General features: G+C 36.1%; 1 protein-coding gene across 3 annotated transcripts; it reads right to left on the bottom strand.

Moving 5' to 3' along the window:
* Positions 1-42470: 42470 nt before the first annotated feature.
* CD36 (CD36 molecule) lies at positions 42471-121257 on the bottom strand. 3 transcript variants are annotated; one of them, XM_003252175.3, is made up of 15 exons: positions 121085-121257; positions 73617-73710; positions 72938-73146; positions 62844-63004; positions 58304-58451; positions 56364-56543; positions 55056-55147; positions 53046-53092; positions 49571-49640; positions 48469-48656; positions 47623-47741; positions 46793-46866; positions 46189-46243; positions 45392-45556; positions 42471-43122 (listed from the first exon to the last, which is right to left on the bottom strand). In XM_003252175.3, exons 3-14 carry the CDS (start codon positions 73055-73057, stop codon positions 45392-45394), a joined length of 1419 nt encoding a protein of 472 aa, XP_003252223.2. In that variant the 5' UTR covers positions 73058-73146; positions 73617-73710; positions 121085-121257; the 3' UTR covers positions 42471-43122. The 3 variants fall into 3 exon arrangements, with proteins under 3 accessions (XP_003252223.2, XP_030677862.1, XP_003252221.2); XM_030822002.1 differs by lacking the exon at positions 121085-121257 and adding an exon at positions 96180-96278; XM_003252173.3 differs by lacking the exon at positions 121085-121257 and adding an exon at positions 81070-81297.
* Between the last annotated feature and the right edge of the window lie 22922 nt (positions 121258-144179).

Raw genomic sequence — 144179 nt, 5'->3', positions numbered from 1 at the left:
TAATAAGAACCCACTAAACTCTGCTTAGTAATTAGACATCATGATTATTCCCATTCTAGTTTAAAAAGGAGACTTGCTGCAAAGCAAAGTACTGTCTTGCTCATACAGACCCCAACCTACAGACATTTATGGATTAGTTATTTTTTCATTTTGTCATTTGTAATCTCTTTGTCATAAGAGATTACATCATCCAAATGGCTTTTAAGATGATGCATCGTTTTCACTGAAACAATTTGCCTGACTGAATTTGAGACACCTTCCATTCACGTAGAGTAGCTTTTATAAAAATTGCCTCAGCCAGGCTCATTTCAGCTATATTTACACTACTTGTTTTAATGTGCATATTGTCATGACACACAGATACTGCATTAAGTAATTAAGAGGCTGACTACTTAGTGTCATTTGCTGTATGAAACTGAATCTGTGGATTCAATCAATAACCACCTGAAAGTGCCTAGAGCTCCAGGATTAAGACACAACCTGCTGAGTTAAGATGAGAGGTCCAAATGGGAGCATGCTAATTTGTAACACCATCCTGCAAGTTTCAGTTCCATTTTAATTAGTCATAAAACATAACATAAGCCATGTTGTTAACTAAACCATCCAAGACAAAGTCTTCCGTTCCTTAGCAAAGATTCGAAATAGAGGTAAAAACAAAAGCAGATATTCAACTGAGCAGAAGAAGAGACATTAATTTTATCTGCCTTTCTGGGGCATGACTTATATCCTGAAGAGGAGCTTAGTCCTGTAATTGCTGTAGGCCTTCTTATGTTTTCACTGACAAAAAAGCCATTTCTGAAGTGCTAATATCACTGTAAATACAACTCATTTAATACGAGTTTCTAGCATTCCACTGGTGAAAGGGCTGTGCAGCTGTTGTTTGCTAAATTGTCATTTGCTGGGTTAAAAGTTCGTCCTACACATCCAGGGTATGGTCACCACTCAGGAATCAAATGACTACACCAGAACTACATACTATGTGGATCATATAATTTGTTTTGGATCGGCTTCCTTCCAGATGCTAAAATCTGGTATATTTATTAAGAGTTGGCTAAAACCCCGATTCACTCTGGAGTTTGACTGGAAAAGACTAATTGAATGGGACCCATCCCAACACATATGTCTCCTCAAAGCTGAAAGTGATTTAGGGCTTTGAGGGCAGTTAGTGACCATTGGATAGATTTGTACTCATTCTAGGCAGCTAGCGTGCAGCAGTGTTTCCATCCTACAAGAAAACTTGTGGTGAATATTTCCCAGGTGGATTTTGCAGACAGAGGTCTCTTACAAAAGAAGAAAAGAACACTTTAACAAAGTCCAAAGAGCAGCTCATGTTGAAGATTTTTTTTTTTTTTTTTAAGGACAAATTCAGAGGCCTTTTCAAACTCTACAGGGTTCTTCTGGAATATGTTTGGAATGTAAACACATGCCTGACTGAATTGCCCAGCTGCTACCTGGCTTACAGAGTGACCTTTCATAGAATTCTCAAATTTTAAATCAAAAAGAAATCTTGGTGAACCTTGGGGTCATTCTGTCCATTTCTTTACAGAAAAGCAAAATGAAACTAAGTTAAGTGATGCTCTCAAATAAACTGGATTTCCATCCAAGCTGCCATGTTGCTTCTCATTCCAGAGGGTAACCAGGGCTATGTGGCACAGGTGTAACTTCACAGCATGATATTTATTGGTGACATTCTCTCTTGCTTCATTGCATTTATTCTCTCCCTTTCAGTTCTGCTTCATTCCCTTCCTGTTTCCTGCATTTACTCCTGTTCTCCTACTCTTTTTTTGCCATTACTCTTTTTAAAAACATCTCTCGGCCAAGCATGGTGGCTCATGCCTGTAATCCCAGCACTTTGGGAGGCTGAGATGGGTAAATCATGAGGTCATGAGTTTGAGACCAGCCTGGGCAACATGGTGAAACCTCATCTCTACTAAAAATACAAAAAATTAGCTGGGTGTGGTGGCATGCCTGCAATCCCAGCTACTCGGGAGGCTGAGACAAGAGAACCGCTTGAACCCGGGAGGCGGAGGTGGCAGTGAGCTGAGATCTGGCTACTGCACTCCAGCCTGGGAAACAGGATGAGACTCTGTCTCAAAAAAAAAAAAAAAAAAAAGTGTGTTCAGTTGATTAAAGGATTACTTACAACTAGCTCAGGAAGAGAAAACAACACCTCTAAAATGCAGATGTAACTGATGTGACTTGAATGAGACAGGAATTTGAATGTCCCATTTTACACCAAGGTGAACTAATCCAGGTATTTAATTTAAGCTTTTTAAGGTTTTAAGGAATCTATCTGACAATTGTGGATTTAACTTCCCTTCCCAAGTGAGCAATTGACTCAAATATTTCCCCCATTATTTGTTATCATTACACACACACATATACACATACTCATACTCTACAGCTGGACTGCAAATGTCCAAAAGAAATAAGCCTATTTAAATAAAAGTGAATTAATCTTCAGTCTTATATATCCAGAATGTGTTATTGTAGCCACAAAACAATGACTGTTGGAGATACCATGTTAACATTACAGAAATGTATTATAATCCTAATCATTAACCGTAATGGAGTCTACAAATGAAGGAGATGAGAGTAACCCAGGATAGTGAAAGATTTTATGAGAGAGCAGCAGAAAATATTCACAATAAGACACAGATGGGGAAATGTGTCATGTGGAATGCAAGTTTGACTAACAGAAGCCCCAGTGGTTGGGAAGAGATGAAAGCATAATGCAGAGCCCAGTGGGAAGGGGCACAGAGTACACTGGCACAGAGTGCAGTGGCTCATGCTGATGGAATGACTGAAAGACACAGCAAAGGAGCAAACTGAGCTCCTTTAGCTGAGCCTTAAGCAATCACCACCTCTGACTAGTATCAGCCCAGGATGGTGAAAGGTCATTCAGCAGCAAATTGGATGACACGGTTTATTCTATATAACTAAGAAGTATTTGGAGTGAACTGTTAGAGATTAAGTCCTAGTATGGCAGGTTAAATTAGAGATAATTTACTTTGCTCTCACTCTGTTTTCTCTCCTCCCAGGCCATAGTACTCCCTTGCCCCTTGAGATTTTTGCCTAGCTTGATTAAAAATTAAATTGCTTTGAAAAAATTGCCTCTGGGCTTTAGTTTTCTAGTGCCTGAATTATTTGAGGGGACCATGCTGGGGAATCTGAAGAGAGCAATAACTGGGAGGAAGAAAGAGGGAGGAGATTTTTAGAGGCTAGGAAAGGAAGAAAGTCTTCTGGTCCTAGAGCAGCGGGGAATCTCTCTGGCTTCTCAGTGAGTAGCAGAGATTAAGAAGGTGACAATGATGGGGCTTTCAGACAGTCAAGACCCTGGCTGTACTAGACATGTGATTGACAGAAGAGGCTTATTTGAAGAATCCTCCTGGCTTAGAAAACAAGGTCATCCACAGTGAACCTGACTGGAGTAGCACCCAGATTCCTGTGCAGTTGCAGTAACAGTGATGACTGCCAGGCTGGTATTCTGAAAATTGTCCTTGTTAAATTATTTTAAAATTATTTTAAAACATTTTTATATCGCAAACTACTTACAATTTTGTTGTGATGCCAGGTTATTTTGACATTTGGAAATCTCACCCTTATGCCTTGAATTCAAAGCATATGAATCTCTTACTCCATTTTTTTCTTCCTTGACTCCAATCCACCCACAGGCTGCAGTCGTAGGCAGATCTGTGCTTCTATGAGTCATACCGTACTGTCACATTGAGTAACTTGCAGTGTAAGGAAAGAAAGAAAAGTTCTCTAATTTAGACATTAGATTTTCCAAATCAACAGGATTTCAACATGACAAACTGTTTTTGGTACTTTTGCATCTGACTGTGCATGAACCAAGAAAGACGAAAACAAACTGGAAAGTGTACTTTGAAACAGAATACAACACTTGCCGATAAAAAATTGTTATCCTTGTTTAAAAAAAAATTGTCTATCCAAAGTTATCAAAGGAGAGTTGGGATTATTTGAAGAATAAAAACGTAGAAGGAAATAGTTGGAGTTAGTTTAAAATACCTCAGCATTCTTCTTTCAACTGGTATAAAGGCATAAATTGCTTTTAATTAGCATATTAAAAATTGCATAAAAATATTATGACTCAAAGGCACACTAGTTGGGTGTATATATATAGTTTTTTTGAGATATAATTTATATACCATTCAATTCACCCATTTAGATGTATATAAATTGTGCAACTACCACCATAATCTAGTATATTTTTATCACCTCAAAAAGAAATCCTGTATGGTGTAGCAGTCAGTTTTAATCCTCTTCCCCTTCTTCCACTCCAGGCAGCCACTAGCTTATGTTCTGTCTCTATGGGTTTTCTCATTCTAGACATTTCAGATATATGGAATTACACAATATATAATCACTTGTGACTAGTTTCTTTCACTTAGCATAATGTTTTCAATGTTCATACATGTTGTAGTACATATGAGTATTTCATTTTTGTAATTGCCTAATTTTCTATTATATGGATGTGTCACCTTAAGTTTATCCACTTATCAGTTGATGGACATTTGAGTTGTTTCTACTTTTTAGTTTTATGGATAATTTATATACATATATGAGGTTGAACTTCACAATGATCAAATAGTATTTTATTTTCATTATTTATGATTCATTAAAGGTCTATGTTATATTAACCTTATGTTAACTAACTTTATTTTCTAAAATTTGTATCCAAAGTTATGTTTACAATTTACATTTCTTCTAATTACATATTTAATATTTTCTATTATAAATATTATAAGGAGTACACTAAAATTTTGTAAGTTATAAATGTATGATATAGATATATTTATATTATATAAGACTTCTGTCAAAATCGGTAAATGTTTTACATAATACTACAACTCCTAGTCCTCACTTTCTGGCTTCAACGAATTGTCTAGATGAAACCATCCTCAGCGATTGCTGAGTCTGAAAGTTTTCACTTCCCATATCTTTGATATTATACTCCCTAAATTTGGAAGGAGAAAATTGGACTCCTTGCTTACTAGGCTTTCAGGAATGATTGATGCCCTCATCAATTTGTAGACATAGATGCTGTTTTAAGGCACACTCTGTTAAATATCACCACTGCTCAGAGTGTGGCAACTCATTAGTACCAGGACACTTGGTCCTGAATTAGTAGTGCTCACAGAACCAGAGATAATGCTGTTCCTCAAACATGGGAGATGAGCAGAACACTCAAAATCATCTTTTAGAACTAACGTGATACCCTTATTTATAAGTATTGAAAGCCTTTTCACATGTAGATAAGAAAACTTGATATTCTGTTTCAGGAGGCAATACAACACTGAGACAGAGCAAATTCTCCTCTTAGCTTGTCTCCCCACCATTCATTCCCTTACCACAAGAACGACAATGGGAGAGAATTCACCATGATCTCATTTTATGCTTTCAACATTCCTTGATACATAGTTGATTCTGGAAATACATATGGAAAGTTGCACCACAATGTGTACAATACAGTATAAACTTTTAATTTTTAGTCTGGATGTGATGGCTAATGCCTGTAATCCCAGCCTGTAATCGCAGCACCTTGTGAGGTCGAGGCAGGTGGATCGCTTTAGGCCAGGAGTTTGAGACCAGCCTGGCCCATGTGGTGAAACCCCTTTTGTACTAAAATTACAAGAAAATTAGCCAGGCATGGTTGGCACATGCCTGTAATCCCACTCTGGAGGCTGAGGCAGGAGAATTGCTTGAACCCCAGAGGCGGAGGTTGCAGTGAGCCAAAATCGCACCACTGCACTGCAGCCTGGGTGACAGAGCCAGACTCTGTCTCAAAAACAACAACAAACAAACAAACCTTTTAATTTTTAAAGAAAATTACACTTGCTTAGGCATATAGATACATATTCCTTATTGTTTCCTATTTACATGGATTACTTGAATGATAATGCTAACTAGCTAAAGTGCTAGGTAGAACCAAAAAGATTATTAGTTAACCAGCCATAGATATGCTTTACATTTCAATCTGGATAGAACTTGACAATTGACATTGATCTTAACATGTTAACTGATTGACCCAAGACCTATTTTAGCCAATTAACTACTTAGTATTCTATTGTACTAGAGTCCATAAAGGCACCAGAGAATAATGCAGGTGATAGTCTTCCCCAGTCTTGGAGCTAAAAGCAAATTAAAATGATCAGCAACTGGATAGCTCATGTATATGCATGACTTACGTGAGCCTGTCAGTAGTGATGCCCTCAGAAAGATATTTCTTCTAACCATGTTCTGTGAAACACTAACCCCCATCTCACCCCACTAAGCTCAGGCAAGAAATGCTGCACACCGCATTCCTGTCTTCTTAAGTATGCACGTTGTGTTGTTGTTTACTAATGGCTAAAGAATTCTGCAGTAAAGCAACTGATTTAATTTTGTGTATTCCATCCAGCTTTGCTCAGTTATTCTCACAGCCCACTTAGCTCCTTGTTGAAATTTTTAATTTCTTTGAGTAAATACTATTAACATGCTTTGAAAATTATATTCCAAGATCATGTGTTGACTGCTTTTGACAATTTAACTGCTTTTGACAATTTAAAATTCAGTCACATCCAAAGTAAAATTGGCCTTGCAAAGTTAGAAAGGAAGAAAAAAAGCCAACAGCCGCATCAAAAAGTGGGCAAAGGATATGAACAGACACTTCTCAAAAGAAGACATTTATGCAGCCAACAGACACATGAAAAAATGCTCATCATCACTGGCCATCAGAGAAATGCAAATCAAAACCACAGTGAGATATCATCTCACACCAGTTAGAATGGCCATCATTAAAAAATCAGGAAACAACAGGTGCTGGAGAGGATGTGGAGAAATAGGAACACTTTTACACTGTTGGTGGGACTGTAAACTAGTTCAACCATTGTGGAAGACAGTGTGGCGATTCTTCAAGGGTCTAGAACTAGAAATATCATTTGACCCAGCCATCCTATTACTGGGTATATACCCAAAGGATTATAAATCATGCTGCTATAAAGACACATGCACACATATGTTTATTCCGGCACTATTCACAATAGCAAAGACCTGGAACCAACCCAAATGTCCAAAAACGATAGACTGGATTAAGAAAATGTGGCACATATACACCATGGAATACTATGCAGCCATTAAAAAGGATGAGTTCTTCATGTCCTTTGTAGGGACATGGATGAAGCTGGAAACCATCATTCTCAGCAAACTATCGCAAGGACAGAAAACCAAACACCGCATGTTCTCACTCATAGGTGGGAAGTGAACAATGAGAACACTTGGACACAGGGTGGGGAACATCACACACCAGGGCCTGTTGTGGGGTGGGGGAGGGGGCAGGGACAGCATTAGGAGATACACCTAACTTAAATGATGATTTAATGGGTGCAGCACACCAATATGGCACATGTATACACATGTAACAAACCTGCATGTTGTGCACATGTGCCCTATAACTTAAAGTATAATAATAAAAATAAAAAATAAAGCTTCTTTATTGCCTTAAAATTCTTTTACCTCACTTTTCAATCCTCTGACAAGATAAAGCTCTTTGAGTTACATTTAGTATTATTATCCCTATTGAATAATGGTTAAATAAAGAAAATGGGAGTGACCTAGTACAATGGAATAAGGAATAAAAATTAGGAATTGTAAATTTTGGCTGTGTACGGCAGGAGGCTTGGGGATTAAAGATTTAGTTGGCAGGATACACTTAGGTCCACTGCACTTAGTTCAGGGATGGCAAAAACATGATTAGTCCAACCCAAATGTGAATCCCAGTTGGCAACAAGAGATATCCAGGAATTCTGGGCCTGACTCCTGATTCTCCAAGTTCCTCTGCCAGATGCAAGACCACTAGGGAGTAGCGACACAAGAAGACGACACAGAGGTTGGCAGTATTGCATGTGATTCAGGGGAAGAAAGGGTTCAGGTGGGTGTGCCTGACAATGAGGTGTGTGATGTGATGACTACACCACAGCAGGACCAAGTGTGAGCAGAGAGCCAATGGGTGCCCCAGGGATTTTGAGGAGCCAAGCAGAGTTAATTGTGCATATAAGCAGTTAGATCACTGTAAGAATTCATTTGTATACTAGAGCTGCTTGGTAATAACAAACATGCATTTACAACAGACAAGACTGCAGCACTTATTATACTTTCAGCATTTGAAAATGCTTGCTATTAACATGAAAAGTACAGCTCTGACCAGAAATTATCAGAATTATATGGTACAGTTATTAAAGTTGTATTCTTGTGATACCTCTCATAATAAGAAGATAATATTAAGATATTAAGAAGACAATATTATCTTCTTTGGCACACAGCTAGAAAATTCCCTTGTTCTAATTCTCCAATATTTTCTAGGCATTTGTTCTTATGGAGCAATTTAAAATCCATAAAAGTTTATTGAGAAATTACTGTGTACAAGCAAACGTGCCAGACAATAAATGGGAGATTAACCATGTGGAAAGAACTCTGCCCTCCAGGAGTTTATCCTCAATGTAGTGCAATTCGATTATGATGTAAGCCAATTGAGGTTCTGAAATAATTCACTTTGCTCAACACATTTTTTATTTTTTGTAAAAACCATACATTTAATATGTACAACATGATGTTTTGATACATATATGGAGTAAAATAAGCAAATTAACATATTCACTTTCTCACTTACTTTATTGTTGTTGTCATGAGAGCACCTGAAATGTTCTCTTAGAAAATGTCCATGTGTCTGGTTTATTAATTATGCATAATGTCCTCCAGGTTCATCTGTGTTGTTGTAAGTAGCAGAATTTCCTTTCTTAAGGCTGCATAATACCTCATTTTGTGTGTGTGTGTGTATGTTATATAAGTTACATATGTTATATACAAGTTATATATTATCTGTTATATATATATATACACACACACACACACACAGAGGTATTATGTAGCCTTAAACTTATATAAGTTTTATATATATTCATTACATACTGTAATTTTGTCATCCATTCACCTGTCTACAAAACTTCGGTTGTTTTCTTGTTTTGCCTATTATGAATAATACTACAATGAACATGGGAGCGCAGAATATCACTCTGAGGTACTGAGTTCATTTCCTCTGGTATATACCCAGATGGGGACTTGCTGGATCATATGGTAGTCCTATTAATTGTTAATTTTTTATTTTTGATGAATCTACATGCTTTTTCCCATAATTGTATTCCCATAAGAGCATGCTAAAGTTCCCTTTCCTCCACACCCTTGCCAGCACTTGTTATCTCTTATCTTTTTGTTAACAGCCATCCTAACAGGTGTGAGGTGATAGCTCACTGTGGTTTTGCTGTGCATTTCCCCCATGATTAGTGATGTTGAGAACCTTTACATACACTTGTTGGCCATTTTTATCTCCTGTGAAAAAATGTCTATTCAGGTCCTTTGTTCATTTTCTACTTTTTAATTAGATTGCTTTTCTTTTTTCTTTTTTTTTCTTTGGCTACTGAATTGTGTAGGCTTTTTATATGTTGGGGATGTTAAATCTTTATCAGATACATGGCTTGCAATATTTTCTTTCAATCTCTTGACTGTCTTTCCATTTTGGTACTTGTTTCCTTTTTGTGTAGAAGCTTTTTAGTTTGGTGGAGTCCCATTTTATTGTTACTTTTGTGCCCTGAGCTTTTGGTAGGATATCCCAAATATCATTGCCCAGACCAAGGTCAAGAAGCTTTTAGCCTATGTTTTCTTCTAGGATTTTTATGGTTTCAGGTCTGATGTTTGAGTCTTCAATCCATTTCGAGTTGATTGTGTGTGTGTGTGTGTGTGTGTGTGTGTGTGTGTGTGTGTGTATGTTATAAGATAAAGATTCAATACTGACTGTATGTTCTCAATAGAAATATTCTGATGTTGGTCAAAGATATGAAAAAGATGCTAATTCTGGTAAATTCATCTATTTTGGTGACCTCTGCCAGGCCAGAAAAGCTTTTAAGTTGAGAAGGGACATTCACACAAGCATAGCAGTATATCAGATCACACAGAGTGTTTATCAAAAAAGAACTGAAACTTGACTGGTTTTTAAATAAATTGAGATATTGTGACTGAACCTCAAATTAGGCTCATTTTCTATGTCCTTGAGATATCAAACTTCTGTTATCTGTAAGGAGATTAACAATACTGAATAGTTTTTTTTCCCACCTGGTAAAATGCCACTGTAGGTAGTCATTTCAATCAAAATGATTAAGGTGAACTCATCTCAGAAAAGACAGGGTCACTGCACACGTTTGTCTCAGTGATAGTTTATCCTGAGTGATTATAGTATCAGAATCCATTATGATTTCAAAGTAGCTTTGCCTTCTGTTTTAGTCCGTTCTTACACTGCTATAAAGAAACACCCACGACTGGGTAATTTATAAAGGAAAGCAGTTTAATTGACTCACAGTTCCACATGGCTGGGGAGGCCTCAGGAAACTTGCAATCATGGAGGAAGGTGAAGAGGAAGCAAAGACCTTCTTCGCATGGTGGCAGGAGAGATAGTGTGTATAGGAGGAACTGTCAGACACAAAACCATCAGATCTCGTGAGAACTCAGTATCACGAGAACAGCATGGGGACACTGCCTCCACGATCCAGTCATCTCCCACCAGGTCTCTCCTATGACGCATGGGGATTATGGAGACAATTCAAGATAAGATTTGGATGGGGACAGAAACCTAATCATATCACCTTCATAACATCCAGAAGAAAATATAGGTAGGACACTCAATTGAGGAAGCTCCTGGAATAGATATAGTTGTGTCCATAAAAGAGACTACTCAACCTGATCAGCAAATGAACCTTGAAATTCATCAAGAGATCACCGCTCTTCTTGACTGCAGCTTTCAAAATACTGAAATGCCATGAAGCACTGGCCACGTTGTCTATTTCTGGTGATTGTCCTGAGATCTCTAGAAGTTCTTCAAGTCCAAATTCCTCCTATCTGGTGCCACAAGAAAGAAAAGGAGGGACTCTTACCAACCCCCAGGCTGGGTGATCTCTTTTTACATACTACCTCACCCCAGTCACAATGGAGGATCCAATTTTACATTGATTACCAGTGGAAAGGAAAAACAAAGGGATTAGAAATGGCAACTTCACTTGGGTAAGGGTGGGACGGACACAGTGTGGGAGCATACCCTTGTATGTTAGTGCTAAGTTGGGTTTTTAGGCTTTCTAATGCTCATCAAGATAGTCTGCTTGCAGCTAAGATAAAGTGTGCTCACTTAGGTTGCCCTTAAAGAGGAACAGTTAGGAGACTTTCTCCATGTCACAATATCCTGGATACCATCTTTTAGTGTTTTAATTTACATATATGATGAAAATTAGTTGATGACTTCCCTTTTGTGGCCATACCTCTTGAAAGAGTTTCATATATGTTTTAAATACTTAACACTTGACTCACTCTTTAGCAATCTGGTTTCCTTGACCATGACTCTACTGCAATTGCTTCCCTCCACAGTCTCTCACAAGGATGGGGGCTGCTTGTCACCAGTGCTTCTCTCTAAAGCACACTCTTCTCTTACCTTTTGTGGCTGTTCTCCTCTTCCTCTTCCTGGCATTCTTTCTAAGTCCTTTGGAAATGCTACTTCTTCCAGCCCCATCTTTGAAGTTAATGCTCCTTGGGACTTTGTTTAGACTGTTTTATTTTTTATTTATTTATTTTTAACTCTATATTCTTCCCCTGCAAGATTTCATTCATGTCCGTGGCTTCAGTTATGTCTTTATCCAGTTCTCTCTTTCTCTCTTGAGTTATACTTCTACATTCTATATGCACCTAGCAGTACTTCTAAAGCTGAACACATCACTTCACCCAGCCAAAACCATGTCTACTTCTTTGTTGCCTATGTCAAGTTACCCAACTATCTAATCTATCTAAATATCTAATCTATCTAAATAAAAATCCTCTTATATCCCACAAATCGATCAACAAGTCCTGTCAGTTCAACTCCCTCAATGTTTCTTGATTACTGTCCACTTTCACTGTGAACTTCTACTACCTTAGTTACGATCACTAGTATATTTTATGGAACTTGTTATAACATCCTTCAGTAAATGTGTTACACACTAGCCAGAATGATCTTCTAAATATTATCTGGTTGTGGCATCCTCCTACCTAAAACCCCCAATGTTTACACCTTACCCTCAACAAGTTCAGTGATTCTTAGCCTGATTTACAGAATCCTTCCTTGTTCACCCCACTGTTCATCATCTCAGCTCCATTCTTGCCAGTCCCTAACTTGCCAGTCCCTAACAGCCATATGAAAACTTGTTTTTGCTCCTCCAGTGAATCTCACTCCTCTCTAGGTCTTTTCATACGATGTTAATTCTGCTTAGAATTCCCTCTGCTTTGGTTTCATTAACAACTAATTTTTCTGATGTTTCCTGTTTTTTTTTCGATTTTCTCAGTCTGATATTTCCGCAGGCTTCTTGCCCTTCCCTGATTGTAACTATGTATCACAATTTCCTACTTGCTTGTTTGTATCTAAATTGAAAGCAACTTAAGTTGATCTTATTGACAGCTGGGTAAGGGAAGGAGCCATCCACTAATATAAAGAATAAAAAGAACAGGATAAAGAAAGGTAATTCATTTTACACATTTCTATACTCCATTATACTTCCAGCATATTTTTTTATGCTTCTACTTTTATATTAACTTTTTATGGAAAACTAAAAACAGCACAGTTTTTATTGAGCGAAGTTATTAAGTTGGGCCTCAAAGCCTAAAAAAGAATAACTGTTTGGAATAGGAATTGTGAATTTCAGAAGGAACAGTAAGAAATGTTGAGATTTTACTTGATGGCCTGAATAAAATTTGATATCAATCATATTTCCCCATAGATCACATACAACTTTTGAAAGTGTTGGGGGGGCCTTAAAAACACCAAGGAGAAGCCGATACATGTCCTTTAAATAAAAAAGCTGAAAAAGGAAAATCAGTATGCAGATGTGTTGTTAGAGCCCATAGGAGAACACTGCTGTTTCTCTAAATTAGAAAATTCAAGACAGTTCTTATTTTGGAATATCTTTGTTTTTGTAATTGTGATATTTTAAAAATGTGTAAATATAGCAATCCCTTTTGTGTTTCAGCTTGGTATCACTCATATTACCAAGTCTTAAATGCCCAAGTTTGAAAAAAATGTTTTAATAAATTTTATTGTCTATATTTAAGGTATATAACATGATATGGGATACATAGAGATAGTGAAATGGTTACTAGAGTGAAGCAAATTAACATATCCATCATCTCACATAGTTAGCCTTTTTTCAGTGTGTGTGGCAAGTACAGCTAACATCTACTTATTTAGCACAATTTCTGAATACAATATATTATTATTACCATTACTATTATTATTATTTGAGATGGAGTCTCACTCTGTCACCCAGGCTGGAGTGTAGTGGCCCAATGTCAGCTCACTGCAACCTCTGCCTCCTGGGTTCAAGCGATTCTCCTGCCTCAGCCTCCAGCACAGGCGTGCGCCACTATGCCTAGCTAATTTTTGTGTTTTGAGTAAAGATGGGGTTTCACCATGTTGGCTAGGCTGGTCTCGAACTCCTGACCTCAGGTGATGTGCCTGCCTTGGCCTCCCAAAGTGCTGGGGTTACAGGTGTGAGCCACTGCACCTGGCCAATATATTAACTCTAAACCTCATCTGCATTAGATTGCTAGACTTGTTCACCCTAATATCTGCTACTCTGTATCCTCTAACTTACATCTCCCCATTGCCCACCCCTGCCTTCCCCCACCCCTGGTAACTACATTGAGAAAATATTTCTGAACGTAGCCTTGGAAACTATTTACATGTATTATTTCCTGCTGGGTTGTATTATATCTTAATATGCTCAAGCAAGCCATTTATCTCCTCTATTAAGTTTCTTTTGTGTTTGTCTTATCTCACTAACTAGAAAATTACTTCCTTGAAGACTTCCTTATTTATACATCTCTCATTTCTCCTAAAACAAATAGGATAGTTCCAGACACATAGCAGATATTCAATAAATATGCTTTGATTAAGTTAATACATTTGGAATCTTTCTTCTGTTTAATGTTTGCAGTGTTAATCACCATCTGTGGTTCCATTAAATCATTATATAATATGAAAAGCAAGCACACTACTCTGATGATGCTCTCCTTTAGGTCTGTGCCTCATTAAAATTCACCTAGACTTGTGGGTCAGTTTAGGTGGGGCAACCCTGTACACACACACACACACACACACACACACACTCTCTCTCTCTCTCTTTCTCTCTCGTGGGGCAACCCTGTAAAGACACTCTCTCTTTCTCTTTCTCTTTCTCTTTCTCTTTCTCTTTCTCTTTCTCTTTCTCTTTCTCTCTCTCTCTCTCTCTCTTAGGTGGGGCAACCCTGTACACACATGCTTGTGCACTCTCTCTCTCTCTCATACACACTTAATGGGCTGGCTGAAGGTGAAGGGTAAAACTGACGTTGATTTTCTTTAGGTATAAAATATTGCCCCTATTGCCCCTTCCACATCTGATGCAATAGACCCACAAGTCTATTCTTCAGACATGATGTGTGTAGGTTTTAAATGCTTATTTATCTTTTCAACATTTTTTATGACTTCTATATCTTCTGCCTCCAGCAATTCTTGTAGGAAATACAGACAATTGTTCTCATTTGTGAAACCTCCATCTTAAAGCAAAATAAAATGTTTGGGGGAACACAAAGGATGTATAGTTACCTTATACCTGGGTGAAAGAAGTGGGGAAGGGCAGAAAGTTCTTCTCTGCAGAAATAGCTGGCAGAAGTCTGAAAGATGAATGGGAGTTCTGGTTTTTCTTTTTCTTTTTTCTTTTTTGAGACAGTGGAGTGCAGTGGTATGATCTTGACTCACTGCCTTCTGGGTTCAAGTAATCCTCCCACCTCAGCCTCCCAAGTCGCTGGGATTACAAGCATGTGCCACCTCGCCTTACTAATTTTTGTATTTTTGTAGAGATGGGGTTTCACCGTGTTGGCCAGGCTGGTCTTGAGCTCCTGGGCTCAGGCAGTACTCTCCTTTTGGCCTCCCAAAGTGCTGGGATTACAGGTGTGAGCTGCCGTGCCTGGCCAGAGTTCTTGTTTTCTACTGTATATCAAAGCATCCTCAATTTAGTGCATAAAACCACAATGATCCTTTATAACATTATTATCTCTCATGGTTCTGGTGTGGACTGGACTCATGTATTCCAGATGGGAGTTTCTCTTTATGAACTGAATATTTGTGTCCATCCCTCACCCCCAAATTCACAACTGAAACTCTACCCCCCAAATGTAAGGTATTTGGAGATGGGGCCTCTCGGAGGTAATTAGGGTTAGATGAAGTTATAAGGGTGAGACCCTGGTCCAACAGGATTAGTACTGTCTATAAGAAGAGACACCAGGGCTAGCTCTCTCACTCTACCATGTGAGGACACAGGGAGAAGGCAGCTGTCTGCAAGCCAGGAAGAGAGCCCTCCGCAGAGCCCAATCATGGTGGTGCCCTGATGTTAGACTTTCAGCCTCCAGAACTCTGTGAAAATAAATATGTTGTTTAAGCCACCCAGTCTATAATATTTTGTTATGGAAGCTGAGCTGACTAGCACAGGTGTTTGTTGTTATAATGGGATAGTGATTGCAGCTGAAGTCAACTCAAAAGCTTCCTCACTCACATGTTGAAGTGGGTTGAGAAGATTCATACAGCTGGAGACCGGACACAGGGTTCTGCAGGCATTTCTCTACCTCTATATGGCCTGTCTAGCATGGTAGTTTCAAGATAGCCAGGCTGATTACATGATGGCCAGTGCTCCAGAGGGACAGTCTGAATAGAAAGACAAAGCCAGGCAGAAGCTACATCACCTTTTATGACCTGGCTAGGCAGTCATGCAACATCACTTCTGCTGCATACTAATAGTTAGAAGTATCTGCCTGCATTTATATGGGTGCTGGTCAGAGAGAGGAGGAAAAAGGAGGCTTACTAGGTAAGAAGCAGCATGGTGGGAGAGTGATCATAGAACATTTGAGTTATATCAAACTTATTCTCACAGTGTTATTCAAGCCACCAGATCCAATGAAATGCTTTTTTAGTCCTTATCTCACTTTGATACTATTACTACTAACCATTACCCTAAACCCCAGGAGGAGTCCATCCTTTGACTCCCACTACTTCACTCCTCTCCCGGGTTTTCTGTCTCCTCTCAGTCTCCTTTCCAGCTCATCACCCTCTAACATACCATAGCCAGTTACTCAACAAATCCTGACATTTCTGTCTCCTTCATATTGCTCAAATCTATCCAGTCCTCTCCATCTCCAGTGTCAGCTCTCTTACTCTATGCCAATAGCACTATTCCTTTCATTCAGCACATATTTCCTGAGTACCTACTATGAGCCTATCACTGCTATAGGAGCTGGATCTTATATACAAATAGACTAAAATGTCTGTTCTCTTGTTCTTCCTCCCTCTCTTTCTGCATATGCAAGCACATAAACACAATTCTTAATTGCATGCAAACATCTATCTATCTATCTATCTATCTATCTATCTATCTATTGAGGGAGAGAGGGAGAGAGAGAGTGTGAGCGCACACCTTGTTGGGAGATAAGCACAAGGAGAAAAAAGAGGAAAGGGTGGACTTGAGGTAGAATGTAAATTTAATAGTGATTAGGGATGACCTCATGGGAAGGTTATTTATTTATTTATTTATTTATTTTTGAGACAGAGTTTTGCTCTTGTTGCCCAGGCTGGAGTGAAATGGCAAGATCTCAGCTCACTGCAACCTCACCTCCCAGGTTCAAGCGATTCTCCTACCTCAGCCTCCTGAGTAGCTGGGATTACAGGCATGCACCACCACGCCTGGCTAATTTTGTTTTTTTAACAGAGACAGGGTTTCTCCATGTTGGTCAGGCTGGTCTCAAACTCCCAACCTCAGGTGATCCGCTCGCCTCAGCCTCCCAAAGTGTTGGGATTACAGGCATGAGCCACTGCGTCCAGCCTGGGAAGGTTAGTTTTAAGCAAAAAAGTTGAATAGGATGAAGAAGAAAGCCACGAGTATGTATAGGAATGTAGATCTTCCCTTTGGGCAGGGGGTAAAGCTAACACAAAGACCACACAGTGGGAGTGTGCCTGGCATATGCAAGACTGGACAAATTGATCAGGGAATCTGGAAGTGAGTGATGGACAGGGAAAGGAATAGAAAGATCAGAGTTAAAGGTGGAAGGTGGACCAATTACCTGTGATCTTGAAGGACATTTTGTGAACTTTGGCTTATACCCTGAGTTAGGGTTTTAGGCAGAGGAGTGACATGGAACAATATTTTAACAGGGACACTCACTGCTGGGTTGCGAATAGACTGTGGTGTAGGGGGTGAGGAGGGTGGCAAGATAGAAACATCCTTTCCACATAAGAATGATAATGGTGGTTATGACCACTTGCCTAGAATTCCAGTAGCAGAGTGATTTTTGTTTTAGTTTAAAGATACAAAATATTTTAGCACACTCATTTGCTTAGGTGGAAGAATTAACCTTAGATAAAAAGGATAATACTTTCTGCACTGACACAAAATTGGAGAGATTTAGATGGCAATACATGAAAATAAGCCTGTTGGTGGATGAAAAGCAATCTGATAAATTGCTGACAGGGTAGCCTGTTTGCTCTGTGAGTTAGAGGGTGAAACTTGTGGGCTCTTTGGGTGTGTCCTGACAGGATGACAGCTGTCCTTCAGTCTCCAACCAATGAGGTTAAGAGGGGTGAGCAGAATATGCCAAGTTTCTCTCTCAACTTATTAGAAGCCCCATTCTGTATCGCTTTACACCCTGCTAAACTTACGAGTATTCCCAAAGTATTTCTCTAACTTGAGCTTGAAAGTAGTATTGTAATAGACAAGGTTATTAATATATAACCACATATATTCAAGACCTAGCCTCTTCTCTACTGCTCAGTCTATGTAAATAATTCTGCTGCCATTCATTTTAGGGTTGCTCAAGTGAAAAGCTGTTTAATAACATATTAGCCCTTGCATTTTAGATGATCTGTTCTTACCACTTTCAACTTCAGAGTTTTCAATTAAAAGCACAGTTTGTTATATGGAGTGCCCGAACTTTTTTTTTTTTTTTTTTTTTTTTTTTTGAGATGGAGTCTCATACTGTTGCCCAGGCTGGAGTGCAGTGGCACAATCTCTGCTCACTGCAACCTCCACCTCCCGGGTTCAAACAATTTTCCTGCCTCAGCCTCCCGAGTAGCTAGGACTACAGGCGCCCGCCACCATGCCGGCTAATTTTTTTGTATTTTTAGTAGAGACGGGGTTTCACCTTGTCAGCCAGGATGGCCTTGTTCTCCTGACCTCGTGATCCGCCCACCTTGGCCTCCCAAAGTGCTGGGACCACAGGCGTGAGCCACCGCGCCCGGCCACACTGTCCTAACTTTTATGGGGCACTGTGCGCAGCTGAAAATCATATGGGCCTTTATTTGTAGCCCAATTGCCTCTGCTGTGAAGGCTGGCTGCTTATATCCTTGATGTGTTCCTGAAGCCATTAAAGTTAAGTGTACATTCATGGCCTATGTTTCAGATTGAATCATTCCAAACATAATCGTTCGGTTTTTTGCAACTCTGTCTAATTATTTGTCACCATTTAGTAACAAAAATAAATTTAATGTATTTATATAGATGACTAGAAGATGCTAGGAAACCTCAGTCTTCTGTGTGTGGTGGGGCAGGACTGGGGAAGGTGGGAGGGAGGGCAGCAGGAATTTTAGGGGCCTTATAGGCCAGTTAAAACCTCTGCCTTTCTTCCTGCCTTTTCCTGTTCTGATTGCTTTGAAATGTGAAAAGCTTTGGTAGAAGTAATTAATTTACTCTGAAATTATCAGGTATTTATGCTTCAGTGTAAATTCAAGTTCAGGAGGTAGAATTTGATGGGTAGGAAAAAGTGGAAAGCTCAAATACAGGGTCACTCCTGGAAAATTGGGAATGGCACGCTACCAGAGAGAAATCACAGTGGGTCAACTTCACCCCCTCAAAAATGGGGGCAAGTATGTGTTTATAATAATGTTCACAGTTGAGGATCTTAAGTTGCATTGTGAACAATTCTTAGCAAAAGGACGGGGGAAAAGTTTCCACAATAGAACACACCTTTCTAACAGCCTGTAAGTGGCAGATATGTTTTTACATAGATCATGCAAGACTCCCACTATTTCTGCATGCATGATGTTTCTAGATCAACCTCTGATTAATGGATGTGACCAATTCTCCCCCACTAATAAGCCTTGGATACAACCTTCGTTGGGAAATATTCTACAGCGATTCTGCTAAACAGCTACAGATCTGACAAGTCACATGCTATCCCCTCTTAAATATGGGATAGTACAAATTTTCTTCAAGTGTTGCCTGCAATAGATATTCTATGTAGTCTCAGACTGTAGTCATTAATTTGAATCTTAAACTAAACGTTATTGCTGGGATGTGGTTTGCAATGTTATTCATGGAGATATAAAGAGTTTGGACTGTTGCTGAGTCTTTGAATTACTGGAATTTAGACTGTACCAGCAGAGAGGCATAAACTTGCTGTTAAAAATCATAGAAGGGCAGAGGAAGTGTGACGGAACAAGTAGGACACTATGTGGCTTCTGTCACATAGATTTGAAGATAAAGTGACTCCAGCAAAATGAAGAAGTTTCCTAATTTTTCTCCCATGAGCACCAAGTGACACTTTAACCCACAGAGGGAACAAAAGTCCTTGTGACACACAGTAATAGAACAGCAGACTGTTTTAACCAGAGCAGAGAAACTTGCAGAAGTCCAAAGGCATATAGGAGCCAAAATAAACACTAGCCAGAATGAAAGATGTTGATTCCCGGAGCTTGAGGGCACTGAGAGGGCTTAGTAGAGTGGAAGGTTGGTGAAGGAGGGCTTACCTGATTTGAGGCTCACAGTCCCACCACCTCAGTCAAGAAAGGGAAAAGGGGCTTTGAAATAACAGTAACCAACACTTGTGTTGTGCTTTGTAGTTTATAAAGTCAATTTCCATTCAACCTCAACTGCCCTACAAATTAGTAGTGCATTATTATTTATTGTCTACATTTTATGGGTGAGAAGATGAGATTCAGACAAGTGAGATAACCTACTCAAGGTCACTTCTTTATTTAGTGTCAAAACTATGACCAGGACTCAAGTCTTTTTTCATGCTTTCTCACTATATCGAATAATTTCCCATTTAGTAACATGCATATGTAGCCATGCCATTAGTTCAATTTAAAAAATATGTAGGAAATGTTTTATATGAAGCATATCTCTATATGTTAAATCAGTGATAGGCACTATATTAATACACTGAATAAATGTGCCAAAGTCAGAGCCCAGCCTTTCAATAAAGAAATTGCCTGTTTCCATTTTTCCTCATTGTCACGCTCCTATATTTAACATTGGATTTCATCTGCCATCTAGTGGAATTTTCACAAATTACATATTAAAATCGTATTCCCTGCATCAGGTTGTCCAATCTGTTTCTGAAATATAGTCAAAGTCTTCATCTTTACCTTATTTAAGCACGTATATGTGGCAGATGTTTTCTTTTCTCAAAAATTAGTAAGTTTTCTGTCATCCTGAATTTTGGTACAACCTTGTTCTTGACTAACATGCTGTGTGACCTAGGACAGTTATCTTTTCCTAGGAAAATTATCTTTTAAAAACTTTGTTTTCTCTATCACACACTGGTCATTTAAATGTGGGATAGCACAAGTGAAGTCACTTTCAGCAATGAAATTTTTGACTCTACCTTTATTATAGTAAAGTATTTATAGTATAGTAAAATATAGTATTTATTTAATACAGTAAAAATCACTATGATTTTTAAACATCTATATTTTCCCTTTATTCCTGACACCTAACTATTCCAAACCCCTAATCAGAGCATTCCTATGGATCAGTGAGTTATTAGGGTGACATAATTATGTTAAAAAATCAGAAGATGATGACATATATCACATATGTCATGAGAAAGAAGATTTGACACTGCCCATTGAGTGAACCATTGAATTTGTGTTAAAAAAAAAAAAAGAACAATGTGGATATGTTTATAAATTTTAGTAGATCATCACATAAAATCTCATTTCACAATAGCTCTGTGAGGCCATTAAAGCAAGTGTGCTGTCACTATTTGACAATAAGTAAACAGAGGCACAGAAATATTTATTGACTTGATCAATCTCACAGTGACAAGCAGTTGTAGAAAATGAATTAAAACTCAGGTTGGTGTTATGGTGTTACTGCCTGCAGACCCGCAGCAGCATGATAACCTGGGAGTTTGTGGCCAGTGCAGAATCTGACCGTATTCTAGACCTACGGAATCAGAATCTTCATTCTGCCCACATACGCAGGTGATATGATTTCCATTAAAGTTTGAGAAGCATCGGTAGAGCCCAGGATATCAAAAGCCAGTCATGTAATATTGGAGGAGAGTTTCAATTTTAATCTGAACAAAAGCTTAAATAGGGCAAAACGTCTCAAGTGAGAGGACAAATTTCAAAATAAATCTTATATGCAAAATATTAAAATGTCTTGAATAATTTCAGACTTGAAAATATAATCAGTGAGTTTCCAGAACAACAATACAGTTTTCTTTGTTTAAGGAAAACTTTCTACGACAGTATATTATAACTAGCCCAAGCTTTTAAAAATATTTAGAATTTTCAAGATCAAAACACTTTGTTTAGCTCAGTTCCTTCAATTTACAGATGAAGCAATAAAGTCCAATAAGAAAATTATCGACAGTTAGGACTAAATTTGAAGCTCCTGTCTGTTGGTCTTATGTTCTTTAATAGCACTTCCCCCCTTACAGATGGCATATAGACTATAATTTGTCTGGATGACCATTTCCCAAAGTCTGCCCTGCAGAACGCCAGTCCTGCAAGTTGCTCTGCAAAAATGTTTGAAAAATATTGCATAACATAGCTCCTTCATGGAGATTCTCAGCACATTCTCATAATAAATGAGAGGTACTGTCATAAAGGAAATCATTTTAACTCTTTACCTTAGTTAGCCAAGCATAAAATGCTCTCACTTCCTCTCTGATGTCCCCTTCTGTTATTTTTTAAAGTCAAGTTTATTTTATATATTTAAGTTATATAACATGATCTTATGGGATACATATACATAGTAAAAGTGTTATTACAGTAAAGTAAATTAACATTCTTCGTTTCACAGTTACCCGTTTTTGTTTTTTGGCAAGAATGATAAAATCTCATTTAGCATGAATCCCTTAAACACAGTACAACTTTATTTCCTGTTGTCTTCATGTTGTCCATTAGTTCTCCAGATTTGTTCATCCTAAGTATCTGCTACTTTGTATCCGCTAACCTACATCTCCTTATTTCCCTCTTTTTATTCACCCCCTGCAGTGGAAGTAACCACTGTTTTGTTTTCTGTCTCTCTCTCTAATTTTTTCTCCACTAGCTAATGGTTGTCAATTTGTTTTCAAAAAACAGACTTCTAGTTTTATCAATTCTTTCTATGGTTTTTCCATTCTCTATTTTTATTCTGATTTTAAAAATTTTCTTTATTCTGCAAATTTGGGGTTTAGTTATTTTTCTAGTTCCTTGAAGTGTAAGGCTAGGCTATTTATTTGGAATTTTTTTTAATGTAAGCATATATTACTATAAACTTCCCTTTTAAAACTACTTTTGCTGGTATCCCATAGGTTTTTGTATATTGTATTTCTATTGTTTGTCTCAAGATATTTATAAATTTCCTTTTCGATTTCTTCTTTGATCCATTGATGTTCAGGAGTATGTTGTTTAATTTCTACATATTTTTGAGTTTTCCAAGATTCTCCATGTTACTGATTTTTAGTTCCTTATCATTGTGGTCTGAAATGATGCTAGATATAATTTAAATCTTCTTAAATTTGTTAACACTTGACTTGTGGACTGTGTGATCTGGTCTGGAGGATGATCCATGTGCACTGGAGAAAAGTGGATATTCTGCTGCTGTTGGATGGAAAGCTCTGTATGCCTGTGAGGTCTATTTAATCAAAGTACAATTTAAGTCCAGTATTTCCTTAAGTTTCTGTCTTGTTTATATATCCATTGATGAAAGTGAGATAATAAATTCCCCCACTATTATGGTATTGCTATCTGTTTCTACCTTCATGTCCATTAATATTGGCTTTATGTCTGTAGGTGCTTAAATGTGGCGTATACATACACTGAGAGTGTTTTCTAGATGAATTGACCCTTTATCATTAAATCATAACCATCTTTGTCTCTTGCAAAAGTTTTTTACTTGAAGTTTTTTTTTCTCAGATGTAAATACAGCCACCCTTGCTTTCTTTTGATTAACATGTTCACGAAATAGTTTCTTCCATCCTTTTACTTTCAGGCTATGTGTGTTCTTAAATCTTAAGTGGATATCTTGTAGACAACATATAATTGGATCATTTTAAAATTTATTTATCCACTCTATTGATTAGAGAATTTAATCCATTTACAGTCAGTGTTATTATTAATAGGTAAAGGCTTACTGACATTTTAAAATTTGATTTTGTTTTATAGATTTTTTGTTCCTTTCTCGTGATTTGTGATTTGATAATTTTCTGAAGTGTTAAGCTTTGATTTTTCTAGTTATCATTTGTATATCTGCTATCTCTTTTTGGTTTTGTTTTGTGGATACCAGTAGGCTTATGTATAAAATCTTGTAGTTATAATCTGCTTTTTTTTTTTTTTTGAGACTGAGTCTCGCTCTTGTTACCCAGGCTGGAGTGCAATGGCATGATCTTGGCTTACTGCAACCTCCGCCTTCAGGGTTCAAGTGATTCTCGTGCCTCAGCCTCCCAAGTAGCTGGGATTACAGGTGCATGCCACGACACCCAGCTAACTTTATTTTTAGTAGAGATGGGGTTTTACCATGTTGGGCAGGCTGGTCTTGAACTCCTGACCTCAGGTGATCTGCCCGCGTCAGCCTCCCAAAGTGCTCAGATTACAGGTGTGAGCCACCATGCCCGTCCTCATAATCTACTTTTTAAAGCAGATAACATCTTAATTTCTGTTGAACGTAAAAGCTCTAGACTTTTGTTCCTCCCATCACCACAATTTGTTTTTAATGTCAAAATTTACATCTTTTTACATTGTGTATTTAATAACAACTTATGATAGTCTTAGTTATTTTTGACCACTTTGACTTTTCATCTTTATATTACAGAAATGTGTAATTTATACACCATTCTGGTATTGAAATATTCTTGATTCGATTATGTATTTACCTCTACCAGTGAGCTGTATACTTTCATATGTATTCGTTACAGTAATTATTGTCCTTTTGTTTCACTTTAAGAACTCCCTTAAGCATTTCTTGTAAAGTAGTTCTACTGGTAATGAATCCTTCGGTTTGTTCTCATCTACTGACAGCTGTGTTGAGTATAGTATTCTTAGGTGAAAGGTTTTTTTTTTCTTTTATAACTTTGAATATGTCATCCAACTTTCTCCTGGTCTGCAAGGTTTCTGCTGAGAAATTTACTGATAGTCTAATGCAGACTTCATTATATTTGATTTGATACCTTTTTTTAATTTAAGTTCTGGGATACATGTGCAGAATGTGCAGGTTTGTTACATAGGTATACACGTGCCATGGTGGTTTACCCCACCCCTCAACCCAGCATCTACATTAGGTATTTCTCCTAATGCTATCCATCCCCTACCCCACCACCCCCTGACAGGTCCCGGTGGGTGATGTTTCCCACCCTGAATCCATTGTTCTAATTGTTCAACTCCCACTTATGAATGAGAAATGTGGTGTTTGGTTTTCTGTTCTTGTGTTAGTTTGCCAAGAGTGATGGTTTCCAGCTTCATCCATGTCCCTGCAAAGGACATGAACTCATCCTTTTTTATGGCTGCATAGTGTTCCATGGTGTATATGTGCCACATTTTCTTAATCCAGTTTATCATTGATGGGCATTTGGGTTGGTTCCAAGTCTTTGGTATTGTGAACAGTGCTGCAATAAACAGGCATGTTCATAAGTCTTTATAGTAGAATGATTTATAATCCTTTGGGTATATTCCCAGTAATAGGATTGCTGGGACAAATGGTATTTCTGGTTCTAGATCCTTGTGGAATCGCCACACTATCTTCCACAATGGCTGAACTAATTTACACTCCAACTAACAGTGTAAAAGTGTTCCTATGTCTCCACATCCTCTCCAGCATCTGTGTTTCCTGACTTTTTAATGATCACCATTCTAACTGGCATGAGATGGTATCTCATTGTGGTTTTGATTTGCATTTCTCTAATGACCAGTGATGAGTGTTTTTTCATGTGTTTGTTGGCTGCATAAATGTCTTCTTTTGAGAAGTGTCTGTTCATATCCTTTGCCCACCTTTTGATGGGATTTTTTATTGTAAATTTAAGTTCTTTGTAGATTCTGCATATTAGCCTTTTGTCAGATGAATAGATTGCAGAAATTTTCTCCCATTCTGTAGGTTGCCTGTTCACTCTGATAATAGTTTCTTTAGCTGTGCAGAAGCTCTTTAGTTTAATTATATCCCATTTGTCAATGTTGGCTTTTGTTGCCATTGCTTTTGGTGTTTTAGTCATGAAGTCTTTGGACATGCCTATGTCCTGAATGGTATTGTCTAGGCTTTCTTCTAGGGTTTCTATGGTTTTAGGTCTTAGGTTTAAGTCTTGATTTCATCTTGAGCTAATTTTTGTATAAGTTGTAAGGAAGGGGTACAGTTTCAGTTTTCTGCATGTGGCTAGCCAGATTTCCCAACACCATTTATTAAATAGGGAATCCTTTCCCCATTGCTTGTTTTTGTCAGGTTTGTCAAAGATCAGATCATTGTAGATGTGTGGTGTTATTTCTGAAGCCTCTCTTCTGTTCCATTTGTCTATATAACTGTTTTGATACCAGTACCATGCTGTTTTGGTTACTGTAGCCTTGTAGTCTAGTTTGAAGTGAGGTAGTGTGACGCCTCCAGCTTTGTTCATTTTGCTTAGGATTACCTTGGCTATACTGGCTCTTTCTTGGTTTCATATGAAATTTAAAGTAGTTTTTTTCTAATTCTGTGAAGGAAGTCAGTGGTAGCTTGATGGGGATATCATTGAATCTATAAATTACTTTGGGCAGTATGGCCATTTTCATGATATTGATCCTTCCTATCCATGAGCATGGAATGATTTACCATTTGTTTGTGTCCTCTCTTATTTCCTTGTGCAGCGGTTTGTAGTTCTCCTTGAAGAGGTCTTTCACATCCCCTGTAAGTTGTATTCCTAGGTATTTTATTCTCTTTGTAGCAATTTTGAATGGGAGTTCACTCATGATTTGGCGCTCTGTCTATTATTGGTGTATAGGAATGCTTGTGATTTTTGCTCATTGATTTTGTATCCTGCGACTTTGCTGAAATTGCTTATCAGCTTAAGGAGATTTTGGGCTGAGATGATGGGGTTTTCTAAATATACAATCATGTCATCTGCAAACAGAGACAATCTGATTTCCTGTTTTCCTATTTGAAGACCCTTTATTTCTCTTGCCTGGCCCTGGCCAGAACTTCCAACACTATGTTGAATAGGAGTGGTGAGAGAGGGCATCCCTGTCTTGTGCCAGTTTTCAAAGGGAATGCTTCCAGTTTTTACCCATTCAGTATGATATTGGCTGTGGGTTTTTCATAAATAGCTCTTATTATTTTGAGATACATTTCATCAATACCTAGTTTATTGAGAGTTTTTAGCATGAAGGGGTGTTGAATTTTGTTGAAGGCCTTTTCTGCATCTATTGAGATAATCATGTGGTTTTTGTCATTGATTCTGTTTATGTGATGGATTACATTTATTTATTTGCATATGTTGAACCAGGCTTGCATCCCAGGGATGAAGCTGACTTGATCATGGTGGATAAGCTTTTTGATGTGCTGCTGGATTTGGTTTGCTAGTATTTTATTGAGGATTTTCACAGCAATGTTCATCAGGGATATTGGCCTGAAATTTTATTTTTTTTGTTGTGTCTCTGCCAGGTTTTGGTATCAGGATGATGCTGGCCTCATAAAATGAGTTGGGGAGGAGCCCCTCTTTTTCTATTGTTTGGAATGGTTTTAGAAGGAATGGTACCAGCTCCTCTTTGTAGCTCTGGTAGAATTCGGCTGTGAATCCTTCTGGTTCTGGACATTTTTTGGTTGGTAGGCTATTAATTATTGCCTCAATTTCCGAACTTGTTATTGTTCTATTTAGGGATTCAACTTCTTCCTGGTTTAGACTTCGGAGGGTGTATGTGTCCAGGAATTTATCCATTTCTTCTAGATTTTCTAGTTTATTTGCATAGAGGTGGTTATAGTATTCTCTGATGGTGGTTTGTATTTCTGTGGGATCAGTGGTGATATCCCCTTTGTCATTTTTTTTTACTGTGCCTATTGGATTCTTCTCTCTTTTCTTCATTAGTCTGGCTAGCAGTCTATCTATTTTGTTAACCTTTTAAAAAAAACTAGCTCCTAGATTCACTGCTTTTTTTTAAAAGCACTTTTCGTGTCTCTATCTCCTTCAGTTCTGCTCTGATCTTAGTTATTTCTTGTCTTCTGCTAGCTTTTGAATTTGTTTGCTCTTGCTGCTCTAGTTCTTTTAATTGTGATGTTAGGGTGTCAATTTTAGATCTTTCCCACTTTCTCCTGTGGGCATTTAGTGCTATAAATTTCCCTCCAAACACTGCTTTAGCTGTGTCCCAGAGATTCTGGTAAGTTGTGTCTTTGTTCTCATTGGTTTCAAAGAACTTATCTATATCTGCCTTAATTTTGTTATTTGCCCAGTAGTCATTAAGGAGTAGGTTGTTCAGGTTCCATGTAGTTGTGCGATTTTTGAGTGACTTTTTTAATCCTGAGTTCTAATTTGGTTGCACTGTGGTCTGAGAGACTGTTTGTTATGATTTCTGTTCTTTTGCATTTGCTGAGGAGTGTTTTACTTCCAATTATGTGGTCAATTTTAGAATAAGTGGAATGTGGTGCTGAGGAGAATGTATATTCTGTTGATTTTGGGTGGAGAGTTTTGTAGATGTCTATCAGGTCCTCTTGGTCCAGAGCTGAGTTCAAGTCCTAAATATCCTTGTCAATTTTCTGTCTTGTTGATCTGTCTAATATTGACAGTGGGGTGTTAAAGTCTCCCTATTATTGTGTGGGAGTCTAATGTAGGTCTCTAAAAACTTGATTTGTGATTCTGGGTGCTCCTGTATTGGGTGCATATATTTAGGATAGTTAGCTCTTCTTGTTGAATTGTTCCCTTTACCATTATGTAATGGCCTTCTTTGTCTCTTTTGATCTTTGTTGGCTTACAGTCTGTTTTATCAGAGACTAGGATTGCAACCCCTGCCTTTTCTTTGCTTTCCATTTGCTTGGTAAATATTCCTCCATTCTTTTATTTTGAGCCTACATGTGTCTTTGCACATAAGATGGGTCTCCTGAATACAGCACACTGATGGGTCTTGACTCTTTATCCAATTTGCCAGTCTGTGTCTTAATTGGGGCATTTATCCCATTTACCTTTAAGGTTAATATTGTTATGTGTGAATTTGATCCTGTCATTATGATGCTAGCTGGTTATTTTGTCCATTAGTTGATGCAGTTTCTTCATAGTGTTGATGGTATTTACAATTTGGCATGTTTTTGCAGTGGCTGGTACCGGTTTTTCCTTTCCATGTTTACTGCTTCCTTCAGGAGCTTTTGTAAGGCAGGCCTGGTGGTGACAAGATCTCTCAGTATTTGCTTATCTGTCAAGGATTTTATTTCTCCTTCACTTATGAAACTTAATTTGGCTGTATATGAAATTCTGGGTTGAAAATTCTTTAAGAATGTAGAATATTGGCCCCCACTCTCTTCTGGCTTCTAGGGTTTCTGCAGAGAGATCCACTGTTAGTCTGATGGGCTTCCCTTTGTGGGTAACCCAACCTTTCTCTCTTGCTGCCTTTAACATTTTCTCCTTCATTTCAACCTTGGTGAATCTTACGATTATGTGTCTTGGGGTTGCTTTTCTCGAGGAGTATCTTTGTGGTGTTCTCTGTATTTCCTGAATTTGAATGTTGGCCTGTCTTGGTAGGTTGGGGAAGTTCTCCTGGATAATACCCTGAAGAGTGTTTTCCAACTTGATTCCATTCTCCCTGTCACTTTCAGGTACACCAATCAAACATAGGTTTGGTCTTTTCACATAGTCCCATGTTTCTTGGAGGCTTTGTTCATTTCTTTTCATTCTTTTTTCTCTAATCTTGTCTTCACACTTTATTTCATTAAGTTGGTCTTCCATCTCTGATATCCTTTCTTCCACTTGATTGATTTGGCTATTGATACTTGTGTTTGCTTCACGATGTTCTTGTGCTGTGTTTTTCAGCTCCATCAGGTCATTTATCTTCTTCTCTAAACTGGTTATTCTAGTTAGCAATTCCTCTAACCTGTTTTCATGGTTCTTAGCTTCCTTGCATTGGGTTAGAACATGCTCCTTTAGCTCAGAGGAGTTTGTTATTAACCACCGTCTGAAGCCTATTTCTGTCCCTTCATTAAACCCATTCTCCGTCGAGTTTTGTTCCCTTGCTGGTGAGGAGATGTGATCCTTTGGAGGAGAAGAGGCATTCTGGTTTTTGGAATTTTTGCCTTTTTGTGCTGGTTTTTCCTCATCTTTTGGATTTATCTAACTTTGGTCTTTGACGTTGGTGACCTTTGAATTGGGTTTCTGAGTGGGTATCCTTTTTGTTGATGTTGATGCTACTCCTTTCTGTTTGTTAGTTTTCCATGTAACAGGCCCTTCTGCTGCAGGTCTGCTGGAGTTTGCTGGAGGCCCACTCCAGACCCTGTTTGCCTGGGTGTCACCAGCAGAGGCTGCAGAATAGCAAAGATTGCTGTTTGTTCCTTCCTCTGGAAGCTTCATCCCAGAGGGGCACCCTCCAGATGCCAGCCGGAGCTCTCCTTTTTGAGATGTCTGTCGACCCCTGCTGGGAGCCATCTCCCAGTCAGGATACACAGGGGTCAGGGAACCACTTGAGGAGGCAGTCTGTCCCTTAGCAGAGCTTGAATGCTGTGCTGGGAGATCTGCTGCTCTCTTCAGTGCTGGCAGGCAGGGACATTTAAGTCTGCTGAAGCTATGCCCATAGCTGCCCCTTTCCCCAGGTGCTCTGTTCCAGGGAGATCTATAAGCCCCTGAGTGGGGCTGCTGCCTTTTTTTCAAAGATGTCCTGCCCAGAGAGGAGGAATCTGGAGAGGCACTCTGGCTACAGTGGCTTTGCCAAGCTGTGGTGGGCTCCACCCCATTTGAACTTTCAGGCATCTTTGTTTATACTGTAAGGGGAAAACCGCCTATTGAAGTCTCAATAATGGCGGACACCCCTCCTCCCACCAAGTTCCAGCATCCCAGGTCGACTTCAGACTGCTATGCTGGCAGCGAGAATTTCAAGCCAGTGGATCTTAGCTTGCTGAGATTCGTGGGGATGGGATCTGCCCAGCTAGACCACTTGGCTCCCTGGTTTCAGCCCCCTTTCCAGTGGAGTGAACAGTTCTGTCTTGCTGGTGTTCCAGGCACCACTGGGGTATTAAGACTCCTGCAGCTAGCTCAGTGTCTGCCCAAATGGCTGCCCAGTTTTGTGCTTGAAACCCAGGGCCCTGGTGGTGTAGGCACCTGAAGGAATCTCCTGGTTTTTGGGTTATGAAGGCCGTGGGAAAAGCATAGTATTGGGCTGGAGTGCACCATTCCTCATGGCACAGTCCCTCATGACTTCCCTTGGCTAGGGGAGGGAGTTCCCTGACCCCTTGTGCTTCCTGGATGAGACAATGCCCCCCCTGCTTTGGTTCACCTTCTGTGGGCTGCACCCACTGTCTAACCAGTCTCAATGAGATTAGCCAGTTACCTCAGTTGGAATGCAGAAACTACTCACCTTCTGCATTGATCTCTCTGAGAGCTGCGGACCAGAGCTGTTCCTACTCAGCCATCTTGCCAAAGTGCCTGATTTGATACTTTTCTATTGCTGCTTTTAGAATTCTCTTTGTAATTCACTGTTGACAGTTTGATTATAATGCATCTCAGGACAGCTTTGTGTTGAATCTATTCAAGCACCTTTGAGTTTCATGGATCTGGTTGCCCTATCTCTCCTAAGATGGAAAGTTTTCAGCAATTATTTCATTAAATAATCTGACTGTCCCTTTCTTTAACTGTTCTGCTTCTTGAAATCCTGTAATATGAATATGTGTGTGCTTTATGGTGTTCTGTAATTCCCAAAGATGTCTTTACTCTTTTTCATTTTTTCCTTTTTTCTGACTCATTTCAAAAGGTATATCTTCAAATTCAGATTCTTTTTTTAAGGATTGATCCAGTCTGCTGTTGAAGCTATTAATTGTCTCTTTTCCATTGATTGAATTCTTCATCTCCAATATTTCTGTTTGCTTCCTTTCTATGTCATCTATCTTTTTGTTGAATTTCTCATTTAGATCATGAATTGTTTTCTGATTTCCTTGACTATATATTGTCTTACATCTTGCTGAATTTCCTTTAGATTATTGTTTTGAATGCCTTCTCAGGCAATTCATAAATTTCCATTTCTTTTGGGTCAGTTACTGAAGAACTAATGTGTTCCTTAGGTGGTGTCATGTTTCCTGCTTTTTTCATTTTTGTGTGTCTTTTTATTAATGTCTGCATATTTGGTGGTGCAGTCATCTCTTCCAGACTTTCAAGAGTGGCTTCTGTAGAGTAAGACTTTCATCTCCAGATACATGAGCATATATATGTATATGTGTATACATATGTGTGCATGTGAATGTATATATGTGCATCTATATATAATGTGTTTTGTATTTCTCTCCCTTTTACTGCTTCAAAATTTTATGTGTAACAGAATTTTTTGCCATGATTCAGAATTTAAGGTTCAGGTTTATCTTCTTTGTATTGTACCCATATTTCCTAGAATTCTTAACCTATATGGAATATGCAGAATCCTTCTATCACATGGCAGCTCTTCTGAGAAGTAGTAAACTTTTCTCTATTTTGGCATTTCCCAAATCCTGTAAGTCAACCCTTCAAATATCTAATAGAAAAAATATATGTTCTATCCTTAAGTTTAGAAACATTGGTGTAAAAGAATAATGATGTATTGGAACATTTATCATGTTTATATATGTAGCAACCTACCCAAATATTTCACTAGTGGACCAAATTTTCCATAAAGTATCTGTTATCATGTCCCAAAATTAGTGTTCTAAAGGATACCATTTAGTAAACATTGCTAGAGCATATTTTAAATTTTCAAATATCAGGATACACAAAGTTTCAAAATTTATTAACACAGGTTTTACAAAGGTTATTAGTAGCTCCAAAGACAATCTGAAAACCTTTCAGTTTGGGGGAGGATCTTTTATTATTTAAAATATGGTAAAACCAATACACTTTCTGCAATAACGTAACTGAAGAAAATCTTTCTTCTCGTATCTCATGTCTCAAATTTGTGACCTGGCGGTGCCCTCTACACAGTCACTCAAGAAGCCAAGCTGATGGCCATCTGTGATCTCTTCTGTACTGTCAGTTATTGCAACAGTTGACAAAGATGTGAAGGCTCTTCAATGCTCCTGATGTTCATTGCCTGATACTTCCATCCACAGACAACTGGCTAGAATTTATTGCATTATTCCTTTTAATTGTTGGGGTCTGAAATATGCAGGGGGCAGAAAAGATGTTTAAGGACCACCGCTGTCTCTGCAACAGCTAACAGTGCTACTTAAATTCTCTTTATGAGCAAAGTTCTCATGGCATTAACAGATGACTCCTGTAAGTAATGATAGATTAACACCAACATTTTAAGATGTTGAATAAAATTTGCCAGAGAATGAAGTATTGAATATAAAGAAAGGTTAAATAGTAAGACATCTGGCATGTAAGAGTGAGAGAAGAATGTTAGAATAGTATAGCAGACAATTAAAGGAATGTTTGGTGTTCTGTTTACAAAGAGTATCTGTGTAGTCCAGAAATGTATCATGTGGTACACAAAGATAAAGCAATGCATTCAATACTATGGTCAGATGATTAAGGTAAGCATGTCAGTGAAAGCCATAGAATAGGGAACACCATCAGCATTTCAAATATTGGGTATTTTATATGTACCCTTATTGACATAGGTACTTTATAATCATGCATTGAATAAATGTATGGCTATCTTACAGTGATTAAAAAGAGAAGTCAGGAAATAAATGAGAAGGAAGCAAAATAGTAACAGCCAACACTGTTCTTTTAAAAAATGTACCCTGCCTTCCTAAGCAATTATTCTTAAGGAAAAGGAATCCATGGTCATAAAACTTTACTAAACACTGAACACTAACTTTTCCTCTTAGATATTTATAGTACAGTAAAGGCTCTGAGAAGCCTTCTAAGAAGACATCAATTTAATGTTGTTAACTGAATTTACCAAACTTTTTTCATAAAGCTAGAAAGGACAAAATAATTAACCTTTAATGAAATATCACGCCTGGAATACTGTTGGAGAAGACAGTTGTCCTTGGGCTTATTTTCCTACATGTCTTGCTGGGTATGCCAAGAAAGGAAGGTCCTAATTTCTCCTTGCATGTGCCTGTTCTTAGGTCTATGTTTCTAGTGACAAACTAGGAGGGATGAAGCAATGTCTTTGCCCTACTCTTAAACAAGAGGATGGTTTGCTTACTGCTTTTTCTCAAAGTGATGGATTTTGGAACCTCAGTGTTCCTCAGCTGTGATACAAACCCACAAGGTGTGGAGCATCCACCTGGGCCCTACTGCGTGGCCCCTGTAAGACTTAAAGTGGGGGCAACTGATGGAAAAGACACTGATGCTCATGTTTTCACTGTGCTGTAAATAACAAAGTCTTCTGTTTTTGTCCTGGGATTATCATGTGTATTCTGCCAACATCCATGACATAGTACAGAGTAACTTATTAGTAGGGTAAATTCAAATGCAGGACATCCATTATCATCACAACATGGTAGTATTCAACATTCAGCACTTTCCTGAAGATTGAGCACTTTGAGCAATTTTTCTAGGGTTACTGATTTGGGGAAAGGAGAAATGTGAGTTACTAAGCAATCAATTCATAGTCGCTATGGTTCATCAGAGTTGCATGGTCTTAACATTTGAGTGCTTACTCTATTTCATTCACTGTTAGAAGCACTTTAAATGCATTAACTAATTTAATCCTCAAAGCCACTCTGTAATGAAGGTGCTAGTATCTTCATTTTACAGAGGAAGAAACTAAGACACCAGAGGGGTTAACTTTCTCAAAAGTACATAGTGAGGTGTGGGCCTGGAATTCAAGCCCAGCCACAAGAAATATATTTGTATCCATCACACTAAGAAAAGAGAAATGCAACCTAGGGATTTTATATTTAGTCAATGTAGAAACCAGTACAATTATAATAGATGTAATAATAAAAGACCTAATTGAGGAAGTATTTTTTAAAATACAAAAACCTAAATTCGCAAATGTCTTCCTATAAAAAGTAAATCAAAATTTTAAGTGTCCAACAAGTATAAAGAATATCTGAGGAGGGGGCAGTGCCCTGCCAATTCAAGATTTAAACAGTGCTTTTTATTATTATTATTATTATACTTTCAGTTCTGGGGTACATGTGCACAGTGTGCACGTTTGTTACATATGTATACATGTGCCCTGTTGGTGTGCTGCACCCATTAACTCATTATTTACATTAGGTATTTCTCCTAATGTTATCCCTCCCCCATCCCCCCACCCCATAACAGGTCCCAGTGTGTGATGTTCCCTACACTGTGTCCAAGGGTTCTCATTATTCAATTCCCACCTATGAGTGAGAACATGCAGTGTTTGGTTTTCTGTCCTTGCGATAGTTTGCTTAGAATAATGGTTTCCAGTTTCATCCATGTCCCTACAAAGGACATGAACTCATCCTTTTTATGGCTCCATAGTATTCCATGGTGTATATGTGCCAGATTTTCTTAATCCAGTCTATAATTGATGGACATTTGGGTTGGTTCCAGGTCTTTGCTATTGTGAATAGTGCCATAATAAACATACGTGTGCATGTATCTTTATAGCAGCATGATTTATAATCCTTTGAGTATATACCCAGTAATGGGATGGCTGGGTCAAATGGTATTTCTAGTTCTGGATCCTTGAGGATTCCCCACACTGTATTCCACAATGGTTGAACTAGTTTACAGTCCCACCAACAGTGTAAAAGTGTTCCTATTTCTCCACATCCTCTCCAGCACCTGTTGTTTCCTGACTTTTTAATGATCTCCATTCTAACTGGTGTGAGATGGTATCTCACTGTGGTTTTGATTTGCATTTCTCTGATGACCAGTGATGATGAGCATTTTTTCATGTGTCTATTGGCTGCATAAATGTCTTCTTTTGAGAAGTGTCTGTTCATATCCTCTGCCCACTTTTTGGTGGGGTTGTTTGATTTTTTCTTGTAAATTTGTTTAAGTTCTTTGTAGATTCTGGATATTAGCCCTTTGTCAGATGGGTAGATTGCGAAAATTTTCTCCCATTCTGTAGGTTGCCTGTTCACTCTGATGGTAGTTTCTTTTGCTGTGTAGAAGCTCTTTAGTTTAATTAGATCTCATGTTTCTATTTTGGCTTTTGTTGCCACCACTTTTGGTGTTTTAATTCATCAGCCCTGCATGCTAAAAACTCTCAATAAACTAGATATTGATGGGATGTACTTCAAAATAATAGCTATTTATGACAAACCCACAACCAATATCATACTGAATGGGCAAAAACTGGAAGCATTCCCTTTGAAAACTGGTACAAGAGAGGGATGCCCTCTCTCACCACTCCTATTCAACATAGTGTTGGAATTTCTGACCAGGGCAATCAGGCAGGAGAAGGAAATAAAGGGTATTCAATTAGGAAAAGAGGAAGTCAAGTTGTCCCTGTTTGCAGATGACATTATTGTATACTTAGAAAACCGCATCGTCTCAGCCCAAACTCTCCTTAAGCTAATAAACAACTTCAGCAATGTCTCAGGATACAAAATCAATGTGCAAAAATCACAAGCATTTCTATACACCAATAACAGACAAAGAGAGAGCCAAATCATGAGGGACTTCCCATTCACAATTGCTTCAAAGAGAATAAAATATCTAGGAATCCAACTTACAAGGGATGTGAAGGACCTCTTCAAGGAGAACTACAAACCACTGCTCAACGAAATAAAAGAGGACACAAACAAATGGAATAACATTCCATGCTCATGAATAGGAAGAATCAATATCGTGAAAATGACAATACTGCCCAAGGTAATTTATAGATTCAATGCCATCCCCATCAAGTTACCTATGACTTTCTTCACAGAATTGGAAAAAACTACTTTAAAGTTCATATGGAACCAAAAAAGAGCCCACATTGCCAAGACAATCCTAAGCCAAGAGAACAAAGCTGGAGGCATCACACTACCCGACTTCAAACTATACTACAAGTCTACAGTAACCAAAACAGTGTGGTACTGGTACCAAAACAGATATATAGACCAATGGAACAGAACAGAACCCTCAGAAATAATACCACACATCTACAACCATCTGATCTTTGACAAACCTGATGAAAACAAGAAATGGGGAAAGGATTCCCTATTTAATAAATGGTGCTGGGAAAACTGGCTAGGCTTATGTAGAAAGCTGAAAGGATCCCTTCCTTACACCTTGTACAAAAATTAATTCAAGATGGATTAAAGACTTAAATATTAGACCTAAAACCATAAAAACCCCAGAAGAAAAGCTCGGCAATTCCATTCAGGACATAGGTATTGGCAAGGACTTCATGACTTAAACAGTTCTTAATCATTGAGATAATATTAAGCAGAATAGCTTCATTTGGATGGTAACCTGGGCTTTAATCCCCAAAAGTGAAGAGTTCCATTTCTGGCATGGCAAGGAAATTCAATCAACTAAAGAACATCTCTTTTTTAGTAGCCCCAATTCTGAATGGCATATCCTTTATATAGCTATGATTGGCTAATACAATAGGAAACTTTCAGACTAATCAAGTCACTCAAATAATTATCCATCGTATCAAAATCTACAAAGTTCCAGCACTTTCTGGTCTAGGAACCAACAAACTGTGGCTTGTGTGCCAAATACAGCTTATCATATATATATGTGTGTATGTATACACATATGTGTATATATATGTATACATATGTATACACACATATATACACACACACACACACACACACACACATATATATATATATATACATATATATATATATATAAAGATTTATTGGAACACAGCCATGACCATTTGTTATATATTGTCCGTGGCTATTTTTTTTGTGCTACAAAGACAGTGCCAAGTAGTTGTCACAGAGCCTGTATGGCCTATACAGCCTAAAATATTTTCTATTTGGTCCTTTATGGAAAATTTGCCAATAACTGTTTTCCTGCTTAGTTACGTTTTTATCAGATAAATATTTTATTCAACATGTATATTAAACTGTGTCAAATGTAGCTTTAATGTTTGGAAGTGAACCCTACTATTATTTTTTTTATTTTTTATTTTTTTATTTTTTCATTTTTTTTTTTGAGACGGAGTCTTGCTCTGTCACCCAGGCTGGAGTGCAGTGGCGCAGTCTTGGAACCCTACTATTAATACATACTGAACTTAGAGAGTTTTTGTTAGTAGATAGTTCTACAGTCTGGCAATGAATTATAATAGTTGACTATAAAAGTTTAACTCATTTAATGGTATCAATGTTTAAACCCTCACATCAACTCGCCCATTTCATAATTACCTTTAGAGACTTCCCTTCCCCTAAGGACTACAGATTTTCTCTATTACATTTCCCAAGATAGACCTTGCTAACTCTTTTGGCCTTTTGTCCACACAGATCTTAGACCTGTCTATGCATAATTCTTAACCAATTCAAGACTTTTTCAACTAAATGATTTCAAGCAATTATCAAATGATTGGTAAAAGAAATGTATTTGCCATTCAGGCCTTAGACTGCATATGATATGTATAATTCATTATTTAATTAGCAAGCCTGCTGAACTTCATATTTTGCATGCTGAATTATTATAAACAAACTTTTTGTATTTAAACCCAACATGAAAACCATAGTGTTGCATTGTAAATTAATTACTTAGAGGGAATGTTAGCCTCCAAGTACGCTACCAGGCACTATCCGAGAGCTCTGTCCTAAGGGAACAAAATAATTGTAGAACAACTCAAGATTATTAAATATCACAATTTATTGATCAACTTCAAATACACACTGAGAAGCTAGGGCAAAGAGAAAACATAGATTTACAAGTTTAGGACAGAGTACCAAGGAGGGTAGAAGTCCCACTATATATGAATCCTGAAGTACACAATATTCATATGTTCTGTCTCTCTGTTGCATCAACTTTCTCTTTTAATGGTGAGGTTAGTAAAACCAGATTTGTATTATAAGCAAGGGAGTCCAAAATACAGAAGGAAACTGGTGTCAAAATTAATTCTTGTTATATTGGAGAGACACAGGGGAAAGTACACTTGGCCACAGCTCTGGAGAACCAGAGGCCTGCTGAACAGACATGTCTGTCATTTGTTTTCTTCATGTTGCCAGCAGGGGGACAAGTGAGATACCTCTTTGACCCATATAAATGTATAATTACACATATTATAAATACATTTTCGTGTGTAAAATACCATTTTAAGATGATTCCACAGAAGTCTCCAATAACTGAATTCTATTCTTTAATGCTAATGTGGCAGCATGTGTGAAATTACTCACCACTTACTTCAGAGCCTTCTCTGTTATGTAGGTTCCTCTTTCCACAAATGCCCTAGTCCTCAACCATGTAGAACGAAGACAAGATTAGGGCAGAGGAACAGCTGCCAAACTGTCACTTTAAGCCTAGATAGTTCTAAGCTCAGCTCTTTCATACTGGCCTCATTGACTCTCTCTTTGTTTTAGAGACGGGGTTTCATTCTGTTGCCCAGGCTGGAATGCAGTGGTGTGATCGTAGCTCACAACAGCCTGAAACTCCTGGGCTCAAGGGATCCTCCTGCCTCAGCCTCCCAAATAGCTGGGACTACAGATACATGCCATCACACGCAGCTAATTTTTAATTTTTTTTTGTAGGGACAGGGTCTTGCTATGTTGCCCAGGCTAGTCACAAGCTCCTGTCCTCAAGCTATACTCCCACCTCGGCCTCCCAGCGTGCTGGGACTACCTGCATGAGACACTGTGCTCAGCCTTCCTCATTCACTTCTATATAACAGTGTAGACTTTCTCCACTGGAAATACTCTTCTTTGAATTTTCTTCTCTTTATCCCCTCCCTTGCTCCTGCTCCCTACTCCACTGCAGACATGCAGGCAAGCAGGCCATCTAGCAGTCTCGCCCAGTTTTGTGCTCGTAGTAAAACTCCAGTGCTATTATTCAGTATACATTTATAAAACAGAAAGCTACTGAATCCTGAAGAATCTCTTTATTCAGATGAATAATTTTTATATCAGATAAAGTCTAGGACCTGTCTCCAATTTTAGTATCCCTTATCTGCTCCTCACCTATTCCTTACTTTACATGTAGTAAATATATTTGTCATTAATACTGTCAAGTAGATCAAATAACACATTCCAGCAAATCAAAGGAGTATAAAGTTTAATACCACTTCATCCTCTACTCTGCCATATAGATTAGCTTTGTTACTGTTTGAAAATATCGTTTACAAGCTCAACAGGGCAAATTATAAAACTTAGTGGGATATTTATAGCAACATTTTCAGGTCTGGTGAACTTCCCCCTCATCTTAGTATGTTTATGTCCTTCTGTTAATACGTGAAACTAATACCAGCAACAGGTCAAATAAAACTCTTACAGCTAGTCAAACTTCAGTGACTTAAATCAGGGCTTTTCCAAAATTTCGAGTGTCTATGAATCTTTTAAAGATCCTGTTAAACTGCGGATTCTGATTCAATGGGTCTGAGGTAGAACCAGAGACTCTGCATTTTTAACAAGTTCCCAGGTGATGTTGAGGCTGTTCATCTAAGATTCATGTAATTAAAGTAAAATTTTAAAATATTTATATTTATCCTGTGTCACAGCCCCCATCATGAGTATGCAGAATGAAATGTTTTGCAATGTGTAGACTGTACTACTAGCATCTGGGAACAGTTGGAAAAAGGAAATGGGAGTGATATGTAAATAAGTCATGAAAGGATAATAGCTTATATAAAACTACAGTAACAATATCAAACAATACGGAAGTCAACTACATTCAAAAATAAAAATAAGCAAAATCATTTTTCTAATAACAAAAGTTTTTATTTTCACAAATATTTTAAAATGCAGCTACCTTTGAGCCACAAAAGGAAAAAGCAGTGTTCCTTTTATGTATTTGATACAAATATAAAACATAACTCAGTTTTAGTTCATTAGCTCAGCTCAGTGAAAATAGCTCAGGAAAAAAAGTCATAGCTAATGCTGTTGGTATATGCAGGAAACCAGAAGCGACAACATTGAGTTCAAAATCCGTTTAGAATTGTAGACAGGCCACAAGAGGCAGGTGAAGAGAGCAGCCACAGTCACTAATACATTGGACTTCAAACAGAAAAACTGAAATGTCAGTTGGTACACACCTAAAACAAACTCCAACTAGAAAGATAATTATGTAGCTCAGACATTGATAACAGGTTAAGAAATTTGTAAGTGTATACTTTTTTTTGTTTGTTTGTTTGAGATGGAGTCTCGCTCTGTCACCAGGCTGGAGTGCAGTGACGCGATCTCGGTTCACTGCAACCTCTGCTTCCCAGGCTCAAGCGATTCTCCTGCCTCAGTCCCCTGGGCAGCTGGGACTACAGGCATGGGCCACCACACCCTGCTTATTTTTGTATTTTTGGTACAGATGAGGTTTCACCATGTTGGCCAGGATGGTCTTCATCTGACCTCGTGATCCACCTGCCTCGGCCTCCCAAAGTGCTGGGATTACAGGCGTGAGCCACCATGCCTGGCCATGTATACATCTTAATACAAATATTTTCAGAGATAACCATTGTGTGCATAGCTATGTTTTTTTCTTGAAATGATACCCTCCTTCACCCCTTTCTGTCAGAACTGAAAGCTACATAGCTTCTTCTATTTCTTCATGCACTCGTTAGAAGCCATATGCATTAACCTATTTTCCGATGCTGTTGATTCTCTAATCTGTTAATCCATTTGCAGATGCTATTAATTTTCAAACTTAAGTTATGAATAACCGCTATAATTCTGTGGTTAATAACCAACTTTGGAAAGAAAATGTGCTATCAAACGGTACAATTTTTCTATGACTAAAACATATAAACGCATCCATGAGCAATTGCAAGTGTCCAAACATTTACCCTTTCTGAACAACGTTCACTTCACCAGGGCAAAACAAAGTCACACATGTAACATATTCCCCAAATTGCCCCACTCCCACCACAGTGCATATGTGTGCATGCACACACACACACATCCAAAGCCCAGATTTCATGTAAAAAAAACTCCTCTTCTTTAAGTAATTATTTCTCCTACTGCATATTTTAATCTCATTGTCTTTGTATATGAATTGTCTTTCCTCTTGTATTCCCTTTACAGAATTTGAGAAATAACACTGAGGAATGATAAAGATTACACATGTATTCAAACAATATTAAAGACATATAGGTCAAAACCTTTTCTGATATCTAAATGCTAGGAGATCATCCCTGTATTAAGATCTGAGTCATGATTAGTCATAATATACAGGTCAATATGTATATTCTCATCCAATTATCTTTAGAAGTTTCTACATTATATAACTCAGCCCTACATGTCTCAATGATTAAAAAACTTTCCTTTATATTAGATGGGCATGTCCACAAATACCCTAATGCAAATAGAATAAACCTTGTATTATCAGAAGAACATGTCTACAATGTTATCTTACGTATTAATATCTTGGACAGATACTTTTATCCTCCCAGTTAAAAGGAAAGGCACTAAGTATGCTTTAAGCACCTTCAGAGATGCAAAAGATCTTTCCAAACAGGTCGATTCTTGGTTTGTGGCTTTTCTATAGTAATGCTCAACATTTACCCTGGCGGCTATCATAAGGAGGCTAAGTTAAGTTATTTTCAATTTTAGTATCCAAACAGGCCAGTTACTATTCCTTTGTCCTGTATCCTTCTGTGGGTAAAACACAAGAAAGAATTTGGTTTGTCTTCCCTTTCTATGCTGGAGCTTTTTTAGGAGGACTAATGCTCTCAGAAATAAGTGAGCCCCTGCTAAAGAAAGCAGAGTTACCTATTAATGTGTCTCCTTATGAAAAAGGAAAAACCTTTGCAATTGTCCTACTGCTGTAAAGGATGAAACCAAATGTCTTTTTGTGCTTCATCCAGTTATCTTAAAAAATCAACCTAGAACAAAGTGATCGAAATTTAGAAAGCATATTTCAGCAAGAACTATGGATTTATAAAGAAATGTGGATTCAGATAAAATATACCTCAGACAGAAAATTAGGATAAACATTTTATGACACAACAGGAACTAGAAAAAGCACAAGAATTTAAGGAAGAACATATTTTAATGGTTGAAACCAGTCTTTATGAGGCGATTATGATAGCAAAAATATTATAATAACAATGCATATTCTACTCTTTGTAATGTTTCATACAATAATTCCTTTATCATTTACATCTCTTAATGCTAGAAAAGCATTCTGAAGATGCCAGGAGTAAGTTGCAACTGAGTAAAAAAAAAAAAAAAAAAAGCAAAATTTACTCAATTTCCAGAAGAGCTGCAGAACAGAGAATGAAGGTCCTTAAAATATAAACAGCTAAAGTGTGCTAAAATGTCCATGTGCTAAAATGATGTCCATTTGCAGGATCAGTGACAAAATATATAAGCCCATAAAGAAAAGAAGTTATACCTGCTGTATGAAGATATTCATAGAGAAATATGAGTCATAAACCAATTATTTATAAATGTCTTTCAAAATATTTGGTGCACATGAAATGCAATATGCTGATGGTCCTTGAGACTGTTGCAACTGAATAGGGCGGCTACTAGGACGATGGTGTTTCCCCCGGATGAGGATGACAGGAATGCAGGGCCTAGAACTTATTGAGAATGTCCATTCTTCTTCCAAATTGGCCACCCAGAAACCAATTATTGAATCAGAACGACACAAAGAAATTGGTTTGTGCTTGAGCCAGGTCTGTAGAAACAGAAATCAATTCAGTTGTGGAAATGATGAATTTTAAAAGCTGCTGGGGTTTTTTGTGCAAGGTAGAGATTTTTATAACATCTCAATAATCCTTTTGAAATGTGCAGTTGCTTAGTGCAAAAAAAAGAAATAGTGCCACCATTTCTTCAACTAAAAGATAAGGTGTGCTTTGTAAAAGTAAAGCATATCCCATTTTCATCCTGTTGGTCGGTATTACCAAGGGTCATAATGTAGCTGGTGCATAAATGTGAAGAATCATTTACTGCCTGTAGAGTGGCAGTATATCTTAGATATCATACTTCTTATTAATCAGTTCAATTTCTCTAGCTGCAGAGAGAAGTTCTCTAATGGACTTCACCAATAAGGCAAAATACATTCCAGAAAGGCACATAAGAAGGGTGCTTCTCAACCCTCAAGACCAGCACACACCAGGCAAGGAATGGTAGCTAAAGTACATCTGCCCTGGACCAGCATTTCCACAACATTCAGACCAACTTCCATTTAAAGGTGTATGTACTACTTTCAAAAGGACCACGGGGTTATTTTCCTTGTGACCCCCCTGAGTAAAACCACACATGAAAGCTCCACCATCCTACATTTTACTCCTTCTTGCCTGTTCCTATTGTTCACAAATCTGCCCAAAGATACAATCTTTATGATATTAAGAGCTGAATTTTGCTTAAGAAAGTCTACATCTTTTGTGATTCTTCTAAATCTAGTAAATCAAGTAATCAACAGTTTAATCTCTGCTTGTAAAAAAAGGGTAGTAATTTATCCTTATAAAAATCGAATATATAAGCAAAACTAATAAATTTGTTGACAAAGTTGCTCCAGCAAGCCTGAATTTTTCGTTATAATTTAGCTATAAATAGACCCAAGGAATCTGACATCCAAGGATAATTAAGCAATCATAAAAATGTATCACATAATTTTAATTCTGAATACTTACAAAACATGTTTATAACTTCTACATTTCCTTTTCTTAAGCATGCTTTCCCATGTTTTTTTGTTTCACTTTTCAGCGGATGATCTTTTCTATTACATAGTCATACAAATACCTTTGTTTAGTCATAATTTGTCAGTAGGCTACTGACAGGTATTGAAGGTAATATTTAACTTTTAATAATGTGAACATTTTAGGCTAGCATTTTGAAGACATTCTGTCCAAATAGTTTGGATGCAGAATTACTGTCTTTTTGGTGACTAAATAGTGGTAGAAGTGATTAGAACCAAAAATTAGGTTGCCTTTTCAAACACAAGCTCTCAATCTCACAAAAGGAAATTATTGGTCCCCAAATTCTACTTTCACTGATTTATGCTTTGGTAGTAAACAATTAAAATTTATGATTTCATGGAACATCTCTAGAAGATAGATAGAATGGATGCTGATGAATCCAGGCTATTGGAAAATCATGAAATTGTATTAGGGATTAGATGAGATACAGAACCTTTAGCATGGTACTGGCACACAGTAAACAACTAAATGAGTTATTATAGCACACATACTGCTTTTATTTACATTGCCTTGTGGTGGGCTGAAGAAAAATAGGGAGAAAGTAAAAAATTCTCCCCCACAAGCAACACCAATGCTACCTGTGATAACTAAAAAAAGGTTTTCCTTTAGGAAAAGTCAGGCATTCATTCCTCTTTATGTATAAGAGTGCATGGACACTAATAACTAAAGCATAGAGGCCCAAAGTCTCTCTACAACTCTGCCAAAACTCTTGTACACATCTTTCTTTTCCTCTAAACTCTGAGTACTTGGTTTTACTATGTTGAACACTATTTTCACCTATTTCCTGATACTATTATATTCAAATTTTAGTTCCGGACTTTTCTGGATTTGGAAAATGCATGGCCAGCATGTCTACATGCAGCAATCCTGTTGTTATGAAATCCTGTTCTTATGAAACCATTTCCTAGTCAATTGTTTTTAAATATCAGATAACATATAACTAGCTATATAATTGAGAAATGAACCAGTCAATTTTGGACAAGTTTGGCACAAGTGCTGTATTTGTGCTATTGTTACAATGGTCACAAGTACATCTTTTATCTCATTTCTCCCAGAATTAAAGATATACTTTAGTGATCTGCTTGATAATATTTATAGGTTTATTTACTTATTTTTAAAAATGATTGTTGGCTAGACATGTCTAGAAGTATATATAACTAATATATAACTTCTCTTTGATAAAATGAAAACAAGTTAAGATATAAGCTAATATTATTGAAGCAATATTTTTTGGTATATACTTACTTATTTTATTGTTTTTGATCTGCATGCACAATATGAAATCATGAAAGCAACAAACATCACCACACCAACACTGAGTAAGATCATTTCTATCAGGCCAAGGAGGTTTATTTTTCCAGTTACTTGACTTCTGAACACGTTTGCCTTCTCATCACCAATGGTCCCAGTCTGTAATCAAGTTAATAATCAACATTATTTGGGGACATTAGTAAAACAAAATAAACCCTTCAATTGCCTATCACCCTTTTTTCTAACACCTCTATTGGTGTTAGTTATCAGTATCTATAAGACAAGTCAATGGAATTCCTTTTGCAAGTCAAGAAAGGCAATTAAGTGCCAGATAGATAGAGTACAGTACTCTTCAATGTACTAGGATTCATTTGCTCTACAGAACTACCAAAGGGCCAACAGTTCCATTTGCTCCAAAGACTTCTTATTCAATGCTTTTCCTATTTTTATAGCTATCAATGCCTGGATTTATACTAAAAATACCTTGTCAGGCAATAGGGTAGACTGTCCTGAGACAAATGTTACAACAAGACAACGTGCTTCATAGATGCATTTTTGAAGAAAACCTTAAATGATTGATAGGAAATGTTTTCTAAAAACTGAAAACTAACACAAACTTGATGTTTTTGTGCAATTAGATCATCTCAAATAGGTTTAATAAATGTATACTCATCCATATGGGTAATGGAAATACATATAGCTTTAAATACTATACATTCTTTTGAAACATCAAGAGCTTGTTGATATACAAATAAGTTTGTTTTTAATGACTAACAGCTGAAAATACAAACCTCATTAAGCCAAAGAATAGGCACAATATAGTTCCTCTTCAGACGCTTTAATACTCTGTAATATACATTGAAAATAATTATGAACATATAAACTAATATTTATATATAACAAACTTTAAAATAAATGTTCATAAATTAGTTGCTGTTGCTAATTTGATTTTGTTCCTGTAATGACTCATTTCAATTTTAATATAGTTGTTTTTGACTTCCTTTGCTCTTATATATCTTCTAATCACATTGATTTTTTTCCCAAGTGTGGATTTTCCCTTTCAATAAATTCTCAGGGAACTAAAATATGAATTCCAAAAATTATTGTCATAGAAATATTTGGGCAGCTAACAAAATGAGAGATGCTATCAAATGCTCAAATAAAACCATAAAATCATTCCAAAATCTGTGCAAGTACCATTTCAATAGACACGAGATATGGTACTAAGGTATAGGTGAAATTTGTCATAAGCGTTTAATAATGATTGTTTGGTGACGTTAAGCTAAAGATAAGTTGATATCAGATGTTATTTCCACCTACTTACATAGATTTACTCATGTTCTTACAAGAAGATACTACAGATCATATCAAAATAACCATTTTCAAGAGACTCACTGAATTTTTTTTGATGGCTTGACCAGTAGGTTGACCTGCAGCCGTTTTGCAAATTGTAAAGTGAATCCAGTTATCTAAAAAGAGAACAACTAAATAATTACCAACTTTTAAAAACATTCTTTTATACTATTCAAAACTTATTTTTCTTACAGCAGAAGAGAAGGTAGTAACTTAGGGTTAAACAGGACTACTTGAAACTTTTAAAACTGTATATATAGTTATATTTACATACACATGCATCCATATAGATACACACAATTTATTTGCCCAATCGAATGTTAAAGTTTTAGTTAGATTTGTGATTTACTTGAAATGGTTTTTAAAAAATCAAAAATCAGCAATAAAATATAAGAGCTCAGATAATTCCTGGTCAAATATATATTCAGTTAGAATCCATGTATCATAGTTAGAATCCAGGTATCATAGTTATAATACTACTTGTGTCATTGTTTAAACTAAAACATGACTACTAAAATTCTAGAATTTCATTTACTTTTTGAAAAGGAAAATACAAAAATAAAGATTAAAACTGTTGTGCTATAACAATTTTATAGATTTTGACAATAAGTATAGTCAAACTCACATATACTCTTTGAATTTTGCATAATATACAATAACTCCTCATATAAGCATAAATATTTATGTAAAATTATTTTAAGCCAATTAGAATCACTTCATAAACAACAAGAGGAAGAAATCGACATAATGTTTCAGTAACTTTCAAGAATGTGATTCAATAAATATGATTAGTGTTATCGACAAGATTATTTTTATTTCAATTGTATTTTTAAAAATATCAACCAAATCAGATCAATAATGTGTTTTCTTACAGGTTCAATATTCAGGTATGTCCTGTGTTCTTCTTCATTTGGGTTTAATCCATCAATAGGTTCTGAAACATCAGGACTTGCATACAGAAAATGAGGAAGTGAAATGTACACAGGTCTCCCTGAAGACAAGTTTTAAGAGTCAATTGGAATTAATAACTTCCTTCGTTTCACATATAACTCAAAAAATATTTCCACAAAACTAAAGCTCCTTACATTAAAAAATACATATTTGGCTTTTAACATGGGTAGGGAAGAATTATGTCAGTTGATTTCTACTGTAAACTCCTTCAGTATTAATTTTCAATATGTAAAGTTTTGTTGATGAACCCAAAGTTTCAACTATATATGTTCAGCTTTCAGGCAGTAATATGTCTATGGACTAAGACTTTATTTAACACTAGTTTTTTCTTTCTTCTTCCACACCCATGTTAGTATGACAAATATGTACAGGATAAGCTAGTCTCCAAATTTTATGTTTAACTCTAGCTTTAGATACATACTGAAAATACATTTACCTGTACCATTTTCTAGTGAAAAAAGTTAGGACAGATGGATAACAGGATGCTTAATGTGTTCTCGGAATTATTTTCATTTCACCCTAAATCTAAAAGCAGCTACAAGGAAATACTGGCGTGGTTTTAACTAAATTTTGTAACACTGAAACACAAGTGGGATCTTCCCAAAATACAAAATCAGCACTAAAATTTTCTGCCACCATTCTTCTGCCCTAATTACTTTCTTACTTTAATTTTAAATTTTGGTTGCTAAAGGATTATGGTAAAGGTCTCATTTTAAAGAATATCACAAATTATGATATGGACTGTGCTACTGAGGATATTTACTCACCTTCTTTGCATTTGCTGATGTCTAGCACACCATATGATGTACAATTTTTTGAGATAATTTTTTCTGTGCAGAAACAATAGTTGTCTGGGTTTTGAACTGGAGAGGCAAAGGCCTTGGGTGGAAGAACAAATCTATACACAGGGATTCCTTTCAGATTAACTTCGGATTCAAATACAGCATAGATCGACCTAAATACAGAGAAAAAAGAGCTGCATTCCAGGAACCTGAACTTACATTCCGGAGATTCATTTTTTCTTATTCTTGCTTTAACTTAGAAACATCATATACTCTTTTAAATTCTTGTTTCATTCTTAGAAAAAAAGTGATTGGGAAATTTTAACACATACTAAAAACTATTCTTGTTTGTGAAGTACCATGTTTATTTATACCCAAGTTACTTCTCACAGGCAATTTCTCCAATAGAGTAAATATTCATAGGACTTCCTTCAAATACTTTATTTGTGATCAGTTTAAATGAAATAGTTTCTTTCACGGCTTAATTAATCCTGGAAAGAAAGGCCACTCACTGGAGTGTATGCATATACATGCTGGATATATACCTGGTTCATTTACCAAGTGTCTATCATAGGGTTCAATACACACTTTTTTCTTACCCCCAGATACACATATATGAAGAAATACTGCTGTCTTAAATTGTACAGATAAGAACAAAATTCAGAGATGTTAAATGCCTACCCCCAATCATACAGTCTTTAGGGACAGAGCTTGGGCTCAAGGGTAGTGGTAAAGGCTCCAGTGCTTGTGTGTTATCTACTGGGCCCCACAAATCTGAGCAGAGCACATTAACACAGTTTTGTTACATTTGCATCATCTTCTCTGCATGTCTTTAGAAAGACTGGGCATGCCCTTCTGGACTTGATCGTTAATAGACTACTAGTTTAGTTTTTAAAAGGCAAAATGGTTCTTGCTTGGATAGAAATGGCAAAAAAAAAATGATTTGTACTATTAAAAATTGGAGGATGCAGAAGAATATTTTGCAGAGTTAATAAACATTATGAATTTCCTAGGCTGTGTTTAAATTTCTTGGTCTGCATTTTGTCACCTGGGGTCTGACTCAGACATACTTCAGTATCTGTCTTACCTGCAAATATCAGAAGAAAAGAACTGCAATACCTGGCTTTTCTCAACAAAAGGTGGAAATGAGGCTGCATCTGTTTAAAAATCGAGTGGCAAATGATTAGATGTAGTATGTGTTCTAGAAAACAACCTAGAAATCTCTCCTCCAGTGTAATCCATAGAAACATAATGCAAACTGCCTAAGTAATTTATCTAGCAGCCACATTTTTAAAAGGTAAAAAGAAATAACTGGCCAGGCATGCTGGCTCATGCCTGCAAGCCCAGCACTTTGGAAGGCTAAGGCGCGTGGATCACCTGAGGTCAGAAGTTTGAGACCAGCCTGGCCAACATGGTGAAACCCTGTCTGTACTAAAATACACAAAATTAGCTGGGTGTGGTGGTAGGCGCTTGTAATCCCAGCTACTTGGGAGGCTGAGGCAGGATAATTGCTTGCACCTGGGAGGTGGATATTGCAGTGAGCCAAGATCATGCCATTGCACTCCAACCTGGGCGACAAGTGGAAAACTTTGTCTCAAACAAAACAAAACTATATTTACCTTATTAATATCCAAAATATTTTAACATGTAACCATTATAAAATATTTTAAATTCTTAAAATCTCAAAATCCACTGTGCATTTTATATTTACAGAACATTTCAAATCATACTAGCCATATTTTGAGTCCTTAACAGTTACATATGGCTGGCGGCTGCTATCGTCATCAACAAATCTACATACTATACATATTTAATGGTATAAAATAAAAGAAACTTAAACATGAAATGTTAAGGCTAACATTGTGTTTGTTTTTTGAAATGCCCTACCCCACCAGTAGAGTGGCACTTTTCTTCCAGTGAAGTTCATTTGGATCTCCTGCCATGTCCACATTTATTTGTAGTGATTTTTTTTCTCATTTGTCCTAATGGCTGATTAATACTTCTAAAAATATTTACTAAAGTTCTCTCACTAAAGAGAACTTCAAATGCTTTGAAAGTGTAAAAAAAGTCATTTATTAAATTTACTTTTTGCTATAGCTATGATCCATGGCAAACATTGAATATATGAAGAAATAGTTAACTCCTCCATGTACTTCTCACATGAATATCACTAATACGAGCCATCACTGAATGAGTTTTAAATGGTAAGTCTCATCTTTGATTATGCATTGTAGGTTCTTTCTCTGGCAAGTGTGTCAACCTTGTGACCTTGTTTTCATTACTTTACACTCTTGTGACAAGTAAAATATAAGCCCCCATATGGACATTGCCAACAACTGCTTTTCCATTTCCTTAATAATTAAAGAAAAACGCATTGAAAAGCTTTTAAGATCGTTATCTAAAATGTCATTGAAGATTATGTCCTAATTAATTATACCCAGCAACTACCATGGACAATGACTGCAACATAGCTGATATTTGCAGAGCTTTTTTTTATCCTCCCAAAAAGAAACATTCTAAATGTATACCAATACTTTCATTTTAAGTCTTTTCAAACTTACTGAAGAAGGTAAAGAGGATGCACTTCTAAATTACGATGAAAACACATTAGAACCTTACTGTTTTATTACTTTCTTTTCCCTAGTGCCATAAGCAAGAATCTCTCTCACAGGGATCATCCCCTGCTCTGTCCAAATTCCCTCTTTTCCTAGTTTGTATCAGGCCTATTTTCCCCGTAGATATTTTTAACATCATGCCTGATGCTCATGCATATCTATTATTGTCAATGAATCTTCTTTTTAAAGATTTTTCTCCTTAAACCCATAAAGAATCCTTTACTAGGAATAACACAGTATATTTATCTCTGCATCTAAGGACTAAGTATTCTGCTTATACAACTACTAGCATTGGTAGCATTGAGGACTTGAAAATTTATTTCCAGAAATGCTTTAACTTAGAAAATAGCTTATTTGCCCACTCCTATGGCTCAAAACTCTGCAAAGCCTTGGCCAGGCACGGTGGCTCAAGCCTGTAATCCCAGCACTTTGGGAGGCCGAGGGGGGCAGATCACAAGGTCAAGAGATCAAGACCATCCTGGCCAACATGGTGAAACCCTGTCTCTACTAAAAATACAAAACTTAGCTGGGTGTGGTGGCGCACGCCTGTAGTCCCAGCTACTCAGGAGATTGAGGCAGGAGAATCACTTGAACCCTGGGAGGCAGAGGTTGCAGTGAGCTGAGATCACACCACTGCACTCCAGCCTGGCGACAGAGCCAGACTATGTCTCAAAAAAAAAAAAAAAAAAAAAAAAAACAACAACAACAACCTGCAAATCCAACAGAGTTTTTGCTGTTTTTTTTTGTTTGTTTTGTTTTTTGTTTTTTCCTACAAGGCAATGATAGAATTAAATATGCATACGACGTCAATAATCATACCTTTGGCAAAGTAAACATTCTCTGTACTTCATTTTTACTTTAGTGTCTTTATCTTTATTATATCATTTTCCTATGGGATATTCCCTAATTTTCTAAACTTCATGCTTTTGTTTCCTAGTAGTTGAAAGCTTGCCTCTGGATATTAATTACTTCATGGTATTTGATTCCCACCACTTTTTTTTTTTTTGTGAGACGGTCTCACACTATTGCCCAGGCTAGAGTGCAGAGGCACAATTATAGTTCACTGCAGCCTCCACCTCCTGGAATCAAGTGATCCTCCTGCCTCAGCCTCCCAAGTAGCTGGAACTAAAAGCGTGTGCCAGCACGCCCAGCTAATATTTGTATTTTTTTTGTAGAGATGGGATTTTGCCATGTTGCCCAGGCTGGTCTCAACCTCCGGGGCACAAGCAGTCTACCTGCCTTGGTCTCCCAAAGTGCTGGGATTATAGGCATGAGCCACTGTGACCAGCCTCCCATTGCTTTTTAAAAAATCTTAATTCTTAAACTAATAGGCATATCTGTACTTTGCTTTTCCTGAAGGAGAATAAGCCTGATCTAACCATACCCTAAATCTAAGTTTATGAATGCTCATTTTTTACATATATTTTTCACAGTTAAGAAGACATCTGACTTTGTTATTGTTTTCTCTCTCATTCTGACCACCTTGTCCAAAAATGGATGGTTCTGTCTTGCAACTTTATTCTATCTCAGCTATAAGCCTTGCTTAGGTATGTTTTGTCTTTTGTAATTAGCTTTTTTTATATCTTTCAATTCTAACTTATCTGTATACTATTTATAAAATATTTGAAATGTAACTAAAGTGTTTTTTGTTGTTGTTTGTTTTTTACCATTTACTTCTGTTGTCAGGATGGCAGTTAAGTTTTTACAAAGCAAACATTTCTCTGAATCATGCAATAAGGGCTAATTTTTTATGATTAATCTTTACAAATCCCATCACATTGAACAGACATTTAGCCTATATACAAATAGTGACTCTGAATTTTGTTGTGGGGATATAAAGGCAAGTAAACATACACCCTCAACTTTCAGAACACTGTCAGTATAACGGTGGATTTGTGGCAAAGGGAGGTGGATTCATTGTGATGACCACAAAACAAATATTCTTACCTGTACCATTGATCATGTCGCAATAACTTTCCCAATAGGAGAGATTCCTAGGAATAGAAAAAGACAATGAATAAACATTCTCATTTAAATAATACCTTTCTTACATTACTTTTTCTATTATAATTCAATACTTCTGTTAACATGATGCATTTAAATGTGACAAGTACTAAGTTTAAGAAATGTTTAATTCTGTTCATGTTTTGTTTGAACCTTTTATCTTATTGCAATGTACCTGATGCTATTAGGTGGCCAGATCATAAAATAAAAACTGCCAGGTGTTAATTAGAAACATCTTGGAATAAGAAAAAAATTAAAAACATTTATCAGAAACTTAGATCTCTACTTAAGGGAGAATTTTTTTTTTTCCAATGGGATGCATGAATTACTCAGTATAAGTGTTCAGAATGAATAGAAGGAAAGTGTTAAGTGGGTAATTGATGTAAGCTCAGTACAAGGCAGGCAGAAAAGAGAAGCAGGGAAGAGGTGAGAAGCAGGGAAGAGGAAAGAAGCAGCTGTTTGGATCAGCAAACATTCAAAACATGAAGATGATTAATTTATATTCTTGCCCCTTCCTCCCTTTAATTCTCTCATGGACTGGCATTAAAGTAGGAAAGAGTTTATTAATTTATACTTTGCTGTCTAAATAAGTTATATAGATCTGAAAGTGATAAAAACAATAGTAATAGTTTCCCTGCATCCTCACTTTTTGGTGATGGAAAAACTTTTTTTCACTCCTGACAGTGACATGTCAAGACAAGCCGTTGTTTACTTTTTAAACAAAATAAGTGGTTAACCATGTTCAGTCTTGCCATGAGTTAAATCAACCTTATAATCTTAAAGTGATGTGAAATTCTTACTGTAATTAGGAGCGCTTTGCAACTCCCCTCCACATCTCTCTGTAATATTAAAATAGAGTGAAATGCTCGTTATTTCTCAATATAAAAAATTGCTGTGATTTCCTCTTAAGTGAATACTTAGAAGTGTTTTTTTCCCTCTACTGACTTTTCTATAAAAATATGTAACTGTGGACTCTTGAAAAGAAAAAGTGCTCCACTAGTAATATTTAGCTGTTAAAAGCAATCATTAGATAGACTCAGTTTGAGGTAGGGGTTACTTTATATTAATAAAAACATTTCATCTCTTGGTTTTGATCACTTTATTCTTTTTCAGAAAAAAACTAGTCGAACACACAATTGTTAACTTTACGGAGAAGAAAGCTTGTTCCCCCGATATTTATTAGGGTTCTTCCTAGTTTACCTATATGATTAATTATAAATTCTTTAGGTGAATAGGCTGGAGCTAGGGAAATAAAAGGAAATGATGGCTTAGGAAGCTGATTTGTTATTTTACCACTTTAAGGTGGCAAAGTCTTCATTTTCACATTTTGTATTTACATTGTAGAACTGCACTTGAAATATTCATTCTATTTTTGCACTGATAAAGTTAAAACAGCTGAGTTATCAATATGGAAAATTATTTAAAGACTATTTGCAGGGGGAAGGTCATGAAAGCACCTGCCTGGATTCCTTAAGCTTCCATCTTTATAGACACATTTAGGTCATGCCACTGGAATATGGAATTTGATATGCTCGATTTAAAAAGTAAAAAAAAGTTTCCATCTACTATACAATCAGTTGATGTGTTGGTTTTTTTTGTACCTTTTCATTTATGCTTATCTAATTGTAAGAATAATTGTACTGTAATGCTGGATATGTAGCAGAGATGAAAAAATAGTCCCTTTGGGGATTTATGTAACATAACCATAACCTGTGCAGAAAGGTGAACCAAACCTTAAAGTGGAGCTGACAGTCAGCAGCTATGCACTGGTGTGAACTCACCAGTTACCACAACTAAAGCGTTAATATCTAGCAGAACAGGAGTTTCCAGAGCTGAACTATAACCAGGTCTGTTCTATAGGTGATGCCTATGTCTTATGAGATGTTAAATGAATACTATTCCTGCTTAAGAGTACCCTAGTAACATACATGCACATTTTACCAGAATACATACCTTTTACCTTTATATGTGTCGATTATGGCAACTTTATTTATGTTATCTTTTCCATTGAAAACTTTATAAACTCCATCTGCAGTATTGTTGTACTGAAATATATGTATGGGAAAATGTTACCTCTAGAACAAGTCATTTTTTCAAAGTTATACAATACATAACTCACTTTCACATTTCTCAATCACTGGTTACTCAAATGACTTGAAATACATCTGCAATACAACTTTTTAATTTAATTGGCCTTAAAAAATTGTGAAAGGTGCCTAGAAATAAGTGCTAGATGCATATCAGAAGCTGACATGATGTGAACTCCAGCACTCTTTGTCATAATTAAGCCAATGAGGGCATTTTGATCACTATCCTTACTATGTTGAGGTGAGGGACATTGAACAAACCTATAAGAACAATGATTTCTAGGGGTATTCTAAATGTTATGATCATTAATAAATGGTTACTAAAATGATAAAAATTAGACATCCAAAAGTTAAAGCATTAGCCAAAGAAAGAGCTATGAGTACTGAGTTAAAATGAGAATGAATTTGATTTATTATGGCTTTCTACATTCATTTCTAATTGATATATAACCTTGTAATCCTAACAGTATCTAAAAGCAAAACAATGAACTGGAGAACATAATATTCACATAGAGTGCCAAATGAAGTCATAGTCAAACTTCCAATTCAGTAGTTAGCTTATCCTATTTGTAATTCAAAACATTAAGCTGTAATGAAGTACGCCATCAAGTACACCATGAAGTTCACATTTTCCTTAATCTTCAAGCTGCCATTCCCTGACATCGTGGACTATTAAAAATTCTTATTTACAAATCCCATTAAAATGAAGTCTATTACCTTATCAGTATTGAGATGTGAACATTAGGCTAACTTTGAAATATAAATTAAAATTTTAAGAGGTCTAGAAAGGGAGGGATGAGGAGTATATTTAAAACAAATAACAATATGGTATTAAACTTGATTATGTGAAAAGGGAAATAAAAGCCAAAAACAGCGCTCAAAGATTTACAGACTAGCTTACCGGCTAATTTAAAACAAATTGTATATTTATAAATGAGTGGAAACCTTATTAAATCTATTCTTCAGGTTTAAATTTAATTGTTAAATTCTGATGAATTTCACAACTAGGAAAGCTGAAGCTATAATGAGAAGCGGACTTTTTAAAAAGTTAGGATATATGTCTCCAGATCAGCAATAAGACTAATGAGCTAAATTATAAAATTATGCCTTGCCAATGCCATTGAATTAATTCAATTAAAATGTAATAATATTGCCATTCATATTTGGTACTTACAGGATAAAATAGACCAACTGTGGTAGTAACAGGGTATGGAACCAAACTCAAAAATGGATCCCTATAGCCCCATAGCAGTTCTCTCAAAGTTCTGACTTGGAACATAGAAGATTTTGACTTGTTAATAAGTGAATTGAGTACCACTTGAACAAATGGATTTTGATAGATATGGGATGCAGCCTACAAAAAAAGAGTCACTGTTTAAGACAAGAATACAATATTAGATTTTAACAAATAAATGGATTAATGCTAATATTGAGCTTAATACAAAACTTTTTAAAGCTTATCTTTAAAATTACTGCCAGATCCTGCCAAAACTCAAAATGCAATTCGTCTAATTCCTAGATGATTACATTTCTTTGCCTCAGTGCCAGCCACAAGAAGAAGACATTACAAGTTAAGCTCTATTTATTTAATGATACACTTAAAGTGGTCTTCTCAAATACCTAATGCATTAATGCATACGGGGCTTAAAACCTAGATGATGGTTTGATAGGTGCAGCAAACCACCGTGGCACATGTATACCTATGTAACAATCCTGCACGTTCAGCACATGTATCCCAGAACTTAAAACAAAAAAAGCCAGAAGTCTGGTCCCAAAGGCTCTGGAACCATACGTGACAGAAATGGCACAGACAATTATTGCAGGCGTGTTCATCACAATGGCAGGTTCCACATCTAACGGCACGAGGCTCTCTGCCAGTGACCTGACCAATGGTGCGGATGAAATGCTGGCCACAAGCTCCAACAGGTCTCAGTACAGCATCTCCAGGGTGAAGACCCCGGTGTCCCAGGTTGGGGAGGACGAGGAGGACTACGACTTCGACGAGGACAACTGACGTCCTCTCCACTTCAATTTCAGCTTCAGGAAAATGTTTAGGAAAAGAAACTTCTTTTTTTAATGTGGGTTTTCTGTTTCCTTTTGTTCTACTCCCAAGAAGATATTGGTAAGCTATTGAATTTAGATATGCACCTCTGATAAGCAAGGATTGTTTCCCATAGAATTAGGATGTGCTGTGGATGTGTGGTTTGACGCCAGTGTGCTGATGCAGAGCCTTCATATACTTTTTAGGATTTTGTGTTTTCATTTTCTATTTTTCTTAAAATGCAGAGTTCATTTTTGCCCCTTAAGAGTTTTTGATGAGCTTGCTGAAGAAATTGTACTTCATGCACATAAACGCCCGCCCATTGCGAATGGTGAGCACCAAATGCTGTTTATCTGCCATGAGTTTGGACGGCACCCCCTGTTGGCGGATAGCTAGACTCTGCGGAGTTTTATGTTTGTTCAGTTGTGTGGTGTCTAGAGCCCTAGGCAAACAGCCGAATTAGACTTTCCAAACAATAGACACCATCAACCTTATCGACCTTATTTTCCCTTAAATTATATTGACAGTTGTGATTCCATCAAGTTTATATACTCTTTTCTCTCCCCATTTTGCAGCAACAAATTGCAAAGTGCTTTTGTTTGTTTGTTTTTGTTTTGTTTGGTTAAAGGCTATTGCCCACTGGTACAGCTATGGAGACTGTCTGGAAAGCTTGGAATGGTTTATTGCTTATAGTAAAATTGGCCTGGTTTCTTACAGGCTGCGTTTGGAAACCTTTTATTATATAGTTGCTTACATACTTAAAAGTCTATCATTTAAAGACATACCGAAACAAATCTTGTACTTGTTTCTTAAGCATCTTCCTGTAATCTAAAATTGAAATTAAATATAGAGAATGTTTCAACAAAAAATAATGAAAAAAATAAAGTGGTTTTCTAATGCAGTCGATTCTTACGATTTTGTCACTTTCCAAATGATCACGCCTCCATTCAAAATAAAATACGTTTTGATAAAAATGGAAAAACAAGTAAAACCTAATAATTCTAATGATAGGATTAATTACAGTGAGTTCTAGAGTATTTTAAAATAGGTAACTTTTTTGTTTGTCTACTCACTGCCACAGCCAGATTGAGAACTGTGAAGTTGTCAGCCTCTGTTCCAACTGATAGTGAAGGTTCGAAGATGGCACCATTGGGCTGCAGGAAAGAGACTGTGTTGTCCTCAGGGTCCTGGGTTACATTTTCCTTGGCTAGAAAACGAACTCTAAAGAAACAGAAGTAAACAAAATTCAAAACATTTGTCATATGTGAACATTAGATCTCAAATGTCATTCATTCATTCATTCATTCATTCAACAAATGATTTTTGAACATATAGAATGTGCCAGATATTATGTACACAATGGTATTAAAATGAGAAATCAGCCAGTGTCTCTAGCAAACTAATCAGAAGGGGTCTTAAACTGGCAAACTGGAAGTTAAAATAGTGAGGGAGAAGGAATATTGTTATAATGGAGACTCCATGGGAAAACACAAAACAGATCCAGATCCAGATTTAGAAAGGTCAGGGTAGGGGTGAGGGTTAAAACACTTTTTAGTACAAGTCTACATAAATGGTCTATGTAACAAATATAAGTTTAGTTAGGTAAAGTATGGCAGATGGTAGCATGCATAAGAACGAACATAATATATTTTGGGAAACGCAGATATTTGAGTGTGGTTGGATTACAGAGTAAGAGGTGAGGAGAGTAGTGGAAATAAAGTTGCTGAAACAAGCAAGATCTCAAACGTAAAAGAGTTGCATCTAATACTCAAATGAGACTTTATCCTGAGGATAAGGAGGAAAAAGTACAGGGGCTTCAGCAGGGGAATATTTAGAGCACATTTTCTTATATTAGAAAGAATGATCCAAATACAAAGAATGATCCCGATACAAAGCCTATCCAGCACTGCTTTTTCCTTTTTTCAGGACTTTAATGAGAATTAGAGATAAGAATATAATTTCCATTTTTAAGGGTTATAGACTAACTTCCCCAACCCCTCGGGTATATTGAATACTTTTGCTAGTTCTAATCTCCTGGCTCTAACATAGCTAGGCTGCAAAGTACCAACTACATTTTAGGAACGTGGTAAAGGGTGATTATTACAGGAAAAATACATTTCACAAGTGGAAGATATTCACTGAGAAGAAATAAGATACATATCATAATTGCACTGTCATATTTGAATGCCTGTGAAGTGAGTAGATAGCCAAGGTAAAGACTTACACAATTGGACTGAATTTTTTAAAAACCCAATTTATTCCATCATAATAAAAATGTAAATTCCTACAGGGTAGGGGTTTATGAGTGTTTTGTATCTCTAAGCATCATGCCTTGTATATAATGAGTTCTCAGTAAATGTATTTACTAAACAAATGTCTCAGATTCTTTAAAAAGAGGATTCAAAGTTGGCTAGAAATATATTTTTAACATAATTTTATTAAAACTACTATTCTTGAAGTACTGCAGACATACAAAGAATATAAAAATCTGAAACAGCACTCAGGACAATTGTATTTTAAATTAGTGTGCATATCACTAATATTTCAAATCAAAGTACTTCAATTTTCAAAAATATGCACATACATTAAAACAATAGCAACATAATTGTCACATTACCTAAAGTGTACTGACAACATTCTACCAGTAGATGACAGTCACTAAAAGAAAAATCCTTAAAACAGCCCTGTCTTTAGAATGTTGTTTTAAAAAGGGAACATAATTACTGAATTTTTTGTTTAAAAGTTATAGATTGTATGGAAGTTTTGGAATGTGTTTGTTTATAAGGTCAAGGGAAGGAATTTATACTTTTCTCAAGATTACTTTATATTCTTTCCAAAGCAAAGTAACTCAAAAAATGAATTACGGATCTAAGAATATTCTGAAGGAATTACAGCATCTTCATAGAGATGGTGTAGGTAGAAACACACATAAGATCTCAACCCAAGCAATTTCGTGCTTTGATTCAGGTCATATCTTGTCAAAGTGTAATCAAGCTTACTTTAGCAGACATTGGCCAAATACAGCCTGGGGTTCTGTTTGAGGAGGGACATTCTCACATACTTCCAATGTCAGATGGATTTAGGGTATAATTAATTATGAAAAAGCATGTTTAGCTCAACACATACAGTATCAAAGTGTTAACTTTTTTCTAAAAGGTACTGGTTGTTTTTCCATTATTTAAGGCACTCAGGCAAACAATAAAAGACTATTTTGGTGACATGATGAGACAAGATGACCTATAGTTAATCAGGAATCCCTTTAAAATTGTTATAGAAAGAGCTATTTATGGATTCTAAAATTTAGCTGTAAATGCAACTGTTCTCCAGTCTTTGCTCCATTGCCTAAGCAAATCAAATATATCTAACACATCCCCTTTTGTCCCTTAGAGAGATAGATTAAAGGCTCTAAGAATAAAATATAGATTAGCTGTCAACTACCAGAGGAGAACTATTTCAATAATATGTTTTCTCATATCCCAAATTATATATTTAAAAGTGAAAAATATGGCCGGGCATGGTGGGTCACACCTGTAATCCCAACACTTTGTGAGGCCAAGGCACGTGGATTGCTTGAGCCCAGGAGTTTGAGGCCAGCATGGGCAACATGGCGAAACCCTGTCTACAAAACAAAACCCATAAAAATGAGCTGGGTGTAGGGACATGCGCCTGTGGTCCCAGCTACTCAGGAGGCTGAGGTGGGAGGATCACTTGAGCCTAGGAGGTTGAGGATGCAGTGAACTGTGATCGTGCCACTGCACTCTAGAGTGGGTGACAGAACAGGACCTTGCCTCAAAAAATAAATACAATTAAAAATAGAAGTGAAAAATATAACCTCCCTCAAACAAACAAAAAACAAAAAAATCATGATGAGTTCTCAAATTCTAACAACTATTTTCTTTCCTCACACTTACCCAGTTCACTTAGGTTCTATTTCTTAAACAATTATGCTGATACTCTCCTTAGGTCATATGTGAATTTTAGATTTTCATAAGTATATATATACCTATGAATACATACATTATATATATATATACACATATTAGGTACACCTAACAACATTCTTTGCAACAAGATATTTGTATAGACTCTTGCTAATAATATAAAAACTTTAAGACCGTGAAAAAAATTCTAACGTAAGATTTTTTTGTAGCCATAAAAACTAAGTCTTCATTGACAAAATTATGAATCGTCACAGTTGCGCACAGAGACAGCCGATTTGGGTAAAACTGCTAAGACAGGACATGCACCAAGGCCCTCTGTGGCTTATATGACATATGCGATGGTAGTAGGCACCACCCTCACCATGCCTGTTATTTTATATTTTGGGAGTGAATTTTCAATCTGGAAGCATAGTAATGCTTTGGGGAGGAAGGAAAATTATACAATCATCCGATAACCAAAACAGATAAGATACTAAAACTATAAATTATAAGAAATCATTAGAAATACAAAACTTTGTGATAAGAACTAATTATGGTGTATAACTAGTTGTGATTATCCGTGAGGGAAAATATACCTTTAGGTGACAAATTCTATAGCAGAACATAACTATGTTTCCATATGGATACCATAAATATATTCCTAATCCTTGGTTAAGGTGGTGTTTTTGGCACCTCAATCTCCCCCTTTTTTCCCTTTTTAGTGAAAAAGACAGAGAGTCTATAATTGAAATAGAAGAAAATGTATACAAAAATCTAGGAGCTACCAGTACCTACATCTGTGTGAACATGGACAAGTGACCTCACATCCACTGGATCAGGCATTTTTAACTCACAAAATGACAGATTCTGGCTGGTCATTTCCTCTAGTTCTAATACTCTAAGATTCTGTTCAAAAGTGTGCTACACTATCAGGGAAGGCAGAGGAAAGATATAAAATATTCAGTCTCAACACTAGAGAAAATATAAGAGTGAAACTAAAATAGATCAATGTAAACGTCTATATGACCTGGAAGTTAATTTGAATATAGATCTTGAGTAGGTACCGCAATTAGGAAAAATGAATTTAGCACTTTGGTTCTCAAAATTGTGTACTCAGATCACCCAGGGTTTGTAAAACTCTTTAGTGGGCCTCAACTCTTTCATTCATTTGGTCTGGGAAGGGGTGTAGGGATTTGCATGTTTCCCAATTCCCTGTTGATGCTGATGCAGCTGGCCCAGCACTTTGCTGTGGCCCAGCTACACTTTGAGAACCACTGTTAAAATATGCTTTAAATTTTAAGATGTGAAAACTGATTTTTTTTTTTTTTTGCTCAGCAGGAATATTTCAGAGTTGTTGAGAATATATGCCACAATAACAAAACACTAACTTCATAAACATAGGAAAGTTATTTGATACTGGTAAGTTTATAATAAAATCTGTTTATCTTTTCTATATACTGTCTAATAAATATTTGGATAATGTATATATCTTCCAGTTTTTTTCAAAATAAATACCTTATAATCATTAAATTCTTAGATTAGGATTCTATACAGACAGGAAAAAATTTTAAAGTATATTTTTGGCAAGAAAATAATAAGTACATTTCAGTACAATGACATTTGCCAAGTAGAAGACTTCTCAGAAATACATGGTCAAGGTAAGAATGCCTCATATTTGTGGGGACTCACTCACCTGTACGTATAAGGACCTCTTTGCTTAACTTGAATGTTGCTGCTGTTCATCATCACTTCCTGTGGATTTTGCACATCAAAGATCCAAAACTGTCTGTAAACTTCTGTGCCTGTTTTAACCCAATTTTTAAAAGCAATTGTACCTTCTTCGAGGACAACTTGCTATGAAAAAGAAAATAAGTTTGGGTTATGTCTTTGTAGTAAGTACAGGCACTTCTGGAAGATTGTTTGTAGCCTTGAGTCAGCCAGAATAAAAGGACCAAGCCCAAGTACCTCATTCATGAGAACATTTGCAACCTTACCATACACTTGCAGCAGAAATATTTTCAACAAATTATCATTACAGCAGTCTTTTTAGCCTTTTACAAAGAGAATCAGTGTGTAATACTGAAGACATGACTGTTGATTTTAAGGCAAACTTTAAAGTGACCCTTCGGCAAGCTTTAGAGTGGCCCTTTGAAAATATTGCAACAGTCAACATAATTTATTAAGCAAATTTTACTGAAGTTCAAAAAAGTTCTTACTGAGTTGAACATTAACTTCTTCTCTGCCCCTAAGTTGGATTGATGAAACAAAACACAAAAACTGAGTGAAAAATCCAGTGGTATTGGAAGCTTTTTCTTTTCCTTCAAGAGTTGGACACTTCAGAGGATGGTACTTAACACTCACTACATTAAGAAAATAAAAATATCTACATGAAGAACACAAATTTGACATCTTGTCTTCAAAATCCTGCTCAATCTGGCTTCCCTAACCTTTTTTTTTTTTTTTTTTTTGAGACAAGATATTGCTCTGTCACCCAGGCTGGAGTACAGTGGTACAATCTTGGCTCATTGCAGCCTTGACCTCCCAGGCTCAAGTGATCCTCTCACCTGTGCCACCATGCCCACCTAGTTTTTGTAGTTTTAGTAGAAACAGAATTTCACCATATTGGTCAGGCTGATCTTGAGCTCCTGAGCTGAAGCAATCCACCTGACCTGGACTCCCAAAAGGCTGGAATTACAGGTGTGAGCCACTGCACACAGCCCCTAACTTTCAATATATTTGCAACAACCCATTAGTATATGTTTCCAAAAATTACAACAGCCTCACTCATCATTATTGGGCTGTAGTTTTTAAAGAAAAAAACAGGACAAGGAAGCTGTCCTATTACTCCTTCGTGAAATCCACTAAAAATCACTGATGCTCCTTTTGCTAAAAATAGACAAGTGGAAAATACGCCAATAAGAGAATTAAAAATCCTACATTAGGAACTTGATTCCTTGCCTTAGGAGCTTTGGGACTGGGTGGAGAGTCATCAAACCTCCCTAGGGTCAATTTCATTATCTGTAAAATAAGGGCGTTAACATAAATATTATTCTAGTTTTCTTCCACAGCTTTCACTCTCTGAGCCAGAAGTCAGATATTAGCTGTAGCAGATAGTGCAAACACAGGTGATTTTGAAGCAGGCGGTATTTCCAATGAAGTACTGGGAAGAATGCCCAGGTTAAACAGCTCCAACATAACCTGAGTGTGCTAGAGGAAGAGGAATACAACTATTTCAGGAAAATGAGCCTAAAGAGAACAATGACCACAGGAACATTCTGACCTATTTGTTTCCTTCACCTGGAAGCACCCATTCACAGAATGACAGATTAGGAAAGGACATTGAACATGATCACCTTTTCCAGTAGAGCACACTGAGGCTCTGAGAAACCAGGTGGCTGGCCCAAGGACAGCCTAGGCAAACAGTAGTGAATTCATGACAAAAATCCTCATCCCTGACCCTTAGACTAGTCCTCCTTTACACCATGCTGTGACTGTCTTTTTTTTTTTTTTCTGTCACCCTCTGCACTTAGTTGGTAAAAGTCAAATTAAGTTTCATATCTTCAGGATATTTTACTTATTGCTTAATATAGGGAATAAGGGAATTCCTTAGAGAAGAACTGGGCACCAAGTTAAGATGGAATTACAAAATCGTACGCTGCTGTAATACACTTATACGGGGTACATTGGACCTGCTAGACTGATGGAATCTTTATTACTTTTTACAACGAATTGTCCTTGAAAAACTTTTTATTTGCTCCCAAAAAGGCTTATTTCCACACTAAGTCTAATATTAAGACAAAATTGCTTAAAGTATTATGGATATTCTTTTAAATGTAAGTATGTTTGATGAGGATGTTGAAGCTCAAAGCTAAATAGAAGCTGAAAACGGTTGATTTCTCCATTTCAAGAGACTTAAGAAGGGAGAACGCACAAACACAAACATTATTATCCTCACACTATTAGAATCTTAATGCTCAAAAACAATACCTGTTATTCATCAAGTGCCTCTCAAGGTACATATTAGGTTTGTACACAAGTAATTACGGTTTTTGTGATTTCAATGACAAAAATCGCAATTACTTTTGCACCGACCTAATATCTCTTAATGAAAGAAACTCAATAAACTCATAGAATTGAAGAGAGTCTGTGACCGAACGTGCTTGACAGGACTGAATGCCTTCCTAACTCTACAATGAGTGTCCATCTAAACACCAAAAGACATTGTACATTATGAGACCTTTTTTTCTAAAGGCCACAAATCACTTTTCCCTTAAAAAATATCTCTAGCAACAAATAAGGCAAACATGAAACACAGGGTTGAAATGAATGTGTTGGATTATCAACTGTTAGAATCAGGACCATCTAACCCCATCCATTTTTTTTAGAGGTAGAAAATGGGTTCTAGAGAAAAGAGATGTCTGACTGAATGTTATGTGACAAATTTACTAGCAGATAATAGAAAAATCAGGTCCTTTCACTTCAGTTTTGTATAGTTTCCATAGCATCATGATTTGTTTAGAGACATAGAGAAAAATACTGAAGTAGGCAAAGTAGGAATAATATGCTTCTGATGCTACAACTACTACATGTATTAAATTGTAGTCACTCCTTGAATACCAAGACTAAATATGTCACAAGAAACAAAAGAAGTTATGTCCTTTGTGAACTTAAAAGAACTTAATTTTAAATAGGATTTGGACTATCTAGTCTATTTTGCAAATATTTTACTAAATTTGAAGTACAAAGCTGATAAGTGTGTACACAGAAAAAGTGATATAAGATTTTCTCACTTGGCTAATGTGTATGTGTGTATTTGTCCCTGACTCTAAGCATGCAGACTACCCAGCCCCAACAACAACTGGATTTCAACCTGGTGACTCTCACATAGCATGGTCTATAGCTGAGTTGAAAGCACTCACCTTGAAACTTCTATTCTGCTACATTTGAAAACAGATGTTTGTTGGGACCATAATATCCTATATGTAGTCATACACTCACTTGAATACTGTTGTCATGCAACAGCAATAATCATCTACATGACTGACAACTTTCATTGTTAAAATGCCCTTCATACTTTGCTATGCATGGAGTAGAGTACAAATGTAGAAAACATTTTGTTTCACTTTTCAAGGACTTTACAAGTTTCTACCAAGAGACAGAAGTATGTTTAGCAGATTTTAATCTGTGAGTTAGATTTTTTTTTACCCTATCCCCACCCTAACAAAGTATAGTGGCTTCTTCCCTAAAGCATAGACTGAAGTGGTCAACAATGAAATTAGATGCTATGAGTTTGATCACTTAATAATAATAATAATCATGTAAGTTTGAGCAGATTATTTAATTTCTTTGTACCTCACTTTCCTTATCTGTGAAATTATAACAGTAATGTTAGATTGAACCACATAGACTTAGTATTTTTGAAAATCAAAAAAAGTTGAATTTTGACATTTTCATGTGGCTTAAATATTTATCCTCATAGGTTGTTATGGGGATCAGTATTTTACAAATTCTATCCATCCTTTAGAGGAAGAACTCTAATACCATTTAGAGGAAGAACTCTAATATCATTCTGTTTTAACTGCTTGGTTCATAGCATTTACTGTCTAAGCCATTCATGTGCCAATAACTTATGTAATATCCTGTGACAATTATTTTTCTGTTATTTAATCATTTTAATATTTTTCTTTCTAGTAAAGTAAAAACTTCCTTAAAAACCAGAAGCATACTAAAAATAGCTTCCATCCTTCCCCCTGTTACCATTTGCTTGTAATTGGGACTAAAAAGAATCATTTCCCCATGTTTAAAGAAATTCTAATGTTTTTGCATTATGCAAGTGTGTGTAAGTTGAGAATGAATTAGAATTGTAGTGACAGTTATGCAGAGAATCTGAAAATGGCTTTAGTTTCAGACCATCATCATCAACTAAAACTCAGAATAAAATTTGGTGAAGTGTATTGGAGTAGTAAGCTTTAATATGTTTCTGAAACTCAGAAATTAGCCTCCAAGAATTTCTGTAAGTACCTAAAATGGAAGATTTTGTGTTTGGCATGAAAAGTAAACTATGTTGATATTAAATTGGACTAGCAGAAGAAACATATATGCTTGTCTATTTTTTGAAACATTGTCTTTAAGTGACATTTGTTATTACAGCTATATGCACATATACATAGTGTTTAATTCATTTTTATACTGCTATTTTAATTTAAATATTTTGGGTTGTTCTTATGTTATTAAATATAAAACAAACTTTACCATCTTTAATATTTTTAGTCTTTTTTTGAGCTTTTAGATACTATGAAAAAGTACAAATTATTTTATTGTATCTGGAAATACTAGAAGCATACATTATAAAGTTAAGATAAACAAATTATATGATTAAAATATGGACTATTAATTCAAACATAATTTTTTTTGGAGGGAGACAGTGTCTCACTTTGTCACCCAGGCTGGAGTGCAGAGGCGCGACCTTAGCTCACTGCAGCCTCAACCTCCTGGGCTCAAGGGATCCTCCCACTTCAGCCGCACAAAAGCTAGGACTACAGGCATGTGCCATCATGCCCAGCTAATTTTTTTGTATTATTCGTATAGATGGGATTTTGCCATGTTGCCCAGTCTGGTCTCAAACTCCTGAGCTCAAGTGATCCACCCATCTCAGCCTCCCAAAGTACTAGGATTATAGGCATGAGCCACCACGCCCAGCCAAGTATAGCCATTTTAATGAATCATTATTTCAATTTATTTTGTCTGAAGGCATTTCTTACAAGCTACAGAAGGATCATTGTTTTCAAGAATGGGTGAAGGAAAAATGGTATAATTGAATGATGATATTTAATATTAGTTCTCTAATAGGAACAAAGAAACCTATAATTCCTTTTTGGTGTTCTGTAGTTAGAACTATAGAACTTATTTAAATTTTAGTTTTTTTCTTCCAGCTTTTATTTTAGGTTCAGAGGTACATGTGCAAGTTTGTTATAAAGGTAAATTGTGTGTCATGGAGGTTTTGTGTACGGATTATTTCTTCACGCAGGTAATAAGCATAGTACCTGATAGGTAGTTTTTTGATCCTCCCCCCTCCTGCCCCCTCCCACCCTCAATTAGCCCCAGGTGTCTATTGTTCCCTTCTTCATATCCGTGTGTATTCAATATTTAGCTCCTACTTATAAATGAGAACATGTGGTATTTGGTTTTCTGTTCCTGCATTAATCTGCTTAGCATACAACTACCTACGTTATGTTATACAATATTCATTAAACTTTTTATCAACTGACATTAATAATGTCAAGTGATAAATTATCTTTTGTAAATGGAGGTAGAATTTTGACCATTTTCCACAGTGCTTTGGTAGTTTCTACTTTCATGGCAGTTCTTGCTATTGATTTTTAGTTTTGTTTTTTTTTTTTTTTTTTGAAAGACTGCATAAACTTCCTGGCTGCACACAACTCTATTAAGAATCATGGTCAAAAATACTGGTAAGAAAGATTGCAGCTATAATCCATAAAAAGCATGAGGATACCAGAGACATCCCTTTAAAATAAAGAGCAAAAGTAAACTACAAACAAGGTTCCTAAACTGTTTTAGACTATTTCAAATGATAATGACATCTTTCAGAATTGGAAGGTATCACAGCACTCCAACTCTACACTAAATATGAAATGATTTTCTCATCATTCTCAATTAAGCAGTTTAATTCTTTTTTTCAAAATATCACTTGTATACAATAGCTTTCTTAATTTGCTATCAGTCAGTTAAATAAAGTAATATTAAATGAGTTTTAGTGGTACACAAATAAGAAGTCAACAGTACCAAAACTCATATGTTTGTGAAATAGCATTACCCTAAGTATTTCTGAGGCATCAGTAAGACACTCGGCTCTCTAGGTTTACATAAAATTCAAATATTTGACTCCTACTGTATGCCAAAGATATACATATGCCACTATCATTTAAAAAATAGTCTGTAAACTGTAGAAAAAAGAAATAGTCTATTCAAACAATATTCCACCTACTTCATATGACTAAAATTGACAAGGTCAACATGGTTGTGTAGGAATCTGAGAGCAAAATGAAGCTTAGCCTTAAATGTACCATACATCTTAACCAATATAAGGATTCTGATGATGAGTCTTAGTCTATGGACATGTAGGGGGCTTACACTGTGCACTGTCACTTCACAGTTTTTATAAATCTCTGTTGTACCACCTCCTTGAGTTTGAATCTACACTAGGAAGTCTGAATCTTCTCTTTTCCTTGTAAATATTGCACAGATAATTCTTATTTCAAAAACAAGAAGGAGAAGCACTCCATTGATTTAATTCCCCCTTCTTTATTATCCTACTCAAAGTATACTTTCAAAATTATTGGTGACCATGTTCTAATCATTATTTTCTTAATTTTCATCTGCCTGAGAACATTTTCTGCTTTCTTTCCTTGAGTTCTGTCCTCCTATTAACTTCTAGGATTGTACTCTGTTTCTTCATATAAGATCATTCTTTTCCTTTTCTATTTTCTATTTTTGTCTTCCTGCCTCTGAATTATTACAAATTCTGTAATAATTCTTCTGCTTTTTCCTATCTCCATTAAAACTCTCTAAAAGTAAATCTACTGTTTAGTTTTATTTTTAATCTCTATAGCAATGATCAAATCTATTTGAACTCTGACCTTTGAAACACAGACTGATGTTCATAACACATCACTTATAAAACCTCTGTTTTACTTCGTAAGGTATATACATACCTTCTATCAATAACTCACTGGACATCTTCAGTTTGATGCTTTTACTCCTCTCTCTAATTTAATCTGTCTCTCCAAGCTTCCATTTGATCATATTATCTATCAGTTTTTTTTTCTATATTCTCAACCATGCCAGACCAGTGTGCCTTTTGTTATACAATGTGCAGATTATGCAAATATCTTTCTAAAAGGGAATCTTATATTCTCCTTGAAAGTGGTCATATCCTACAGTTTTTTGTTTGTTTTCCTATCTCTGGTATCCTCACTTTGCAACCTTTCTGCTGTAGAGTAGTATACAAGGCTAGGTTTTTCATCTAGGCTCTTCCTACAGTTTGCTTACGTTTGGAGAATGACTTCTTTCCCTATTGGCTAGGTGAGTTGGCAAGTTGATTTAAGGACTTGCGCCTGTAAAATGGGTAAAATAACAGCAACTTCTCACAGCTATTCTTGAAGATTAAGTGAACTAGTATATAGGAAACTCTTAGTAAGAATTAAATGTTAGCCATTTAATCTCTAAATGCAGGTTTTATTATATCTTACACTTGCTGAAAAACATACTGATGACTATTGTGTATCGTATCGTCAATTAAGTATTTTTCTGCCTGATGTTCTAAGCTTGCTTCCTAACTCTAACCCCATGTTAACTTCTAATCTTTTCTGCTGTTAATCCAGTATTATAGGCACATTCTCTACCTTCCTCCTTCCATCTTCACTGCATTTGGTAGCATTTTCACAGGGTTTTTCATACTATCAATCAGTCCTTTAACACGGTTACTGCAGTTATTTGAGGCTTTCAAAATTCTGAAAATCTGAATCAAGTACTACCTTTTTCCTGAAGTTTCTTGAATACTCTGAGGGATTTCTCTTCCAAAGTATTACAGCATTTACTTTTCCAATTCAATTCTAGAGTTTCATAGGTCTTAGTATTTTTTATTATAATATATCTTCCCCTGGTTATAGCTTACAATAGATGAGATTATATTATTCTCTTAGTCATTATACAAAAGCACATTTTGATGTCAGAAAACTTACTTTCTCATGGTTAACTATTATGAGCATAAAGATGAATATTAAAGAATTAAAATAAATGCTAGCACCTCACATGCTATCCAAAAGAACCTACATGTACCAGTTTTGTTGCATGACAAAGAAAAAAATTAAATCATCAATACTCAGTTATTGACCAATAATTATGTGTCAGCAAAAAAAATATATAGTCTAAATTGCTGTGTATTGGAAGATTATTGTGATTTTTGAATTTGGAAAACTTTTCCAAATGATGTTATAGTCTGTACGTTAACACAGATACTGATCTTGTCCTTTCTCTGCATAAGATCTGGGTGAGAACCTAGTTTATGAGTAGGAAGGATGTCAGATCAATGGCCACTCCATCCCACTATTAGATAAGCCCCACACCTCACTATTACCTGTCTATTTCCATTGGCCTATATCAAAAATACTATCAAGAAAACTAAGAATTCCAAGGCAGGTGATACTATCTAATTTATATATGTTTTTTCAGTTAAATACATGAGGCTGAAGTTCTGCAATATGTTAGCAATAAACACAATACAGTCAGCCCTCTGTATTCATGGGTTCCACATCTGCAGATTCAACCAACTGTGGATCAAAAATATTAAAAATAGTAACAATATAGCAAGAAAAATGTAATAAAAATTCAATTCCTGCTGTTCTCCATTGTGCACTATGCTTACTAACCCTTTGTCTAGGTCATTGCCATCCTAAACAGGTAGAGAGTTGAAGGCAGAACTCATTTTATTTGGCCAGTATTATGTTTAATAAAATGAACATTTATGCCTTCAGGCAGTAAACACACAGTCTATTTCACAGCAGTTCCCGTTCTTCATTTTGTCTTGTTCTTGGCACCTTAAATTTTGTGTAACCCCTGTATCCAAACTCCTGCAGCCATTTGAATTTGCCATCCCTGATTTAGAACTTCAGCAGATCTGCTTCCCTTTATTCTCTTCTTCCCCCTATCAATCAACATTTCTGATGAGTGAGTGTGTAGCTCATTCGAATAAGCTAGGGTGGGAGATGAATTCTAGGTTGTTGTGCAAAGCTCATCTATTCAATCATTCTGTTTTTTCACACTACAATTTGTTATATACTAAGATATGTTCTGCATATTTCTGAAAGTATTTTCTAAGATTCAAATATGAAGCTTCATAAATGAAAATATTTATGAGATAATGAGATTATTACACATATATAAAGATAGTGGATTACTAAACAGTGTATTACCAAAGAAGTTTACCTAACAATTTAATAAGGATTTATGTTTCAATGTTGAAGACATTACACACACACACACACACACACAACACACACACACACACACACAGTTTTACTTTTCTCAGTATTGACTAAAGTGCAACTTCTTTTTTTTTTTTTTTTTTTTGAGACGGAGTCTCGCTCTGTCACCCAGGCTGGAGTGCAGTGGCGCGATCTCGGCTCACTGCAAGCTCCGCCTCCCGGGTTCACGCCATTCTCCTGCCTCAGCCTCTCCGAGTAGCTGGGACTACAGGCGCCGGCCACCACGCCCGGCTAATTTTTTTTATTTTTTTTATTTTTAGTAGAGACGGGGTTTCACCGTGGTCTCAATCTCCTGACCTCATGATCCGCCCGCCTCGGCCTCCCAAAGTGCTGGGATTACAAGCGTGAGCCACCGCGCCCAGCCTGCAACTTCTTTTATAAATGTGCTTTTACAAAATATGCTTATTTCCTATTCAAAAGCATGCCAACATGCTCTTTGGACATAACTTAAAACAATTATTTCTACTAACATGCATACCTGTAGACAGCTTTTAATAGAATTTGGTATTTATATTTAAGATAGCAGTGGAGTCATGTTAAAAATACATTATAACATTTCACATAAAGTCACATCATATAGAGTTGCAGTGGTTAATAATTACCTTCATGTCAAAGATACAAAATTAGCAGTTACCATGAAATATAAAGCAGGTAAATACAAAGCAAAAAAAGAGAAGTTAGAATGAATCAAAATGACGAGGCATATTCTTTGGACTACTTGTACCTTTTTAATTGTCCTCTGAATAAGCATGTCTCCAACTGGCATTAGAATACCTCCAAACACAGCCAGGATGGCACCAATGACAGCCCCAGTGATGAGCCCACTGTTCCGGTCACAGCCCATTTTTCTTGTTCAGGAGGTGAATTAGTGTTAAGCACCTGTTTCTTGCAAACTCCTGGATATGATTCAGATGGTTTCTATAAGCTCTGGTTCTATCATTAGAAAGAGATCATAAAACAGAAGCTTAAATATCAGTACAAAAAGATCAAAGTACAAAGAAAACACCCACTGAAACAGATCATTTTGCCAGTTTTAAATAAACACATGCTTTTCTTTTTGTTTCACCAAAGTGGCTTCCTCTGTCCACCTCCCTTTTCTTGCTTCTAATGCCTACCAGTGGCAGAACTAATAATGTCATAACTGAATTTCTTCATATTCCTCCTTTTTAATTTTCTTTCTACGCATGATTAACATATTGAAATCTTATCTAAGGAGAACTCTCACCCTCATCTCTCTTCCCTTGTCTCAGCAACTTAGGTGCATCCTCACTATCTGGTTTCTCCACCCAACACAACCTTCCACACCCTTTCTGGAGTTCTCCTGCGAACCCAATGTGGGTTGACTGATGTGTTTTCCATTAAATGATAAGCAAGTATGGTAACAGATGTTTTATTTACTATACCTTATTCACAAATCAACAGCAAGACACGAATTTTACAGGAAATGAACTGACGAGTCACAGAAAGAATCAATTCGTCTAATCATTGGAAAGCTATCTGTGAAAATGAGAAAAGCATGGGTAAATAGAAAAAAATATTCTCAGAAATTTTATACTGGGACACTCTAATATCACCATACTTAAAATAACTGTTAAAAGAAAGTCTAATTTTCATGAATACTGAGTTCAGGCCTGAATTGCTTGTTCTAAAAACTGTTTAAAACATGGAATTATTTTAAATAAGTATATCTTATTTTCAGTTTTATTAATGACTTTGGATAGACTACAGGTGCAAAGAATTTGAAGAAAATATAAAATGTAGAGGATGTCTTGTTTCAACCATGGCATTGCTTTCTTAATAAAGAATATTTTCCCTACATATTCAACTACAATATAGTTCATTTTGTCATTTGCAGTTGATTCATGCTAAATCTGTTAAAATTAGGTAGTTTGTGTTAGTATATGTTTGTCAATATAATGTTTGGTATCTTCATAAAGTGTGATTATTATTATTTTTTGAGACGGAGTCTTTCTCTGTCACCCAGGCTGGAGTGCAATGGCACGATCTCGGCTCACTGCAACCTCTGCCTCCTGTTCAAGCAATTCTCCTGACTCAGCCTCCTGAGTAGCTGGGATTACAGGTGCGTGCCACCATGCCCAGCTAATTTTTGTATTTTTAGTAGAGATGGGGTTTCACCAGGTTGGTCAGGTTGGTCTCGAACTCCTGACCTCGTGATCCACCCACCTCAGCCTCCCAAAGTACTGGGGTGACAGGCATGAGCCACCGTGCCTGGCCATAGTATGTGATTATTATATAAAGATTGGAAGAGCTGGGTGCGGTGGCTCAGGCCTGTCCCATCCCAGCACTTTGGGAGGCTGAGGCGGGTGGATCACCTGAGGTTGAGAGTTTGAGACCAGCCTGACCAACACAGAGAAACCCCATCTCTACTAAACATACAAAGTTAGCCGGGCATGGTGGCACATGCTTGTAATCCCAGCTACTTCGGAGGCCGAGGCAGGAGAATAGCTCGAACCCAGGAGGCGGAGGTTGCAGTAAGCCGAGATCATGCCATTGCACTCCAGCCTGGGCAACAAGAGCGAAACTCCATTTCAAAAAAAAAAAAAAAAAAGATTGGAAGAAAGAATACAATTTGTGAAATGAGTGGATCCTACTGTAATGATAAGAGTTAATTCTAATTAGTATTTGAAAACACATTTATTTGAACTTTTTTGTTGTTGTTGTAATGACATTTTGTCAATAAGGGGGTTGGCCTGTCATTTATAGTCAGAATGCACTTTATAGTTTATAAACAATCACCCTCTACTTTGAAATGCTCATGGCCAAACAAAACATATGTGCCAACGGAATGAAGGCTACAGTCAAAAAAGGGCACATAGAATATTGTTGTTAATGTTGTAAGTGTATTAATAATTGTGGTTTGTTATAATTTCAGGTTTTCCCTCCACAGCTCTCTTGCAACAGAGGTACCACTCTTATGATTTTATTGGTATTTGCTTCCACTTTAGTAATCATATAGTTTTTCAAAAATATTACTTGTAGAGCTAAGAAAAGAATAAGAAAATGATATTTTCCCCAAAAATGCAGGAATAAATGTTACAAACTTTTTTCTTGGCAATTTTATTATTTACCTATGTTCCCTTAACCTTTGGGATTCCCCTTTGCCTATTCCCTTATACATAGGATACTTTCCAGTATAAACCATAGGATGCAATAAACTTCATTTACATCAAGGTCTTGGTGATTAAGAAGACTGACTAGTTCTTTAGTGTCATTTTTCTCCAATGTAAAGGGAATGCACATAAGTCTAAACAAGTGATTTGTTTTTCCTGTGGAATTTTCTGTCTCACTGAGCAAGTAGGGCTGGCTTTTTATCAATTGTTCAGGGTGGAGTGGTAACAATAGTTTTCCCTGCCCTTGGAAATCATATACCATGCTACCTCGTATGGCTTTGTCCATGGCTGTCCTAATGCAATGGAATGAGTAATTTAATGCTGGTAATCAGGACTGGATATTGTCGAATAGAATTTCCTTTGCAATGCATAATTGTAAAGCACTTGAAACTTTTCTTGAAACCATCTTTTAAGCAACCATAGTAATTGCTAACTAGAGAATGTCATGCTGGTGTTCTGTATGTTGTGAACTGATAATGAGATTTAGGGTAGTTTATTAGGTACATAATATTTTATTGAATGCCCATTTCATAGACTATCCCCAACTATTTTCTGCAAGTTATACTTAAGGAAGCAATTAAAATATAGGGATCCCAGCTGGTTCAATTGAGATTAGGGGACAAGATTAAACCAAAGACTGATTTGTCACCGTCTTGCTAAATGAAAGTGGGCAAGCCACGTAATCTCTCTACACCTCAATTTCCTCATGCGTAAAATGAGATGATAAAATGAGATCAGCATTTTTTAATTTAAGCAGCTGAACTGGTTCTTCAATTCTTACGTGGAAGTCCATTAGGTAAAATGACTGATTCCACAGCAGTTAAGAAACCCAGAGACTCTGTTTCTTAACTTTGTCTCCCTGTTCCTGCCTGACACTCTTTATCCTCACTGTTAGGAAGCTCTAGGAGAACCTCTGTAGAAACCCACAGCTTTATGAGCCCATATAAAAAATGCAGCAGGAAACCCCCAGTGTCATATTCCACTTTGTTAATATAGTATGAAAATCTATTTAAAACATGTATAACTCAAGGATTAAGTTATCTCTCTGGAAAAGTTATTTTATGTTCCACAAAAACTTCACTAAAAATTACTCATTCAATATTAATGTCATTTGCAACTCTGACAAATGTGATACAAAATGATTTAAAATTACTCTATTGCTGTTAGAATAGGTATATGTGCATATATTAGCCCTTCTCCAGATTCTATGCCACAACCTGGTTGTGAATCTATCTGGCCTTTTCCCAAATCATTCTTCTTTATTCAAGTAGCTCCATGCACTACAGAGAAGAGTTTCTGCAGGGGGTAAAGAGTTCCAACAGTAACCACTGAAGAAACCAGGGAGTAGTGCATGCTCTCCGATGGCTCCGTCTCTAGACCTGAAAACTGATTATTATAACTTCTATGGACTCTGAGCCTAGATATGTTGAGCAATGGACAGGCCTGGGTACTGCCTAGCTCTGTCTGCTTTGAACTTAAAACTGAAGTGAGATAGTGTACACATCCCACTGCTGTAGAGTCACATACATTAGAAAACAGAAGTATCAAGTAATTTATTCTGTTGAATTCTATGGTTAGACAGTTCTCAATCTAACATTGGTCAGGATGATATATAAGCAAAATTACAAGTATTAATCTAACAAAACTTCAATCCATGTGCTGATAATTTGAAAAAAGAGCTAGACAAACTGAACTTGTCTATTTGTTCAAATTTTCAACTGATTGATTGCCTCTTATTAAGTGTCTACCTTTTTCGTAAGAATAGGCAAAATACGTGACACTAGTTGGGTTCATTTATCATCACTCAGTGCCTTGACACCATGAGTAATGAAGTGTTGTTATTATAATCATACTCTATCCTTAAGCTGCGTATGACAAAATTATAATTAGTTTTATTCACCTGAGGCAAAGGAGGACCAAATATACTACATAAGACGTGCACCAAATACAAAAGAGAAAAGTTCATGTTAAATAGCACATTGTAGTCAACAGCTTTCCCACCTATATTTATCTTCAGAGAAAGAATGTACTTTGTCTCCACCATTCCACCAAATTTAGCTGTCTACAGCATAAAAAATTTGGGTCATGCTTACTCAGTTTTCTTAATAACACAACTCCTTATATATGAAAATAGGTAATTAATTTCATTTGCTAATTGTAGATTAAATTTTATTCTTTACTCATTGTTACTTGTCCTTTATAAAAAACAGACAAGATATTGATACTGTGTCGATAATAATTTACTTCCTGCTTAAAGTACTTAAATTTAGAAAGCCAAGATACAGAAAACTAATTGAGACTTGTATAAAGAAGAAAGGGAAAATAAGAAGATGTGTTTTAATAGGCGACTGATTACATGCCTTTCTTGATTCTATAGGCAGCTCAGTTGCCTTCTGTCCAGTTTATAGATTATAAATCCTGTTCCTTTTGTAGAATTCATGAGTGGACCCTATTCTGTTGGGTCATCTTTGAAAGAGGGAGGAAAAATATAACTTTTTTTTTTTTTTTTGATTATCAGGTCAACAGTGTTTCTGTAATGAACTTTTAAGCAAAATACCCTTCCACTATATCGGGAACCCAGTAGAAACAGAGACTAAGCTTTTTGCAAAGCCTGCATTAGACTGAGATATAAGAAGCTTCTTCAGTAAATAGTTCAGACTATTAGAGCAAGTCCCCAGAGCATCTGTAATTAATCCCTTGTGTTTATAAAGCTGTGTTCCCTGGGAAACTCCACCCAGAAAAGGCATGGCCCTGAAGTAACATCTGCTGGGATGTAAACTATGAAATTTGAAAACTTTTAGATTTCCAGGGTACTTGTACCATAGATACTTGTCAGACCTAAATGACATTTTCTTACTGATCAGTAGATAGCTAAAATTTCTTTTTTTTTTCTATCTATAAGCCTTCCTCCCACTTTTTCTTAGGATAGAAAACCAGACTACACTCTTCTGTTTTCCATTCTCTTGATACAGAGAGTTTTCCTTACCTAAAAAACACAGCATCTGTCCATAAAATCTAGTTTTTGGAGGATTTGGGGGAATTCATTCAACGGTTTGCATGAGTATAGAAGTTAATTTTTAAAATTAAACTTTTTTCACAGTCTTATCATAACTATGTATGTTTATAAAGACACAGTTCCATAGACATGAGTAAAAATGCAGATTCAAATTCAAGGTAGTAGAAATGGGTGTAAGACAATCATTTAACTATGATTATGTTTCATCAACGTAAGGTCATTAGGTCATTCCTTATAAAATCGTGTTTAGAGATAGAATTCTCCTTTCAAGGTAAATTTTATGCACAATACCAATATACAAAGATAGTTCCAAGAAGAGCTATTTGGTAAAAGAAAGGAGCAGAAACTGTGCCTCTTCCCTTTTCCAGTCACACTTCACTTGGGCTCTGAGTCATCTCCAAAGAACCCATGGGCTCCACAGATAATTTTCAAATAACTGGACTAGGAGATCTCCAGCATCTTATCTTACTGAAGTTATCTCATGTCCATTTCCGTCCTATCAGAATATATGATGATGGTAAAAATGTAAAATAGGAAAAAACTTGATAGACATCTGTAATATAATTATATACTTCTCAAATATTGCAATTTGAAACTTGTTTTGATGGTAGTCTTTACAAATTAATGCAATAAATACATTGGACTTTATATATTATACTTGTGATCCTCCTAGAAACAAGTCTCGTCTTTTAAAGACTTATGAACCAGAGATTACTATAGGTTTGAAATTATTCTCTTAAATTCATACTGATTTAAAGAGTATTATCTAGACCCATTCTTAATTTTTGAACCTTAGACAAGAATGCTAACGTGTTTTTTCCACACCCCAAATTCTACTATAAACAGACACTATAAAGTTTGTAATGCCAAAAATGCTGGGCCTTGAAGCCAAGAAATGTAGATTCAGTTCTGGGTGTTAGTATTGAAGTTTGTCTGTAATACAGTTTTCTCTAAAATGAGTTTACTTACATCAAATAAGGTTGCAAGTATTAAATGAAATGAAGTAAAATAATATATAAATATTTATATTGTAGAAAATGTTATTGTTATTTTGAAATATTACTATGAAGTGTCATTTCAAACCATAACAGTAAAGTGTTATTTCATATTGGCCAAGTGTTTTAAAAATCTAATAAATGTGTATATTTTACAAAAGTAGAAATGATTATTTGCAAAATAGTTAGATTATAATGAAATGTGATCATATATGTATGGAATTAAAATATGCAAATGGAAAGACAGCTACTAGTTTAGAACAATGATACTTGCAAGTTTTAGACACATCTTGGGCCAGTGAACAAAAACATCTTCTGATTAGCTCTGAGGATAGTTACAGAATTAACTATCTGATAGTTACAGAATTATCTTAAACTTTCCTTTTCAGGAAACACACAGGAAATACACACACATGCAGGATTCAAATGTGTTGAAGTAAACAAGGTTAAAAAAATTCTGTAAAAAAATAGGGTGGCAACTATAACTTCCAAGGTAAATTCCAAATTCAGTACACTCTGTGCAAGTACCTCCAATTGTAATTAATATTCTACCCAGGCTAACCCATTATCTGATGGTTCTCTGTTTGGTTTATTGTTCTGGTTCACTAATGAGTCTGGTAAATTAAATGATTTCTACTTTAGTTCTTATTTTCTTGTAAACTCCAAAGGACCACTGGACTTTCTATATAACAAACATTTTTAAATATTTCATTTTGACTTCCTTGTGAACCAATATTTAAAGCAATATTTTCTTAGCTTCAACACACGTTACTGACTTAAAACCACACAGAAAAAGACTAAAAAGTACATGCAAATCTTTACAAAACAGGTTTCAATATGCTACTTGATGATTGCAGAAACTGGGATATACTCTAGAGAATTTATGCCATTTACAGTTATTTATAATTTTAGTTAATATATAACCAATTTGAGGCTTTTACTTAATTCCTCCAAATTGATTTCTCCTTTACTTCAAATTGGCATCATCATCTAATAATTCAGTCCTATTTGTAATCTTCCTGAATTGAAAAAAACATTAATTTTGATTTATTTTTATTCTACTAATTTACACTAATTAAATTTCAGATTATTTAAAAGTAATATACTTTGCTATTCCCAGTAACAATGACAATATCTTTGTTCATTACAGAAAAGAACTTAAAAAGCACATATCCAAAATACACATTGCATTTGATCATGTAGAGCAAGTCAGGTACACCAAAAGTTGTGCAATTCAAATTGAAAATTAAACAAGCTAATGACTCTGCAAAGTAATAAGTAGTTAACAATTGCATATTAGACAACATGTTGACTTAAGAGCTGTAAGTCATTTATAACATCTAACCTCATTATATTGGTCTGCACTATAATGATCTTCATCATTTAAACATCATGTATCAATAGCCTAAGTATAATGAAAGTTTTATAATAATCCAAATTGGATTGTAAATCACTTTATTAACTTATACATATGACATGAAACGCCATTGGGTATGGTTTAAGCATAAAATATAGGAAGGTTGATAACTTGAAAATAATGCAAACCTGATTTTTAGATAAAGCCTAGTGACTAAGAAAACAGTTACTACCTTTTTTCCTGTCCTTGTTATATAACTTCTTAGGAGTATTTACACAGTAATGTCACCTCCCACCATCTGGGTGATGGGAAAAGTCCCTTCATCTTTTTTATTTAAAGAAAAATCATATAACTTACCTTTAAAATGGCTAAGAAGGATTTTTCAATCAAATGCTCCAATATTTGGACAATTCTTAATAGGATCAAATGGTATTCTGCAGAAAAGTCCTACACAGCAGTCCTCATTACATAAATGCGTGAGAGTTTAAATATGCAACCACACCCCCCTCCCAAAAAAAAAAGAAAAAGAAAGCACTCTACAATGTCAGATCCCAGTGTGTGGTTTGTTGCCAGAGGAATTGAAAGAAAAAAAAAATCCCCCACACAGCACATTGCTGATATGGCTAATAAGCATCTATTTTTATGTTCTGTTAAAGACCCATTACCTATATCTGAGATATTCAGCTTTTTTTTTTTTTTTTTTTTTTTGTTTTGGCTATTTCCCATCCAAGTAAGTCAGAGGCCAGAAAAACAAAAGGAACGGACTTGCTGAGCTTCCCCTAACATATTCTCAGATGCTGAACTGAGACCGCGGGTGGAAAGAGTAAATTGGGAAGAATAATCATATTCTCACTTCCCTGTCTTGACTGAGCTTGAGAAACTTATTTTACTAAGTTTAAATTTAATGTACTTTTTTATACAGCGTAATTCTGAAATACTGTGAGACTAATAATTTAAAAAACAATTGGAGACTGTCAATCAGCAAGGATGACAAACTGACTTAAAAAAAGGAACAGCCTTGTTCTAGCTGGAAGTTCTTAACTGTTTATCATTTTCTGTAAGTTTTACAAAAATTTCATGATCACAGCACAGTCCTCCTACAAAAAATAAATTCCTTAAATTTCTTCAACCAAAATATGTCTAAGTAGAATTACTATTGAGGATAATCTTTAGTACTTAAGTCACTTTAAAAAAAAAAAGCATTATGTTGATATTGAATCAAAACAGAAGGCCTTGCACTTTGGGGAAAGAACCTTCACTATCAAGACCCTGTTCTTACAAAGAAATTCTCAAAATCATACAGGAAAACCTTCACAGGGTTAACCTGGCATGTATTTGATAGGAGAGCTGGATAAATGCATTCAAACAACCTTAGAAGTAAAGCAACCTAAGAATAACAGACAGAAATATATTTAGTTCATTAGATCATATTTAAACCAGTCCTTATAGTTAGAATGCTCGTGCTGTCCTTTTTGGGCATGTGAGGCACACAACGAATCCTTTCACTTGCAAGCAGTGCCATACAACTGAAAAAGAACCCCAAACACTCTTTTCTCCTCAAGCAGTTTTTTTTCGCTGGGGAAGTTTTTACTGACATATTTAGTTAAAAAATAAGTCATAAAAATATTGTAAGTCTATTACCTTTTTTTCAAATCTCAGACCACTTAATTAGGATAAAGTAGAAATGACCATGTGCAATCTCTTTATAATTTATGCTTTCAGTTAGAAAAGAATAACTCACAATGATTTCATGAAACTTAAGAAGGTAATTCCCTTAAATAACTGTGACCTTTTATCTTGATGGCACGATATAAAATGGTAGTATAAAGACAAATATTATTTCGGTTAAGAATATCTATTTTGTAGATAGCTATTTTGTATTTAAGCTACTTTATTTCTCAACCTTAATTCTCACACATTCACACTCTAATATGACAATTCAGAAAGAGATTACCAACAAAAGGGTTCAGATAAGACCTATTTAAAAGAGCATATTTTAAACATATTAAAGGACTAAAGTATAATGAAAATATGATCACAATTAGAGAAAGATTATTTCAGAAAAAATACATGCAAAATAGATGCCTAAGTTGACATTAAACTTACTTGGGTATTATTTAATCAGGAGCCTAATGCCATTCAAATCTGCTGTCACTGGAGAGGAAAATGTCACAGAGTCCCATGAGCAGTCCAAAGAATCAAATTTACATTCCCAGAGGCAGCTGTTAAGTGTTCAATCCCACAGACAACAGTTCCTGAGTAGCTTAGCATACAAGACCTGAAAGCACACCGCTGAGTCAAATCTGCAACCATGGATTTTGAGAAAAATAAAGACCTTAAACAAAAACACAGCAAAATGCTGTACCCATTGTAAAGTAAAGAGTGTTGGGGCTTTTTTTTGAGACGGAGTCTCGCTCTGTCACCCAGGCTGGAGGGCAGTGGCGTGATCTCGGCTCACTGCAAGCTCCGCCTCCCGGGTTCAGCCATTCTCCTGCCTCAGCCTCCCGAGTAGCTGGGACCACAGGCGCCCGCCACCTCGCCCGGCTAACTTTTCGTATTTTTTTTTTAGTAGAGACGGGGTTTCACCGTGTTAGCCAGGATGGTCTCAATCTCCTGACCTCGTGATCCGCCCACCTCGGCCTCCCAAAGTGCTGGGATTACAGGCGTGAGCCACCGCGCCCGGCCTCATTTTTTTAAAGACTATGCACCCACCATATTTTGAAGGGATGTGTTTTATGTGAGCATATACCTTGCTTTATGTAAACCCACTATGACACTAGATTAATTTATTAGAATGACAGGATATATTTTTCAATCTACTTCAGTCAGTTTAGACACGATTCTTTGGAAATTTTTTTTTTTTTTTTTTTTTTTTGCAAGAGATCACATAGGGTTAGAAATTGGAAGGATGTAAGTTTAAATCCTCAGGCTACCGGGTCCTAGTTGTATTGACTTGCAATTGGAAGTTAACTGCTTGTTCTTCTTTTTCCAGATTTATCGAGGTATGAATCATTTTGACATGTGTATACACTGTAAAATGATTGCCATAATCAAGTTAATTAACATATTCATTGCTCTCATTTTCATAATCAAAGAATACAGAAAACTAAATAAAAGAGTAATAATAAGAGCTAAGAGATGAGTAGTGTACAATACTTTGACAGGAGCCTGAAAATTTCTAGGCACTCAACACTCCCCATTTCATCACCCCCACTTCCTACAAGCCTCCTCCCCTCTCCATTCTCTGCTTTATTTTCCACAGGTCACTTATCACCATCGAAGAAATTCTGCCAATTGACTTTTGTTTTTGTCCTATCTTTGCACCAGCTAGAATGCTGGGTTTTCGAGGAGGGGGAGGCTTGTCTGTTTAATTCACCACTGAACCCCCATAGTATAGAATAAGCTCATAGTTGGTAATAAGTTGAATAAACAGATACACACAAGACTATTATAACCATCATAATGCTTTACAAGTAGTGAGAATGAGTGGAAATGAGAGACTATTATACTGCTTGTTCATACCATGGATATGTAATGGTTTGATTCGGATTAAGAACATCTGCTAGGAAAATGAATGGAATCTGAGTCTGAATTTGGAATTCATCACTTCCTAAGTGTGTGACTTATTGCTAACTACTTTACCTCTCTTAAACATGGTAGAAATATCTCCCTCGCAGAACTGCTGTAAAGATTAAAAGTGATAATTTGAAGGATTTAGCACAGAGCCTGACATAGTTTTTGCTTAACAAATAATTGTGGCTGGGCTTGGTGGCTCACACCTGTAATCCCAGCACTTTGGGAGGCCGAGGTGGGCGGATCACTTGAGGTCAGGAGTTCGAGACTAGCTTGACCAACATGGTGAAACCTCCTCTCTACTAAAAATAGAAAAATTAGCCAGGTGTGGAGGCACATGCCTGTAATCCCAACTACTCAGGAAGCTGAGACAGGAAAATCGCTTGAACCTGGGAGGCGGAGGTTGCAGTGAGCTGAGATTGTGCCACTATACTCCAGCCTGGGCAATAAAGTGAGACTCTGTCTCAAAACACACACAAAAAAACAAAAACAACAACAAATAATTGCTATGGCCATCACTGGCTATTATGCACAATTTTATTTTAGAAAAATGTATTTAGTATGGAGAGAAAGAAATATTGAAAATTATAGAAAAGTATACAATGAGAAGCCTCAATCCCCAATTGTATTCCTGAGAAGTAACAAATGTTAAGTGTGTGTTAACCTTCCCCCAGTAATTTTATAATTTTCTAAAGTATATTAGCCATTTTTATTTTAAAACACTTGTAACAATATCCTTTTCACCTTTTTTTACATAAATTGCTTTGTCCCTTTCTTAATAATTAGTAGGAAAACAGTCTTAGGACATTTGACAATTTTTTTTTAATTTGACAATTTTGACTTTTCTGTTTGTATGTGTAACTTACAGAAATGTTTACATTTTTATTCCATAAACTTTGAGTCATTTCCTTTTGAGGATTGTATCATGCTTTGAAAGCCTTTATCCACTTTGAGCATACAAAAAAAAAATAAACTTTCTTTTAGCATTTGTAGAGTTAAAAAAAAAATCCTTTTAACAGTACTTTTGGACAAGCTGATTCATGGAATGTAACACTTGTGAAATAAAAGAGGAAGAGTACAGTAAGTTGAGTAATAAATATTGCAACATATTTGAGAAGCAAATGACAGATGCGTAACAAGAGTTCTGGAAGAGGAATCACATGGGCCATGTGATTCCTTTATTAGCAATAGGATTTGTGAACTAGGCAAGACATAATAATCATTGTATTCCTGCTGTCCTTTCTTGTTAAATGGGATAACCTATAAAGTCTACCTACCTTTAAGCTGAAGATCAGATAGTAGATTTAAACTTTAAAATGTAAGGTTATATGCAGATACAAGAATATCTTCTAGTAGTAGATACCATTTAAAAGAAAACTAAGTGACTTTTTTTTAACAGTTCAGCAAATGAAAAAGAAGCATTTTGGTATAACCTGCATTGTAATTCTAGATGGAATGGGTGAACAAAGACTTGAAGAACAAAGAACAATGAAGATGATCATACAATAACACAGTCAACACATAGTAGGAGCCTACTACCTGCCAGGTGTGGAGCTAAGTATTTCACATGTATTACGTTGCTGACTAATCATATCTCCTTAGATGACTAGGACCTTAGATGACCAGCTCTTTAGATGACTAGCTGAGTTCACACAGCTAGTACTTGGCAGAACAAGGGCTGGAAGCCAAACTGACTGACTGAAGGGCCTATACTCTTTTCTTAAAAGAAAAAAAATACATTTACCCTTGATCAAAATCTAATTTTACATATTTTTCTCAAAATCATTGCACAAATTGAATAATTTTAACCTGACATTACATTAAGAGCAAAATAATATCTAGACACAACAGAAAATGAACAGTGAACATATATAGGTAGCAATCGACGGAATTATTTTAGATTAAATAAAACATAAAATTTCATTCTACTGACCTATGAACTATCTCATAGCATTAGTTACCAATGTAAAACTAGGCAACATTTATTTTATCACTTTAATCTTTAGGGAATACTAATCACGGAAATGTATACATACATACATTTAGGCACATACACACTTATGCTTATATATGTATAATATATGAATATTTTTCAGTTGCTAGCTCATTACTTACAGAAGTATTAAAGTATTAGTACGTTCTAACTGCTTTATAAGTTGAGGAAGGACTTAACATGCAGTAATAAAAAATATCTATGTAATTTGAATATTAAATTGCAAAAGACAAGAGCATCATGTAATGCTAGTGAAATAATGAAAGACTGAAATGGAGATTTCTAATATTACCTTTAAAAGAAAATTTCCAGAACATTATTAAAGGTGAAATTCCGAATATCAGAGTGATTTAGTTTAGACTTAAACCACATGGACTAATGAATCAAAATCCAGGATAAAAACAAACATACTGCATTAAAAGTAGAAAATAATCTTACCTACAGGTTTAATAGAAGTCATGCTTGTAACAGATTAAAGAGAGCACTTCTGTATATGTAGATAGTTCTCATGTGGGCATGGCCAAATCATTATGTAAATTTTATAGGCCATCTAAAAATGTTGCCAGACCTAATTCTTACTTGAACAGCTTGCAAAAACAATTCTCTAAGTAGGAAAAAAAATTAGTCAACATTTAAATGATGGTAAGAAACATAAGGAAATGCCATGATCAGCATAGTTAGATAAATTGTGTTCATAGAGTAGATAGGAAATTATTAGAGGAAAAAACAGAAACATTTAGGTAAAAGAATAACTAGGTCTCAAGGCATGGTGTGATGAAATAGCAGGAAAAAATCAATAATTCATGGCCAAAACAAGCATTTAGTTGATGAGCACCACATTTTTTAAACATTGAGAAAAAAATAGCAATTAATTTGGAATTTTACTGGGCAGAAAGAAAAAATTCATTGTAATTAAGGGTACCACAAATTTTAGTTCTGAGAAATATTATAATAGCCCTGGATTAAAAAGGTAATCCCTAAAGTGGAGTCTTTAAAATAAAATAAATAATTTTGAGAAGGTTCAGAGAAATAATTTCACTTTGCATTGGCTCTAGGCTTGGCCATAATGATGTGTTTTAAAATGCTAAAATATTTGGTTTTTCTTATTTTGTTTAAACCATAAAAAACTGATCAGCATGATGAATATATTAAAACAGAAAAATATAAAGAAATCAGATGAAGGATGACATAAAATGATTTTTTGTTCCATTTAATAAATAAACACACTAAACCACACTGGCAAGTCTGTCTTTTAAAAAACTATATTGACATCTGCACCAGCTGATCATCTGTTACCTCAAGTTTAAAGATACAGAACATTTGGGCATTAGCTTCCTAAAAGACTGAAATATATATACAGACATGCATGTGTACACACACACAAACGCTTTCCAGGGACACAGAAGCATGCCTGATTACGTTTTTTTTTTTAAAGCTTGTGGGGTGAAGTTTCTAAGAAGCATACAAAAATAATTTAAAAGAAACACAGGAAATAATACATCTCTGATACCCTTCTTGTTCTGTTTTTTTTTGAATAGAGAAGTGATCATTCTGCCCTGAGACTTCACAGAATTAATTGGCACAAACCCTTCACTTGAGTGGCACAGCAGCTTCTGCTAATAATTTCAAAGGAATATAAAACAATCTATCAAATCCTATAGTGAAATCATAACATCATTTTCCAGGTTAGTTCTCAAAAACCTTAAGGGAAGATTTTGCTCTTGGACAAGCTTCGGTTTTCTGTCTTCCAAGAGACCAACAGGTTTAGTTTGGAGTGCTACTTCTCAAATGAATACCTTGCAATAACTTGATACATATTCTTAAGATTTCTAGGCATCTATAGAACAGTGGAAACATCTTACACTAAATGCATTTTTGGTTTTAACAAAGCATTATACAATACTTTGTAAAAAAAAACAAATATGTGTGTTTTGTACATTATTTATATCATTTATGTATATATGTAAAATATATATAAAACTTGCAGAAATGTTTTTCTGGAAATGTTATTATTTAAATCACTTTGTTTATATCATGTTTACATGAGTATATTCTAGAAAATATTAGAATTCAGATAATGAAAAGTGGCAGACTACTATTCTATAATACATGAGACAAATATCTTAGAACTTCAGAATCATTCTAAAACATTGAAACCCTTCAACTGTCCTGTATGTGTCTTTGTGATAGCTGGTTATCTTCTTGAATTTAAAAAAAAAATTGCAAACTTATCAGCAGTAGAGTAAAACCTTCACTTTGGAATTTCCACATTTAAATTTTGAATAATAGAGAAGTCTGACTTACCTATTAAACTTCATTTTAGCCCTGACACTTAAGTAGCAGCATTAAAATTTGCTTCACATTATGGAGCAATTACAATGGACTTGATAAAATACTTTACCTTGTGGTTATGCAGAAAGAAATCTTTCACCCTTCTAACTCTCCTATGTAGGTTTAGTTATCATGAGCCCTGCCTTTATGAAAGCGTCTATCATCCTCACTGTTCTCCAGCAAACAAGGAAGGACTCAAACATGTTTACTGTGATCATCCCATTTCAGATTCTGAATGTCACTTTTCTTTTGTATTCTGGGGTTGTGAATTAAGTAAACAATAGTAGGTATGGAATCTTAATTGCTACGGAATGTCACTCTCAAAAGACACCACTAGCCCTGCTACTTTTGCACTGCTCAATTTGTACTTAGATCCTCAGAGACTTCTCAGACACGATGTTTTGTTGGCTTTTGGAGCCCAAGGTCTCTCAGCTGTGTTAGGTAGGTATGCAAACTGTCCTGTTCTACAGTGCCCCAGTTCCTGGGTAAAGACAACAAATCTAAACTGAAATGTTTATGTTTTCTATGTTTTGGCATACTCTGCAATTCTCCTGTTGTTAACCACGCTGTGCTTTCGTGTTCAGAGTGAATACTCTAAGCATATTTATTTTCCCAAGCTGCATTTACAAGGCTTGGAGTGGCATCCTCCATGTAATGTATTCCAAGGACTAAGAACATTTTCTGGACATGATCCAAGATCATTGCTAGGCCTGTTTTCCTCTCATTTTCAACAACCCCTCCGGGGAAATTGGGTAATCACAATAGCCAGGAGGAAAGGAGCCTGCAGTGAACAAAAATTCGAGGTGAAATAAATCGATAAAAACATGGAAACCACACCATTTCTGGAATCCCAAATTAAAAGCATCAAGTATTTCCCAAGCTATAGAGAAGCACATCCCAAAAGATTGGTTTTTATAATAAGCTTTCAGTATAGACTTTTCTCTTAATTTTCTCTTCTTTGATTATCCTACATTTGTCTGTTCTGTTGATTTTTGGCTATTTGACATCTCATTTTTATCTTAATTTTCTTTCAAAATGGTACCTGGTTTTAGGTATGTAAATTTGTAACTGTCTCCAAATCAACTTCATACAATTCCACAAAGACAAGCACAAATATCTCTAAATTAGAAGAAACTATAAGTTCATTAGCTCTTCTACTCCTTTTATGGATGTGCTCATTTTATCCACTTAACAGATCCTTGTTTTGATGGGCATACCACCCCAATGACAGTTTGACACAAAATAATGGGTCTGCAAATATCATCAAAAAATCTTTCAGCCAAAACTAAACCTTATTCTGCTACTTAGTCTCTTAACCTCACATTTAGCACCCTAAGTATTAAATATTTTAATTCTTCAAACTATTAAAATTCAAAAAATTAAGATGAAATTTGTGCTATTTACTAATTTTTCCCTGGCTTATCTGCCATGTCATCTAGGTTAGGTGAAAAATAAAAGAAATATAGCAGTGGTTTTCTTTTTAAGTCTTTTGATGCAAATTAATTACCTAGAATACTTTTTTTCATGATACCAAAAAAAAGGCTACTATTGAATATATCAGTCTCCAGACAATCTAGGTGAATAAGATTTAAACTAAGAATAGGCAATTTCTATTTTAGAGTAATCCAACACATGAGTGTTAAGGTGTATGTTGAGGGATTTGCTTCTATTTGTACACATGAAGCACAATGAATAAATCTGACAAAATTCAGCCATCTCAGTTAACTGAATTATAACCTCTAAGGACTAATTCAATACGCTTAAGCATTTTCCAGAGGAAAGAAAGCAACATTTCAAGACTTCACAACTCCACATCTATAATCCATCTTGTGTAGTGAGGAGCACCTTGTTTTCCGGAAAGCCTTGGCTGGTTAGTTTCCAGAGATGCCCTTTAACACTAAGTTCAGCGGGAAAGATTCGAAAGTTTCTCCATATGTTGCTGTGGAGCTATTAATGTGGTATTGCCTCTGAAAATGTCAAGGTACTATTTAATATTCTTGTTTAATTAAATAGAGAGTGTTATCAGAACATACATTTGCCCAGAACTCATGAAAATGTGCTCCTTTGTTGAACGGCAGTGGGAATTGATTTTTCTATCATCATCTATTCTCTATTCCAATCCCCACTGCTTATGTATAAGAAGGCGGAAGCCTACGGCCTGGCTGCTGGAGGCCCTCTTACAACCTCAAGGAAAGCCAGCGTGTGTCAAACCCACCATCCAAATAAGGAGAGAGTAGAGAAAGTTAAGAAGAGCCAGCAATCTGATCCACCTGTGCCGGAAGAGTGCTAACACTGGAGTTTTCAATTCTGTGGGCAAACCTGTCCTCCTATTGATTCAGCTAATTTAGGTTTGTGAAGGGAGAATAAATCTTGGGACCCCAAAATCACTAAGCTAAAAGGAAAAGTCAATCTAGGAACTGCTTAGGGCAAACTTGCCTCCCATTCTATTCAAAGTCATTCCTCTGCTAGCTGAGATAAAAGCTTATCTGATTGCCTTCTTTGGAGAAGCTAGTCAGAAACTCAAGGGTGCAACCATTTGTCTCTTATCTACCTATGACCTGGGACCCCCTGCCAACTTTGAGTTGTCCTGTGTTTGCTTTGTGTTGTCCCACCTTTCCAGACTGAACCAATGTTCATCTTACATATGTTGATTGATGTCTCAGGTCTTCCTAAAATGCATAAAACCAAACTGTGCTCTGACTACCGTGGGCACATGGGATTAAATTAACTGAGATCTGTCTTAGGTATTTAGGGTTCACAGGTTGAAAGCACCCAAGCTGATACCTTGTGATTCTATTTAAAACATAGGCATTAGATCACAGGTATTTTTAATAAACTAAAACACTTAATCAAACTTCTAGCTCATGAGTGCAGTCAAGAAACATGGCTTAACCAGGTCTCTTAAAGGAGGAGAAAAAAAGTGTTTTTGCAATATGGTTTTCTACACTCTATGTAACAAATATAGATATTAATATAACATGAAGCACATATACCATGTGACTGTATTTTACTCATTTATATAGCTTTAGAATATTTTAGTGTTCCACTTATAGAAAGGATTCCAAAATAGCTCAATTCATTTATTCATTCATAAGTAGCAAGAGAGTAGGTCACAATGAAACTCCCTATAACATATTACTGGGGATCATGCTGGTAGTGTTTAGCATTATATTCCAGAGTTTTAAATAGTGCCTGATACCTAATAGGTGCTCAAATGTGTGTGGTTTTTTTTTTTATTTTTATTTTTATTTTTTGAGACGGAGTCTCGCTGTCGCCCAGGCTGGAGTGCAGTGGCGCGATCTCGGCTCACTGCAGGCTCCGCCCCCCCGGGGTTCACGCCATTCTCCTGCCTCAGCCTCCCGAGTAGCTGGGATTACTGGTGCCCGCCACCACGCCCGGCTAATTTTCTGTATTTTTAGTAGAGATGGGGCTTCACCGTATTAGCCAGGATGGTCTCGATCTCCTGACCTCGTGATCTGTCCGCCTCGGGCCCCCAAAGTGCTGGGATTACAGGCGTGAGCCACCGCGCCCGGCCTCGAATTTTTTTTTAATTGATGCTGAATAAACAGTAACTCTATGTATCACAGCATAGATTTTTAAAAGGCATGCATGTATATGTTAAATACTTTTGTAGGAGAGGAAGTACCTTTATTTATTCGAGTATCTGATCAAGTATAAGGCACTGATGATTTTCCAGATGTGCATTTTTTTATGTTTAATAGACAGCATGCTTGTAATGGAATAAAGAACAGATGTACTCTTTTTTAAGCAAAAATCTCGATGTAGTAAACAGGTAAATAGTTTGATTATTCCACGTTAGAAAATATTCTTATAAAGGGCTTTAATTCTTCCCTTTCACAGGTATTTATTAACTATAATACAAGAATGAATGACGTGCTTCTAACAATGAGCTTTTCCCAAATATTTTAAATGATGCAATGTACCAGTTGTGTTTATGTATCCATTGGCAGAAACAGACATATTAATTAAAATAAAGTTTTGTAAAATGTATTAAAATAATTCAGTCACACCAAAAAGCATGATTGAACATTAAATGTGTATCATTAAGTAGTTGTATTGTTTTGCTTTTGCCTGTTGAAAATCCTCTCCAAGTCTTCTGAATATTTGTACTCTACCACCTAATTTTTTTTTACATGCCAATCTACTATCTCCTTAAAGGCTAACACACATGATCCCTTGATAACAGTTTGATTCCTTTGGGTTGTTTAGTGTTCTGGACTGCTCATTTATTCTGTTAAAGAGCAGTGGGTCTGTAGTCTAAGTAAAAAAAGCCCCTCTTTTAAGGGAGGGGGTCAATATGGTGTACTAATTGGAAGCTTAAGCAAGGACCCCTGGGAACTGGCTTTTCTGTTCCAAGGAGAAATAATTTCAAGAAAATAACCTAAGTTCTCTCTTTGTACTTGTTTCCATCTGTGAGATGAGACATATCGTCAACCACAGGGGCATAGCCTAGTTGAACTGATGTACTAGAGGATTCAAAAATAATTTCATCATTTGCAGAATTACGAGGCAATTGATAAAATGTAAAGAAAAAATTTAAAATATAATCAAATGTAGCATTGTCCTGTAAAAACCTGAGTCGGACTGATTCTTTCAATCTCAAGAGAACCTTTAATATGATGAAGTCTTAAATATCAAAACAAAATGCATAAATGCCAAAACCCAGGAGAAAAGGACAGTAAATAGAAACTTGTAATAGTCTGTCTCAGGAGAGAATGCTAGCTCTGCTTCTGCTATTGACTGTGATAAAAACAAAAAGTTGGAATCAACAGGGAGATAAGATGAATGCAATACTTACATATGAAGAGGTACAGAGAAGACTGTAGTTTATATGTAGTGTAAACCAATAGAACTTGTTAGCATGTAAAACGCTAAAAGCATGACTAAAATCAGGAAGGGCAAAATTTTTGTAAATGTACTACAGGGACCAAATACTCAAACAAAGGTTGACAATATGTTCCCTAATGTCTTTCCCATGATTGCAAAAATGTGCTTTTCAAGTAAATTGGTTTTCTAATACACTTGTGTATCAGATTACATGGTATATTAAGACATAAGATTTTAAAAATACATAATACTGTAAAATCTTACACATATATGAATAGTTTGTAATGTAAAACAAAATTATTAAATTATACTATATATACATAAATTTATCTATTAATTGGATAGAAGCATTAAAGCTAAATTTGCAGAGCATTTTTACTGGCACATAGATAATAGACTGTACTAGTTTTATTTTCTCATGCTTTAAATATAGTACAAATCATAAAGCACATACTGTAGATTTAAGCTAAGGCAATGGCCTGGTAACCGGCAGACAGTGTAAATTGGAAATCTAAAAATACATTCAGAATTTAAGCTTCATTTTCATGTAGTTCTAGACCATTATAAATCATAATTTATTATTTTCAAAATTTGACAAATATTTAGTTCAATAGTGTAAATAATATAAATACTAGTATGATAGAATAACTTATCTGAATATTCTTACCAGCAAAATATGGAGATTTGCCACAATGCCAGCTAAGTTAGTTTTGCAGTCACTGATAAATTGGGTTGCCATAGCAAGCCCATAGTCACTGAGTTTCTAAGCAACCTGAGACTCCACAGACCGCAGATAGTTAGGAGTTCACTGATCTTTCATCATCCCTTAAGGAAAAATACAAAAATCTGTGGTACCAAACTCAATGGCAGATCCCCTGATTACCCAGGAGAGCAGTGATTTCCATAAAATACCCCCTTGTATTGATACTCATTTAATTTACTGAATAATAATATTTGTGTTGGGGAATTATTGGATTACTCACAGTGCTAAGTGGATGAAATTAGTTACAGAAAATGGTCAGTGCCTGGTATGTATTGGGCAGACAAATATTTGTTGAATCAATGAACGAAATGCAATATATCATCCAATTCTTTAGAGACAGTCATTTATATAATAGCCTTCATAAATTCCTTGCCTTTTAATATAAACATATATCTGTTTAGTAGCATTACTATATAGTACATCACTTCAATTTCTTTGTTTCTAATTATTGTAGCATAGGTAACGTGGGTAATTATAAATCAGTAATTCCTTGAGGTATTCTGTTGAAATATTTAATCACAGCTTGTCTAGAATACTTGAGTCACAATACTAGCCATCCAAATGACAAATAGAATTGCATAGATCTGAAATACAAGCAAGGTTATGATTTTTTGAATGAGCATGCATTAGCATTTCCTGCGTCTGTCTATAAACACCTTCTTCAGTCCCTTATCTTCACACAATGCCCACTGCAGCAAACCATGGCGTCCTGTACTCCCTTTTAATACATCAGGCTCAGTTTCCAACTGTTTTAGATAATCACAACAAAGTTAAGGCATATAGTTTGTTTCTGTAGAACAATGTATCACAATACAAGTCCAAATAAAATGTAACCAATAGAAATAATCATGTGTGACCAGCAAAACAATTATACCTGTAATCTGTAAAATTTTAGCTAGTTCCAGTACCCCCCATTTTTCTATATTTCCCAGTATCATTCTGTGTAGTTAATTCTTACCATGGAAAGCATGTTAGAAATGGTTTGCAAATTGAAAACTGTCTTTAATGCTTAATTTTTCAAAACACTACTTCATACATCCTATTGGCTGTTGTAACAAAGATTCACTAGCCCAAGCCAATCCAATACAATGACTAAATTATCTAACCTGAAAGTAAAATAAATGTTCAAAGTCACCTCTCAAACGAGTCACAGTAGTCACTGTGACCATGCCAGGAATCCCAGCAGCAGAGACTGCGTGTGACCTCTACTTGTCACTATTGAACATCAAAAGCAGGGGAGGATAGATTCTGTTTGCTCCAACATTGAGAAGTCAACCACTCTGTCTTACAATATTAATATAAGAGAAAATCTAAATTTTTATAATCATATTCATTATAATACATCTTTGGCTAAAAAAATGACTATCTATAACTTAACAGTCTTCCTAGGATATACTAGGAAGTATATCCTACTATTGTATTACTGTATTTTTGGTAGAGACAGGAGACAGGGTTTTGCCATGTTTTCCAGGCTGGTCTCGAACTCCTGGCCTCAAAGTGCTGGGATTACCATGTCTGGCAGGATATATATATTCCTAAGAATAAAAGATGGCTGCACACGAATTTGCCCTATTAAGATATTCCTCCACTGTTGCATGCATATAAGCATATGTATTTTGGAGTGCTTAGATTATTTCAAATGTTTTTGAATGCATTCTTACCACTTATTAACGTAACAATTACTGAGAACTCATAGTAAAAATCATTTGACTCATCCCTCTACTTTCTTTTAGATACAACTTCTTATTTAAAAGTTTGAAACAGGCTGCCTAAATGCCTACAATACCCCATAAATTCTACTCCCTGAGAGAAGAGAGAGAAATGCAAATATATATTAAACTGGACAAGAACAAAGCAAAAGTCAGATCAAAGTAGGAAATTTTAAGTATTGCAAACAAAGTGTGAAATCTTACATATTTAGATTAGGTAACTTTACTGTGATTACACAGGCATAATTACCATTAGAAGTCCGATGAAAGAGCACAAGGCCACAAATGTTAATGCACTTTCAGAATGCTAGTTGGGAAGAGCAGGGAATTAACACCGAAGGCTCTGGTTGTGTTTGCCCCAAGTGCTGGGTCAAATCACTGCTGTACATCAGTCAGTCCCACCTCCTAGTGTCCAAGAATGGCTGTGGAATTTTGATCGACACTCCTGTGAGACAGTGGTATTCCTAAACCAAAGTAAATCCAGCAGCCAGTGTTTGTTAACCTCTCCAGCTTAAAAATGAGCTGCTCTTCACCCTGGTTCTTTCCTTTAAAAAAAGAAACAATTACTCTGTGACGTCTAAAAGCACACAGAAACAGTCCCCTCTCCAGGGATATCCCTACTTTCTCATAGTAATTCCCTTGATTCATTCCATCCTGTGTCTTTGTTAGAGGACTTTACAGTCCTCCTAGGAACCACGTAACAACATGTATACTGGTCTGGGAGAAGAAACAGCATCAGTGAATATTCCAGTTTGTGGAAAGCTGGAGATGAGGGCAACCTTGGGCAGGGCCCTGCAAGACTAACAAGTTCAGGCTTATAATAGCTGTTTATTTTGCAATATGAAAGAATTAAGCAATATTTGGTGGGTACAATATTATATATGCAACACAAATCAAATAAATTAAAACAAAAATAAATACACCCTAAAAATATTAATTACAGTATATGCTAAATGAGAACAAAAATATGGCTTTTTCCCAGAACACTTAAGGCAGTCAAAGAATATTGATGACATACATTCTCATACACTCACATACTGAATTAATATTTATCACATGGTCACTATGTGCTCAGAACTCTGCCACAAAGTGGAAGAAAACATGACCCCTACTGTGAGGATTTCTATAATGTACTTCAAATACTTTGATATATATTATTGTGTATATATGAGAGTTTGGTACTTTTAGTCTACTTTCATGAAGTGGACAGTCACCCTGGTTGAGAACATTCATTCTAGAGCTGGTCCCTAGCCTTTAATAGAAGTCCAAAATTTAGTTATTTTTTATCTCTTTAGAACAGAAGATTGGCATAATAAATAATAACAACGAGATCTTCAATAGAGAAATTAATGGTATCAGAGATTTATGAACTGGCTAGAATTATTACTAGATAAGTCTCTACTTTTACATAACAGAGTAAAAAAAAAAAAGTCTACCAAGGACTGTTGTCTAAAGTTTAGTTCAGAGATTGCCTGTTGTCTAGCTATAGATTTGAGAGCATTCTTGGTTACTGAAGTTACCAATATTTACCAAGACAACCCAATAATGCTGTCTGTCCAAATTGGCCTAGGTAATTAAGTGTTGCTAGGTAGTTTCAAGGAGTTCATATTCTAGAGATGCAGCTTATACACAGAGGACAATTCTTTATATAAATGCATGGGTAGAAGACCACAAAATCTCCTGGACTAATAGGAAATGCACATTTGTTCGGATATAAATAGCTATGACTCACAGTTTAAGGAACTTTCCCCTACCTCTGTGTAGAATACATTTCTTCTCTTTCCTTTCTTGTTTTCTCACTGCAGACATCTAGTCCTACAAATGAGGGTTCAGAGACCCCCAGAGTTACAAACACCTGTTCTAAATCATCCTAATGATTATTTTTTAAAATGTAACTAGAATGTTGCTTTGTTTTGCTCCTTTTTCTATTTCCACTTTTTATCTCTTTTTAACATCTTTCTCCAAGTTCTGCTGTAATGTTTGAGACAGTATTGCTTTAATTTTTGGTGGATGCCATTATTCTTCTTTGATCTCCTTCAGCAATGCTACTGATGTAGGATTTTTCTTTTTGGTCACTTTGCAAGCCGGGGACCCTCAGCGAGCCATGCCCCACCTGGGCCTCTCTTGGCCACACTGGCGTGTCCCAGCTTATACCAGCATTAAGTGGTTCACAAGCTCTTGTCTCGTGCCCCAGAAGAATGAGGATATGATGAATATTGAAGGATGAGGAAGACAGAGGATAATTTTATTGAGTGATGGAACAGTTTTCAGCAGAGAGGAGATGCAGGGGTGGTCCCCCTACCTGAAGGTGGGAAAGTCCTGCATGTGGCTGGGTCTGGGGCCTTTTACGGACTCAGAATGAGGAGTGTATGCTGGTTGTAGAAAAAGGTTAAAGCAAAGACACCAAAGGTGGGCATGACAGTGTAAAAAACCAATTTGGAAAGGGAAGATATATATAAAAATAGGTGAAGGGTGGGGATCAATCAGAGGAAAGCACGCCAAACAGGAAGACAAGTTCTCAATGCAGCCTGAGGGTTTAACTTGTAGCGTGGCTTTCAGGCTTTAAACTGTCTTCGGCTAGAGGTGGGATTTCAGCGGGGACCTGCCGCTATCTGCCTAGGCATTTGGCTGCCTCTTGCCACTCTCACTAGTTAACTTAATATTAAGCTCCTGGATAACTGGAATAATTTATACCTCTTTTTCATTTCCATACGCTGTTACCAGTGTCCTGTTACTGGTATGAAGTTAATTTTTAAAATTATTTTGATTCTCTGGTGTTCTTTGGATTTTTTAAAAAAATATATATGACCTTTAAATTATTTAAATTATTAAACATAATACCTTATTTTTGTTCTAATACATTTATTTATTTTGTCCCTCACATGTGAGACAACTTGAAAAATTCTATAAAAGGATACGGAAGGGGACAAATATTTATTCACCTATTACCACGAGTCAGCTATCATGTTAAATGCTTCCATGTATTATTTGTCCCAAAGCATTCTATAAATTATTGCTAGTCACATGTTTACAGATGAGATAACACCAGAAAATGTTAAGAAAATTAGATAAATGTAAACATGCCCAGAATATAGGCATCCTCTGCAGATACTGGAAGTTTGGTTTCAGACTGCTGTAATACAGTGAATATCACAATAAACTGAGTCACACAAATTTTGTTTCCCGCTGCATAGAAAAGTATGTTTACCCTATACTGTAGTCTATTAAGTGTGCCATACCATTAAAAAATGTACATATTTTAATTTTAAAATACCTTATTGCTGAAAAAAAGCTAACAATTATAATAATCTTTTTGCTGGTAGAGAATCTTGCCTGGATATTGATGGCTACTGACTGATCTAGGTGGTGGTTGCTGAAGGTCAGGGTTGCTGTGGCAATTTTTTAAAATGAGACAATAGAGTTTGTCGCATCACTTGGAAAAATCATTTGCCTTTTCTATAGCATGCAATGCTGTTTGATAGCATGTTACCCAAAGTAGAACGTCTTTTAAAACTGGGACAATCCTCTCAAACTCTGCCACTGCTTCATCAACAAACTTTATGTAATATTCTAAATTCTTTGTTGTCACGTGTGGTGTTATGATATATATTGGTTTTTGTCCACCTTTTCTGGTTCATATTTCCCTTAGCCCTAGTTACAAACTTTTTGTTATCGTGTATATCAGGCCTCAGAAAACAGAATCTCCCTCCAGCCCTCCTTTCACTTGCCCCAAGGCAGGACCCTAATCTTTCCCCTCCCTTCTGATTGTTAGTGTCAAGACTCTCCCCAGAGAGGATCCCACCCTATATCCCGGGAGAAGGAATGCTGAAGTCAGGAAGCTTCCATAAAAACTCAAATGGACTGGGTTTGGTGAGCTTCTTGATAGCTGAATGCTGGGACCTTCCTAGAGGGTGGCATGCCAGGGAGGGCATGGAAGCTCCACACACCTTCCCCCATACCTTGCCTGATCCATCTCTTCATTTGTATTCTTTATAATAAACTGGTAAACATAAATAAGCATTTCCCTGACTTCTGTGAGCTGCTTCAAGCAAATTAATCAAACCCAAAGAGGGGGTAATGAGAACCCCAACTTGAAGCTGGCCGGTAGTCCTGGAAGCTTGGACTTGTGACTAGTGTTGAAAGAAGCAGGCAATCTTGGGGACTAAGCTCCCAACCTGTGGGATCTAACTATTTCCATGTAGATAGTGTCGGAACTGAGTTGGATGACATCCAGCTGGTGTTTGCTGCTTAGTGTGTGTGTGTGGAAAACCCCCACACTTCTTGTCATGGAACTCTGCTTTTGTGATGATTGTTGTGGCATGAGGCAGAGGAAAAACATGGTTTATAGAGTTTTTCCCTATACATCATGTCAACAATGTTCATAGCATCTTCACCAGGAGATTTCATTTAAAAACAAACAAACAAACAAACAAAAAACCACTTTCTTTGCTCAATTAGAAAAGCTACTTCTCCTTCACTGAAGTTTTATCATGAGATTGCACCAATGCAGTCACATCTTCAGGCTTCACTTCTAATTCTAGTTTTCTTGCTATTTTCACCACATCTATAGTTATTTCCTTCTCTGAAGTCTTGTAACCCTCAGTCATCCATGATGGTTGCAATCAACTTCTTCCAAACTCCTGTTGATGTTGATATTTCAACATTTCCTATGAATCACAAATATTATCAATGGCATCTGGAATGGTAAATTACTTTCAGTTGGTTTTCAATTTACTTTGTCCAGATCCATCACATAAATTACTATCCATGGAAATTATAGCCTTTTTTTTTTTTTTTTTCTGTTTTGAGACAGAGTCTTACTCTGTCACTCAGGCTGGAGTACAGTGGTGCAAAATAGGCTCACTGCAATCTCTGCCTCCCAGGTTCAAGCGATTCTCCTGCCTCAGCCTCTCGAGTAGCTGAGACTACAGGTGTGTACCATCATGCCTGGCTAATTTTTGTGTTTTTAGTAGAGACAGAGTTTTGCAATGTTGGCCAGGCTAGTTTTAAACTCCTGACCTCAAGTGACCACCCGCCTCCTATTTCTTAAGTAATTAGTCTTGAAAGTCAAAATGACTCTGATCTCTGGGCTACAAAATGGATGTTGTGTTAGCAGGCGTGAAAACAACATTAATTTTATTGGACATACCCATCAAAGCTCTCAGATGACCAGATGCATTGTTAATCATCAGTTGTATTTTGAAAGAAATCCTTTTATCCTGAGCAGTAGGTCTCAACAGTGGGCTTAAATTATTCAGTAAACTATGCTGTAAACGGATGTGCTGGCATCCAGGCTTTGTTGTTCCATTTATAGAGCTCAAGCAGAGTAGACTTTGAATCATTCTGAAGGGCCCTAGAATTTTTATAATGGTTGTAAGCATTGATTTCAATTTAAAGTCACCAGCTGCATTAGCCCTTAAATGGACAGTCAGCCTGTCCTTTGAAGGTTTGAAACCAGGCATTGACTTCTCCTCTCCAGCTTTGGAAGTCCTAAATGGCACCTTTTTCCAATGGAAGGCTGTTTTGTCTGCATTGAAAATCTATTGTTTAGTGTAGCCACCTTCACTAATGATGTTAGTTAGATCTTCCAGAAAACTTGCTGCAGCTTCTTCACTTGATGTTTTATCTTGCACTTTTATGTTATGGAGACAGCTTCTTTCCTTAAACCTCATGAATCAACCTCTGTGAGCTTCACACTTTTCTTCTGCAGCTTCCTCACCTCTTTTACTTTCATAGAATCAAAGTAAGTAAAGACCTTCCTCTGGATTGGGCTCTGTCTTACAGGAATATTGTAGCTGATTTAGTCTATCCAGACCACTCAAACTTTCTCTATATCAGCAATAAGGCAGTTTGACTTTCTTATCCTTCGTGTGTTCACTGGGGTAGCACTTTTAATTTCCTTCAAGAACTTCTTCTTTGCACTCACAACTTAGCTAACTGTTTGGTGTCAGAGGCCTAGTTTTCATCCTATCTTAGCTTTCAATATGCCTCCCTCACTAAGTTTAAGCATTTCTAGTTTTTTTTATTTAAAGTAAGAGATGTGTGACACTTCCATTCACTTGAACATTAGAGGCCATTGTAGGGTTATAAATTGACCTAGTTTCTATATGGTCATGTCTCAGGGACTAGGGTGGCTCCAGGAGAGGGAACGAGAAAGGGGAACAGTGTAGCAGTCAGAACACGAACAATATTATGTTTGCTGTCTTATATGGTACAGTTTGTGGTGTCCCAAAACAACAATAGTAACATAAAAAATTACTGATGACAAATCACCATAACAGATATAATAACAAAAACGTTTGAAATACTGCAAAAATGACCAAAATGTGACACAGAGACATGAATTGAGCTCATGCTGTTGAAAAAAAATGACACCAATAGACTTGGTCAAAGCAAGGTTTCCACAAACCTTCAATTTGTAAAATAGTAATAGCCGCAAAGCACAACAAAATGAGGTATGCCAGTAGTATGCGGTAGGTGACCTTGAGGTTATGCATCCAGTTGGCTGGTGATATCAAAGATTAGTAGGAAAACATAAGGATATGATATAGTTTGAATAGTTGTCCCCTCTGAATCCTTGTTGAAATTTGATCCCCAATGTTAGAGGTGGTGCCAAATGGGAGGTCTCTGGGTCATGGGAATGGATCCCTCATGAATGGCTTGGTGATGTCCTCCTGGTAATGAATGAGTTCTTACTCTATTATTAAATAGTTCCCATGGTATCTAATTGTTAAAAAGAGTCTGGCACCTTCCTTCCCTCTCTCTCCATGTAATGCCTGCTCTCCTTCCCCTGCTGTCATGGGTGCAAGCTTCCTGAAGCTGCTATCAGAAGCAGATACTGGTGCCATGTTTCTTGTACAGCCTCCAGAACCATGAGCCACAAATAAACCTCTTTTCTTTATAAATTACCCAGTCTCAGGTATTTTCTTATAGGAACATAAAACTGACTAAGACAGAATGCACGGTAAAGTACAAGAATTTTCTGGTTCATGTCTAAATCCTTGCCTTTTGTCAATATAAATCTCTCAACAGATGCATTTGTCTATACAACTTTGATGTTTTAAAATTATTTTTGTTATTTCCATATACAGATTTCAGTTAAAACGTTTATTCACAGTCATTTATTTTAATAAACTAATTCTTCTTGAAACCAGATATTTCTGGGTCCAGAGAATTTAAACATAAATAAAATCAGTAACACCCTAGCTTAATGGTAATAAGCTTAGACTGACATTCAGAAAATTATAAACTAGCACAATAGATACTATCATGGAAAGTTTATAGTACAATCTACAAAGGGAGAAGGTTTTAGGAGAGATGGCAAGCTCCGTAGAGAAAATGATATTCCAGCCTCTTTCTCAAACAAGAGTCAGAGATCAATTACCATCCATTGGGCAATGCAGTGGAGGGATAAAGGCAGAGGATACTTCCCCATCCATAGAAAGATTTAGCAATTTTTACCAGAGGCCAGGGACTTTGAGAAAGAAAACATTAAAAAGTTGTCATGGTAACTTCAAAATAAGTAAATCATTTCAAATTAATTGAGCATCTGCTATGTTCAGGCATTATTAGGAAAAAGCGTGTAATTTTCATCTTACAATTCAAAAGCGATTAGTTTTAAACTGCCAAAAGTTCTATGTTGACTTATGTGAAGAAGCACTAATACAGTCTAAAAATTCTGCTTCAGAGCACAAAAATTTTACCTAATGCTATAAAGTGAAAAATTACTAGATGCATTTTATAACCATCTTTATTATTTGGTAACTTTAGAGCTGACTTATTATATAAATATATCCAAGTTTAATTTGAAAATAATGAAAGCAAAGTTAAAGGTCTATATATAAGTTTGAAAGCATTTTAATGATTTTTAAATCTAAAACTATTCAAGCTTAAAATATTAGGAAATATTTATGGCAGTTATGAATTCCTTTGCTCTTTTGTTATGTAAATATTACAAAGAGTTTAGTATATTTCAGTGACTCTTACTATGGATAAATGCGTATCATCTTACTGTGAATGTTAGGGGTGAGAAAAATCAAACACTTATTATTCAGGCCTGAGAAAATGAGAAACCCGAGATTGTATAAATAACAATTCACAATAAAATAGAAAGTAAGACATTCTTAAAAGGAATTAAATATAGAATTTTTTTTCCATTTGAAAGCAAAGATTAAAATATTTTAAATAAAATTTTCTTTTTCACCCTAAAGCATTCCTAATATCTGGATAGCCTATATTGTAGCACTATATCACGGAAGTCAGCTTTTTAGAAGTGCTTTCTTCTAATCGCCTTTATTCTCCTCACTTTAAAAGTCTTTTGGCAATCCCATATCACTCATTTTAAAATCTATTTTTCAAGTGCCACATAAATAGAATGCTTTTCTGTTGACTTTCATTTCCAAGCTCTACTAACTTTACCAGGAGCAGAAGCCAGAGTGAGGGCAGCCCACTCCCTCCATGCGTAACCCACTCACTGGATTAGACAAAAATATACATTAAAAAAAAAAAAAAAACTCTTGCTCTCCCCTGTCAAATAAGTGATCCCCAAGGTCCCTGGACCACAGAGTAGACTCCTTTTGCCCCGAACTTATTTGAGTTCCAATGTTTAAGCCCATGAATAAATTTTCAGATATATGAGCAACCTCCTAGAATGAGGCCACTGGGGAGGTAATAATTTAAATTTAATTGCAAAATCCACCTGAATGGTATCTTGTGCCCCTTCCTCCTTTGGGCTAAGTAGAACCAAAGCTGTTTCTGGTGAGTGGTTTTTTTTTTTTTTTTTTTTTTTTAATTGAGACAGTCTTGCTCTGTCACCCAGACTGGAATGCCATGGTGCGATCTCAGCTTACTGCCAACCTCTGCTGCCTGGGTTCAAGCAGTTCTCTTGCCTCAGCCTCCCGAGCAGCTGGGACTACAGGTACGTGCCACCACGCCTGGCTAATTGTTTTGTTGCTGTTTTATTTTTAGTAGAGATGGGGTTTCGCCATGTTGGCCAGGCTGTTTTCGAACCTCAGACCTCAGGTGATCCACCCGCCTTGGCCTCCCAAAGTGCTGGGACTACAGGCGTGAACCACCATGCCCAGCCTAGTGAGTGCTTTAAAAGTCATTGCACTTAGGTGCAGAATCTGACTGGAGGACAGGTGACATAGTTTCGTTGTGTATTGATTGACTTTTTAAATAATCACATCACCCTTTTTATTCCTTGTAATATCGCTTCATAATTAATTTGTGAAATAATGATAATCTTTTCAGAAACATATTTATTGAAAAGCCCAAGTTGTATTCTTTTACACTAGTAGCTAATGCTGAGAGTGTTTACTGCAGACCAGACAGTGCTTACCACAAACAAGACCCTATTCTGAAAACATTATAGGGCCATCTAAACTGATTTTCACAACACTCTTTAAGCGTCACTATTTTCACAGTATTACAAATGGCAAAAATGATGCTCTGTGAGGTTAGCTAAATTGCTCAAGGTCAAACAGTGCTGAGCTAAGAGTTAAATGCTGGCTGCTGCATTCAGACCCTGAATGCAGGGTCTAAATATATATATCACACTATAATCTATTACTATCCAAATGAAACAATGTAAAAAAAACCAAAAGCATTTATGAAATTTATAAAATTTGTCCTAACAATATTCATGAAAGAACATGTACTGTGCATGACAGAAAATAGTAATCATCTTTACATAAATGAATTAAAATTCTGTCCTAAACTAAGTAACTTTTGCAATGAATTTAGGCATGACCAACTTTTGGCACTTTACTATCTTATCAGTCTGACCTTTCTCTAGTGACAAACCCCTAGAAGACCGCAGCACAGATGTAATCGAAAAGAATATCATAGCCAAGTGAGAAACAGAAACTTCAGCATCCAACGTACATTTGAAGAGCTTGTTTTTCTCACAATTTTTTTTTTTTTTTTGGAGACAGAGTCTCGCTCTGTCGTGGCACAATCTCAGCTCACTGCAAGCTTTTCCTTATGGGTTTAAGCAATTCTCTTGCTTCAGTCTCCCCAGTAGCTGGGACTACAAGCGCCTGCCACCATGCCCGGCTAATTTATTTATTTTTATTAGTGATGAGGTTTTGACATGTTGGCCAGGCTGGTTTCGAACTACTGACCTCAGGTGATCCACCCACCTCAGGCTCCCAAAGTGCTGGGATTACAGGTGTGAGCCACCGCGCCTGGCCCTTAACAGCAATTTTACTTTTTAAAAATTATTTTGAGGATACATATATTTTATGTATTTTTTTAACTTTTAAGTTCGGGGGTACACACGCAGGTTTGTTACATAGGTAAACTGTGTCATGGAGGTTTGTTCTACAGATTATTTCGTCACCCAGGTATTAAGCCTAGTACGCATTAGTGATTTTTCCTGATTCTCTCCCTCCGCTGTCCACCCTCTGAAAGGCCCCCGTGTGTGTTGTTCCCCTGTATGTGAGGACACATATATTTTAATTTACAAAAATTGAACTCATGCAAATTAGAATAGGACCTACTGTGACAGAAGTTACTTCTTTCCACCTCATCTCTCCTCACTGAGCTCTGACTTTGTATCAGATATTTCATGTTTATGTGATTATAAAACCTCTCCCAAGCTACAGAGGTTGAATATTGATTAGTCTTAGCCACAATTCTCCTTGATAATGAGATGTATACCAAGCATATAACAAAATGCTGACATTGAGGCATAAAAACAAGTCAGCTACAGAGCTGCAGTGACAGTTTTCTGTTTTAAAAGACTGAAACAAGACAGACTACTGCCGTTAGGCATTGTTATATAAAGACATGATCTTACAATTGCCGTAGCCACTTTGCACTTGTAGGGTAACAGTAAGAAAAACCAACCTAGGGCCCTGTGAATTAAGTAATATCAGTGAGTCTAAGGATGATTCCAAGCTGGTTAATTCAGTCTGTTGACTCATTATATGAACAAATAAAAAGTACCCAAGAAACTGCTTCTTTTGGACTTTGTTACTTGCAGGCAAAATCATCCCAAATGATAACAACCGGAGACTTAAGAAAATGTTTGAGATTTATTTTCATAGTATTTGTCAAATAATAACTTTTCTCTAGAGAAATCACTTTAAAATATTGGACTGTCATACCATCTTGATAACACAATTATCTGCTCAAATGGCATAAGTGTGTGCACATACACACACACAGATGGTCCCCAACTTACAATGATTCAACTTACAACCCTTCAACTTCACAATGGTGTAAAAGCAATATACATTCAGTAGAAACCATAGTTCAATGCTAGATTTGATTAATTACATGACATAGTCCACATTTTATTCTAAAATATGCTCTGTATTCGATCATTTTGCCCAAATGTGGGCTAATGTAAGTGTTCTGAGCACATTTAAGATAAGCTAGGCTGAGCTATGATATCCAGTAGATTAGATATATTAAATGCATTTTTACAATGATATTTTCATATTTTTAACTTACAGTAGCTTTATTGGGATATAACCCTAACAAAAAGTCAAGGAGTATCTATAGAATCAACTCTAAAGAACAAAGAAATACCACAAGATCTCCTATTGCCTGGAAAGATAGATTTCTTTAAAGGAAGAAAGTGTTATCTGTTAAGGCTTTAAAATCAAATCAAAATTAAATCAAAATTCAAAATAAAATTAAGTCCAAGCTTCTATCCTTCCTAAAAACAGAATTATCCTGACAAATGAAAAGTGAAATATAAAATTAACCAATCTGAAACAAAGAAAGCTATCACGGAAACCAAGAAAGAGTCTTCCATTTGTTTTGGTAAGACTATTAGAGAAAACTCCAAGAGTTTTCATGAAGCTTCCCGCCGTAGAATTTTTTGGGAGAAATTCTGAAGAGTGAAGAAATAATACAATTCCAAGTTGTGAGTTAAGAGAAAGGAAACTTGCTAAAGAACTAACTTATTTATTCAAACAATAACTGACCTTTAATCACACTCCAGGCTTTGAGCGTGGCACTGGCATGCAAAGATGAGTAAAATATGGTCTTGAATAGATTGGGATTTTGTTGATAGGAGATAGATTGTAAAATAACAGAAGGGCTTCAATGGATGAATAGATATTTTCTAATCACGGAAGATGGAAAATGGGCAGTAGAAGCAGAAAGAACAACATGTATAAATTCAGAGGCAAAAAGGAAGTGATATGCTTGCAAAAGTACAAAAATGGTTTTCAGGGAAGTGGCAAAAAGTGAGGAAAATGGGTGGATACCAGACCTTGAAGCCCCCTGCATGATATTCTAAGGAGCTTGAACTTTATTCTGTAAGCGGAATAGAACAATTAAGTAGTTATAAGTTGGAGGAGTGACAGGATACAAGTTTGTACTTTTAAAAGGTCACACGAAAAGCAATAAATTGGGTTGAGAAATTCAGCTAGATGACTAATAAATGAATGCGGGAAAGACACAAGACCCTGAATTAAAACTTGTATTCAGACTAACGAAGGGAATGTGGTCTCATTCTAGGCAGAGTTTGGATTAACGGGAATGTGCTTGCAGTTTATAGTGGCAGCCATGGCAAAGAGGGCCGTAAAATTGAAAAGCACGCCCTAAGAGTCATTATCACAAGTGGGAGAAATACTTTTGGTTAGCTTTCATCTTGATGGCATTCTGGAACATAACAGCAGGGGTAGATAGAAGAGAAGTAATGAAAACTGGATACGCCCCTATGCAAGCAGAGGGGAAAAAAACACCGAAGGTCAAAGGGACAAAGGACTTAGCATTTCTTTTACATTGGCATTCGTTGAAGTGACAAATACAGTATAAAGCTAACAAGTAGCAGAGCAAATAACAAGGGCACCCACAGTTTTCAATTGATATCACGAAATATTTAATCCCCCAATTTCCCACTTCACATTATAAACTGGTATATTGGAATTGGGGTCAGGAACTCAGATTTGGTTTCCAAGGAAGGGCAGAATCGGGGAAGTACTTCAGTGTCATGGTGGGGAATTTGAGGGAAAGATGGAGCCACGAAGAAGAAGCAAAGATTAAGATACAGAGGGCTCCCCTGCAAAAAAAATCACAGACTAATGTACAAGAGACATTATTTTATTCTGGAGTCAGGAACTGGACTCAAGTAAAGAAGAACCTCATCAGGAAGAAGGAATGAGTAAACTAATTGTATGAACCTGCTTTTTAGTGAACATATTTATAGATTCTCTTGTTGGTCAGTGGGTGTATAAAATGTAAATACATTATGATGGTCTAAAAATGTAGTATAAAGAGTGAAAGAGAACCTATGTCTAAACCCAATGGAAAACAAGAAGGCTCTCCAAGAAATAATCTGGGTAGTTTTTGCAATTAAAAACAATCACCATTGTTTCTCCACAAAACGGATGTGCTCTGGAGAAACAAAGATTTGATGTAAACAAAAAAAGAGAATGAAGCCCATTTTATTCTGGTATAATTTATACAAGTAGTTTAAGAATATCTGTGATGTGTTAAGAGTTTGTGGAAAAACATCAGGTATAGGAATATTTCTAGTAAGAAAGTTGATTGGCATTAATGCTCTTTTATTTTCATTTCAAATAGACAACTGCTGCTAAGCCGGGCATACAAAATATCCCTTTGACTTTCAGAAAAATAATAAATGTTTATCTGTAACAACCTTTCAGACAGTAATATTACAAAATATAGACATCCAAAAGCACATTAGCTAATTATATGCATTTGGTTCTGCATAAAATAGACTCCAAAAGTACTATCTTAACTTCCCAAGTAACTAGTAGATATTTTATATTTATTGATAGTATTTACCTTTTATTACTGTTAACAAGGAATCAACTCAGTTATCAGGATTCTACTCTAATTTAACTTTTGAACTATTCAAATTTAAGAATCAAAAGTGCTGACTAGACTTAAATAAACCCCATCTCTTAGGCCCATGACAAGCATCTCTCATCTGTAAAAGATTCAAGCCTCTTTGTCCCATTAAAAGTTAAAATTTTTAACTGGGATTTTTACTGCTTAACAACAGTTTCCCGTTCAGTAAATTATTCCTGGCTCACATAAAACAGAGCTACATGTTTTATTCCAAAATAGGAAAGATGAAGTAGGATCTTGTGAAAAGATAGGCCTTAAGGAGAAAGAGAAGAATGAACATCTTTCTTGGTTTAGATGATATCTTCAAGAGTAACTAAAGGAAAAATCTCTATAAAGTAGAATCAGAGTAGCTTATTAACAAGATACTATGATAAATACAGCAGTGGTTAAAACACACTATTTCTCTTGTATTGCCTTTATCATATTTTAAGAGCAACACCCACCTCCCTGCAATAAAAAAAAAAAAAAAAGAATAGAGAAACTTAATTTTACATATGGCACTGAGACTTTGAACTTGTCATGCAGCTCATGTTTGAAAAGCATATGTGTATAATGTAAAGAAGGTAGTACAATTATGAATATTACAAATGTCTTAAATATTACATTACCATAAAGAAAAGATACGTTTTCTTTGTGTGACTTATGGAATCACGTTTATTTATAGCCTTATCTCCCCTCCTCTCTCTACTACTACTTCCTCTACAGATTTATGAGCAGTTACGAAGTAGATTATTGGCATGGGATGTTTATCAATATTTCTACTCATTTTGAATCCATATACTACCTAAATATATGGAATATTATTCAATCACAGACTTGAATCACTTACTAGATTTTTTATTTAAGCAAAGCTTATGATGAAAGTCTATTTGAATTCTTAAAAAATGCTTAGTGGATGTAAAGTGTTCTCACCACAAAAATAATAACTATGTGATATAACAAGCATGTTAAATATCTAGATTGAGTCCATTCCACAATGCTTATACATTTAAGACACGGTGAATACATACAATTATATCTGTCAATGTGGAAAATTAAAGAAATAAAAATAACAAAAGAAAGTCTATGGTGGTATAATAGAAAAAGTCAGATTATCTCTTCTATTTCAGTTGGTATCTGGAATATCTAAATAGAAAGTTGAGTATATATATTTAACCACATTTACATAAGTTCCACAGAGGTGCCTATTTTCAGAAACACGTTTTAAGATAATTCCCAACTGCAGGATTCTACAATCTGATTAGCATGCTATTCATCTATATAGTAAGTAGAAAGACCCCTTAATTTCTTCATAAGAAGCTTTGAGTAATTAAAATTTCATTTCATTGTATTTTATATGTGCCAATGGCATAATTTTTTCATTTATATAACAAATTAGTTTTTATGGTATATATGCAAAGAAAAGAATCAATTCCCCCAAACAATTTGTGCACATTATCATTTTTATACAAGGACTGATCTCTTGTGATTTTTCAGGTGGCTAGCATAACAGGAACGATATTTTGTATTAAAGTACTCAGTGTATGGAGCATATTATAGAGCTTAAGAAGGACATTCAAAAGAATCTTATTTCAACAATCATCAAAGTAGTGGAAATTGGATTTCAGGTGTGCATGTTTAATTACTGAAGTAACAAAGAACTTTGTAATGTAAAGAGAAAACAGCCCACCATCCAGGAGCTGGCCTGATACTATTAGTTAGGTCTTAGCTGTTTCTGGGCACAGGCCCAGCACTCACTGCTTGGCCTTGGTGTTTGTTCTGCTGAACACAAACAATTCATAGAACGTTTACTTTAGATAAAACCATTCTGTGATCATGATGAGTCAAGACAAAATGAAACCTTTTATGTCTGAACCCAGAACGATTATGAACACTGTCCAAGCCACAGATACTACACATTCCCTTCCCACTTACCATGAGTGACTCTGCTTCTTTATCAATTACAGCTTTAGCTTCAGTCTAGTCTTCCCTCCTCCAAGATTAAGACACCCAATCATAAAATTATCCTGCCTCCTGACAACATCCAATTCAGAGCAAACCTCTATTTCCTTCAGTATCACCCCTCGACCCTCCCCAACCAACCAACCACAGTCCAAATTCTAGAATAGATTTTTCCTAACATCTTCTTACCGGGTCACTCTCAGTTTCCTATGGTACACTTCCCTCTCTTTTCAATGAGTAATGAACTTGTTTCACTACAGGTGTGTTCCTGTTGGTCTTTGGTTAAGGAAAGGACATTGGCAGTAATAAAGCATCTAAAAAACTTGGTTCCTAACTCCAGTGCTATCAGGAGGCTCTCATGTATATGCTAGCACAATCTCTCAGAATTTTCAAGATGACTAAACAGAAACTCAAAGAAGAAAAATTAGAAGATGCCACAGTGATGAGAAATAGGAGAGATTATTATGGGTGTGCCAAATGACATGGGACAACGATTTTGAGGTTAGGGCCTCTGTGTCATGTATGGGAGAAAAAAGCAGGCTGAGACAAGAAACATGGCCAGGTCACAACAGGGGGGCAGAGCATCTGCTGAAAGGCCACAAAACACCCAAGAGCTTTATTATAATTCTGTTCAAGGCAGGGCGCAGTGGCTCATGCCTATAATCCCAGTGGTTTGTGGGGCCCAAGAGGGAGGATTGCTTGAGGCCAGGAGTTTGAGACCAGCCTGGGCAACATAGAGAGACCCTGCCTCTACAAAAAGAAACAACCACAAAAATTAGCTGGGCATGGTGGTATGTACCTGTAGTCCCAGCTTCTTGGGTGGCTGAGGGGGGAAGATTACTTAAAGCCAGGAGTTTGAGATTACGGTGAGCTATGATTGTGCCACTGCACTCCAGCCTGACTGACAGAGCTAGACCCTGTCTCTAAAAAATAAAAAAATCTGGCCGGGTGCCATGGCTCAGGCCTGTAATCCCAGCACTTTGGGAGGCTGAGGCAGGCAGATCACGAGGTCAGGAGATAGAGACCAGCCTGGCTAACACAGTGAAACCCGTCTCTACTAAAAATCCAAAAAATTAGCTGGGCATGGTGGTGGGCTCCTGTAGTCCCAGCTACTGGGGAGGCTGAGGCAGGAGAATCGCTTGAACCCAGGAGGCAGAGGTTGCAGTGAGCCGAAATCATGCCACTGCCCTGCAGCCTGGGCGAGACAGAGCAAGACTCAGTCCCAAAAAAGATAAAAAATAAATTAATAAATAAAATTAAAATAACTGTTTAAAATATGTTCAAAAGAAGATAGAGGAAAACTCTGTTTCACTAAAACTTCACTAAAGGAAAGAAGCCTCAGCGACTACATTGAAGATGTACTCTTCTTGTATTTACAAAAGATGACGTAAAAATACCATAATATTAGGAAGCTAAATTACCCTCTCAGTAAATGGCTACCAAAATAATTGTAGGTGGATTTTAAATAACTTCCTAGAAGGGATTAAAAATCTTAGGTAGTCTGAGGTGAGACATACAGAGCACAAATATAGATCAGGAAAACTCAAAATAAGAGTAATGATGATGATAATTACAATGACAATACAGTAACAATTTTTAAAAAGGCATTGTGAATACCGAGTTAAACATTTTTTATCATTCTCACGCCAATTTTTGAGAACGACTGTGATAAATCTAGTCTCCTTTAATCAGCTGTTAAAAGTGAGCTGTGTGCTTCTGGATAATACTTCTCACTCTTCAGTTTCCAGTATTCACTTGCCAGTCCTTGTTTTCCAAGGAAGGCTTTAAACCTAGATCAGACCCAGAGCTTGGCTCACCCCTCACAGTGCATGTCCTTTCCTAATCTTATCTTGCCCTCAACCCTTTGCCTACATAGCAAGCACCTGCTGGGTGATCATACTTGTAACCTGAACCAAATTCTGATCTGGTTCCCTTCACCAACAGATCGCAAGCCAGAAGACAGGCAAATACTAACTCAGGCTTTTTGTAACTATTTTTTCTGACTCTAATACTGTATTATGTCTCCTATCAAGCTCTTGTTGTTGAAATCTTCAGATTATGTGTGAAATTATTCTGCTATCATAGTTTGAATCATCAACTTTGTTTTATTTATATATGCTTTTATTCCCCCCAATTACATTGGCAAATATTTTATCAATCAGTAGCCTTTGCAAGAGTAAACTTAAATACATTCCTGAAGTATTCTTAGTTTGGACTTCTGATTGGGAGAAAATGTGAGAATCAACAAAACAAAAACCTGACACCCCGCTCAAGTAGCTCCCAGCAGGTCTAGGAAGGCAGATTCATAAACAGACAATTCTAATAGGCTGTGACATCTACACTCAGGTGGGAAGAGTGAATGGTGAGGGAGAGAAGGTGTTAAAGGACAGTGGTGGAGGAAGTGGTTCCTTACGCCAGGAATGCATTATACAGCTCCGGGTACAGAGTGGGAGAGGGTATAGTGGATCACAGGCATTTCCCCAAATAGAGATACATAAAGAAACATACAACTGGGGAAATAATAAACATACAACTGGGGAAACATGTTTCAGTAAGGATTCGGTACAGTGTATGAGTTTTGGAAGAACAAGACACCAGAAAAGTGGCCACAAATGACCACAAACGTGAAGCCCTAATGTAACACATACTATACCAAACTTCATATTATATGTGTGCCTTGATTACCTGGAATTCATTCTCTTGTGGGTTTATCTTGAAAGCAACATAGGACTACTCAAGGATTTTTAGAGAAGGAGCGCATGATAAAATTTGGGTTTAGGAGATGACCTTGGCATCAGCATGGAGAATGGATTGGAGGGAAGGCCAGAGGACGCCTATCAAAATAATCTAGAAAGGAAATTACGTAGTTGGACTTAAAAAGTGGCTATGGGGGTGGGGGTGGGAAATGTGGGAAAGATTTCAGAAATATTTAGTGGATATGGAAGATATTTAGAAGGTAGCATGAATAGCTAAGGCTTGGTGACTAATTAGCTAGATAGGAAAAAATTGTAAGTCTCAGGTTTTACGCTTGAGTAACAAGACAAAAGGAGGTACTATTAACCTGGAGGGGAAATATAGGACCAGGTTTAGGGGTGGTGTGAAGTTAGTCCTATCAGGGTTTAATATTGGCATTTTCACTAACTGGCTGCAAGATTCTGAGCCAATTTTTTAATCTCCCCAAGTCTGTTTACTCATTTGTAAAATGGAGATAACACTATCTACTTTAAAATTATTGTAAAACTTAAATAATATTTAACCCTTCTATGGCACTTACCATATGCAAGACACTTGTATGAGTATTTTATATGCATTAAGTTGCTTATCTTGAACAGTTACCCTATGAGGTAGGCATGTTTATTATCCATGTGTTCTAGATAGGGAAGCAGAGGTACAAAGAAGTTTGCTAACTTGCCAGAGGTCGCAGAGCTGGAAATTAGAGATCTAAGTTTCAAACATATGCAGTCTAACACTAGAGAGTATGCCTCAACCAGTAATTTACTTCTCATTAAATACGAGGCACTTTGCATAATTATTTTTAGAGTGCTTTGCAGGTACCACATAGGTAATAAATAGCTATTAAAATTTAACCATTTTATTTTAATATAATTTGCAGGGGATATGTTATATGTATATATATTATTGAATGCTGGGATAAATTCAAGCCTGGTAAAAGACACTCATTTGGGGATTATAATTTAATTTTGAACATAAAAATGTACATCTTGAATCAGAACACATTAACAAGGTTATATGGCTCACGCCTGTAATCCCAGCACTTTGAAAGGCCGAGGTGGGCAGATCACGAGGTCAGGAGATGGAGACCATCCGGGCTAACACAGTGAAACCCCATCTCTACCAAAAATACAAAAAATTAGCTGGGCGTGGCGGCGGGCACCTGTAGTCCCAGCACTCGGGAGGATGAGGCAGGAGAATCGCTTGAACCTGGGAGAAGGAGGTTGCAGTGAGCCGAAATCGCTCCACCGTACTCCAGCCTGGGCGACAGAGTGAGACTCAGTCTCAACAACGACAACAACAACAACAACACAAAGAGTTTAGATACTTTCAACTCGAGAACTTGACCTCCTGGCATGGAAATATATGGGTCTGAAGTTGAGAAGAGTGATTGGAGCCCTAAGATGTAGATTGGGGTATCCTCAACATATAGATTACAGGTGAAGTCATGAAAATTGATAATATCACTTATAAAGTGGGGGATGGGGAATGGGAACCTAGAAAATCTGCAGAAGTGGAAACTGAGGAAAGCAATATGGCTAGACAAGGGCATAAAAGGTCACTAACTTCTACAAGCCTCCACGTCCTTATTTGTAAAAAATCAGTAGATCTTAGTTTTAGAGTGTGCTAAGAACTATCCCCACTTCTCCTGCTTGTAGCTTTTGCTATGAAAAAAATGTAAACATTGGGAGAGCGGCTGAAAGTAGACATCCAGCCCTAAGTCTCAGAAAAAAAGAAAAGGCAAGCTTCATAGCTGTTGCTTTGCCATGGTAAATAATTAAGTGCTTTTCTTTTTCTTCTTTTTTTCAAAAGACCATTCAGATTGTTTCAGTTGCTTTTATTTATTCTACAGGATTTCAGCTTCAGAAACTCTCTTGCTGTTACTATGTACAGAAGTTTTGCATGGGAGAGTTGAGAGAACAAAATGCTACCTTTAATACTCAAGAGGAATATTAATGGGGTGGAGAAGATAATGGGAAGAATTATAGTAAGCTTCCTGTTTGCCTCTTAATAATAGGATTTAGTTTTCCCTTTGCTTAATCCTGTGTTTCCCAACTTCAGCTGGTAAACCATATAGAAGTTTGTTGAATGATTATAACAGGGCTGCAGTACAAGGATACAATACACAAAGATTGGAAGACTGAAGGCGAAGGAACATTTAAGCAGCTGTCTAAGTCAGAAAGGAACTAAGGGATGGAGAAAAAAAATGGGTGATGCCTGTACTTTTACCACCAGCTGGTCACCATCCCCCAACTTCAGAGAGGGTTTTGAGGGGATACGTGACTAGGCTAGCAAAGAACAGTACTGTACATGCTGTGGTTGTTCATGAAGTGAAGAGTGGAGAAATCACAACCCTTTCCCAGAGGAAAGATTAGCAAATCTCCAAGATGACCCTTGGACTCAGAGTAAAACTGACTGAGCTAAATGTTTCTCTCTGGCTTCATCCAAAACTCAGTACATGCGGCAAAGACATCTAAGAGACTGAGCACAGTAGCAAGCACATCTAAGTTTTGCATGCAGACTGGGGAAAAGGACTAGGACATCACTGAGAGGCATTAGGTGAAATGAATGAGCTTCATGAATTGATTCACTGAGACATTCTCAGCATCTGTGAGTTTATATATTTAGTGTCCTGTAAATTATAGAGCATTTCTCTATTAAATCCCATAATTCATTTTGTGAGTAGAGGATCTGTCCTATTTTGTAAAAATAAACAAACCCAGCCAGACATGCTGGGAAGAACAGCGGTAGTAACATTCCATTAAACTACCTACCTGAGAATTTAATGCAAAAAAAAAAAAAGTTGCACAGATCTACGTATTATGTTAGAGATCGACATCAATTTGGATATTTTTAGAAAAAGTGCTAAACATAAGAAAGAAATGTATCTAAGTTATTTACGTGATTCAAAATTCTTAAAATTTTAGTCATAGTCTTTAGCAGAAGATGAATATTTTGATTTAGGAAATATTTAGACAATATTTTAAATAAATGAATAAAATCTCTCTATTGAGTGCTTATTATGTATGAGTCAGGCACTGGGACATTGCTGTTACTAACACAAGTAGTTACAAATGGAATAGCTCCATTCCCTTTATGGAGTTTATGTGCAGGCAAGATGCTCCAACTCTAGGCAATAGCAAAGGTCTGTAAGGAATGCTCTTATCCCTGTATATTAAGCTTATCACAGCTATAGCTTTCTGCACTGTAATTCCTTGTCTATGCATCTGCTTAGATGTACCTATTGCCCAAGCAGCTCTTAAAAGGATGGGGCTAATAGAAATTAAAGGTCTCCCCAGGAGACCAAGATAAAATCAAGACTAGTATTTATTCCCCATTTCAGATTAAATAGTTCAAGAAGAAATAATTTTAGAAAGCTATCAATCCTAAAGCTTAGAGTCCATACTACAGATATTTTATTCTGGAGAGGCTTCCTATGTTGTGTGAAGTTACTTAGCATTTTAAGAGTAAATGACGCAAAAATGAGAAGCTTAGAGCAAGCAATGGAAACAACTCTGCCAGTATCTTCCTTCTAGTCCTTCTGGAAATATAACTGTCACTCGTTTGGTCCATTTTTTTCCCCCAGAGACTGATAACACTTTAAGGGAGCTGTTGTTGTGGGGTCATGGGGAAAAGTGTCCATAAAATGATGAATATGCTTTCACCATTTATTTACAGTTTTTGTTTGTTAACCTTCATCAAAAGTTTCATTCTATATGAACAAGGTTCAGAAAACCACCTGTAAAATGATCCTAGATTCTTACAAATGTTTAGCACAATATTGCTTCTAATAGCATTTCCTAAAGCAGTGTAGGTGTTCATTAAATATTTTGAAAGAGTATGTATGTATGTCAATGAATAAAGGTATTCGAAAGATAGCAACTCCATCATGTATTCAACCAAAATAGGTATTTCATGTTTGAGGGCTCAGTCTTAAAGTAGATATCCAGTTTACTTAAAATTTTGTATCTTCTCTAGAAAGATAGTATGCTTTGGGTTCTATTTTCTGAGACCACTGTATTGAACACACTAAGCTTTATTACTTCATTTCTAAAACTGACCAGAATGAGATACAAGAAGTAGATCTTGCAATGGCATTTGCTACATTTTAAATAAAGTTACAATGAAGTTCCAACATGGGACCAAAGGAAACTCCAAATGAATTTCAGTTAGACTGAAGTGTTCTCATTAAGTCATGGTCGCAAAACATGACATGACTAATATATTTTTTTAATTTTCTAAAAATTAAAATGAGAAAAGTAATATTTATAAGACTTAATGAGAAGGAACAACATTAATGAAGAGATGAAACTAATAGTAATTTATTTTTAAAAACTATCCTCATTTCACCTTTAAACATCACAAGCACTGAAGGGCAAACAATGCTTTTCCATTTGAGCACAGTCCAGAGTCCTTGGTGAATGAGCCAAGCTGTCTCCTATGTCCCCTCTAATGCTTGCCAATTTTCTGTCATTTCCTTCTTTGTACCATAGTGTTTGTGTGACAAAGGTCTCTGAGTAGATTTCAAAACATCTTTAGCTATTTAGCAGGTTACCAACAAGCATGTATGTAAAAGTGTTACTTCTCCACATGGTTTGTCAGAAGATCCAAATCAGAATTCACTTTACCCTTTTCCATAAAGAAATGACTTGAAAGCTTATTGTGGAACCAACGGCATACTTTGTTAAAAAAAAAAAAAAATTCCAGTGGCTTAGCCAATTACTGTACTTCTACATACAACAAAACACTAAATCTATTTACTTGACTATATTCTTTTTATATCCTTGCACACTTATATTTGTTTGAGATCATTTCCTTTTCCTGATGAGCATTTATTGTTTGTGATTGAACCACTGTGGATTAGACATGACTGAGGATTCCAGTCACATGATATGGAAACCCAGCCTCATTCCCCTACCTCCAGTACCTCCCCTTGCTCCTCACAGGTTGCAATAAAGTAATGATGTGCTTCACAATTTTTATCTGAAATGCACTCATTTTATAGCATTTCTTTATTTTTCAAATAATTTAACCTGAACCTTCATTAGTTTGTAAATACTAAGAATATCAAATTCCTTAAGTAGTCATCTTAATCAGTAATTTGTGCCAAAAGCAAAATGAGCCACAGTCACATCAACAACTTTATATTTCTTTGCTCTGAAACATTTCCTTCCATTAAATCATCCCACTCTACAACCTTTAGGAGTCTTTTTCAATGATTTGTCAGCAGTTTAAAACTCTTTTTTTTTTTTTTTTTTGCCTGACTGTAATTCTTCAGTTCCAGAGCTTATCTTTTTCCCAGGTGAAAATTGTTTTATTATCCTCAGGTGTTTGCTTTCTTGACCTCTTAGAACAGTTAATTACACAGTTGTCATTATCCTTTACAAAAGTATCAGATTCAAAATAATTAGTATTTGCATAGTACATCATTTGAAAATATTTTTCCTTTCCTCTTGTCAGGATTACAGAAGTCTCATATATTGCCCCACAAATCCACTTTTATTATTTAGTCAGTTATACCTGAAAACAAGATAGGTTGCCTATTTCTCTTTGAGATAGAGATCTCATCTGAACTGTGAGTTCTCTCAAGGAAAGTGAACAAGAAATTTACCCCTTTGGAAGTATTAGCCTTAAATGGTTCCCCCCAATTTGGTCTTGCACCAAGCAACCATTCCCCAAATAATAATAATAAAAAAAAAGTGACCTTTTTTGTGAAGGCAAAGAAGCCTATCTAATTCTTTTCCAGGGCTTGCAGAATAGCATGGAGAAACAGAAGGAATTGCTTTTTTTTTTTTGTATCAACCTTAATTGTGTCTCGAAATACACATAACTTAAATTGACTTTCTGTACAAGTAACGACTCTGTCATTCCTGGTGGTGTTGTCTGATCTAATGTAGCCATATTATGAAACACACCTATAACAAAAATTCTGCTATGTAACAAAATCTCCCCTCACCCCACAAATAAGATATGTGGCACCCACACTCAAGAAAATTTCTATGATCACTAATGATTAGTAAGTTTTATGTATAAAAAGATTTTTGTTTTCTTCTGTCTAGGAGTCAAATTGTTAAGATTGGTCTTTTAGATTATTTCTTAAATGTATTTGTCAGTTGTGACAGCAAGCCAAAAAACATTTTCAGAGTTCCATGAAAGAAGGTCACTCCAATTCTAGTCTCATTTTAAATACATATTTTTTCCAGGTTGGAAGAGGATAATCTAATTGGCCAGATTTTTAGAGCATCCTTTTGAAAAGATTAATCTTCTTAAAAACCTATCAGAAAACATAAGAAATCTAAAGGAAAAGAAGTTTCAAATACAATTACACTTTTTGAAATCACGAGAAGTTTGGGTTTTCTGATGTTTTCTAAGTAAAAGACATGAACTAGGCAACTAGAAATCCATAGCATCCTATGGAATTTAGAGACTTGTGGATATGTAAGGTTTAAGGGTTAAAAAGCAAATTTCTTTAGCCATTTGGTTAAAACTTACAAATATGTTAAAAGAAGCATCACAGACTAAACTATATCAGATAATAATTACCTTTTTAGAGAGCCCAAAAATAATAGTTACTTACTAGATGAGAGTGCATCAACCACAAAGACATTTATAGCCACACTTCTAGACAAAAAGCATTCTGCTCACCAACTTCTAGAAGAGCTTGCTTTCGCAGATGTAGGACCTCAAGACTGGCTCCCGAGTCTTGCAGGAGGAGATGCAGAAAGTAAACAGGATTTCCACGGCATAGCAGCTGAGAACTCAGAAATGAGGCGCAGGCTCTCAACCCTTCATCTATCCTTAAGGTTATCCTGACATCTGAAAGCCATTGACATCCTGAGACTTCCAGCACTTCGGACGCAAGCCTAACACAAGTTAAATATAGATCCCTGACACCTGAGCCAAATGGAATGAAAGTTAACTTGAAAAATCTCACTCATTTTGGGCCTCAGTTGAGGAAAATAAAACCCTTAATCCTTTCCCTGCTAAAACCTGTTATTCCTGTTAACAGATGGTTGCTCTACTTATGAAACATAGAAATTCAAGTAATCAGTAATCAATAATCAATTTGCTTCACTTCATGATTGCCATTTGCTCTGACAGTAAAGAGAAAGGCTCAGGTTTTCCTGTCTTAAGTATAAAACAACATAAAAGTGAATATTGATTACTACTGAGTCAACAAAACAGATTTTTGTTCCAGTAACTTTTGTTACTGTAAAGTCCCTGTAAACTTTCTCAGTATTTTTTCTCCTCTATGTTTTCAGTAGTCGTTTGGTCATTTTTTGTCTGCCTCATTTAATGAGGCAGAAAGTGCCATGCACTGCCAGAGTTCTTTGGTTTAAATTACTGTTTTTTGAATCTTTTTGAAGAGTTGTAGAATGTATTTGGTTTAAAAAATTTTTGTTTGGGACTTCGGTAAACATGAATAAAGCTCTATTCTCAGCCCAAACAGACCCTGTGATGAAAGTTATTACTCTGAAGATATAATGACAAGATTTCTAAATTACTTTCTAGGGTTTACCTAGAAATCTCTAATTCTATACTAAAACAAAGTGAACAGAGAAACTGGAAAAGTCATATTTCTCTCCTGATATTTAAATATTTTCAATTAAAATTTCTTTTACAGAATCACATTAAAGGGAAATGATAGACTAGAGTTACCTCTCTTTAAATAAAACTATTCTGTAACAAGTAGTAACCACTATCCACAAAAAAGGTTGTTTTGTCAAATTACCATAACCGGTATTTTCATCATATTTTAATAATAGGTCCTATGTATTGAGCACCGTTCATGTGCCTGACCCTTTACGACGTAGATACCATCTAATTCATTCTCCTTTTCTAATCCCAAATAAGCTTTCAAATTAATATTTTAGGCTCACTTTCCAGAGAAGAAACTGCAACTAAAAGGATAAGTTTTGACAATGGACACATGGTGAATAACTGATTCATCTGAGAGTCTAATCCACAAAATTTTGACCCAAAAGCAAGTCCTCTTTTCCATCCTACAACATAGTTACAGGCTAAAAATGAGTTTCATCCACCCTTTATCTGTATCAGATTGGCCACCCTTTGAGCAAGTCCAAAGCTTTTTTGCTTTTCTGTTGCTTAAACAAAGTTACAGAAAGCAAAGAAATGGTCCCTAAAGAGTATTGCTATGACATCAGGACATTCCCAGAAGGATTATGTCCCTAACACAGGAAAAAGAGAGAGGATCCGTAAGCCACCACTTCTGCCAGGGAGATTTCTCATTTCTTGCATTTATGCATTTCACGTTGTCCTTGCCAGTTTGTAAGAGCAGACTTTGATCTTCCAGATCCTGGAAGGCCAGCCCTGATGGCTACCTCTCAACCAGTCAGAGGTCTGATATGTGACAGAGAGAGGGACAACCAGGTGGCAAGGAGTTGACCCTTTAGGTCAGATGGTCTTTACATGAAAGTAGGATCACGTATTTCCAAATATTATAGAATGTGAACTTTTTAATTAAGGAAAAAAATGTTATTCCCTGTGTGTAAAAGATTTCTCTATTATTTGAACTAGGAACTTTTAAACAAATTATTTTATCAAAGAAGAAGCCATGCTAAAAATTCAGTGAACACAGCTATGCATATTTTCTATAAACACAGTAAATATCATAGACTGCCTCTGACATTGTAGGCACTGTTATCTTCAAATATGGATTATGTCCCATTAGAATAGGAAATCCTGTATTTCCTTTCCACTAATCATATATGCATTATCATTAAATTGTTTACTCCCTGCTGGGCATGAGCTTATAGGGATAGGTGGTGAGGGAGAGGGAAAAGTTGTGGCGGATTGTGCTAAAAAGCACGATGGTTCTGTGGTAAATCACTGAGACAAGACCATTGACTCCCTCCATTTGGGGAATCCCTAGAAGTTTTCTTCACCAACTGTCTTCAAACCTGAACATTTCATCACAGAATGTCCATTGAAACTTAGGACTCTTTTTTTTTTTCCAAATGGTTGTCTGGCCTAACTTTAAGCCATTAAATTGAACTAACAATCCTGCTGCTAATAGCAGCTGTTTCCAGCTGTTGACAGAATGTCCTTCACAAGACAGTATCATAGAATTTCCCATTTCTGTGTGAACATCTTTTTCTCAAAACAAGGAATTAAGTTCATCTGTACATAGGCAAAGCATCATCAATATACTGGCAGTAGCGGGATTCATGTTTTCACTCCTACCCAGCACTTCCCATGTCCTGTTTCTCTGAAGTCTTCTGAGTGCTATTCCTCTTTCAGATAATTCTCCTCCCTATTCCATGGCCATCATCCAATGTGCTTTAAGTATTATTAATGACATTTACTTCATCCTTGTGTATGTAATGCTGAGTGTGTTTAGGACTTTTAAAATTAATAGTATGATGCTTAAAAATTAAAATTTTAAATCAAAGATTTGCCTCTTACTTGTATATTTCTGTCCATTGTGTAAAAGTTAATGGTGAACTGTTCTTGAACCCCTGGCTCTGAAACGCAACCGGGAAGGAACAGTTTGCGGCCTTCTAGAGAAATTCTGGCATAAACCCCTCTGCCCACTTGAAAACAATGAGTATTATTCAACAAGATGCTTACACATTAACCTTGCTAACTTGTGTTTAGGAAAAACATATTTGAAAAAATGCCCTTGTATCATTATTAGCTTGCCTAAAGTGTAAATTCAGGCTCTGAAAGATACTTGAGGGCTAATTTGTAAGTGATTCTATTAGCACACTCTTCTTACCAAGGTTTTTTGTTTGCTTGCTTGTTTGTTATCGTGGAATAAACAATTTCACCCAAACACACTCTTCATTAGGAGCATTTTTCTACAGGAGAGCTATGACAAAGGTTTACTATTAACCTTCTCAGCTTAACTTGCTTTTCTCTAATCTAGCATATGTGAAATGTCCTTATTCTAAACATCAGATTAAGGTAAAGTTTTTATTGCCATTGCTGCTCACAACTGACTTCAATATATATATTGTTTTCTCAAACAGTGCTATGAGAGTGAATTTTAAGTGTTTGTACCACATACATGATAACTATGTGAGGTAATTTATATGTTAACTAGCTAGATTTAGCCATTCTATAGTCTATGTATACTTCAAAACACATCATGCTTTATACAATAAATATGCACAATTTTATCTGCCAATTTAAAAATAAAATAACATATATGTTTGAAAAAGCTGACTTTAGGGAAGAGTGCTTACTCTGTGTTTGGTCTTCAAAAATAATGAAGATTAATGGAAATATATGCTATTAAAAATAATTTAATGGAGTAATGTTTCAAATCTTTGAAGCCTAAAATTATTGCTAAATTAATATCCTTATTTATTTCCTCCATTCTATTGTCATCTTCATTAATTATAAAAGCCTTGTCAAGAATTTGCAAGAAACAGTATGGTCCCAAAGCAGCATTCTTCCCCTTTAAGAGGGTTGGGTTATCAGTTAATCATTTTTCATTCAAAAGCAAGATATATTGCAATTCTATTTACATATATGTTTTGTGCTATTCCTTTGGGGAAAAAGTGGTAAAGAGCCAAAATTTGTGCTCTCAAGTATATTATTGTTTAGTGAAGGAAAAAAAGAGATCAGAGAGGATTCCCTAATAGATGCATGCATATATCTATATATCTATATATATATACACACACACACATACATGCATGTGTGTTGTATATATATGTGTGTATATGGATATATAATGTATATATGTAAATATATGGATATGTATGGATATACGTATATGTGTATGGGAATGTATGTATATATATTTGTGTGTGCATATGTATATATGTAAATATATGTATGTATATACATATGTAAATATATGTATATACACACATACACACATATACACACATACATACACATATACACACACAAATATGTATACGTACATTCCCATGTACATATACATACAAGATTTTTAGATAGTAGTTTATTTAGCTAATGTAGCTTTATGTACATTGAGCTAAATAAACTAATATCTAAAAATGAGTCAGTTTTAACTGGCAAAGAATTAAGGAAAGCATTCAAAGGTAAGGGAGCAGCAACTGCAATGAGCCTGCCAGGGACAGCTAAGAGCACAGCAGGTTTAAATAACTGAAAGCAGAAAGCAGAAGGCCAATGCCCCTGGATGACAGAGAACAGGGAAAATAAGAGATGATGCAGGAGGTTTAGAGATGGGCCAGATATCACAGTAGTTTGTAAGGATTTATCCCAGGAACAAGAAGTCTTTGAAGTATTTTAGTCTGGAAAGATTCACGATTGGATCTGAGTTACATTGAAAAGAAAAAGTCTCCAGCAGCAGCATGGTTAATGGGTTGAAGAGAGATAAGAATTCAGGTGGAGAAACCAGTAAGGCAATTATGATTGACTGTAATGGTAATATGGCCTTAAAAGGATGCAGAAAAAAGTGGAGAAAAAACAATGGATTTAAGACATATTTAGAAAGTAGTATCAACAGGTTTAGTGGTGGTAGTGGTGCGTGAGGAAATGAGAGTGAGATTAATTGAAGAAGTCTTTAAATGGGAGCTATTCTAGAAATCATTCTATATCCTACCATGAACACTCATTCTTTGGATAACATATGAGAACACATCTAGCTACACGATTGGTATACAGCAGGTGCTGAAAATATATTTCCTGAATGAAAGAATAAATAAATGAATGAGTGAATAGAATTGAATCCAATGTCAACACGAACGAACAGTGATAGTGAAACGTCAGTATATCTGTTTAGTTTGGTTATCACAGGAGGCTTTCACAAGGTTATGGCAGGGAGAGTTACAACACACCAAGTGACACCGTAGACACTGTGAGTCCAGGGAGATACTAGTTAATTCTCACAGAGAAAGGACCAAAGGAAACTAAAAGAAACCCAATACTAAAAGGAAAAAAGTTAAGCATGATTTACAGAAATTATACAAGAGTCTTGCACACATCTGGCCATGTGCATAGAGCTTGTAATCTAATGGAAACATGGGTCCCCCTGGACCAAGAACAAGTAATATCCACAGGACATAAAGTCCCTCTTCCAGGACAACAAAACAACAGGCTGGTAGCCAATTATGGTAGCAGCCAAGCAGATGTCCCACTGTTTTTTAAATCAGACACAGAGCCTTGGTTTGTTATCATTATTACTTCCATGCTGTAGAACTTATGTTTATGAAACTTTGTTTTGATGTTATCAGATAGTAATCAGTAATGATCAAACAATTCTTATTGTAATTTTTTGACAAGCATTGTACAAAGCTGTATCTAGTGAACTATAGCTCCATTCTCTTTCTTAGAGCAAAACTTGGGAGGATTAAGTACTATGGTTCCGAGGTAGATTGAAAAGTTCTAGCAAAGCTCTGCAATTGAGACCTCCAGCCTTTATAATACAGTTCATATATCACTCTTTCACTTTTGCCTATTTTTTAATGTAAAGATTAGAAAGTGACCTTCTTGGCTGCTGTTTCCCTGTCTAATTCTGGGTTCCCACTGCTCTACCTGCATTCTAAGTATAGGTATCTATCAAGGTCTAGGCTATATTTTTTCTTTTCTTCCTATATCTTCTCTTCCTTGATAATGCATTTTTTTCTGTGGGTCTAATTTAGCACCTCTGCACAATTAATTCCAAATCTTAATTTTTGACCCCTAAATTTTATCCTAATTGTAAGATTAGTTAGCATTGTTATGACTTTTCTACATACTGGTACAATATTACCTCCATTTTTTTTTAACTCTTGGGGTGATACTAATATTTACTGCTTTACAACTTAAATAGAGGCTTAGAAAAGTGAAGTAATTTACTCCACTGTTATGGTGCCCCACATGACTAGACTTGGACCTAGATCTCCATGGACCTGGGCCTTGAACTCTTGGACACTCTGGTGTGATTGACTCACTGTGGTGTAACTGCATGTCAACTTTTTGTGGTCGTCTCTACTCAGGTGCCTTAAACACACATCTCCCCCTCCCTGTGTTCTCAATCTCCATAAATTTCATCGCCATACCTACTGTCACTCAGCTTGAAATTGTCACCCATACACCCAACCATCTTCCAATTTCTAACAGTTTTAACTTCACCATATTTTTTTCTATTTGTCTCCTGTGTTTTATTTTTCACTGCATCCACTTAAGTCAGGTTTCAATCACCACCACGTTGACCACTGCCATCGTGACCTAATTGATCTTCCTGCATGAAGATTTGCTCCCTTCTCATTTATCAGATTAATCTTCCTAAGTCCCAAATTTGATTATTTGACTTATTTAAAATAAAACATTAATAATCCTCATTGCCCATGTAGTGGTCTTCAAACTCCTCAGTATTTAAGGCCCTCACCTATTGTTTCTATTTTGAATCATCTGTTCTTCAATGAAATTGTCCCTGCATTCTCACTTTTCATCTCTAACTGCTTCAAATAGTTCTTATATCTAGAATTTTCCATTCTCTACTAAATGTTACTCTCCAGATTCAGTGATTCTTAACAAGGTGTGTATACTTGAAGCATTGAAAAAATAATAACATGTCCAATATACAACCTGGTCAAATCAAATCTAAATTAATGGGTATTTCCATGTTTAAAAATTACTGCTTGTGCTACCATTGGCCCAAAGGATAACTGTGCAAATAAAAGAAGCCATTTCTTCATGGCATTTTACTGCACCCTGCAAGAAAATTGTCATAACATGTTTATACATTATATATAGGACATGTATATCATATATATCATGTATAACGTACAATGTATACATATGATACATCATACTTGATATATATTTATAAGTATGCTTGCTGTACAATACTGTATATTTGATACTATATTGTATTACTATGTTAATAAGTTGTATCAAATTGGATACTATTTGATAACACATAATACGAATGACACCCTTTAGTATTGGGCAGTGTACAGCAAGCATTGCCATATTCAGCAGCACACAGTGGTGTTACCTTAAGATTCAGTGGAGGTACCTTATCTCTGTGCTGTCTTCTTCATTTCCCCTTAGGCAGTAAAAACCCTTCCTGTATTGACCTCCCATAATGTTACATATCAGGCTTTATTTTACCTGTCCATTTAAATCTTATTTTATCATACTTAGCAACATATTTAACCTCATTGGTGTAATTGAGGGCTTATTCATTTAATTAAACGGTTCCCAGATACTAAACAATTATTTAATAAATGGATTTCATATGAATCATAGTTTTAGAAAGAAATATTCCTGATTAGCAAATGTGGTGATTTTATGGATTTTTAAAAACTGTACTTATTTCCAAAGGTATTTGAAACAGCAGTGAACAACATAAAATCAATGGTGACATAAAATAAATAACAAAGAAAATAGTCATGAAGGAGAGGAGATGAATTTTCCCCAAAACCTTAGCTAAGGACTGTTAGTTCACTGGAGCTCAAGCTTGGTGTCTCCTGGCAGCCAGGACCACAAAGGAACTGCTTTGTGTTTCAAAGCTCTCATCAGATACAGGAAAATGTAGCGGTCCTTCAGAAGACATCATATTTCTTCATGCACTAAACTCTAAGGTAACTTCATTATGTTTGTCTTTATAAAAAATAAACATTAGGCCAGGGTGTGGTGGCTCATGCCTGTAATTCCAGCACTTTGGGAAGCTGAGGCAGGAGGATTTCTTGAGCTTAGGAGTTTGAGACCAGCCCCCTGGCAACATAGCAAAACCTGTCTGTACAAAAAATAAACAAAAGTAGCCAGATGCGGTGGCATGTGCCTGTAGTCCCAGCTACTTGGCAGGCTAAGACGGGAGGGTCACTTGAGCCTGGGAAGTCAAGGCTGCAGAGAGCTATGATTGCGCCACTGCACTTGAGCCTGGGCAACAGAGCATCTCAAAAAAAGGAAAAAGTAAATATTAAAATACTAAATGTCTTCAGAGCATTCTAATAAAGGGTTCGGAAGTAGAGATTACCTTCAGATATTCAGAATCTAGAACACGTCACATGATTCGGCCCTTGACCAGTTCTCTATCCTTATCTCTTACCATATTTCCCTTCATGTACTCTACCAAAATACACAGCCCCTTCTGGAAAATGCCAAGCTATATTCGCCTGTGGACCTTGCACCGGCTGTTCGGTCTACTTAGAATCCTTTGCCCCCAGACACTTGTGTGCCTGTCTTCATTTAGCCACTATTTCAAATAACCTCTCGTCATACCCCATCATCTAACCCACTTCATTGCATTTATTTATTTATGCTACCTGATTTTATTGCACATTAGTTTGTCTGGTATTTTAAAAATCTTTAATATCTTTCACATGAAAATGTCAGCTCCTTGAGGCCAGGGAAGTTTTACTGTCTTGTTCACTGCCGTATCCACACTGCTTAGAAGACTACTCGGCACACAGAAAACACACCAGAAATATCTGTTGGCCAGTTGAATAAGCTATTTCTCATATATTTACTTATCACATTAATTCACAATGAAAAATGTTTACAGTTTAATGACGAACCTTAATTCTATGAAATAATATCTGTGAGGAATGAAAAATCTATAGTCCAATACATAGCTTAAAATTGTCAGCCGGGCGCGGTGGCTCACGCCTGTAATCCCAGCACTTTGAGAGGCAGAGGCGGGCGGATCATGAGGTCGGGAGATAGCGACGGTCCTGGCTAACACAATGAAACCCGGTCTCTACCAAAAATACAAAAAATTAGCCAGGCGTGGTGGTGGGCGCCTGTAGTCCCAGCTACTCAGGAGGCTGAGGCAGGAGAATGGCGTGAACCCGGGAGGCGGAGGTTGCAGCGAGCCCAGATGGTGCCACTGCACTCCAGCCTGGGTGACAGAGCGAGACTGTCTCAAAAACAAACAAACAAACAAAAAAACAAAAAAAAACCCCACAAAATTGTTTGTCATGATACACAAAATGATAGGAATGAATAGCAAAAAAATAAAATAGTACCCCTAATGTATTCCTTTTCTGTTGCTGCATAACAAATTACGACAAACTGAGTGGTTTAAAGTCATACCCATTAATTACCTCATAGTTCTGTGTGTCAGAAGTTGGGCATGGAATGGCTGGATTCTCTTCTCAGTGTCTCACAAGACTAAAATCAAAGTTTTGGTTGAGCTGAATTCTGATTTGGCACTTAGGGTCCTCTTCTAAGCTCACAAGATTGTTGACAGAATTGAGTCCCTTAAGGTAGTAAGACTGAGGTTCTCCTTCGTTGCTGGCTATCAGCCAGATATTGTCCTCAACTTCTAGAGGATGACCTCAGGGGCTATTTTCTCCTTCCACTTTATGTATTTACTCATCTATTGATTGATTGATATATTACATTTCTCAGCAAGTGTAAAGCACTTATTATATTTAGTTTTTGTTATTCTTGTTTTCAACTAATATTTCCAAACATTTTCTGACCTGTGGCCCATTTTTATACTTATATATAAACCCTCCAGTTCTTAAAAATATTATTCATTTTAATATTATAAGATAAAGTTAGATTTTTAATTATATTAGCAAATTGTTAAGGATTATGTATTCTTTAATACCCCAATGAAGGGCTAAATTTGATTTTTTCATACTAACAAATAAATTTTACTCTAAAATAATCAGCTAATAAAAGGATAATGTGTTAACACATAAATTAAGTTTTAATGTATTGTGTTTTAGTACCCAATATATAGTGAAAAGTAACCTGAAATTTAACTACCCTTTTGGTCATCAAATATAGATAAACACGTCTTTTATTAATTGCTATTTGAAGTTTTGTTATTTCACACCTTAAATTGTATTATTGTGGTTTTCATATTTCTAGTATTTAATTTCTTAATTATGAGGTAAGAAAGAAGGTGCAGTCTGCTTAATAAATATAATAAATATAGTTCTCCATTCATGTGAATTGTTTTTATACTAATAAATAAAACATTAAATATGTGTATATATATATGATACTACATTTTCTTTTTGATAATTGGTTTTGAAATACCAGAGACAACGCTTCTTGCTTTGTTGGAATATGAATCAACTGAATGCAATTTTCAAATCCAATAAAGATGGTGTTGCAAATTTACAGATAGAGATTTCTCTACTTTCAACTGTGGTTTTCAATATACTTATATTTGTCAATACCTCTAACCAATGATATCTAAAATAACTTTATAAAAATAACAATTTAAAATTGAATAATGTTTGAAGGTCTCCTTATAGTTAGGACTGTTCAGTTTGATAAGTTGAATGTGTGCTCATTTGACAACCACTAAGAGGATCTCAAACTGCTGATTTCCTTTTCAAACAGCTAGAGTCCAAATTGATTTTAAAATCGAAATGGAAACAGACACATTTACCATTTTTGTTATTGTTAATCCCTGAATATTGGAAACCAGTGGCTGGGAAAAACTGCAGTACAATAGTAGATAGATGATAGTTATAATAGAAAGTAGCTAATTATTAAACCGTAAGATATGCATAAATAATTTGCTTTGACATCTCAGAAGGAGATGAGGAAATGCAGAGATAATAGGATATTATGTAAAGCTTTGAAAAAATTGATAGGATTTGAACATGTTGAAGGGGAAATGAGCTTCTAGGCAGAGCAAACAGTTTAAAAAAAGACTTGGAGGCCCTTAAACATATGGGATATGTACATGAAGCAGAGAGGCATTAAGTTTGCCTGAAGCTCTGCCAACTCAAAAAGTAGGAAATAATTTTCAAATTTGGGAAAAAAGAAAAAGAAAACTGAGGAAATATCACAGAAAATGTTAAATGCTTGGCCAAGGTATCCATTCAGTAGGAATTGAGGAGACACTGAAAGGGTATGAAAGGTTACTGCAAAGGTTTATTCTCTTCATGTTTGGCATATCTTGGCTTATAATTGCTCTTTGCTACATTATTGTCAACTGTGCTTGAAAACCTAAGTGTCTCAGATTTGTAAAAAAGAACCTTAGAATGATATTCAAGGTAACTGTGGTATCTTTTGCCTTGATGTTTCTATTATTATTATTTTAAACTTTGCAATTCCTTATTTTCCATGATCTCCCATTTCCTTATTCACAAACTGGCATCAAATTGCCAGATTTGTATACTTTACCTTGGAACTCTAAGTATATAAATTGAATATGTTTTGCCATACTATTTTGGGGGTATGATCTAGGTACCTCTAACTGGCCATCAGAGAAATGCAAATCAAAACCACAGTGAGATACCATCTCACACCAGTTAGAATGGCCATCATTAAAAAAACAGGAAACAACAGGTGCTGGAGAGGATGTGGAGAAATAGGAACACTTTTACACTGTTGGTGGGACTGTAAACTAGTTCAACCATTGTGGAAGTCAGTGTGGCGATTCCTCAGGGATCTAGAACTAGAAATACCATTTGACCCAGCCATCCCATTACTGGGTATATACCCAAAGGACTATAAATCATGCTGCTATAAAGACACATGCACACGTATGTTTATTGCGGCACTATTCACAATAGCAAAGAGTTGGAACCAACCCAAATGTCCAACAACGATAGACTGGATTAAGAAAATGTGGCACATATACACCATGGAATACTATGCAGCCATAAAAAATGATGAGTTCGTGTCCTTTGTAGGGACATGGATGAAACTGGAAAACATCATTCTCAGTAAACTATCGCAAGGACAAAAAACCAAACACCGCATGTTCTCACTCATAGGTGGGAATTGAACAATGAGAACTCATGGACACAGGAAGGGGAACATCACATTCCAGGGACTGTTGTGGGGTGGGGGGAGGGGGGAGGGACAGCATTAGGAGATATACCTAATGCTAAATGACGAGTTAATGGGTGCAGGAAATCAACATGGCACATGGATACATATGTAACAAACCTGCACATTGTGCACATGTACCCTAAAACCTAAAGTATAACAAAAAAAAAGAAATACTTTTATTTTAGCAAATATTGTATATTCTTTATAACAATTTACAATTAGAGGAAGATACGGGGTGGGGGGAATGTCAAGTTCATGTATCTTATTACCAAATTCAGATTATAATCAGTGGTCATGTCCATGGTTCAGGAGGTGACACAACATATAGCCAGAAATCAGTCATAAATATAAGGGTATAGGAGAAGAGATTTCATCTCTATCAAAATTGAAACATTTTTAGCATAAAACCTAAGACCTAATATTATATAACAAGATATTTTTATATTTGTGTGTGAGATACATTTCAAATAGCCATTTAATAACTCATTGCTATAGTCTCTTCGATGATAATGAAAACTTACACATTTTCTGTTCACACTTGTTTGATATATTATCAAAATTAGGGACTGTAGTCATAGATTCCTGAAAGAAGTAAGCTCAGGTTAGTGACATTAACCCTTGCCTTGCTGTTTGTAGATGTAATACAAAATTTTAATTTTTGATGGAATGTTTCTGACCAAAATTAGTATGTAAAGTATATGCTAATACTTGGTTTTAATTCTGGTTTATTATCTTAATGCCCTAATTGATCCACAAACTTGAACATCTTTTGCATTACAGAACACACTTGTAAGCAATTTTGGAAGCTCCTAAAATTAGGGTTGGGGACTTTCACTAATATTTTTAGTTTGCTTTTTATCTAGAAGTTATACATTTTGTTTTGTTTACATCAAAAGAAGTACAGAGAATAACATAGTCTGTGTTTTTGCTTTTCCCCTTAAATGACACATAAATAGACAAATTTAATAGTACAAGGAGAATATTAAGCCATGGAAATACTCAGCTATATTTTAAAGACAATTATTAAAAGTTTACCTGAAAACTAAGGTACACTTACAATGCAAATTGGAATGTTTCCCCATAAGACTTTTTTTTTGCATGGAGATCACAGTTAAGCAAGTTGGAGTGTGTTATTTTTTTCTTAGCTTCATCTGGTATCTCCATACACTGTGTCTGTCTCCTTCTCTTTCCCTTTCCACACTTTTCACTTAGAGCTTCCTTCCTTGTCCCTAAAACATTATTTCAAGCTGCCAGCTCAAGGACTCTATACTGTAATGTCCTGCAAATGACCACATGGAAGCTATTAGTAGGTATAAATTTTAAGATAAAAAAGAGAAGCAAATAAGAAGCCATAACCTAGTCTAAAGGAAACTTCTGGTCCCTACCAGAAGTGAAGTGCTAAAAATGAAACACAGAACTGTGGGATTTGAATTTTACGTTAATAACAATGACCACAATATAGAAATGGGTGATTTAAGCAGCTAAGATTTCAAGGTCTAACTCTTGATTAAGGTTTATATGACGTTACCCCTTCCAGGAAGCTTAGAAACATAGGAGACTGATTGGCTTTCATGTAAAGGATTAAACGCAAGCAAAATTCATAAAGCAGAAAACATTTGTGATACTTGTGTTTTTTGATCGACAGCAGGTACAGTTAGTCCTGCTCAATCTTTCTGTAAACTTTTCTTCCTGTACAGTTAAAAGCCAACTTTATACTCATTTTGTTCATAAAGACAATATCTAAAAATATCTTTTATTATTATTTTTTGTCTTTTGACTTTATGTTGTGGACATTTTAGAGAGTAGAGATAATGGTATAATAAGCCCAGGTGATCATACCTCAGCTTCAATGTTTATCCACATTTTGCCATTTGGGCAGTAAATGACTTTAGATATTCAATCTAAAAACCTTAACATAGAGGACAGACATGATATAAATGGATATTTGAATATTGGAATTTGGAGGCTAAATCAGAGATTAGATAAGAATTGCAATGACCAAGGTCTGAAGTCACTAGGAGAAAACAGTCGCTAAATTTTATGTTTGTATTACATGCATGCCAATTCACAACATAGAACTGATTGGATTTATTTAGCTACTGTGTGCTAATTGTAGTGTTAAAACATCTGCAGGATCAAAGAGATCATATACAACACCGAGTCCAAAACTGTCACATCTACTTTTCTCGATGGTACCTCAAATAAAAACTCTATTCCATTGCCTTAATGCTAAATAGAAGTTTGGGCACATTACAATATAAATTCCCTTGGAGGTTTGGCATAGTTATTTGCAGGTCATGACTCAGCATTAGCCAGTTCACCCTTGTTCCTCTTAGGGCCTGTCACATTGAAGGCTTTCCATGAAATTGACTGAACGAATTATTTCAATACGGAATGCAATAAAACACATTTCTAGGTATCAGTACAGGCAATTGAGAGATAGATGTGTTCAGATTTTTGATTTCTTAATAATTCAATCTTGGTAAATTGCACATGTTCAGTAATTTATCCATTTCATCTAGGTTTTTCTAAATTGCTAGCATATAATTGTTCATAATAATTTCTTGTGATCTGTTGTATGTTTTCCCTTGGATCTCAGCATTCTTTCCAACGTTGAGCCATTCTTCGTGACTTCTTTAGTATAGATTTTCTAGATAAGTCTGACTTTTGAGAAAATCTTTGGATGAGTTGTGATTATGAAAATCAGACTGACACACACATGCATAAAGTAATTAATTCAAAACAAATGGAAATTAATAGAGCCACCTCAAGTCACACACAAAGCTAAATGCTTTGCTCAGGATTCTATGGCAATTAGAAGCCAACTCCATCAGACTCTTGGTCTTTTGACCACATTGAGTTTTTATGTCCAAAGCATAACTTAGGGCTTATGTTCCCTCATTGTGCAGTTTATACCTATTCTTGTACCACCACTATTTCTATGCCTCCCTTACAGCTTATAGTTATCATTAGCCAACAAATTAGAAGCCCCTGGAGAGAAATGATTATGGCTTTGCAGTCATCATTGTGTTTAGTAGTAAGTACCCAATAATATATCTGATTAGCAGTCAGCTAAGACATTAACCGTTTCATTTAAGCCTCATTAAATCTCTCATGTAAAGAGCACTACAGTGCAGATTATTGACTAGATGAGGAAGCTATCTTATGTATAATCCAGGTATTATTCTTTATCCTTGTTTCCAGACCAAGTGACACCAAATGTCAAAATGTTGTTTGATTATAATATCCTTCTTTATCTTGGTTATCAGCTGTTTTTACCCTTACAACTTCAGTTCTGAACGGGGAATAATTGTCTAATAGATTATCCATGAATCTGTCATACACTGTCAGATATTTTCCAAACACTGTCACTCAAATGACTTCTCAATTCTCAGCTGCCTCAATTAACCTTTGAGATCAAAGATCCCATTTTTTTTTTAGACAGGGTTCACTCTGTCACTCAGGCTAGAGTGCAGTGGTGCAATCCAGCTCACTGTAGCCTTGACCTCTTAGGTTCAAGTGGTCCTCCCACCTCAGACTCCCATCACTGAAATTACAGACATGATGTGCCACCATTCTCAGCTAAGTTTTATTTTTACTTTTTTGTAAATATGGGGTCTCACTATATTGCCCAGGCTGGTCTCAAACTCCTGGGCTCAAGCAATCCTCCTGCCTCAGCCTCCTGTGTCACTGGGATTACAGGTATGACCCACCACACCCAAGTCACATTTTCTCATCTATGAATGAAAGGTGTTAGAATCCTGGGCCCTGAAAGGTTAGATTGTAATTATATGGATTCTAAACTTGGCCTTGAACTCATCACTATATAAATTTGAACTTGATATGCACAAAAGGCCTGAAATTCGAGTCAAAGTTTTTTACTATGCTCTGCAGGTATTTGCTATCATCAATATCTAGGAATAGCAGACAAAATGCAATATAGTAAAAGGTATTTGGAAAATCAGAAAAATTTTCCCCCAACCAAATAAAAAAGTGAATCCAGCAGAAGCAAAGCCTAAATGAATGAAGAGGATTAGACTGTCATGATGAATTTAGGAAGTACAACTATGTTAAATCTATGATCCCTTTAAAATTTTAATAACATTTCTTCTTCTTATTATTATTTTTTTTAAGACTGAGTTTTGCTCTTGTTGCCCACACTGGAGTGCAATGACGCCATCTTGGCTCACCGCAACTTCTGCCTCCTGGGTTGAAGCAGTTCTCCTGCCTCAGCCTCCTGAGTAGTTGGGATTACAAACCTGCACCACCACGCTCCGCTAATTTTGTATTTTTAGTAGAGACAGGGTTTCTCCGTGTTGGTCAGGCTGGTCCCAAACTCCTGACCTCAGGTGATCCACCTGCCTTGGCCTCCCAAAGTGTTGGGATTACAGACGTGAGCCACTGCATCTGGGCCATTTTTTTTTTTTTTTTTTTTTTGATGCTGTGTAATAGTTGCTCTTTGTGAAGTGCCACTCTCAAGTAATAATAAGTATCTCATTGGAAAGAAAGATACAAAGGTAAATCGAGTGATCGTCCTTAGATAGCAGAATAAATGATATATATATATGTTTTCCATTTTAATTATTTGCCTAATTATCTATAAAGCGTGTGTTCAGCTTTATAGAGAAAATAACAAAAACTATTAATATGTAAAATGGAAAATCATGACTAGAAGCACAATATAGACAACGATTTGAATATTATTCCAAGGAAATATCACTTTAGGTTACCTGCCAGAGTTATATTTACACTTTTAGTTTATGTAAGAGTATAGCAATAAAAATGCAAATGTTTATTTACATATGTTAGTATAAGAAACATTGTCTCACAAATTGTTTTTTACAGTTATCTTATGAGTATTACTTCAGTTTAAAATTAGTATTCATTCAATTTGGGGGGAATTGGTTAAGCAATTGAAGATTCCTTGCAGACTTATACAAAATAGTACTTCAAATCATTGCCTTCACAGACTTGGATCAGTTTTTTTCCTTCCTGTACCTTCCTCTCCCAAATCATCTACAAAATCCAAGATTTATACAGCTTTGACAAAAAACTAGTTTCAAAGGCCAAGAACTTGATGGAGAGAGCAAGCAGAATGGCTTACAAACAATTGTCTTTTATCTGGAAGATTCTGTAAATGAAAAGAGAATGCATTTCCTTCCTAGAGAAATCAAGCTGCAAATAAACAGAATGAGCTTATATCCTAAATTCCAACATCTTTTGTACACCTCATTCCCAGAATGTCTCTTTTTGCAATACTAACACTATTTCCAAAGTCTTGGGTACAGGTAACTGATAACATTAAAGCTTCTGACAACAGAGATTATTTTTTAAAATGTCATAATCTTCAGGCTCTTTGACGAGAGACAGATAAAACACCTTAGTGCCTCTCTCAATTATCCCTCACCACAGTCATTTTCTAATGTTTGTTGTACATAAAAGTACAGTGTACTGATCGCCCATTTTTTGCCAAATATGTAAAGATAACTGAAAGTGATTTTGGAGGTGATCAGAAGACAATGGTGCATAAAATAGGAAAAATCCAATATGAATGGAGAGCCCCTTTCCTTTCAATTTTTTAAAAGGGACATTTCAGAGATTGTATGAAAGAACATCATAAGACTTTCCCAATCTTCTTACAATTCTTTAGGACAATACCTGCAATGAATTTCAGATAAAAATGAAGTACAAACAATATCAATGAGTTCAGACAACCCCCCACCTCCACACACACACACACACACACACACACACACACACACTCACACAATTCAGGGTGCATGCTCTATGTTGCAAAATATGTATCTATTTCTTGCTTTTGATCATGGATCAAGTGGCCTAATTACTTCTGACATGATTAGATTCAGAGTGTTATTGAAACCTCTTTCTATCAGCAAACTGTAACAGCGTGGTTGTATCTATTGGGCTTCCAGTGCAATGTGGTAGCTGTTCTGTGAGTTCTTCTTTTTCCCTTTACTTTGCCTTGTTCCTTGGGCTTCCTCTTTTCCCTTTGTCCTGTGCCACAGTATCTGATCACATGATCAAGGCACTTAGGCAATGTGCTGACACACCTCCTGCCTTCCTGGCATTGTGGCCAGCATGCTTAGGGTAGAGATTATCATGGGAATTTCTGACTGGGTCTATGTATCTAAAATGATTGAGCAACACATACAATATCAGCAGCAAAGTGCAAAAAGTGCTTGAAAATAGAGGAAAGGACAGAGAAAAATGGTGAAGCAGTAACAGAAGCAAAGATAAATGGATACAAGATGGAAGAAAATATGACAATGTCTTATAAAAATCATATGTCTAAGGTCTAAATTGTAGTTACTGTTCACAAAGAGCAATGAGAAATTCTGGATTCTATTTTTTTATTGTATATAGTGAAGTATTTATTTTTTTAAATTGTATCTATTCATAAGGTACAACATGACATTTCGATATATTTATACATTGGGGAATGATTAAATCTGGCCTATTAACGTATCCATCACTGCACATACTTATCCATGTTTTGTGGTGAGAACCCTCAAAATCTACTCTCTGGGCAGTTTTCAAAAATACAGTACATTGTTATTAACTATCATCCACATGCTGTATAATATAAGTCACAAACATTCCCCCTATCTAACTGACACTTTGTATCTTTTAACCAAGAACTCCCCAACCCCCCCCCACCCCCCCGCCCCAGTAACCACCCTTCTACTCTCTCTACTTCTGAGTTCAGCTTTTTAAGATTCCACATATAAGTGAGATTGTGCAGTATTGGTCTTTCTGTGTCTGGTTTATTTTACTTAACAGTTCTCTCCAGGTTTATCCATGCTGTTAGAAATGACAAGTTCATTCTTGATGCAGTTCTGTCAAAACCATCCCTAAGAACCTCAGGAAAATCACTTGGGCAAGCTCCCTGGGTTCTCTTTTCTGTTAAACAGAAATATATATATTTGGCCTGCTGATCTTGCAGCCTTTTTCACTGTGGCATGGCCCAGTGCCTGTAACAACGCCTGGGACCGAGCAGGAGCTCAGTACAGCTGTGAACACCCAGAATGAAAGCCTTGCAAGACTCAAACACCCAGGGCTCTTCCTAAGAAGAAATCTGAAATAAATGGAAGTCTATTTTGACTTCCTTGCCTCCCATTCTCATGAAATTTCACTATTTTACTATCGGCCTTTCCCCTCTCCCACGACCAGGAGCTCTTGAGTCATTTCCATTTGTTCCTTCTTTTGAAAAGATACACTTACACTGTTTATTTAATTTTTATGGTAGGCAAAACATAATCATGGGTCATAGAGATATTAGTATGTTAAGGCTCAGTTTTATTTACAGAAAGGCCTCTCTTTATTTCATAGCTAAAGCCATGTTTTAAATTATTACAGCACTATACTGCTCAATTAAAAGGAAGACAAAGGGTCTGAGATCAGGTGTTAATGGCAAAAAAAAAAAAGTGATCAAAGAGAACTGTATGGGAAGAAGCTGGGAAGGTAAGATTTCAAGGCAGGAAAGTACAGAGCTGGAATTATAATGCAGAGAAGGAAAACAGTCACTCAGAAGACACAATGTCACTCTATACTCTGCATTCAGGTTTCCTTGGGTTGTCTAATATTTAAAGCCTAATGCAGCCCAGGCCCAAATCCAGGAAAGTTTTTTTAAGGTCTGTATGAGTGGGAATGGGGACAAGGCAGGCACAGGGGTAGGAGAACTACTGTCAGTAAAAATTATATATTTGCCTCACAGTTCTCAATAGTATATTACAAATTACATATTCTTGATTTGAAGGGGGTAAATTAATTTTGTATAAATTTGATTTAATTACTTTCTATTAACTAAGACATTCAGTTACCTTTTGAGAGTTACATATCACTTATATTTTAATTATTTTAACCCATATTATCAAAAGCCACACATTTTGGAATGTTTTCTAGTTTAACGGAACCATGTGGTTTTAAGATGTTCTTCATGGATGGCTGAAGTATTCTGCTATTTATCTGGAAGAACTTGAAAATTATTTTATTGTTACCTGTAGGTTTACTTTGTTTGGCTAAAGCCATCACAAACTTCATTATTCAATGAGGCTCTTTCACACTCTTTAGATTGTGATGTGTATCATCTCAATTGTTAGCTTTTAAACTGAATTTTTTAATGTGGTTAACTGAGATAAGTGAACACAATGGCAAAATACATACATTTCATTGCTTCTTCTGCTATATTCTATTCAATGTTAAATATTCTATAATTCCAGTAAGTGTGTGACTTTATATATTTATGACCAAGTTTTATTGTTAGATTGAGCCCTTAGATACTCTCTGTTTTCCAAGCAATAATTTATATGTTTTAACAGTTTTAATTTGGATTACTTAAAACATCATTTAGCATGGTTGATTGCATGTAAAAACCACCTGTGAATATTTGTTGCGTGAAGAGACTTCAGTTTAGTAACATTAATATTGAAAAAAACAATATAAATATGCTTGCTATTTTGCTGTTTTCTATAAATAATGCTTTGATGTGCAAAAGAGTCTTTAGTTTTCCAGCTGTAGTCCTACTAACCCCTCTAGACTCAAGTGTTACTTCCCAAAAGGTGTCTTCCTGGACCCCTAAAACTGGGATCTTCCTGTCCTGAGTGCTTCCTGTACGTATTTGTGTTCCTGCAGTTGTCGTGCTATTTTGTATTAATGCTGCTCTCTCTCTGGGCCTGTTTTTTTCCACCAGACTGTGAACTTCTTAAAGGCCAAAAATATAGACTATAATTCTTGTACTCTCCATGCCTGGAATATAAAATGTGCTGAATATTTCTAGAATAAATGGATAAATGAAAATATTGTCTATTTTGCTAGATGACAATCCATGATTCCACATCTGTATAAATGAACAAATGTGGCTGTGTAAAAGTGAAAATACTGTAGAAGATGGGGTCATTACTTCCTCATTTTAACGTAGCCCTCTATATATGTCCCAACATTTCTATCAAGCAACTTTTGTGCAAGATAAATGTATTCAATGTAACTGTCTAGGAAGATAATTTGTAAGAACGTATTTTTTTGAGAATTTCACATTGTGTTCATTTATCTCAGTTAATGACATTAAAAATTCAGTTAAAAAAGTTTTTAAGGACTTTATTATCAGAAGCATAGCTGCCATTGTGTATATGAGTACATGCGTGTTTCTCTTTACTGTCAAGTTTTTCTGATTAGAAGTAAAATCACATTCCTTTTGGAATCCAGATATTTTTAGTGTAAGACAAATCTATTTTTAAATTGGCATATCAACACTCTTAGGCTCCAAGCGATACTCTCCATCCTCCTTGAAATAACCGTATGTGACTAGATAGGTTCTCCAGGTTCTCACACACCGTGTCACCCTAGCATTTGTAGGTGGGACCACTTACTTCATCAGAGGCTCAGTCACTTCCAGTATGCTGGACTGGGCTGGCTCACACCTCTAGGTCACAGGAGTGTCTCATGTTCTGGATCAGGGAGCAATTATGCTGCCTCTATAATAGGCCTTGCTGTTGATGTTGCTTTTACTTTGGTACTCTGGTTTCGAGTACTGGGGTCCATAATTTTGTCTTCATAAATCCTTCTAGGTATTAGATTCTGTACCAGAAAAATCACTTTCAATGAACTAAAGTTCCTGAACTTATTTTCTCCTAACAAGGTCTTAGACAGCTGCTTTGCACATTCTCTAATACATTCTATGCCTAATATAAGAATATCGATTATCTATTTGCACCAGATATGAAGGCTTTACATAGGCCACCTCATTTGGAATATTTTATTTAATCCAATGAATACCATTCAAACCGAATACTCGTGAGTATTTCTTGTGTGAGTTGATGGTAGGGGCTGTTGTTAGGCTCACACAAGAGAGCAAGCCTTGAGGCTGATATCTACCAGTCAATCTTCCTTACTCTTTGGCACGTCCCATCTACGGACTCACAACTCCATTAACACCTACATGTTTGATACCCACTGTGATATACCTGGTATCAGGGGCCTACGTTTCAACCAAATGGGGTAACTTGCTTTTCTGAACCCTATGAAATCAAGACACAAATGCACAGTAGGCTTCCTTCTCCTTGGGCTTTTAAAAAATTTTTCCATAATAAAAATGGAAAATGGGATTGCTGCCTTCATTAGCACTAACCTTATATCTCTGGATTTTTTTTTGTTCCAACCAACTATACCATACTGTTAATATTCTGACATCTGTTTTACTTGGTTCTTAAATTCAAATTTTTCTCTTAAGAACACTAGCTTTAATCCTTAGACTCAGACACACTATAATACTTTGACCTGTAAATCATCTTGGCTGGTTTTCTAACATTTGCCCTCTAGCATCAGGCACAGTGATGTAAGGACTCACAGCTCTCTGTGCTATCATCACAACTCAAAAATCCTGGCCCATTACTGGCCTGTTCCCCCACTAAGTCACAGAATAGCATATTCTCTCTTTTCCTTGCCTATATGAAGCTCCAAATTTTGCAGAAACAGAATTTTCTGAGATATTAATTTGTATCTGTCCCTTCTGTATCTCCTTTTAACCCTCTTCCAAGTAGATACTAAGGCCTTTGAATTTCCTTGTCAAAAATATTCATTTTTATGGGATAAAAACAAAAGCTGCTTGAGGCCAACTGCTCTTACTGTCTTTTGTAAAAGCTAATGCTCATTGAAAAAGTGATGCTAATGACCTGGAGAAAAATTTTAAAAGTATGGAATATTTTTAAGGGTGAGAATTGTGGGAACAATCTCCAGCTTCTAGGAAGGAGACATGAGACTGGTAAGATGACAAAGACCTGGGTTCCCGCTAATGAGGGGAGACACATTACCGAAGGAATAGAAGACAAAAGAACCACAGGAGCAGGTAGTGGTGGCTCGCAATGATAGAAACACTTTATAATCATAGCCTCAGGCCTATCAGTTGGACAGTTAAGTCTCTGAATACCACTGAAGACTTTTGGAAAGGCAGAGAGATGACACTACTTCAGACTCTCTGAAAGCAGGCTGCCAAGATGGTGGAAACTGATTTAAAATGGAAAAGCAT

The sequence above is a fragment of the Nomascus leucogenys genome, chromosome 11, assembly GCF_006542625.1.
Source record: "Nomascus leucogenys isolate Asia chromosome 11, Asia_NLE_v1, whole genome shotgun sequence".
NCBI lineage: Eukaryota > Metazoa > Chordata > Mammalia > Primates > Hylobatidae > Nomascus > Nomascus leucogenys.
This window is presented reverse-complemented; position numbering and strand designations above follow the sequence as displayed.

Coding starts and splice junctions, on each gene's coding strand:
- CD36 (XM_003252175.3), bottom strand. CDS start 73,057: ATGGGCTGTGACCGGAACAGTGGGCTCATCACTGGGGCTGTCATTGGT. Junction 63,005..72,937: donor TTCAGAGGACAATTAAAAAG/GTACAAGTAGTC, acceptor TCTTTTTCATAG/CAAGTTGTCCTCGAAGAAGG. Junction 56,544..58,303: donor TTCTCAATCTGGCTGTGGCA/GTGAGTAGACAA, acceptor CTTTTTTTGTAG/GCTGCATCCCATATCTATCA.